Genomic DNA, 138,489 nt, shown 5'->3' with positions numbered 1-138,489 from the left:
TTTCCTGTGCAGCACACAGGTGAGTGTGGGTGTTCAGGTCATGCCCTTTGCTCGGTGGAGCTCAGCAGGAGAAGTTACATCATTTTTTTTTTTGTGAAAATATCCTGTTGGAGATGCTTCTATCTTCTAGCTGGATCAATATAATTTTAAAAACTTGTTAGTAGACAGAGATTAAATTTGAGCACAGCATGGAATGTAGATGCGAATATTAAATATAACCCCTCTCAAGGTTTTTAATCAGGAAAATCTGATCCCTTTACAGAATGATTTTAAATTGGAAATATAGTTTGAGTTCCAGGCACCCAGATCCATGTTCTGCACTCAGTTATTGCCTGAAATGGTTTACCCATACAACTTAGCACACGGCTTTGGCTATTAATTTTTTTTCATCCAGCTTGTCCACAGACAGGAAATTAAAAAAAATTCTAAACACTATTTATGCACAATCCATAGAAACAATGTTTTGCCTGCCACGTTAATAAAGTAGCATTGTCCCTGGAGTGGTGCTGAGACTACTGACATCAACCTGACCTTTTGCAAATACCCACCAAACTAAATTATGGGATTTAATTCATAACAATGAAATGAAAATTTTACTTCACTTAAGGATGCAGGATAAGGCCCTCTACAAACCTGTCCTGCATGTTGGAACTGAAGGAACAAACTTAGCTGCTTTTGGATTTATGTGGAACAGTGAGAGCAGAAAAAATATTTGTGAAGTATTTTATACCATTTGAAAGCTTGGCTTTATTATAGGACATAGTTTAAAAATTGTTGTTGAAGTAAAAAAAAAATCACATTTTAATAATATACTGGATGTGAATATTGCTGACTATGTGCTGTATAGCGAGACAGCCTACTTCACAGCTCTGTATGCACTTTAAAAGGCAAACTCCTTTTTGTAGATGTAGATTCTGCGGTACCTTCAGAGCCCGTGTAGCAGTACGTGCACCGCTCACCTGCTCCCACTGATTTAGTCCGAGGATAGTGGTTTCAGATGAAAGGCAAAAGCTATTTCCAACAATACCTTAATCAGATCACAGCCCCCCATGGCCTCCAGTACCTGTGGCTGAAAGGAGCAGAGTCTCTGACTGTTTCCCCACTCGTAACTCCCAGGGAGCACAGTTTGGAGGTGATGAAGTGAGGGAGGCAGGAGAAGAAGATCCTGATGGAGTGGCGGTTGGGCGACAATCAGGGAAGGGTTAGAAATGTGCCAGAACAGACACGCTTCGTTTTGTCCAAGGCTCGCCTGTGCATGTGTCACTTCGCCTCCATTGCCCCCTACGCACCTTTTTTGCTTTTTAAACCAATGCATTAACTCTTTGACCAAGCTCCCAAAGTCACGAGCTGTAAACCACATTCCAGCAAGGAGCAGGAATGAAGTTTTTAAAATGCAATATTGCAATCCAGTCATTTTGTCTTCTTCTGCCCTGGTCTCCTAGCACAGGAAATTTCAGCCTTTCTGCAACCTGCATGCATCTTAATGCCATTTTCCCTGATCTGTGCATTGCAGAAGTCATTCCTGGCTCCGAATGTTGCCTTTTCATTGCTAAAGAGTCATGGAATCCTCCCAGCACCTTTAATTCAGATACTGCGGTTAGTGGAAATGTATCTTCAACAATAAATGTGGATGGAATAAACATATCAAAATAAAAGAGCCCATGAAGTCTCCTCATTTTATCATCAGTTTATAGGGGTTGGGGGGAGAAATCCTATCCTAACTGTCTACTTCTACAATGGGGAGTACCTAAAGGCAAACTGTTTCCCAGATGTAGCAGACAAATGGCAAATCAATACATTTCAAGTGTATAATGCCCATAAATCTCTGAAGTCTTTCTCTTCTTCCCCTTTCTCCCCTGAATCCTGTTTTCTTCCCCTCCCTTTGTCTTTCTCTTATCTCTTTCAGCTGCATGTCACCATCTTTTTTTCCTCTGTACCCTTCCCAGTCTCTAGGTTACTTTCCCCCACCCCCAACAATTGCTAGATTTTTTTTCCTCTTTGACAGGTTTATTTTCCTTCCCAGATTTACTTTCCCAGAAAGCACTCTCATCTTCATTTCCCCCATCATCTCCAGTTGACAGACTCTTGAAACACATTGCTCCAAGCAATATATCCTGCCCACAATGCAACAGTTCTGCAATTGCCTCTTACAACGCTACGTCTGAGCTCACACATCATCCCTCTTCAACACCAGCCTCTGGCATGCTCAAACAAGCAGTATATGCTAGATCATAATACAAAAACGTAGTACTAAATAACATTCGAGTCCTCCTTTGCTACTTCTGTCATTGTTACTTGTAACCTCTATTATCAGGGCACGCTTTAAGACAGATGCCTAAAATAGTGCTAAATACAGCACTTGGTGGGAGGTCAAATTAAGGATATATTTCACTGTTGCCAAGGCAAAATACAGGTGCTCTGAATGAAAAGCGGCATGTAGATTTGGAACTGCAGCCACTAAAGGTTTACACCCCCCCCTTACACGAGCCATGGCCTCTTTTCCGATGCTGCCAAACCCTTCTTGGCAAGGTGGTGAGGCTGTCCAGGGTCCCACCTGCTCCTCCATCCCCTTCTGCTCCTCCTGCCTCCGAGCCCGGGGATGGTGCAACCTGCGTTCACACATCGTGGCTTGTCACAACGCCTTTCTGGCTTGGAATAGATTATTTCAGGATTAGACGATACTGAAATAATACAATACATTTCAGAAATATTGCAGCCAAAGCATAGCAAATAAACACACACTCACAGTTTCTAACAGCTTTTAGCAGGATTTCCCTTAAAAGCAGGCACTTGCTCAGACCACACGCACAACCGTACTAGGGCAGAAGGCTGATCTGAAGATAGCTGCCTTTCACAGGACCTCACAGATAGAGTCTGCCAGGTAAACCTGGATGAGATGAACAACTGTGTAGTGCAGGGTATAACACTGCTAGTGTTTCTGAATCAAAGGTAATCTACAGTCAGATATACTCACACTGTGCACGGACCAGAATGTGGTAGGCATTTACTGACTGCATTCAAACCATCTTGTAATCTTACAATTGCAATGGTGAATGTAGTTTTTAAAATGTTTTATTCCTCATGCAGCGTTAATCTTGGAAGTATTCATTTAGGTGCTGAGAGGATTTTAATAGCTACTCATGTCCTTTATTTCCTCAGAGATTGTGCTGGTTTTGGCTAGGATAGAGTTAATTGTCTTCACAGAAATAGTATGGGGCTATGTTTTGGATTTGTGCTGCAAACAGTGTTGATAATACAGAGATGTTTTAGTTACTGCTGAGCAGTGCTTACACAGAGCCAAGGCCTTTTCTGCTTCTCACCCCACCCCACCAGCGAGGAGGCTGGGGCTGCACAAGAAGCTGGGAGGGGACACGGCTGGGACAGCTGACCCCAGCTGACCAAAGGGCTATTCCATACCCTATGATGTCATGCTCAGCATATAAAGCTGGGGAAGAAGAAGGAAGGGGGGGACGTTCGGAGTGATGGCGTTTGTCTTCCCAAGTAACCATTACGCATGATGGAGCCCTGCTTTCCTGGAGATGGCTGAACACCTGCCTGCCCATGGGAAGGAGTGAATGAATTCCTTGTTTTGCTTTGCTTGCACATGCAGCTTTTGCTTTACCTACTAAACTGTGTTTATCTCAACCCATGAGTTTTCTCACTTTTACTCTTCTGATTCTCTCCCCCATCCCACCAGGGGGGAGTGAGCGAGCGGCTGCGTGGGGCTTAGTTGCCAGCTGGGGTTAAACCACAACAGTCCTTTTTGGCATCCAACGTGGGGCTCGAAGGGTTTGAGACAATGACAGATTTGATTGGAATGTGCTAGATCGAATTTATAGCTGTTATTGCTGTTTAGCTATTAAAGGGCAGGCTTCTGTGCTTGCCATGGGGCTTGCTTGCCTTACTGTATATTAGAGTCTAGTGCTCGTTAGAGGCTGTTTTTCGCTTCTGCTGCTTGCTGTACTGTTTATCATCTTACTCTGCTGTGCCTGGGAACACTTTGATAACAGCAATGGCCATGTGCCTGGGCTGGGAGATGGCCAGGGCATCGCTGCTGTTTCTGTGCTGCTGAACTGGACAGGCTGGAATTCCAGTGTGAACTCGAGTCGAAGGGACTGTGACCTGTGGATGAATCCACGTGGGAGCAGGACACCCCGAAGCATCTGTGGCCATGGATAAGCCCATGCCAGAGCAGGTACATCTTGAAGTGTCTGTGGCCATGGTTATGTCTGTGCCGCAGGAGGTGTACCTCTGAAGGCACTGTGGCCCAAGGATAAGTCCATGCTGGAGAAGGTACACCTCAAAGCATCTGTGGCTGTGCATGAGGTCATGCTAGAGCACCTCAAAGCGTGGGGCCATGGATAAGCCCATGACAGAGCAGGTACACCCCTGGAGGGACTGCAGCCATGGGTAAGGCCATGCTGGAGCAGGTATATCTCTGAAGGCACTGTGGCCCATGGAGAAGGCCATGCTGGAACAGGTGCACCTCAGAGCAACTGTGGCTGTGGATAAGTCTATGCTGCAGCAGGTATACCCCTGGAGAGCCTGTGGCTCATAGATAAGGCTCCACTTGGAGCAGGTACACCCCTAAGGGACTGCAGTCTATGGATAAGTCCAGGCCGGAGCAGGGGCAAGGGGAGGAATTCATTGCAATGTTACATCTGAGGGTCTGGTCCAAAGGGACCAGGGGTGGAGGTTGTAATGGAAATACCTTTAAATTGTTGTAAACCGGGATTTGAACAGCATGTTATGGGAATTACTATAGCAGGAACCCCTTGTGCTAGCCAGGCTAGGAGCAAGGGGAGGAGTTAATTGCAATTTTAAACTTGATGGTTTGGTCCAAAGAGACCAGGAGTGGCGATTGTAATGGAAATACCTTTAAATTGTTGTAACCTGGGATGTGAGTTGCATGTTATAGGAATTACTATAGCAGGAACCACCTGAACCAATGGAGGACAAGTCTTACAAGAAGCAGTGCAAGTGCAGAAGTGACCCGACCTGAGCTGGCTTTGGTGCCCAGTAACTCCACCCAACACACCACCTCTCCTGTCCTGAGTGACCACCATAAGAGATGGAGCCCAAAGTCATGGACTAAATTAACTCAGTGGACATTTTGTGGACATTTACAGACATTTTACAGAGATTTCACAGGGGTGGTCCATAGACTAAGGGAATGATATCTGTGTATTGTATCAAAGGATGGGAAGGGCGGCAGTGGGTAATGAGAATGTATTGGATAGTGTGGGACCTGAGCATGACGTAAATGGTATGGAATAAGGGGTGGAGAATGGCTGGTTTTGGCTGGGGTAATTTTCTTCATAGTAGCTAGTATGGGGCTATGTTTTGGATTTGTGCTGGAAACAGTGTTGATAACGCACTGATGTTTGAGTTACTGCTGAGCAGTGCTTACACAAGATGTTGGGAGGGGACACGGCTGGGACAGCTGACCCCAGCTGACCAAAGGGCTATTCCATGCCATAGGATGTCATGCTCAGCATATAAAGCTGGGGAAGAAGAAGGAAGGGGGGAACGTTCGGAGTGATGGCGTTTGTCTTCCCAAGTAACCGTTACGTGTGATGGAGCCCTGCTTTCCTGGAGATGGCTGAACACCTGCCTGCCCACGGGAAGGACTGAATGAATTCCTTGTTTTGCTTTGCTTGCGCATGCAGGTTTTGCTTTACCTACTAAACTGTGTTTATCTCAACCCACGAGTTTTCTCACTTTTACCCTTCCGATTCTCTCCCCATCCCACCAGGGGGGAGTGAGCGAGCGGCTGCGTGGGGCTTAGTTGCCAGCTGGGGTTAAATCACAACAGGTACCCATTTTTCCATAGCTGATGCTTTTTTATACAAATCAAGATACAGAAACTACGCATGTCTTCAGATTCAAGGACTGTGCTTACTTCCTCTTCCATTTCTCAGGACTTTGGTAAACATGCCTCTTTTTTTTCCTCAGTCTAAACTGAATGGATGTTGAGCTAAACTTAGGGTTCCTAGTGGCAAAAGATGCCTAGTCTCAAGAGGAAAGTTAAGAAAGATAAAACTTAATGGCTTTGAGTAAGGATTATATGAAAGGAGAGGCTGTAATCTTTTTATTACAGCATCAGAGACAGGGTGGTAGAGAGTATAAAATAACAGTTGGGATTTTTTGTGTTGGTTTTTTGGGGGGGTTATTTTGTTGTGGTTTTTTTTTTACAAAAGTCTTGCTCTTCCTTTTAAAATATGACACAGACCAACCAAATCACACTTCACTCAGGTGTGCATGTAGGTCAGCAGTTTGCTCACCCTCTGACCATAGCTTTCCTATCAATTTTTCTATATGCATAATTCATTTCTGTTAAACAGCTCCAGATTTTTATGCACAATCCATCCCTGGCTCTTCTCTCATCAGTTACATCCACATCATAGTAATGTGTGCCTTAAAGATGCCAGAATTTCTGTCGAAGTGGTTTATAAAAAGACCCATTTGTAGCATTACCTTTTTATTTTTTCCTCCTGCAACGTTTGTTAGGCTGCCTTTGGTACCTACCAAAGAAAAAAAAAATGCAAAGAAAGTGTTTGTGAATTGTAAAGCTTCTGCTTTGCTTGCCTAATGGCACATCATCCCTGCTAGGAGTTATTTGTCTGCATCTCTACAGATGATTATGGCATGAAGAGTTTTCTTTGGCTTCCGCTTCCAGTTGTGTCCAAAAAGCACTAATTTTGAGCTAGTGAGCTGTCAGTTGTCCCCTGTACTGTGAGACGAGAACAAAACGTCTTCTTTAGCATCAGCAGGTAGCAAACATCAAGTAGGAATCATCCCCTATGGGGTAAACACCATTTAATTGACTTCCTGCTATTTTGGCAGTTATTAAAAATTTTTAAAATATCTCCTGAGAGAATGAAGAAATGCAACTTATATACCGAGTTTGATTTAAAACAAACCAGCTCCTGTGAACGTCGTACAAATACCCGTGTTACAAAACAAGCATGAAGAACAGTCACACACACAGAACCTAAATCTACAGGAAAGACGAGGGGCTGGTCACGCTTCTGGCTTGCTGTCAGAGCCAATTTTTTTTTTTTTTTTTTTTTTAATTAAATGGACAATGGCCTTGTTCTGAGAATCTTTAGCAACTGATAAGAGGCCTCATTCATGACCAAGTGAAGAATGACACACAAGAGGTGAAACCACAGGGGCAACTGCAATAAACAGATGACAATACCCAAGAGAGAACTGGTCAGCCAGCTGGGAACACTGCATTGACTCTTACAAACCTGCTATGGGCCTTCTAACACCTGAGATCTTCAGGATTTCATAGCTAAACTGAAGGTAGATGCAGAGTAACCAGAGCTGCTTCCTTGCTCTGAAACTGGCTCAAAACTCTGTCCACATCCCTGTGGTGGCATCTGTCAGTGTTGCTGGGACTGGCTTGCTATTATTGTAAAGGAATATAAGGACAGTAATGTCATCCAAGACACTCTGTCATTGCAGTTGCTTTTTCTGGTGGCTTCCTAAAAGATGGTCCTGCCACAGTCCACATGCAAGTAAGAAAAATAACGCTGCAGTGATGGCACTGAAACTAATTCATTGTATCAGAGAGGGCGCAGCTGCTGCTTCTGCTGAAAACCCAACCTCACGTCCCTTCTAGCTTCCCAGGGTGCTACGACTCATTTAACGCACCTCTGGCCATCTGATGGGGAAGGACAGAGGTTGTCGCAGGATGAGAAGGCTGCTGTGTCTTGAAGACAAAGAGCTTTTTATTTGCAGTCCAGATGTGGTCAGTGTTCAGCTGAGTTACAAGAAAATCAGTAGTGACTACAGCAAATTTTCAGCCATAAGACAGGTTCTCACAGTGGATTTTTAACGAGAAGAAAGTTCTGCTAATATCAAAGTCCTCACTTCACTGCAATTGCAGATCTAAGGAAAAGGATCCAGAAAACATACCTCAGTGCCCTTGTGTTTATTAAATAGGAAACCTGTTTAAATAGTGTCAACTGACTGAAGCAAAACAATACAGTCCAGAAGAGACATAGGCATAGCTGTGTGTTCCCTGGTATTTTTCAAGCATTTTTTTCTTTTTGTATTTATTTCCTTCTTTTTTTCAAGCACTGAAAAGTAAAAGCTGGTAGAAATTCAAAATTATTGAAAGGCAGGGTTTTCCACAAGATATCAAATGTTTATTAACATTCAACGTGACTCCTCTGCTGCACTAATTTGTCAAATATTTATTAAAACTGGGATAGACTTTCTTTGCTACACGCTGAAGCCAAGACCGACAAGCCTCCGATTACAGAGGCTGCATAGGGAGGGGAAGGAAGAGAGAGAGAGAGCAAGCTGCAGGTGTACAGCTTTGTCCGATATTGCTTTTGTGAGATTTGCAAGAGATTAATGAGACCGGTAGAAGAGCGAATACTTAGAAAGATGGTGACTGAAGACAAAGCTGAATCCGATGCACTTGCAGCTGGAAACGGGGTTCTGCAGAGCCCAAACATAGGGCTGGGGGAGGAATGGAAGGGAAGGTGAACGGGAAACATTTTGGCCTTGTAGAGTGAGGGGCGGGAAATTATAATAAGGCGGAAAGGACAACGTGATCCGATCTGTGAAGAGAGAAAATCATTGCAAACACTTTTTGGTTTTGGATTGTCGAGACCCTCTTGAGAGCAAAAGAAAAGTCAGCTGTGCCCTGTATGTGAAGGAGGCATGTGGGGGCAGACAAAATTTCCCTAGGCAGCAAGATGGAAGGAAAATCAAACTTCATTTTGGGTATGAAAGCCCTTGTTTTAGGCAAAGTTGAAAGTGGAGACTTGAAAAGAAAACAACTATTCTGGAATGAATTTATTTTCTACAGGTTTGCATAGGGTTTTGCTGCTGAAGGGATTCTGACAGCAGGACAGGCTTGGCACGCAGAGCCGGGGGTCTCTGCAGCATGCCCCAAGCAGAGAAGCCAGATGGAGAAGTGCTCTCAGGGCCACGGAGAACCTGCTGCATAAAGTACTGCTAGCAAGCAGGCTGTGCTGTATTACACCTGTACGAGTCAGGCATCTCTCACGTGAGGAGTTTAAACTACACTGCCACAATACTGTTATGTTCTAGTCTAGCTGAGGGGGTAAGAGAATATAACGCTATGTTCCTCTGTCCCCAAAGCCTAATACCCCAGAACACTGCGCATCCATGAGAGCTGCACCTCCACATCTTGTCCACCAGCCAACACAGACCTCATCTCTGCTACCGCTGGCATGGTAGGAGGCAGCCTACTGGGACCCTATATTCCATCAGACAGAGCTAGAAGTGACAAAGGTTTCAGAAACCATAAAAACCAGTTGCAGTCAGGTAAGCAGAAAAGCAAGTACCTAAATAAGCAAGGGGTTATTTGAAAAAGAAACCAAAAAACCCCACCAACCAACTCCCTCCTCTCCCCCCAAACTGTGGTGCTTGCATTTAATAGTTACCAGTAATAGAAACAGCCCACTCTTTACTAGCGTCCTGTCAACGAACTTAAAAAGAGTGGTACTCTCTGCTAGGAGAAAATAGGTATTGCCTCTCCTGCCCCACCTCCAGCTCACTTTTGCTAAAGCTCTTTTTCACCGCAGAGCTTCTGTGTCCTCATTCTGATGACTGACAGCAGTAGTCTGTTATGTATCTCCGTGCTACCAGTTGGCTTCGCTAGATATGAATTTCCAAATCTACGTGTCTGCTTAGACTACAATGCCTTGTACATTCAATTATTCTCCTAACTCTACCAAGAGCAACATGTTTCTAAATTAATATAAACTTAGCAAAATGCAATTTTATAACTGATTCCTGTTGTGTCTGCGCTGCCTCCAAATTTAGTTTGAATAACGTTTGCTAATCTACTACTACATAAAACAAACTAAAGAACTTTGATATTATTTCCATATGCCTGTGGGCTCAAATGTAGCCATCTGTGCAACTTCAGGCTCTGCTTCTGAGCCAAGAATTGTTATTTACTTACATTTGTCCTTGGTCCTCTTTGAAGGAACATATTTGTGCAAGTGCTTTTGAGTACTTTCCTGTGTCTGTGAGACTCTCTCCACCTGTGTGATCAGTTATCGTAGATAGCAGTCGGGAGGGCTTTTGAAGAAGGGACACTTGGAAACACCTGCTTTTTAGTTGCACAATCACATAACTTTACATCCACTTTTTTTTTTTTTTTTATACTGCAAAATTTCGTATCTGGCTTGAGTTCCCTTTACTTTGTTTCATAGCTTTAATATGAACCTTTCTCTTTCACCTCCTATGACTGATCTCTAATTCTGGCAATTCCCCTTTCCCATGTGGAGGATGTCAGTTCTAATGCTCTCACACACAGGTCACCAACAAAACTATTGTTTTTTGTATCCAGAAAATTAAAACAATTTTTTATTGCTCCTCCTGATGCGTTTTGGTTGGCTTCATCAAACTCTAAGGTTAATTTTATTAATATGTCAGGATTTCCATGTCCTCTCTGACAAGCTACCTTTCAAAAATGTTGGACAATCTTGCACATTTTGGTTTCTTGCATTTGGGCCCTTCAGCTCTTTCCATGGTGTGAAGCGAGATGTGACGACTAAGCTACCTCTTATGGAATGGCCTACCAACGGCACTGAAAATAAGGGGCGACACTGATGTATTCCTAGATTTCACTCTTTGCAATACATTTTGAGGTCTGACAGCACATATATACATATTGTTAAGGGCGGTGGAGGTTTGGGCAGCAAGGCGAGAGTGGATTAAAATTTTTGGCACCTGGTAAAGTAGGAGCAGCATTTTCAGGCCACTGAATGAGTACATAGATTGTGTCTGTATTGAAATAAGAGGAAATTAGTTTAAAATGTAGACATTTAAATGTCTTTTGGCCTGGGTGAGTGGATGAGGTAGCTTACATGTGCAACAGAAACCTTCAGAAAGGGATAAGTCTTGCAAGAAATGGTCTAAATAAGGGTGCAGAATACCTGAGGTGCTGCTGATGACTCGGAAACCCCGTATACTTCATTAGCTAGTTCTGCTTCAAACCCAGCCTGGGGTCAGGCCCATCTAATCCTGTCTGTTCCCAAACAGCAGCAGCTGCAAACAATTTTGGGCTTACCTTTGCAGATTCCGTTGTCATCAATGAGAGTTCATCTGGGTAAGGATGTCAGAATAAAGCACAGCTTCCCTTTTGTCTGGGTATCTGAGAGGAGATTGTATATTTATTTTCAAGTGTTTGTTCCCACTGGTCTTAAATACATCAGCCCAGAATCCTACTCAGGTGTGCCCAGTGGGACTTTCAGTTCTGCCCCCAAACACCCATTTATGGAGGGTGGTGTGGGGCTGGGGCTTGGGAGGCCACTGAAGCCCAGAGTCTCCATCCAGCCAGTGGAAGTGCAGGCTTCTTTTTTTTTTTTTTTTCCCCCAGGTTATTTAGAGCACCTAGAACAGTTTTAGTGTTGTAGTAAGGTGCTGAAGGGTTTGTATCACTTAGAAGAACAATTCTTCTTTCACCTTCCTGATGAATTGAAATTTTAGCTCTGCCTTTAAGCTGAGATTCCTACATCTCTCCACTCAAAAGCTCAGCTGATTACCAGGCTGACTTATTTAGATGGCTTAGCAAGTAGAAACTTAGCACATTATTGGCATATTCCTCATCAAACAACAGTCAGCAGGGGTTTTCCGGGCAGCAGCTACAGTTATAAGTCCAGTAGCCCCCAGTTTCCCTTACACACAAATCCATTCTTATCCCTTGCAGTTTTGTCTATGGTCTGCTGTGCCCGGATCATTATCAAGGACCTGAAAGTACTGAAAGTGATGGGTCTCTAGCATCCTCAGTTAACATGACTTTGCTTTTCATTTGTGCGCATCAAATCATTCTTATTTCTCCATCTCAGGGATATAATTCACTCCTTTAAGAACTTTACAGTTCAGCTTCAACAGGGAAGCTAGGTGAAGTGAGAGCTCATCAGGAGCTTTCCTATTAAACTATCTAATCAAAAACTTTTTGATGGAGATGAGCCAGAGTGAACCCTTTTTGGCAGGGAGAAAGCTTCTGTAGTCCAAGACAGAATTTCTGATTTAAGATGAGAGAGAGTCAGGTTTTAGTTCTTCCTTTCCTGCTTCAGAAAAAGGATTTAAACCTCACTTTGCTCCATTCCAGGTGAAATGGACCCAAGAAACAGTTACCTGGAAGACAGACTTTACAGCCTCTGGTCTGGGGTTTTATCAATGCCTATAAACAATTCTTAATTGGAAAACCAGGGAAAACAGATTATAAATCCCTAGAGAAGCAATTACTGTACTTCAGTGGGATGCAAGAGAGCTATCCATGGCCCAACTTTGCATCCAAAGCAAGTATCTTGACCAGACTTTTTTTTTTTTTTACCCTTTTCAACTTTTTTTTAAACTCGTTCTACGTGGCCCTGTAAAATACATCAAATTGGTGAATATTAGGTAAATTCCAGATTATTTCAGGCACACATGCCTGAGCTTCCCTAGTAGATATCTTGTATATGATTTGGTATTTTATACCTGAGCTCTTGACTGTTTACCAATGACTATTAATGAATTGCTAGAGAACAGTAGATTGTAACTCAGTTCTGCTAGAGTCCAGCAGCTTATTGAATTGTTATTATCATTCACCTGTTATTTTATTTTTCCCTTCTTACATTGTTAGGTTTTAGAATAAAATGATTCATAAGTTCTGGCCATCAAGGTGACACCTTAACTGGTATGGAACAGAGGGGTTTATTGTGTGACCATTTGTCCTGAGCAAACATCACTGTTGGCCAGTGGAAAAAAAACCCTAACAAACAGCATATCCTCTTGGCCTATATGACAAGTAACACTCAGACTTCAATGACAGCATCCATTACATGACTCATAACTCCCATCAGCCCTGAAATTTCCACCAGTCTGGCTTAAAAACTAGCGTTCACCTTTGCTGTTGCCTCTCTCCTTCCATCTTATGTAGTAATTTGGCAATACTTACGTTTAACTTAAGGTCTAAACTCATTTTTCCCACCCCCACCTAGGACCTGGACAAATGTCCTTTGCATCAGGATATTACTGTTTTGGGACCGTGAATTTCCTGCATCAGAATAATGAAAACGGTTCAATTTGCACTGAACATGCCATAGTGATTGTGCAGAGAATGCTCCACAAGCTGACTAACATTTAAACATCATTTTTAAAAGAAAAGAACATTTTCATAGGCACATAAATACTGAATTAACTGAAAAACAAGATAAACATCAATATTGTTAGTGTTCACTCTAATATGACCAGCTGCAAATAATTTACTTCTTAAAACAGGATGAAAGTACAGGTGAGAGAAAGAGAAGTTAGACTGTAATATAATGTGAAACTGGTTAATCAACTTTTTTCAGATCCCAGCAGATGAATGGCAAAACTTGACCCATATTTTGTAACTGTATTCCTCAAGATAGCTGGAGGAACAAGCTGCAAGCAGAGATTCACATATAATTTTTAAAAGCTATGACTGCATGACATATTTAAATTTTGTCCTTGCTGTGAAGATAATCCCATGCAGGTAGTTAATTGTTTCACCATCCTAATGCCCAGTGAGAGGAGACGGATTTTTTTTGTTGTTTTCTAATTTAACACATTTATATTGGTAGCTGATATCTATTTTCTATAAGTTTACCTGTCAGCTGACAGTAAAAAGTTGTGCGAAAGTAGAATTTTATCAAAATCTACCACTTCAAGCTCTGAATTTCAAAGAAGTCCAGGATATAGACATCTAGATCATAACTCTTAGGATGAAACACACTTGGATCATGACAGCTCAAGAGCCAAGGTATCTGAAGGTAGAAATACAAAACAATGATAAAATAAATCACATTACATGTTTCTTTGAAAGAACAGCATAAAATTATTAACTTGAAAAATGAACCACTTGGTAGAAAGTGCAGATGTATTTGAAAGCTTAAACACTCACCGACTGCATTTACTCTCCCAAAATAAAAAAATAATTTTATCAATATTACTTGTAAATTAAATGAAGAATAAACAATTTTTTCAGACCATTGTTTGATTCCTATGTCTATTAAATCTCCCAGGTAAAGCTGTTTACCAAAAACTGATTTAGAAGTCCAAAACTTTCTGAATGTGTAAACTGGGAAGATGACATAAACATCAGTCTCACAACTGAGGTCATCACATCAAGTGGAGTCCAAAACCCAGATGGCTCCTTAAACCCAGGCACGCTGTACAAAGCAGTATGGAGCGGCAAAAGGACTGTCAAAACAGATACACATGCTCCCACAAAGGTTAATCCACATCAGGCCCTTCAGAAATAATTTAATTTGCTTGGAACTCTATTCTGAAATTTGAAATAATTCATCAGTAATCTCCACAGCACTGCCACAAGACATTTTCATTTGGAAAAACATAAACCAAACTCCTACTTTATCAAGAATTGTGTGTTAGTTGCCTACTTTGCCAATACAAGATGTAACACTTTTTTTTTCTTAATGGTTCCATATTGCATTTGGCTTTGTATTACTGCAGATTGCCAGACTGTGCCAGTTAGCAACTACACTTAATCACAGTGCTTGAAATGAGTGTTATACACATTAGGCTTCAACACCTATAAAATCTGAGCAGGATAAAGGAACAATGGGACCGCTTACTTTCTTCCCTCAAAAGAAAGTAGATGCTGTATTAGAAACTGCATTAGCATTGAGAGGCAAATCTGCAGTTGCCTTGTATGTTGAGGTGCTTGTTTTCTCAATCTTGCAAACAAAGAATTCCAGAGAATTATGTTAAACAGTGTGAGAAATTTAAAATTCTTGCTTTCAAAGGCAAAGCATAGAAATGCCTTTCGTTAAGACCAAGATTTGAATACATAAAAAAAATCAGATATACCATTTCCTATCCTAATGATTTCTTTCATGTCAAAATCCAATAATGTTGCTGAATCCCCCTCTCAATTTTTTGGGGAATTCCCAATTACATTTTTTAAGGCACTAAATTTAATCACCATGAATCTTCCATCTGCCCTTTCCCAATTTCCACAAAGTAAAATAGTTGGAAGTGAGAGAACTGAAATAGAATTTGAAGCACACCTAACTGAGACCAAACAGAAAAAAGTACAAGAACAGGAAAAAGACAATTTAAGACATTATTGTAATAGATTACTGGGGACAAAAGGGAACAAGGGAAGCTACAAACCAACCATTTGTGTCTTTGGGGGGCTTTTTTTGTGTGTGTATATCTATATGGTGCTGCATGAGACATGTTTATGCAGGTAAAGAAATATTTAGAATTTGCACTGAACTAAACTCAGCAGCTACATGCACATACAGAAGTATCATGCAAAGTTGTCTTGGATAGAGACCAAAAAAAACAAGTTTGAAGTCACTGCTGTCACCTTTGCCACGTGTAATCAATGCACCAATGTGTATCTCAGGATCACATCCCATTTCACAGCACAGAAACCTTGGCTGGATTAGCTCTATACAGATTATGTACAATTCCATCAGAGTTACCAAAATCAAGAAGAAACACTAGAACAAACTGTCTCACCACCCCGTCACCCCCCCCCCCCCAAAAAAAAGAAGTCACTGGGCTCAAACCAGAATTAAACTAATTCAGAGATTTTAAGAACTAATTATATGTTTGTGACCAGTTGGCTATTAAAACAGACAATTTCAAGACAGGAAACATAGTACGTGTAGATCTGTGCTTCTGTCTTTTATACAATTATTGAAGCAGACAATTGTTGTACAATTGTATACAATTCTTCAAGCAGAACTATGAAGTTCTTAAAAAGATTCTGATTATATGGTCTGTAAGGCTGTGGTTTCTGTAATGAAATCCTTCCTTCTGTAAAGGATGGCCAATGGACAGCAATTTATTATAAATGCCTTAATGTATTGGTATAGCAACGAACAAATGAATGCAGTTGCTATTATTTATTTGTATGTCAAAGGCTTCAAAGTCAAGTCACTCAGGAGAAGCTAAAGTAGAAAGTAAGAGATGGAGGTAGGGCACAGAAGGAGCTCGAATGGCACAAAGTCCTATCTTGCCTGTGAAACACATCTGTGGAGATCGCCATTGCAGAGGTGGAAATGGACAAATTTCCTAGTGAACAAATCAGCAAATAGAACAAAGGTATTGTAATTAAAAGCAGAGAAGATTTAAGGTTTTAATTAACATAGATGAGGGGGCAACATGACAGCAAATATAATTAAAAGATTAATAGTAAGCAAAGAATTTCTGAATTCAGATAGAGATTCATAGGCACCTTTATACAGTTCCAAATTACGTGTGTCATCTTCAGAGAATGACCTGCAGATCATTAAGGCCAGGTCTGTATAAACGTCCATTCAATGTACCTACAAGCCACTCGAAAAACAACCAACATTTCCTTCTCCCCCACCCCACAGCACAACAGCAGAAACAGCACAGAGAGATGACAGCACGTAGTCTCAGAAGTTGTAGTTCACCTCACTTAACACCGACTCCTCTCCCCTAAATTATGCAGCAAAATTTACACATTCTGAGGAAAAACTGCAAACTAATTAAGGATGTGGAAAAGTACACATGAAAAATAAGGGAACTGAGGCTAGAATACAAAGGCAATAGCGCATGGAAAAGACGACAGCAAACTTTTAATCATCCTTTTCCATACTTGAAAGAGATGCAGAACCTGAAAGATGTCAAATTCAGAAGGCTTTATCAGATCTTTTTCAGACAGCAGTTAGCTTGCAAGTTTGCTTCTACAGAGAACCAAGACTTCCTCAACTTATTTCTCTTTAGGATACATAATTAATGTTGATATTCAATACAAAAGTATTTTTTAAAAAATAATATGGGCTGTAACTCTTCATGCTTTTGGCCTCATGCTAAGCATGTGCTACTGGATATCAGAAATAAATACCTTTTACAGACACACTAATTGAGCACATACAGGTTTTTTCTACCCTTCTCAGAAGCATGCAACTCCAATCTAAACAGGGCACTGTGAAAGGTGAACTACCTGTCCCAGTTCTGTAATTCTGAATGTTCTGAAATGGCGTATATTGCATATAATCCTCCAAATGAATCCTTTCCTCTAGCCAAATAATTTCACACCATTCTCCTTTTAATCCTCTACTCTGGATTTTAACAGGAATCGTTACTGAGACTACCTATATAGCTAATTGCCAAGGTTGAGATGAAGAGGGTTTTTTTATATCTGTAGTTCTTCATCTAAGACCAGCACCATCCCATGCAGTTTCTTCCAACTATACCAACACTAAAGTTTAGCAAGTGACCGTTCTCTTTGCCAAAACCTCAGATCTAATTTCTATTCTGTTCCAGAAAAATCAATTTAGATTTCCAGAAATGCACTGTAACAGTCTTTAAAATAATGTTGAAATGTTATCTGCCCATACTGTCCCTGTTTCAAACAGCAGGAGCTCTACCAGTGTTGAGCTTCTGGCTATTTTATGTCTTAATAACAATGGCATTCACCTTTGCAGATGTTTCAATAAAAATCTGTAATGCTTCCTTATAGTCAAATTATATATTTTTTCCAATGAAATCTCTCCCTCTCTCGCACTCTTGCCACACCTTCTTAACAACTACTTCTGGCCCCTTTGCAGTCTTATGGATAAATTAGTTGTTCTTGTATTAGTTTAATACAAAACTAGTACTGGTAGGTTTCTGCCATTCCAAATTCTCTCTGCTGTGTCCACTTCCCATCTCAGAAACTTTTTTCAAGTGACTGTGCCACTTGTGCTTGCAAACTAAGAGCGCGCCTAATTTCTATTTGTTCCTTATGGCCCTACTAGAGTATTCTGCCAAAGTAAGAAATAAGCTAGCTTGCTAAATTTCTAGTTCTAATTATTAACCAACTGAAAGAAATATCAGACAGTCTGCAACTACAAAAAGGATGAAAATAAGTCCAGTATACTAGTTGCAATAATAAAGTTGCTAAAGTTAAACGATTAAACACAGTTCATTTTTTCTTATTTAATAAATAATATAAAAAAGTGAACCTTTTTTTTATTACATTATTGGAAAAAACAGTTTCTTATCTAACTCCAGCAATGATACAAGCAATAATGAAACCAATTTAGATATTTGGGTGGACATTCCATATCCCATTTAAGTGGAGTCCAGTGTGCATAGCCTCACAACTACTGATGAATTTTCCACTCCTGGGGTTGGTCGTCTTTTGTGTTGTTCTGGTTCCATAGATGACCTCACTGTTCATTTGCAAAAAAAACCCCCAAACAAACAACCCCCCCTCCAAACAAACAAAAACAAACCCCCAAAACCCAACAAAACCAAACCAAAACAAAAGACCAAAAAACCACAAACATATACCTTGGTTAACATTGAAAAAAAATCCACAAAAACAAGGCAAGTTTCAACACCTGATCAAATCATAACTAGTTTTAGGATATCATCATACAGATGTTCAATTATGTTTGTCACATCAACAGGAACATGGCATTTTATCTTTAGCCTCGTAGAAAAAAAATGAAACCCAATAGTATATGCACATACACACACAGAGTACACTTGACAAAAACACTTTTATGTGGTTTACATTTTACTTTTATTTAATCCTCAAAACTGCCCATATTGCAGGGTTTTTCTTGATGAAATATGGAACTGAGCAATTAATTCTACAAAATTATGGTAAAAACTTGCTCATTTTTCTACCTTATTGCTAAGAAACTTTACAGGTGCACAGTTTGTAAAAATAACCCTTTTAAGACTGAATGTATACACATGCTACAGGATTTTAAAAAATTACATTAGCATAGCACCTCCAGATGGGGCAAATGCAGTGCTGAACACAGACAGAATGTTTACAAAGTTAGAACTGCTCATTTATTTTACAGCTTCTAAAGGGAAGAAATTGTTCAGTCCTAAAAGGGTTAAGTAGAAACCTAATATACTTCTTTTTCTAACAAAGCTGCCACTCAATCCCACAGTACAGTGCTTGAAAACAAAGTCAAAAGTCTGGCACAGGAAAGTATACACATTTGTTCAGTACTCATAAACACAGCTGCTTTTGAAAGAAAGTAAATAATATGGTTAATAATTGAAGAGCGTCTTAGTTTCAAGATGGACACCTCTATGGAGTCATTTAATCTACAAGTGGGTAGCTTACTTCCAATAGACAATTTGTTTCACTTGGCATTAATATTTTGTATATAGGGAATTCACTGATTTATGTCTTGAGTTCATGTCTTTTCAGGTAACCATTCTGATCTTGTAAGTCTGTGCAATGAAAAGAAGTACAGAATACCATTATTAACACAGCTGTGGGACGCCCTCAGGGCAAATAATTAGGAAAAACATCAGCAGCAGATTATTAAAGACTATGCTAGTGTTGAATTCTGAAATGCAGTTCCAGTCAAAAGAAAACAAGAAAAGGCATAGCTAAATTTGAGCACTTAATTTGCTTTTTCTTCCTATAGTTGGAACTATAACAACATTCTGAACACAGACTCAATTTCTATGTATATAGAATTAACAGCAGACTTAACAGCTAGACTTGAACAGTTATAATAGTTTCATACTGAAACATTCTAAAAGTAGTTTTGTCAAAATCTTGAGATATTGTTAATATAATGAAAACTGATTAACAGCTCACAAGGCCAATAACTGTAACAGTATCACCCCACAGGAAAAAGTTCAGGAAGATAATATATCTGAACAACTGGACATCTTAACAACAGTAAGGCCCTGGAAGACCATTTCTGTACTAGAGAATAACTACTGGCAACAATGGAGCCACAAGCCCAAGGGAAAAATGGGGTTTAAAATGGTCTTGTAAGCAGAACTTAATAGTCCCTTTTTTCACCCACTTGGCTGTAGTGTGTAGAACAGCAGAAATTAGGCTAAGTCATTAGGTTCTTTACAAGTCAAGGAATATTCTATCTATTGGGCAAAATTATTGCAAGTAAAGGAACTGAATATAAAAAGTATTGCATTTATATGTAAAAATTTTAAAATAATGATTATAAAAGCAGGTGTCAAGTTCTGAAAAGCTATTTTAAATAGTCTTTGAAGGTTAAAAGGCTTGTTATGGTTTGCCTACTGTGTGTATATCATGGTTTGTTCTTGAATACCTTCTAAATCTGATATATATATCACTTATTTTAATTCTCAGTATAATTAGTGATGAAAATCTGTGGCTCTTGAATTAAGCCGTACTGTAAGATACTTATGTGCTTCTAACAAAAACACTGTGAAATGATTCCTGCCACAACACAATTAAAACAAAATTTTATAGCACATACAAAGGTAAACAGATTTGCAAGTAAATGCCAGTAAACAGTTTAAAACAGAGATAAGGCCACAATGAATTCTGCCCTTGGTCACTGAAACGGAGATGAGGTGAGGCAGTATTCACTAGTGCTAAGAACCAGCATTGCGACTATGTCATGGGAATAAGTTTCGTAATACAGAATAGCAAATATGAAGGCCTGTGGTAGAATACAAGCACATTTTAGGAGGACAGTGGCACTGATTTTACTATTAGCTAAATATGCTTTATAACAGATTTCTTCCTTTAACCACATTGTTTTCACACATACAACAGAGCACTAAAGCAAACAAGTAGAATGGAGCGTCAGAGTACACAAATATGGTGCAGAGACAACGCTTTAAAATGGTGGTGGGTGTTGAAACTGGAATAAGTGGTCAGAAATAAAAACCCTATGAAAATGGTCAACAGATAAGCTTGTAAGCAATGCACTGTAGGAAGCCACAGGTTCACATTTACACAGCAGTTGTGGCTCTTGCTTCAGAGTACAGAAAAGGCGGAACACACCATAAAATTTGTATTTTGGCTTTTAAAGAGGAAGATCACACTATCAGAACTTGTCCTACCAGTCTATGCCTAGTTCTGTGACTACAAATGAACTACTGGGGTATACTTTCAAATACAAATGAAGCAGGCAGGTCTACAACGAAGGACAAAACATGGCAAAGTCAAAATGAAAAACAAATGCAACAAGCAACAAAGTCAAAGTGCAAATGAGCCTTGAATTTATGATGGAGAGAAGACTTGAATGTTGCACAAGCTGTTGGCAGGGAAAGAGAAACCCACAGGAAATGAGGATAGGAGGAGTTGACATCTTCATAGTGCTTTTACAATTTTCTATTTGCCCATTTCTAAGTAATAAAATTTACTTCTAGTTATTATGGTATGATCACTTCACAATGAAAGCACGTTCTCAATACAAGTGTTACACCAAAGTCTGGCCTAATTTAATGAACAGTATGAAGAAAAACATGCTTGTTGTGATTCTTGAGTGATGAAGGGCATCACCTACCAATCCCATTTGTAGCACATACCTCTCATGGTATTTTAGTTACATGCCAACAAGACAGAAGACATGCTGCCAAATGAAGTTATTGGGAACATTCCACTTTAGAAATAAAACATTTAACTTACACTTAATACAAATTATGTACAAGATTAGAAAAACCTGAACAGATCCTGAAACATTTTCAGATGCAATATGACCGAGCAAGGAAGAGGGGGAATAACCCAGTAACAACCCTTCAAAAACACCAACATATGCCTGTGACATGAACAATCATTAATATGACTGCTTGAGATGTCACTTTAAAAAAAAACTCATGTAATGTTAGAACCTCATGAATTATCACTATAAATACATATTTAAAAAAGGAAAACAGAAATAACTATTAACAATGACTGAAAACAGAGCACTAAAGTTAACATACATTGCATGTATTGCAGGCAAGGCAGAGGCATTTTTTAAAGCTTTTGCACAGACTTCATATAATCTTAAAAAAAATATGCTGGCCTTTACAAGGTTCTACTTGCTGAAATAAAAACAATTTCAGTTCATAAAAAGTCACAAGACTTCAGTTTAAAAAAAGGAACAGTTCCAGCCACAGACCAAAAATATATATATTTTTTTAAAACTGGAAGAGTATGGTAATTAGATTATACAAGCATGGTCAGGCTTGGAACCTGAATATACTTCAGAGCAGAAGCTCAGAGGAAAAAAAAATATAAACTATTTGGTAACAAAAGTGTACTATATGTTGTGATACAAAAAAGGTATGGTGAAAATGTACCTTTTATACTAAAGCTTATACAAGTTCCTTGGTCCATAAAAACTATGTTGTGTTCATGTTTCCTAGTTTGCTCAACATGTATCCCAGCCACATTTTTTGTTGCTTGCCCATTAAAAAAACCAGGTGAAAAATAGATTTTTCAATAAAGTTCTTACGTTTCGGATGTTTTTTTTTTTTTTATTGTGGCTTCTATATTTAAGATCAGCACTTGCAGGTAACAAGGTTCAAATAATATCACCTAAAATGGAAAGGTGTTTTCCCATGAAACCACAAAAATTGTTCAGTTCTCTTGAATGAAGCACTTAGAAGTCAGTTAAAGTCCAGAGAAACAACAGTAGTTAGGAAACTACAGTTGCTGTAGATGATGTGACATTGGTTGGATTTGTGCTGACGTTTGTGTAACTTCCCTCGCTGTTTGTATTTGTTTCACTGGAAGCCATGAGGCTTGAGTTGGCTCTGAGGATTGCTCCAGCAGCACTGCAGTGTGGTCGTGGCCCTGGTTCCGGTGTGTACGTAAAGGTAAGGCTGGTGGAGTAAATTATGCCATCGTTACGGACCAAAGTTACTGGAACCTGGACTGGCTGACGGACCCACCTCCAACCCTCTCGAAATGCAGAAATATCTGGAACAACACATAGCATGCTCTCTGCGCATCTGAAAAACAGGAGAGTCAACTGAGTATAATAAAACTTAAGCTTAAAGAATAGAATAGAACAGAACAGAATAGTTCAGTTGGAAGGGACCTACAACAATCATCTAGTCCAACTGCCTGACCATTTCAGGGCTGACCAAAAGTTAAAGCAAATTATTAAGGGCATTGTCCAAATGCCTCTTAAACACTGAGAGGCCTGGAGCATCAACCACCTCTCCAGGAAGCCTGTTCCAGTGTTTGACCGCCCTCTCGGTAGTAAAGAAATGTTTCCTAATGACCTCCTAATGACCTCCCCTGATGCAGCTTTGAACCGTTCCCACGTGTCCTGGCACACGATACCAGGGAGAAGAGATCAGCACCTCCCTCTCCACTCCCCCTCCTCAGGAAGCTGTAGAGAGCAATGAGGTCGCCCCTCAGCCTCCTTTTCTCCAAAATAGACAAACCCAGAGTCCTTAGCTGCTCTTCATAGGACATGCCTTGCAGCCCTTCACCAGCTTTGTTGCCCTCCTCTGGACACATTCAAGTACCTTCACATCCTTCTTAAATTGTGGGGCCCAGAACTGCACACAATACTCAAGGTGAGGCCACACCAATGCTAAATACAGTGGGATAATCACCTCTTTTGACCAGCTGGATGCGGTTTGCCCTCTTGGCTGCCAGGGCACACTACTGACTCATATTGAGCCTGCTGTCAACCAGCACTCCCAGATCCCTTTCTGCAGGGCAGAAAGTATACATACACTTGAGTGTATACACATGAGTCTACACTCTTCACAGCATCCAGTAAAATGTAATCACCATAAAAGTAGTAGGAAATACTGTACCTGTACATGGTTTCAGCTTCCACATCCCCAAACCAGACACGTAAATTTGGAGTGAAGTTCTGTCCTGTAAGTTCCAACATTGCTACATCCCCACCACCATTCAACTGGAAAGGGAGTGAAAAGAAAAAAGAAGAAAATCCACAAAAAAACATGTATTAATAAACACACCCCCCTCAGAAAAAAAACAGAAAAAAGATCTTCACATGCGTACAAGAACTGCAAACAGTGTTGTTTCTATCAGCTGGATAAAACTGGACACACCTACACAACTGAACTGTAAAGAAGTAACACATCTAAAAGATCCTGCCAATTAATTTGATATCCCTGAAGGAACTTCTAAGTTCTGATAGTGGCCATTTAGAATACAAGTCAACAAGGTTTTGAAAACAAAGAACAAAGAATCTTTCAGAGAGCATGTTAGGAGAGCTTCAAGATTTTCCACAGCAGAATGCTGATTTTCTTAATAAGGTTTCAGTCTGGCTCTCTTTGATCTATAATTGGCAGTTTTAAGAGCCAGAATCAATTTATAAATAATCAAACAGAAGTAGAAGTCCTAAGGATATCACTACCATATTATTTTAAGAAATAAAATTCTTAATGTATAGAACAATATTAATATTATTCCCATGATGGATAGGCTCATGTATTCTGAAATGTAGGTAAGAAAAATTACTGCAACATAAAGTAGTTTTTCTATTTATAAAGCTAGTAAGAATGTTTTCCTATAGTATTCCACGAAGGTACCATGAAGGTTAAATCAGTACGACAAAAATAATATCACATAAAAGAGTTTATTAAAAAAAAAACAAAACAACCAAACTTACTTGAAGACTTTCTACAACAGGCACAGGTGTCACTGGAGCATGGACCGGTCCCATCCCCTCATAAAATGTGTATTCTGCTTTATCTGTGCTAATGATTGTCCAAGAAGCTCCATCATTAATCATTTCTTTATTTGGTTCTTTTGGGCATGGAGTGGCCTTAGAAAGAAAGAAAAGTTTTAAATCTGACCTGTAGGTCATTTGCCAAGTCACAGAGCCAAAAAGCAACTCGGCCACTAGCAACGTCTATTATTTCAAAAACATGTTTCCTGATGTTTTGCCTCTAACAAAATGACCTAGAGAAATGGTCATATACATTTCAGCAAAACTGGTAGAAAACTAAAGCTTGTGAGAACACTGCAACTCTCACCTATGATACTGCCACCTCTCCAACCTTCTGTTCATTATTTAATTCAGCTTTCAAAGTTTTAACATTATTCAATAGCCATTAACCAACAAACTACAGCAACTAGAAGTAGCTACTTTAAAATAGAACTTGTTTTATTAATGCAAAGTTACTAAAATAGCTACAGACTAAAGTGGAATACTTTTCATTAGTTATGATTTACATCTGGCCAAGATTTTTTTTTCTTTTTAGAGAGTTCTTCACCATCCACAAAATGATGGAAAACACAAGCTTGTATTTCAGTATTTGTGCAAAGACAGGGGAGAGAAGCTGAAATGACAACCTTGCAAATTCGTCAGAAACTTTCACTGTCTCCTTGTAAATATTACTAAATATTACTAAATAAGTATACATACATACAAATATAGACAGAAAATACACTGACAACTATTTTTTATGGCAACAAAAGCCTCTCTGAACAATTCCATAATCTAGCAACTAATAAGGAAATTGTGTATAGGTTAAACACAGGCACAGAAAAAAATAGGACTCAAAAATTCAAATTTTAATACCTAAATTCGGTTTCCTTCCATTAAGCTTTAAAGATATCTAGGTATGTGACCATAACCTTCACTCTTCAAAACTGTTAGATAAACTTCAGTTAGCACGAATTTACCAGTTCAGATGAAAGGAAGTTAAGATCAAAGCTGCATTCTTATGTGGACTCTTCATTCTGATATAATCATGTAACGCACTGAAAACAGCTTGCAAGGGAAGTGTGCAACAAGGATGGTAACTACAGATCTTTCCAAGCTCAAGACCCAGCTGATATTTTTATTAGAAACATACGGAACTTCTAAATTACTAGCCCAACTTCAAAAGAGGAACTGTTGTATACTATTTTGATGCATGGTGTTTTTCCTACAGGTTGACTACAATTCCTGTTGGCATGGATTGATGTACTTCAACTCACGACAAATAAAACCATGGATATAAAAAAATGAATGACCCTGTGCAAGATCCTTGACTGGCTTCTTCAGATCTGCTAAACTCCTGCCACAAAGTGGAAGGCAAATGCCACAGAATTTGTTCTGAAAGTCCGGCTATGTCAAGGATCATTTCAGGAACACATTACTCCTGTCACAGAAATCCTTGAAAGATTACGATTCCTCTTCTAGAGAAGCATTCCTCCTTGTCACTTCCAAATACAGCAGTTTACCGCCAGGCACTTTGCCCCCCCTTCCTTTCCTTTCTTTTCCTTTCATAACTAAACTTTCTCAACAGGTGGCACTGGAAGATTGAAATGCCTTAACACCATGCTTTGTACCTCATGTATTGACTAGCTTCAGAGGGAACAGGATGGGAAAAAAACAATTGCATAACATTAACGGATACAGGATAGAATTCCCCAAGAACAGGTAAACACAACAAGGACACAGACAAAAGGAATCCAAGGAATATAATATATTTGGATTTTTAAAAACCCAAATAACCAAACACCACTAACCCCTCTCCCCCAAAAAAACCTCAAGAAAGCTCTATATCAAAGGATATTAAAGAAATGAAATTATAATGGATTAGAAAAAGTTGTGGGTGGGTTTTTTTTTCCTAATAGAAAGCTAATTAAAGGAAAGCAAAAGGTAGAACTTAATGGTCATTCTCCTTTCAAAATGCACAAAAGCCAACAGGGCAATCCCCTCCCCAGGACTGGTGTTGCAATCAGTTTTATTCAATGTCCTCACCAGTGTGCTGGTAAAGTCAAATCTTCAAACTTCTGCATGATCCTGTGTTTTTCAGGTAGTTAAATGCTGTTACAACTGCAAGGATTTTATATGTCCAGAAGGACATAAAAATGAACATAGAGGGCAAAAAAAGTGGTAATGAGCTTCAATCTAGATAAAAGTGAGGTTTCTAAAGAAAAATTCTGTAAATGACGCGTATAAAATACTGAGCTTGGAACTGGTAGTTACAACTCAGGATCCTGGAGTCACCACTGACAGTTTTCTGAAATCACCAGCTCAATGTGCAGTGGCAGCCGCAAGTGGCAACACAATGCTAGACACCATCAGAAAAAAAATATTGAGAACAAGGTATCAGGTATTATTTTGCCAGTGTAAATCCTTTGTTCAACTAATTCTGGAATACTGTGTGCAGTTCTGGTCTCCCTATCTAAGCACGCCACGGTGAAAAAAAGAGAAGGTACAGAAGGCACAACTAAAATCTCCACGGAGCTGCTGACCTTATGAGAAGAAATTGAAAAGACTGACTTTTCAATTTGGAGAGAAGAAATTAAGATGTTGATGGGTAAGGTGAATGCAGAACTGTTGCTCACTAAATCCTGCAAAACTGGAACTAGGAATCACTACAGAAACTATTAGATCATTCAAAACAAATACAGCAAATGTTTACTACACAGAGGACAGGAAACCTCTTCAGCTTTCTGCGACAGAATACTGCAGAAAAAGAGAGCATCAGCACATTCAAAAGGAATCAAACGGATGGCCAACACATCTACAAAATGATACCAAAAGACAGTCAGGGATGCAGCATTTAACAACCCTTAATACAAGAAGTGTGGATGCTGGCAGAATACAACTGCATTGGACTGCATAAAGCGACCAGGTCTGCCTGCTTCCTCTAAGCACCATGTCTATTGCTGCTGTTAGACACAGATATGGACTATGCTCTGATTCAGTAAGGCATTAATTATGTTCTTTCTGTATTCTCCAGAATACATGGACATTTTTAAAGAGAGACCTGACTGGTACTTCAGCAACTGAATTTCAAGGTTTTTGTAGGTTCATGCGGACCTGCTGACTTTTTACAGCCTCTCTGCTTTAAGCCTCTGAGGTCTTTATATTGGGCTATTTCCATTCACCCAAGAGAGACTTGTCTCCCTAAAATAAAGTTTGGGGGTTTTTTGTGGGTTTTGTTTTTTCTTTTTTTACACTGACCACAGTCTGTCCAGACTCCTACTACAGGAACTGTATTCAACAGTAAATGCTTAAGAGCAGGCAGGTGAAAGATGCTACACATGCCTGTTTCTCTGGTCTTGGTCTTCTGGTCCAAAGGAAAAAACAGATAAGATGGGATTTCTCTCCTGCCACTGGTAGAAAGAGTTTACCTTCCATAGTGATTTCACTTAGCAAAGAGTGATAACAGCCCAATGCGCAAGTTACCAGATTTTATTCAACAAGTAGAAGCAGCAGGTACCTACTCCACTAAAAGAATTCAGAAGAGTGGGTTGTCCTTTTATCTAAGCCCCACCCACGTGGAAAGTTCAGAGCTCTTATCAGATTGGGCTCCATGAGTGCTGCAGAAACTGAAGAGTGGTAGGATGTCCTGGTAGTCTCACAGGCGATTCCAGGATGTTGAACTAAGGCAGCTGTCAGAGAAGCAGGAGTTGCTTCTTCATTCAGCACTTCCCATAAAGTACTTTGAGAAAGATAAATAGCAAGGCAAATCCTGAGTTATTGCAATTCCCATTTCATAGCCTTCTCTTCTTCTTGACGAAGGTCCATTCTCCTTTACAAGAAAGTATGTTGATAGATATCCCTCTGCTATGTGCTGTGGGTAGAACCAATAGATCCGGTCCCTTCTGAGCCACAAGTCATGAACATGTTTCCTGAAATATGAACAAAGCTTCTCATATTCTCTTTCCATTGTCCCAATTCAGGACAGAAGTCAACTGAGCCTTTACCAATCCTTCTTGTCCTCTCTTCTTAAATTAAGGGAAATCTTTAAAAAGTTAACTTTCCCCTTTCCTACCTCTACCTTTCTTACCCAAGAAGCTACAGCTGTTCTCTTAAGGAGGTCCTGAGTCTTTCCTGAGTGTGGCCATCTTCCTGGAGCGCAGCATTATCTCTCAACACCCTTTGCTATTTGAGCTGTCCTGGATGTTTAAAGAAAATTGCAATACTTAAGTAGGCCTGAACTTGGTCACAGTCTTGTTACTCTGATGGGAATTACCATGCTGAAAGTCTGCTAAAAGCATGCTAACATACACAAGACTAAACCCACAACTTGTTAGCATATTGTATAAGCTGTCAGAACAATTGTACACTGTGGTTTTGGGGGTTTTTTACAGCTCTCCCTAGGGGTTCATTCCTTTTACAGTAACTTGCTAGGGATATTTTTCTCCACCTGCTGGAGAAACAAATACTTGAAGACTGAGACAGCTACATTCTTTACAGAAAAATCAAATTTCTGTGGCTTTACAATTTACTGTGGTCAACTGCCTACGTTTGCACTCTTAGCCAAGAGCAAGACAATGCAACTCTGCTAAGTTCACCATGAAACAAGGCTATCATGAACTGTATCACTTCCTGTTTGCTGCAATCTAGAAATGGACACACAAGTGGTGCAACTCCACTGGCATATGTCAGCACAGTAAGCCACAGTATCATGACTGCATGCACAAGTTCCTAGTGTGTTTCCATTTCTTCCATTGCAGAAAATAGAATTAATTGTCTAGACAGACATGGAAGAAGGTTATGAGGAAAGAAAAACAGATTTGGAAAGGGACATCCATCCTCTGTCTTTTCAAAACAAAATACTAGACTCACATTCAAAACCAACTGCAAAACTGGCATTCATACATATTTTGGGAATATTTGGGAAAACTTTGCAACCATGCTTCTCATCTATTGAAATAGTTTTAAACAACTCACTTGAAATTGGATTATTCTCTCCTGGGAAAGGCACAAATACATTCTCTCAGTGTCTTTAAGGTAAAATGCACATTTATGGAGCTGCGATACTGGATCATCTGCATCCAATAATGCTGTTTGTTTATCTACTTTTCGAATTATCTGTGAATGAAAATTGTACATATACATTTAGAACAATTTCTGTACTTCATTACATTGGAGATTACATACGTACTGTTAGTAAAGGAAGTGAAAGGTTTTTTTTTTTACATTTCCATGCCTCCTGTTTTAATACCAACATTAGATTTGTAATTCTCAATGCTTTTGAAACAAGAACACAACATTGAAGTGACACTCAGTACTACAGCTTCAATGTGCTGCATGTATATGTATTTTATCATTTTTGCTGTAAGAGTGGGGAAAAACTTGAAGCTTCAGCAAAATCTACTTTTGTTCCATTTCCTGGTACAAAAGAGCAGTAGGTCAAGTATGAATAGACTTCTACAGAAGCTTCCACCATTGATAGCATCGACAACATTCTGTGGCAGACTGGTTGCTGAACGAGAACAGTTGAAAATAAGGATTTACTTTAAAGGTATTGCGATGTCCTTAAGTACAGTTTTGCAAACACAACAATCATAGCGTATCTTAACAATAGTTGGTCATTAAATATTACTTAAAGACAACTGCAAAGAACAATTGGTCCTTACATCTGGCAGTTCAGTGAAAAAAATCTGCTGACAATTCAGAGCTGTTATACTAATTTATTTTTAAAAATTAAAAAAGTTATTCCCTTACAGACAGTGGAAATCTGTAGCTTGGAATTTTAACTCAACTTCTAGAAAAAAGTTTAATACTTCATTTTATGCAACATCAGCAGAAGCAGCAGCCAAAGTGCTTGAAGATTTCTAAGCCGACAATCAGAAAGCCAACCATGTCCTCTGGGATTTCTAATGATAATAAATGGCATTATTAGCAATATAAGTTTCAGGGTTAACTTGTTTCTTCAAAGTTCTTTGCATTAACCTACAAAATGTCTGCAAGTTACCTTTTAATTGCATCACCTTCAATCAATCTTGTAAGGCAGCTTGAACAAATGTTCCCAATAGCAAACAAAACAGGAACCTTTAGCCTTCTAATCTATTTCTACCTACAAATAAGGTTTCTGGAATCATAAATGATGGCGTCTCCTTTTGGCAGTAAGAAAATATTAACATGAAGCCCACAAATAAACTGAGGTCCTCTTATTGAATTTCATGGGCACTGAACCAGATCAGTAGTAACCAGGTCTGGATTTTTCTGTCAAATAATGTGATTTTTAAAAAAAAAAGATTATCTATTTAAATTATCATTTTATACCATTTACTCTGAGCAGGCTATCTTCTTTTTTAGCTAAGTTTGATATTGGGAGAGAATTTCTCATTACAGTCCTAGTAAAATTAAGTCTGGGAAGTGGAACAAAAACCTGCCTGCAGAGAAGGCTGGTTTTACATTGGCACACTCTAAAAATTGCTGCTAGTTAAAACTGGAATTAGCAAAACTTTGTATGAAGTTCATAATGGGCTGACAAACCACAATTTCACAGATCATCTCATATGAAGCATTATTTATTATCAGTCACAAAATTCCACTTAGGCTGGCGTAAAACAGCAGGAAAAAACCCTGTAATTATACTTAAATGTATTTATAAAAACCATTAGTGTGTATCCAGCAATAAAGTAATTTTTTTGGTTCACAAACCTTAACTGGTTATATTCAATTTTGTACCTGTGACAAAGACAAGGGCTGAAATTGTCTCTTTCTAGAAAAAAGTTATTCCAAAGGTATTTCCAATGTTCCATATTTAAAACAGAAAGTATTCATAAACGTCCAAAATACTTTTGCAAGCTGATATTAGTATAATTACGTATCCTTAGAAGTACACAGAAGTGCTTTTAGATTCAAATCAGTAGAGCATTTTTAAAGCTGTGTGAACTCAACAAATAGAATAGTCCTACTGGCTGCAAAGACTTTACTCATCTATTCAATATCAATATTTTGAGTATTTTGCTACACTGGGACCTACGTTACTGTTTTTAAAATAGACATTTTCTTAAGGACAGCTTGCAGATTAACCTACTGTGGCAGGTTTGAATTCTGAAAAATTCCCTATGCTTATTTTACAAGCTCTTCTTTGCTTACAGAATTAATCTGCAGATATAAAAATAGGTTTTTATTAAAATGAATGCCATTTTCCACATAAAACATGTATTACGAAAAGGAAACATACAAAGACAAAAATTGTAAACAATGCAAACCCAACTATGTAATTACACTAAGTAGCCATGTACAAATTAATTACAGCATTGGAGAAATTAAACTGTACCAGTCTTGGGAGTGCCATGCCAGTAACTGAGCATACAAGTTTGACAGTCTGCCCATAATGAATGTAGCCGTCTCTCACTGTGAATTCTTCTCCTTCCGATTCATCATCATCCACTGCATGAAACAGGAATTTTCACATTATTTGTTTTAATTACTGTTTTCCTCAATAGGAGGAACATTTAACATCACAATATTACATCAAATATACACTCGGTAACAAAACAAATCTGCACACGGGCAATTAATGTGGAGGAAAAAATGCAGGACTTTTTTTGTGGGGATGAAGGGAGGGAGGTGAAAAAATATATTGCTTCATTTTTACTTACAGAGGTGAATGTAAAACGCTCCCCACTGTTGTGAACTGGCATGGAAATTACCACCTTCTACGTGCAAATATCTGGTGCTAACTGTTTGGGATCGAAGTCTATTAAATAGTGCCACTTTTGTCCCTGACGCAATACATACTGCAAGGAACACAGACAGACTTGAGATTATAAAATTACTTCATTATTACATAGAAAAGTAACGAAAAGTCAGAAATACAGTAAAATAAACCGATGAATATTGGAAATCAAGAAATAATTCTCAACTACTGGTTAATTTAGAAAATATTTATATTTGTGACAGACCAAAAATAATCACAAAATTACAAGTGGGATAACATACATAGTGGCTGTTCTCCAAAGGCATGCTAGTTCACAGAATTTTGCCACTTAGCCAAATGGGCCAGTGTTTGCCAGCTGAAAACTCTTTCTGTTCATAGTTCTCCAACAACTGATTATTTGAGCAGACGCTCTAGCTTGCCCTTGTGAAGTACTCAGACAACTTTCAGTGATCACTTGAAGTATATTTGAAGTATAAAGAAAAATTATTCTTACAAATCACAATCAATTGAAAGGAAGACAGACATAACTATGTAAAATTGTAACCATGCAACTTGAAATTTTCTCAGATCTGAACTTACTTATCATTCAAGAGAGAGAAATGCTAAGTCTGCTCCCCTAACCAAAATCAGCAACTAGCATTTTGCCATCAAAACGGGCACGTTTCTTCTACTTGGTTCATATTTACTATCGAAGAATGCTTGGTTCATATTCACTGTCCATCAAAACTATCTGTCTGAATACAAAGTCAGCAGTGCATACTCTGAGCCCACGGGTGTGAACTGCACAGCAACAGATTGCCTTTAGTCATGTGGCAAGCTAGCGGCCCCGAGATCCACATTCCATAGGTGAATGGGTTCCAGCCCAACACAGATGGAAGAGCCTTTTAAAGCACTAGTGAAGAGAGAAAAACAAACAAACAAAAAAAGGGTATCTCTTGAGGTGCTCCAGTGGTATGCAGGCAAAAACTTTGGAGGAAAAGCAAAAATGCTCCCAATTATACATTAGCACCAGAGATATCTTTAGTTGAAAAACACGGTAAGCAAATAAATCTGGGTGAAATACCACCATACAGATTTCTTAACAAATTATTTAAAAGGAACCATGCAAAAGATATTAAAAACAAAAACAACATGAAAATGGCATGAGACAGTAAGAAGGTGGCTGTGATGTGATGAAGTGCAGTTTGGATAAGATGATGCTACTTCATTTATCACAATCTGAAAGCTATCTCTTTGATACTGATCAAAACATCCTAAGCACCAGGTCATGGCAGCTTAAGAGATCCAACAGCTTAGAAAGCTGAGGTAGGGCATTCTTCATGCATTTGTCTACAAGGATTCACTCCTTGGAATGAAGTTTTTTTGGTGGACCTTTTATATTTACTAAATAATTAACTGTGACTGCATAAAACTTAACAGTGTAACCTACCTATATTGGAATACTTTAAAATACACTGATATGTACAGTTCTGAAATACATGAGAAAAAACAGAAATTGAAAATTTAATTGTATTTACTTTGTAGTCAAACCTCAGAATACATAAGAAAAAATTAGTAGGAGGCAAAATGGATTGCTACATAAAGAGAAGAACTGTAAAATACTTACAGTCTGCATTTTTCAGTGACTGTTTCTTTTTAGAAGGTTTGGAGATGACTTTGATCCGTTTACTGAGGAACACACCGATGTCGTCACTATTGCCATAGAACATTTTTACCGATAACATGAAGTGCTTTCTCTTGTCTGAGTCTGATATGTATAAGGTTTTGGCAGTGCAATAATTCTGTAGGTGAAAACATACTGTTGCTTATTCTTTCAAGTCAACCCAGTTCAAGAAACAATGTATATTTAATTATGAACAAAATAAGAAAACTGATGCAATAGTTTCTGAAACAGATCAGAAACTGCTTTCTCCATCTCTTCCATATGTATATCATTTATGACTACTGTTTAGCTTTGTGAAGTTTACCACCCAGCTTCAGTACTTTAGCATCTTTCTAAAGACCCTTACCAGGACTGGAAAACAGATGATTAGAGACTATAGCTGTGTCAAAGCCATCTGTTAGTGGTTAAGAGCACTACTAAAAATTACATTTGAGTAGAGCTATAAAGGCAGTACACTGGGCAGGCACAAGAGGCTGCCTGTGCAGGAAATGTTTTGAGCCAAATTTTTCTTGAAAGGATGGAAGATGATTTGAAAGGGTTTTGAAACACTAGAAAGTTACTTTTGGCTAAGTGTTTATGCTAGGTGAAAACAGGAGCTTAAAAAGAAAAAAAAAATCAAAAAGAACTTTTTTCCAATTCAGCAACATATGAAGCATTTCTAAGTAGATTGTGCTGGAAGTACTAGGTAGCTATAAAATACTGCTTAATAAAACAAGCAGCTAAAATGAGCACTCATGTGCTGCCAGTTCTATTCCAACTGTTTAAGTCACCACAAATATCTTAAAAAAATCTTGTAGCAATTTATATCACTGTAAAAAAATAATCTACTAAATTTATTAAGATGCTATTTTAATTGTATTTTTATGCAAAGGGACTTAAAGACCACTTCTAGCAGCAGATGTTGTTCAGATACTTCCTTGATGAGATTATCCATTCATGCAAGACAAGGAGAGGGACACAGAGTTTGGGCCAGAAATCTTACTTCAGTTAACCAGTGATGCCTACCAAATAACCTAACAGCTTACTGACTCTGAACCAACAACCTACAAATGAAAGGTTAGTACCCTGCTATGATCCCCTGAACCAAATCCACCTATTCAATTGTCCTACATATTTTTGAGGGATTTTTTTAATCCATTTATGTAATATCTGCTACAGTGTAACAAAAGTTATCAAAAATAAGCAAGGGTATTCCTTGAAATATGCACCATGTAGCTATAATATCCTTTGCAGTAATTTGAGTAGTTTATTACAATTCTACCTTTCCTTCCAAGTTCAGCTGCTGCATTTCTTGGTCACTGTTTCCTATTCCAATGAAGGCGCAAGGTTGTGACTCTTGCTCCGTGCAACCATCCCGTTCCATTTGCTCTTTTTTTTTCTTCCATCCACTGCCCATAAGATACACACATGGAGGAGGACAAAAGAACCTGAAAATGAAAAATGCATTGAGATTACACACAGCTTTCAAGAAAATTCTTGAGCTTTCCCAGCCCATTCACACTTTGCGTTCAAGTTTATACATGCATGCCCTTCATTTGCCTTGAAGATTTTCTAAAATGCAAATCAAAAAAAGAGAAAAGGCAAGGAAAATCAGCATTAGATGCACTGTCACTGAGTATCTTTCCAGTTCAATATATGATAGGTAACAGTCTGCATCTCTATAAAATGAAAACGCTTTCTACCCTTAGAAAGAAGAGATTCTCAAAGAAAGTAAAAAGGCCTCGAAAGTGATGACAGTGTTTTGCTTTTGTAGGTACTTAACATAATGCAGCGATTAATACACACAGACCAGTTCCACAAACTAATTTAATGGACAACTGCTGACTACAATTCCTAAACATTTAGTGTTTCGTCATTAGCAAGGAGGGAGTCTCTATTCCGTCCAAGCATAAATCTCTTTTCAGTTTTTATATGGAATAGATGATTTTACATATTCGTCAGTAACTGTAAAATATATGATCTAGTCTTTAGCAGCACTGACTGAAATCACTCTAGATGCTACTTACAGCAACATGTTCAAAATTAAATGCAGCCTTATAATACAATGTATTGGTCTTGAAGTTTCTGCAAATTGTTAAAATGCAAATCCTAATCACTTTTGATTTTAGTTTAGTCAACAGCTGCAGTGTTTTTAATCATAATTTAGTTAAAATAAAAGTTAAAAAAGCAGAATGAGTACATCCCATTGTGAGGTAGCTAAAGAAGCATGATGGGAGAGGATACCCAAGTTTTTAATTATTCTATTTATTTCAAATTGGAGAGTAGTACTTTACTTGGCACTTCTAAAATCCAAAGACAACTCCTACCTTATACAGGTAGGTAGGATTTTTTTTTTTTTTTTTTTAATTTGGCTTTGGACAACTGAATGGATTATTTCTATTAAGCACCACATAAACCTCAATTAGTGGAAGTCAGCTTTAGTATGAAAATCAAGTCTAATACACTTCTTTAACTCACCTATTCAGCAAAATTAACATTATTTAAGATATAAAATGCTTTTCTAAGTAACAGAATTCTTAATAGATGAAACCGAAGTCCTGAGTTAATAACCACATAATAAAAAAATGTAAATATTAAGAATCCATATAAATAAATGCAAAGATTTGTAATCATTTCAGTTAATGCACACAATTAATGTATATTCTTTGTCAGAGAAACAAACAACTAAATTTTAAGTTTTACCGCAATTCAAAATGTCTCAGTGGTTATGATAATGAGCAAAAATTACCTCCTGCAGGCAAAAAAAATTAATTTTCTATCTTGCCAATAAATCCACAGTGAAAATTTTTCACTTAATTTCGCTCTTTTTAAACACAACAAAACCGATGATATACCAATATCCATACAGCTTAAACACCTATGAACATCTTTCAAAAGTATTGTGCTCTGGTCTGAAAAAAGACTGCCTACAAAAGAGAATTTGTAGAAAGTAGCTCACTACATGACATCAAAAGATCTGCATGTTTGAGAAGCCCATTAAATTAATTTGTGAAAATGCTCCTACAGATTGCTTTTTAAATTTAATAATTCTAAACAAATAGAAACAAATGCTGTATTTCCTCCTTTATGATAATCCATTCCAGCAAAGACTTATCATAACAATTATTTGCTCCTTTTATTGCCTTCACACTATTCTAAAGCATAGAAATTTTCATAAATATGGAATTATGAATTAACAGAAAGCCACTTGTAGAAGCAAATTATTCAAAGTTTAACAACTAACATTTTTTCATGTGCTTATTGCATCGGTTTTAACTACTTATATTTTATTCTTTGCGGTAATTATGGGTCATGTGAAGGCTCTGGAATTTTTTTTCTTCCAATTGAAAATGCAGAACACAGAGAACCAAGGCAATAGGTAGAAACTTGCCAATTTGCATAGCAGATGTTTCCTGATGAAACTGTCAACTTGAGAAACTACACAATAAACTACCTCGAAAATAAAATCTAACACTTTTGCAGTCGCAGCACAAGAGAATACTTCCACTAGCCCAGCCATGAATCATAAAGTTGAAATTTATAGTTATCTGACATTAGAATGTGTTATTGTAACTTTATTGTTGTAAGAATAGAAGTTCTGAAATTTGAAAATCACCATGAAGAGAAAGAGTAAGCAATAATAAATGTTATCAAACAGCACACACTGTGTATCCCCTTTTTGCTTGCTATTATGCCTTTTGCTTCTTATCTTCTGCTACCTGACCTTTCTTCCAGCTTTCTTCATTAAGACACTCATTGATGCAGCAGGGGTATATTTAAGAACACCATGAGTTTCTGTTACATGCCTTCCTACTACAAATTTGTTATCCCAAAACCAGGAATGCATTTCCTACTTTTTAGTTGCATTTATTTCAAACATTACATCAGGACAGATGATATGACCTAATTTCCCTCAAATGCTTCTCTAAAGGAAAAATGATCTTAAGACGACTTATGTTTGTGAGGGAGACAGTGCAACAACAATGGTCAAAATCATAATATTCATATTAAAGTACAAGGTGTACATTTACTTTCTACATGACCAATCCAATTTATATATGTCTTATATCATCCCACATCTAGATGTAAATACCATAATTGTTGTTAAAAAATCTATTCTGAGGCTCATCTACTTGTTGCTGCAACTTTTGGCATGTTTTCAGAAAACAGAAAACCAAAACAAAGCAAGAAATAACAGCTTTAGCATTACACTGAGAAAATTTCTACTGTAGACAATTGTGATCACATTTAAAAAAATATATAGATATACACAGATATATATAAATGTGGGTGGGAAGGAAGCAAGAGGATAAGAAAGTCACATTTTTATTAGACTTTTTATTAGACATTTTATTAGGCAGGGGGTCAAGCGAGGGCAATGATCACGGCCAAGGACTGTTTAGGAGGCCTACTCTACTTTGTCATCCCAGATAGAGGACCATCGTCATGTTTCCCCTATGAACAATACTTTTCAAATGGGGGTTATGAACTAACTCCAAGGTTAGGAAATGAAATTTTGGGGGGAGGAAACTTCAAGTAACGGATGTATTTATTCAAGAGTTGATCTTCTGGAAACAAACTCAGATTGCCAGAAAAAAGCACACCACATATCTAGGCAGCTTCTGAATTCTCATACTTGAATGACAATACAAAATGCTTTGAGTGTTTATGGAGGTATCCCACTAATTTTCTTCTTAACAATTATAAGCTTTATTTCTAGTAAAGAAATTACACACAGACTAAAAATTACTATCAACCTTTATTAACAGAGCAATGCTTTGCAAAAAAGAAACGAAACCCCTTGTATTCCAAGTAGGTATAACACCATAAAGCAAACATCACACCTTTACCTTTCTTCCTCATGTACTCTTTTGTATTTATCTTACTGGTCAGAACACAAGAAAAAAATCCCAAACTTTTTTCATATCCTTTTTAATTTCAGCTTTATTCTAAACCTTTGAGTAACTATGGCCACTAGATGGCAATGAAGACCTATACGAAACAAATTTTAACTCATTGATGAAGAGAAGACAAGCCACAACAATTAAAGCGCTCTTTTTAAATTAGAACACAGAGAAAAAGCTTGGAAAACTATGAGTTACTGAACAAGGATAGAAACTTTTGAAGCTGAGACAATTTTAAGTTTGGTTAAAACTACCAAACAAGAAGAAAGAGTCTGGACATTTATAATTGGAATGGGTTTTCTTATGTGTCGGCCTCTTACCTTTCAGATATAGCCAAGTACAGTCTAGGGGCTTTTTACTTCATATTTACGATCCTAGGAACTCATGTATAGAAGAGATGAACTATAAATTTTCTATCCAATACAGCATGAGTAATCCATGAGTATCTTCATGTTTCTAATTTTCACAGAGGATTAAAGAAAGTGTCTTTGATATGTATAAAATAACTGCTGGAAACAGGTTCTCTCATTAATAAAACATTTCCGATGTAAATAGGAATGTAAATGTTTATGTGAGAGGCTGGCTTTCAGGTAACTATAAAGAGGAAAAGAGAGAAAGTCACCTCCCCAAAATAAGTAAAGTAATTTAGGTGAAGTAATTTCCAGTACTACTGATGGGAAATAAGGTAGGACAATGTTTGGTGGAACAAATTAAAATAATCTTCCTTTGACCTTTGATTTACAGGGCCTACCCCTCTTTTTCTTTAACCACAAAACTAAAATAAGAGTGAGTAGGAGGTAAAAATTCTTCTGAAGTATTAATCTGACCTACAGTAAAAAGAAAATTATGTTGGAGGGAAAGGCAGCTGTGTCTGGTTCTTCTGAGCTTGTTCAGAATTTTCAGTACAAGTAGTAATGGTGAAAAATAACATAGGATGTAATTTCCTCACTGGATTTATAACACATTCTCTTAATACCTCTTCTCTATGCCATGAGCAGACTGGCAATTCCTTGCTGAATGAGCAGTAAACCAACACAGGACATTCTTCCGTGAGGTGAACACCTAACAACTTGATCTAAAAAACACATGATATGTGTTAGGGATCAACTTTGTGAGTTTTTTCATTACCGGAAGTGTAACAACCAGGAATGTCTTTCCTGGACAAAACTTATTCCACACTTGTTAGAGCTGCATGACGAGATGTAGATTCAGTGCTTCCTACTTGCTGATATAAAGCACAGTGACTGAACCAGGGTAACATTTTGGGCTACCAGGTCTCTGTATTTAACATGTGTATTTAACTTCATGTATTTAACATATCTCTAAAACATTTTGTTGCAGACTCCTAGTTTCTCAGAAGAGGCTCTTGGTGAAGCTCCTCCTATGCACCTTCCAAGAATTTGTGATCAGTGTAATTAAAACAATGGGCAGTTTTAAATGAAGCTGACATTGGGACTGATATTAGCCAGGAAAGGTCAGAGGATCAATCTCCAAAAAGTAAAGGGCATCCCTATAGTGCCTTCTTACACTATAATTTCATGGGCCGCCCAAGTGAGGAAAGACCATAGTATTACCAACCTCATGTTAGACTCCAGGCTCAGTAACTCAGTACAGCAAACAGAAGCAAGCTGTTACTCATCTGTTCTGACAGATCTGTTCCATCAGACCAACTGGAAATGGAACATTTTTCCATGGCAAGAAAACCAAGCTGAGATTTGTCTAAGGATGCTCCCCTTTATTCCAAATGACTTGAAGGGAAGAACAACATAATTTCTAGTGGTTTCTGAGTCTTGACTGCAACAACAGAAAGTGGAATAGGTTGAGTCTTTGGCACCACCTGGAATATTGTTTTAAATCAGACAATCACTGAAGGAGGGAACAATATTCCTTCAGTCAATTCACTCCAATAAATACAGAGAAAATACGGTACTTCAGGTAGAGAAGATACCCTAATTGAACTTGCCAGGAAGCAAGGGGTATAAAGTAAAATAAAATCAGCTCATGTCATTGCTGCCTAGTTCCGATGCACTCAATGCCCTTTTCAAACCACAGGATTCTGTTCAGAAAGGTTTGCTTTTTCAAACCATCCAGGTCATCCCTGTGTTCATCTTACAGAAGTCTTGGCCTTCAGGAGGCTTTAGAGGTGTCTACCAGCTGGCTTTCTTCATGTTTAGGGTGACATTAGCAGGGAAGTTTTTCCTTTGTACCTGGTGTTCAATTCTGAGTTGGTCAAGGCAGGAGGTGTGTTTGTCAATTACCTGCATTGTTCTGAGCATGAAACCACTCAGCAGTCTTCTTTCCTTCTTAGGAGCTGGAAGAACTAACAACATCCACTAAAGAATTCAATACAACAACAAACAAATGAAAAATCATTAGGTGCTAGAGTGCTAAGGATGAAGCAGTGGAGCCATGGGGTAAGCTTTTTCCAGGGAAAAGGCTATGCTGTCAATAACAAGAGCATTAACCAGAGGGCAGGCACACTCAGTTTGGTGAAGGGAAGTATTTGAGCAGAAATTACAGGAGCTCCTTCACTAACAGCCGTAAAACAAGACACAGCTAGACCATTCTCAGGCTAATCAGTAGTGATAATGTTTAAACTCAGAACAGCATGTAATCCACAAACACCAATCGGGCTCACAGTCTTTGATGAACTGTCTTGGAATCCAAAACACTTCAGTCCTTTAAACTGTTAAATGTTCACACCGTTCAGACTCTGAAGAGAGAAGTCTCAGTGAATGGTAAATATGGAAAAAATACAAGAAGCACAAGCCAAACACCCACGCTCATCAGGACTAAACATCACCTGAGTCTCTATCAGCTGAATGCCTTTGAAAGATAACAGCCATCCAAAAGGAAACATTAGGCAAAAAGTCTTAAATTCAACTAACATTCATCCCTGAGCTTCTTACCCTCTAGCTTTTTTGTTAAACTAAACAGCATCAACTTTGGGAAGAGCAGGGCTAATAAGAAGAGTCCACTTAAAAAAGAAAGAAGCCTTCTTTCATTACTGTTATTTAGGGACAAGTATCAAGAACACTCTCAAATTAACCCAGAAAGTCTCCATCCACGTGGCAACAACCTGGAATTGTGTTTCTGTGAGGCCTATTTAAAGCAGACCACACTACGTGAGATCTGCGCTGTCTACAGTGAGTTTTCAACAGAGTATTTCGCCATCTACTAAGCCTCATCAAAACACTGAAAGGTAGTTATTGTGCTAACCTTTTAATTGTGCCATGCAAAGTTTATTAATGACAAATATTTTCCATGACCTCACAGCAAACAAGGTTTAAAGACTGGAACAAAAGGTGGAAGTTTGTTTAGGGGTTTTTCTAGGTTCTATATTCACTTGAAAGACATGTCAAATTTAAGAAATAGTTCCTTTTGTAACTTGAATTCTTAGTTACAAAGGTAGTGCAATTTAACTTATTCTTTATGGATCAAAAATTAACCAGATTATATCCATGCCATGATGAAGTCCTGTGGAAAACATGAGATTTTTCCATAAAAACAGTTATGAAGTAGGTTTCTGCCTATAAAGCAGATGTATGCAAAACGACTCACTTCAGAAATGGTATTTAATGTAAAAATGGTGAAAACTTGATTGACCAGTTGCATAAAGCAGCCTTAAACCTTTACTAATTTTGCTCAGTCCAGCAATACGAAGAATCAAAGGGCACGTTCTGCTATGAATAAAACAGAAGCAATTAAAAAACCTCAAAAAAAAAAGAAAAAAGAAGCAGCTAATTCATCATTCAGTTTCACTAAGTACCTTAGGGCACACATGGATCCAAGGATTTAATAACTGGCATTTTTCTTTACGCTGATAACAACAGGACATCATTACTGATGCTAACAGTCTGGGAACTAGCAGAACAGTACCAGAGACAGCCTAAATGGTGCATTAAAATGTAAGAAAAACTAAAATATTTAAACTGAAAAATGAAATCTTAGTATGTATTCCAAACTTTCATACCCATACCAGAATGGCAATCATTTCACCATCATATTATTTTATTACAAACATCCAATCATTTTCATTCCTAGTCGTCTTTCACAAAGGTCTGAAGTTCACTACACTCATTTGACATGCTTCCATTTTTGAAGAGGTGAATCTGAGATACCTTTCATGAACAAATGCAGTTGTGCTGAGACAGGCAACTGAACTGAGCCTCATAAAATCTAAAGTGGTAAAAGAATGCCTAATTCCAGTTAGCAATAGTTTCAAACAATGAGAAACCAATGACTAGTTTACCGAACATTACCAGTACTTAGGTAATGTATGTGCCACAGTGACTTTAATAGCATCAAGTGAAGTATACACGTATATTCAAGGCAACGGGAATTTATGGCAATACTATGAAATACACACAGGAGCGTTCAGAAACTGTTAGCAAATAACAATTTGAAGCTTTGCCCTGTATTCTTCAGAACACTTATGTAAGTTTTCCAAACACTAATGGAACTTCTAATAATCAAAATTACTTTATCTTTTTATTTTCTCTCTTCTTTCGATGCAATTTGTTCTCCAAATTAATGATACACAGGACAGATTTGCAAAATGTTCCTGCCCTCATGAACTCCTCTGGCCCCAGGAGAACAAACTGACTAAAGTTACAGATACACTGTTGAGAAAGTCACTTTCTTATCTGCAGGCACACCCCTCATTTTTTGGGAGTAATATGCTTAACTCATCTGCAGTGATGAGTTAACTGTGCAACTCTTGTATGACAATACGATCTGAGAAGATAAAAATCAGAGACCCCTATATTGTCATAATACATCTTTTTGCTGTTGAGTTTGCTGCAAAGGGTTAAAGTTACCATTTACTGCTAGTAAGGCCTTGCATTGCAACCCCTTTGCATTTAAGCATGGCAATGAGCAAGAGGGCTGCATAGTTATATAGCAGATACACAGCATACTTGTCTGCTTCTGTGCCCTTCTTCCTTCCTCTCTGACTTCCCATTTGATTCTCATCAAGAATTTCAGAAAGATCTAAAAAGCACTTTGACTAAACAATTCCATGGAGCTGCAGTACCTGGATACTACCCAAAAGAAAGGATTTGAGACACTAACAGAAAACATGACACATATTGAAAGACACGTACTCAGGCACAGAATACTGAAGAACAGTTGAAAATGTAGCCTGCATCTCTGTGATTCACAGAGATCAGGAAGTGCAATTTAGATTGCTATCAATGAACCAAGAACTTCGCAGGCTTAATGCTAACATTTGTGTTTTCTAACACTTTCATATATAAATACGTTAAAATCTCAAATCTCAGAAAACTGTAAAAAACATAATGATGTAGGACTTACACAACAGCGGTGAAAGAAAGGTTAAAACTTCAAAACCATAGATGTGCTGAATATGTGGTCTTTTGTGGTGAACAAATATTAATAATACAAAGTATCTGAAAACTAACCAAATACTGTGCTATTTATTTTAGTGAAATTTAAGGTAGAAAAGTATCATTTATACTTAAAGAAAATTCTCTTTCAGCACGAGAGAACTAGAAATCTGCATATGAAGGACCATCCTATTTGCTTCTACTAGTCATGCAAAAAAAAATAACGCATAAAGAAGACTACAGGAAATTCACCTGTGCCTAAAAAGCATTCATCCTCACGTCTTCCTGTAGATTCTGTTCCTTAGAAAACTACCTATTATTGTAACTTGTACTGTATTAATTTTTACAATAGAATGTTTATCATAAATATGGTTAGGATTGACCTGTCATTCCTTTTAAAGCTATTACAGATCTGATTCAGGAAAGTATCTTACCAAGGCTAACAATTTCCCTTTCCTATTAATTTGAAATTACTCAGGAAAAAACTCCTCTACAAATAGTCACCATTAATCACCTTGTTTACTCCAGATTTAAAATGGAAGGTTTAAAATTAGAGACATTTTAGTTCAATGGAAGAAAAACTTCACCCACAGATAGAGAACCTGTTGGTAGAAAGAGGCATCACTACATTGAATGCCACAGGGTTGCAGCATTTGTTACATTATTAAATGATTTACGATAACACATTTTGTTTTACATTTCTTCAGACTATAGTACAAGCTGAGGAATTCTGCAGTGTACTACACACTATAGTTTCCCTAGCTGGGAGCTGTAGAGGGAAGCCAGGAAAGAATAGACACTTACCTTTTTTCATTTCCATATGATTTCTGCGCAACTTTCGCATGGAGTATTAGCACTGTTTGATCACCTCGCTCCTTTAGGTAATTTCGCATTGCCTCCCTAAAAATGAAGACAAAATAAGCTTTGAAAGTTCTTTTGGTTTTGTTTATAACTATAATAATCCAAAGACAGTTTTAGGACACACACACACACACAAAAAAAGACGACCCACACCTGAAATTCAAAAAAGGCAACCATTAATAGGGTCAAGATTAGTTTATTTTGTTTTTAAAGACAATTACACAGCAAAAAGAAGCAACTATCTTGCATGAAGCTAGTGGTAGGGGTCTGTGGTCATTTACAATTACTACTTTTTTCCAGAAAAAAAAGATGCTTTGATGTAAAATCATACCAATGCCAATCACTACACCATGTTCAAAGCCCGATTTTATAAAGTACCATGCCACAAATCCTTGATTAGAACAGGCTTTATTAATTCAATATTGTCTCCTTAACCACTTTAGTCTCTCATGATAATGACAAATCATTCTGAAATTTTGTTTTAGCTATTAACTAAATGAATGCAATGTTTATATAAAAGTTTTCTTTTCGTTGTGAAGATACTAAGAAAAAAATTCTTCAGCTTATTCTTTCACCTAGTTTTCTAGAGAAAGCCTCTACTTCCTGCATACAATCAGCTAAAAAAAAAAATTAGATTTTCTATCGTTCATCATCACTGTAATGACGGACGTCATATAAAAGCTATAATTACCTCAAACACACCAACAGCAACTCCTTGAGAGAAGTAAGAGAAGAATACACCCTATCATTCTTCTGTATAATAAACTAACTGTTCATTAAGCAGCGTGCCAAATTCAACACCCTAAGGTTGTGTCGGAGTGCTGACAGGAACACTTTTAAGTCCCTGGAGGAGCTTTTGCAGGTTGAATGCCCACCAATGCACTCATCTTCAAAGTCATCAACCAGAGAAACAAATTATGAATTTAACAGGAAGTTATATGAAGAGATGAAACCCTACGGAAGGGGGATTTTTTGGTTTTTGGTGGGTTGGGTTTGGTTTTTGTTTTTTTTTTTTTTGTGACCTGCACCCAACTGTTGAATTCCCTTTGGGCAGATCTAGAAAACCAAATGTTACCAGTGAAAAAAGATGGAAGATAAAAAGCAGTATTTTGTTGACAAGAACTTTACTAAAAGAAATCCCCACATACAGTTTCACAGAGGAAAGTAAGTAGATTGGGGAAGGGGGGGTTTGGACAACAACAACAATCCAGCTTTGCTAATGATGTTTTGTAAATTCTTGCATTTGTCATGCCTGCATAAGACAGTGATCAGCGTGCTAGATTATCTGTGTAAATAGCAGGATATAAGAGCAAAGACTTGAATTACTGTTTTAAATTTGGACTAACTTGATCGATTTACATTTGACATTGGTAAAACTGATGTTTACCCACGAAAGCACAGATGGAAGAACTGTCTCCAAGCGCACAGACTTACTTTATTTACAACCATTGTTTAAGAATGTATTTTAAATGACAAAACATAATTCACTGTGAAATTACTGTTATACATTTCATTATGATATATATTAGCTGCATTTAAGTGGTTTAAAAACTTCTAATCTGTCAATTTGAAATAGTCTATTAAGAGTAGTCATACTAAATTAAGAACATTTGTCATATTAAAAACTTTTGACTTGACTATCATTAAAGAAAACACTCAAAACTAGCAACCCACACACAAAAACGCTAGGTGCTATCTAATATTTATTTAGCATTGTATAAGGAAGACATTCTGCCTTTTCTACTGGTCTGTTGCTACAGTGGACTTGTACAATCCAAGCTCCTAGGAGAGCTAGGAATGTTCCCCTCCAACCCCTCCCACTGATAAAGAAAACACATAACCATTGCAATTCTTACATGACATTTTTCATTATTAAATCTTAAAACTCTCCATGAAGGTAGTACTATTATAGTTTACATCTAAAAACAACTAGCACAGTATGAACATAATGTTGTTCTGCTGGAGCTTGCACAACGATGAATAGATTATTAGACAAACAGGACTGCCTTTACACAAAAAAGCAGAATAATTCTCCAACAATTGAATTAAATGCCTTTACGGGTTTACAGATGCATTTTTTAGCATCACATAAACAAATCTAGCTCTTAAAAATTTGTGTGACAGTTTTTCCGTTTCAGCATTTTTCTCTTCAGAGAAAAAAGTTAGGTTGCTTCTTTCTAGCACCTATCAGTATAGAAAAGGTTTACAAGCTACTGCTTTGAAGGATGGCTAGCAGTTCCCAGATGCTACCCTGTACTCACAGGGAAGGGTACCTGGCACATCTAGTAGCTAAAATCCTGCACATGAAATTTAGAGTCACTATAGTTAATAGATAACTTAGTTAAAAGACCTTACACTAAATAGTCATTATTTTTGTTGTTCTTTTTAAATCACAGAAGATAAATTCTATCAGTAACTTCAGGGTGATACTAGCAGGTGTTAACCGCTCAAGATAGAAAACAGTTCATTACTTAAAACTTAGTACCTTTAAATATCCCTGAAAATAGGTAGGCCAACAGGAAACAGCAATTTTTGTTCAATTACTTATAAGTCAGCATAGATCAATTTTGCATTGAAATGAAGTTTAACAATGACATAAGCTAACCTGAAGCTTATCAAGAAATGCAATGAGACAGATATCCCAACACAAAATGTAAATGCTCTTTCCCCACCCTGTGCTTTACATGAGGCATCATACTTTCATTCAAAACAGAAGTAGGCCAGAGTGACAATGGGTTTCCATGTCTTCATGCAGCACTATTACCACACAAAACTATAAAAAACTTGCACATCTTTTGTACTTAAAGCAAACAGTGGATTTTAAACTCAGTAGCTACTTACACTCAGCGCAGTTTGTGGCACAGAATAATAAATATTTGTGTAGACTGTATTACAACAGTTTGAAAAAATGGTGACTACTTAACAGCTTACTTCCCAGGCAGAGCAGGAGCAAGTCAGGCACAGTACTCCAGTCACTCTAAACACTTTTCAGGATGGATTGACTTGATGGTACTATTTAATGCTATCTCTGACTGTTTAGGTTTCACCAAAAATTGGTTAAGATCACTCCTTGACAGCACTGTGTTAATTTTGCTCTTTACCTGCTGTATGACGGCAGTAATGTAATAGCTGAATTTTGGCAGTAAAAACTGTTATTTTACATGACCTCACAAGACACTTTTACCCAAGAAAAGAAATCCAGCTCATTCCTGGTGATTTAAAACTTCTGGCTGCTGATTACATAAAATTGAAAAGCTTTGATATTTAAAATTCTAGGATTAGCAAGCCACAATTTTTTAACTTAGAAATCCTTCCGAGAATGAAAAGGATAACTTTAGAAAATTGTTAAAACCAGAATTTCTTTAATGCTTACCTGGTGAGCCGTTTCGGTTGAGGTCGCTCTCCAAATTTCCTGGAAAAAAAAAAAAAGTTGCTAATTTAAAACAAAAGTGTTTAGTCATTTTACAGTGAAATACTATCCCAATTTTACAATTTTTGAAAATGCACTGGAATTTGGTGTCTTTTCTTTGTAATTTCCTAATAGATTACTATAAAATATCAACCACCTCCTTGCAACAGCTTTTCCCACAATAACAGAGGCTTTTTTTATTTGGAACACTAGATAACTTTCTTTGCTAAAGTCACATTTACTTTTTTCTCTGAACTGCTTTTGGAAAGTTCCGATATCACAAGTATGTAAATAACCAGGAGATCTTTGCCATAGCATTGACCAGAAGTGCCAACAAAAAGCAGTTATTACTAACATACAGAAATTAACAGACTTATCTCTGAGTTGACAGACCACAGTGAATGTTTCCCATCAAGACAATTTCTCAGAAATCTGTTTTTCCTTAATGACTTCTTACAAAAAGGACAACAACGTATTTCATATGTGCCAGTACAGAATTATAAGAAAAATCTCTCTCATGGAATGTAGCTAAGCATGATCCAGAAATATCCTGATATACACTTAATGTTTTTTAGCCATGAAGTGTTTTGAGACAGCTGTATTTCTTTCAGTGCTTTAACACTGTTCTTGAGAGAGAGTACGCTCTTGACACTAGGTTAAGACTTTCCACAAAAGTCTTTATTTACATAAGACACTGAATTTACACAGGACAGAAACATTTTCATTAACAAAAACATCCTCAGATTAAACCAAAATGGTCAGGTAAAAGACCTGAAAAAAGGAAGGCTGTACCCAGCAATGTACATCTGCTCAACCCTGCTCAACCTGGTAAGGAAGTATAACCACAAGCTAAAATGAGGACAAAGGCGGGGGGGGGGGGGGAAAGGCAGGCTTAGCTTAACACCTTTCTATCTAAAAATAAACTGAGGCATAAGACACTGTGCTTCTGCTGCCAGTGTTCATAAATATCTCTCTGACTTACCAAAGTCTCTGATAAGTGGGCATATCTTTCCCTTTATGCTTCTTGGATAGTGAAAAAAACCCCTAATATTGCCCTACAACAGTGTTGGAGGCTCCCTAGGACAAGAAGAACTTGATCATTAAATGATGTGAAAGAAATTCCCCTGTCCATGCAGTGGCTCTGTTTTAAACTCTACAGCTACTGGTGGTGGAATGATTTGAAACATTCCAATTTCACTTGAGTAATTCTAGAAATGTACAAAGTAAAAATACATAGCTCTTGCCATTTATATAGTTGAGAAGAACAGCACTCTCCTGAAAAGACAGTGACAAGAACATTCAGCAGATTTTGAAGTTATTTTTCAAGACTGGAGAAATTAGACTTCTAATGTACTGGTAGTCCACTTGACGTAGAGGAACTGAATAAACAAGATGAAGCCAAATTATTTTTTTCAGTTTAAACAATGAAATTAAAATTTATTTTTCCAACCAGACATAAGTTCCTTTCACATTTTACTTTGTTGTTGTTAGTATACTGTTCACTTGTTTGCCTTTATTTTAACTTTAAATGAAGCAATGAAACTAAGATTCTTGCTGCAAGGTTTGTTTTTATGTATATTAAATTTCGAGGTCTACTGGACACATACGTCATTTGTATTTTTCTCTGTGGTATGTATCACTGCATTGTCCTATTTGTAATGCAGAAAGGTAACTAGAAAACCCAAACAGCTTTGCAGTTTGGCAGCAGGAAAGTTATATCCCAAAGCCTTTCTGCTTCTACCACTTATCTTTTCAGGATCTGCTCAGCTTCACCTCCTGGGCATGCACACCCTGTGCCTCCGATTTTCCCTGGGTAACAGTGTGAATAGGTGTGCATATCCCCCTCACCCCCAGGACTATCTATGTAGTTACTGTTCTCCCCGAAGACCTAGGATCATTTTATCTGGCAGAAGATTCACCTGTCTCTGACTCACTGACTAGACAACAAATTACCTTTAAGCAATACTCTATACAGACAAACAACATCCCTATAGATTAGCTCCCTGATTTTGAGTAGAACTACAGTCTTTGTTTCAATCCCTCTGCACATTTTAATTCACCATGAAGAAAATTAAGAGGTGCCTATTTTGGAGCAAAGGAGGCATTACACACACCACACTTGCTTGTACTGTGGCCAACAGATCCAATCCGAGGACACTAGTACATCAGAAACTGCATTAACACAAAAAAACCTCCCAAACAAAATCTTACACTCCCCTAAGGCAACATCTACCCATGCAGAACTTGAGCACAGCAGTTACATTCCCCTTGCACGTTCGCTTATTAATGCCTAAAAGGAGCTTTATTAATAAGGCATCTACACAAACAGTTGCAATTACTTAAAGAAATAAACCCTATATTATTCTTTACTTTTTTAAGGAAAAAGTACCAAAATCCCCATTCTTCAGAGGCAGAGCTAAAGCACTGAGTCATTCTGGAGATGCACAGGGTAAGGTCTGATCATCTGATGCTCAATGCAGTACCTTTATAAATCACATGCCAGCTTTCCCTAGCCTCCTCCATCCAAAATAAAGTTAATTATGTCACTGTAATCAACTTGTGAACACATATAAATGCTACCCTTAGCAACACGAACCTTCCAAAGAGATGATCTCTAAATTTGGTAGAACTTTTATTATTCTTTCAATATACATTAGAGGGAAAGGTAGAATAAGAAGAAATTACATATTCATATTTACTTAAAGTCCAATTTTTTACTGTCTCTAAATTAAGTTCAGCTACTTTTTCCTCAATAATGTCATCTTGATAGATGCCTGATGGTTATGTACCCTAGCCTTGGTGTCAATGAACAGCACTTTCCTATACCACCTCAAAATAATTTCAAAGATCCCATAAATGTTCTTCAGAACTAAGAACTCTAAGACTTGACCTATAAACCACTTAAATTAATAGACATTTTCACAGGGATAACTGTATTTTAGGAAAAATTAATGTGACTTGTACAGGAATACTATAAATCAAATTATTTAAATAAGTGACCAATATGTACATCAATAAGCAATGTACATTGCATTCTTACACATCCAGTAAAAAACCTCCCTAGCGCAATAGCAATAGTCAAAGAAGTTAGATTTCAAGAATGATTAAGAATGGTATAGGAAACCCAAACATTAACATGTCATAGCATTATTCTGTCACACCCCCACAATTCGGAAAACTGCCTGAACTTCACTGAAAACCTAGTGGAAAAAAGTTATCTAATAAAAGATACTACAAAAGTCAATATGGATGATCAATAGTTTTAATACGCAATTGGATAAAACTCTTTAGCCTTTAGTGAAAGTGAGAGCACGATAGAAAAGTGACAAACGGAGGCAAAGACCTAAGAGACTAATGAAAGATACACAAAATGTGAAAAGGAGATGGTTATTCTCCATCTCTCACAAACACAGGAATTAGGAAATATATCTAATATCAAAAAATTTCATTTCAGAATAAAAAATTTTTTCCTTGCTCTACAAACACTGTTATAACTAAGTTGTGAAACATATTGCTAGAGGATATTTTGGAGGCTGAAAGCACAAATGGACTCTAAAGATTAAACAAAGTCTGGTACAGAACTCCATTAGCTTCTATTAAGTATGACCTATTTTTTATAGCCTTGTTCTCAGGAAAACCTAAACCGTGTTCTACCAGCAGCAAAGAAGTTACCAGGAGGGAAAAAAAACAGTCTACATTTACCCTGTCTTTCATATTTTCCTTGATCGTCCATTACTGATGACTAGCAGGCACAGTCAGTATGTATACTCCTATGAACCTGATCTATTCCACAGCAGCGGGTGCATTCAAGATGCCAGATTTTCAGTCACATTGAAAAACTCAAGATACACAAACAAGACACGAAAGTTAAAAAAAAAAAAGTATCACATGTATTTCATTTAATGGTTCATCTGGTTTACTCTTTCCATGTGTTTGCAACTTGATGTAAGTACCTGTATTGACAACACAACCTGAAGTACAAAAACTATCAGTAGCTACCACTTAGAAAAAAAGACTAAGAGGCTTTTTAGTTTTTCTGATGTTAAGACAGCCCATCTGAAAGTGCAAGAAACACATCTTCTATGGTTTTGTACTAAATGACAGACATTGTACAAGCTATGATTGCTGTTATTTCAAACTTTCATATTTGACTGGCATGTTGAAAAATGAGGCAGTTCAGACACTTCAAGGTTACCTGTCAGAGATGACAGAGACTGCGGTATTTTTCTTGAGCAGGTTTTCCCTGGATTTCACTGTTTTGGAATTTCTTCTTATATTCACTATTTCTATTCCTCCTCTTTGTTTACATCTTGAAAATATGCAGAATGATGGATAATAAAAATATACAGGAGAAGAAACTAAAAATGTATCATAGTTCTATTCCTATAGTGCTTATAAAATAAGCTAAATATAATTAGGATTTCAAATTATATATAAGTTATATATCATTATATCTGAATGGTCACTAAGTTCCCTTACTTTCCTGTTTTTGTTATTCTACTATCCAAGACCAAGCAGTGTTTCAGGTGTACTGTATTGGAATTCTGGACATACAGTCAAGTTGCCATTTCAATCCACAAAACTAATTAAGTGCAAACTGTATTTTATTAGTATTTCCCTAACACACTGCACTGCAAACATCAGCATGAGCATTAGTCACACCATAATCACTTGCTGTTGCAGCAAGTTACACTTGTTCTAATCATTCTTTTCCCAGTCCTGTATTTTCTCCAACCACTAGTTTCTGTTCTGTTATTTCACATATTTTATTTGTCTTCTGATGCTTTGCATAAATTAATTTCACTTCCACATTTTGCACTGTAGGAATAACTTTTTTCCCACATCATGTCCCAAATCATTCTTCTTTTCAAGTCCATGCATTCAGCAAGTCCCAGTTTGCCATTCAAACTTTTATTCAAACTTCTTTTCCCCATTCACAGAATGGGAAGTGAACTTACTCTTTTTCTTTTTACCTCTTTACTACCCCTTCAAGTAACTATGGAAATGAACAAGTGCACTAACATCAATCTTACAAGTACACTAACTAGTTTTGCTCAAAGTTTTAATATTCTCAGGTTAGGTAAAAACATGACACAACATACAGGATAAGTTTCAAATGTTTTCAGAAAATAGCAGAATGCCAAATCTTATTTGGAAATCCTAGCTGGTACAATACGTACTATACTATAGTTTTCCAAGGCTGCAGGAGTATGAATTTCCACTGTTTCCAGCACCTACAATGGAGCACAAAGACAAAGAAAATCTACCAGTTATTATAAGACTCTACTAAAAGTACCAAACTTTTTTTCTGTTATACAGTCTTACTTTCTGGAGATAAACTTAACTGTTTTGGTTGAATTTTTTTTTTCAATGTTTCTATGTGTCAAGTCAACTTTGGAAGGAAAATTAAATAAATTAGAATCAACCAAGACAGTCCTGCCCTTACAAGAACAAATTTATTTAAAAAAAAAAAAAAATATATATATATATAAATAACATACTGTCCCATCCTCAACTTTGACTGAAAATCTGTGGTCACTAAACTGCTTTGGCATCCTCCTGCCTGGAATATGAACTTTGAATTTTTCCAGTATTGGCCTTCAGCAAAGAACATCCTTTTTACAGTCCCTGAGAAAGTCCATTCACCTTTATTTGCCAAGCACAGAAGCCTTAAAAAAATATTTCCACAACATTCAAATAGAGGCAAACTTTAGCAATTTGCCTTAAGAATTCTATCTTCACTTGGCCTACAGACTGACACAATTTTTGGAACCTAGTAGGAATAGCATGGATCTTTCTGTAAACAATGCTCTCCAGAGAGGCAAAAAGCAAAAGGGAGTTATCAAATTTGAATACAGTAGGAATAACAGCTGAGCAGAAAGCAAGCATGCCGGAGAGGCCAACACGGGGGGAATAGCAAGAAGAGTGAGGACTAAGAATGGGAAGATGTAAGTGGCAAACTAAGACTTGCTAGGTGACAAGAATGGGCCCGAGAACATTATGGCAGATGAGGCACCAGAAAAGCCTGTGGCAAGGCAAAACATTCAGATTTAACTCCAGAATATACAAAGATTAGTAAAAATACACTACAGTTAGTTTTCTCTGTTGACTTTTTTTGTGACAGAAGTTTTCATGGTGTCTTAAAAATTTCAATATTGAAAATAAAAGCAAAATACTTGCTTTACCCTGAACAATCCAAAAACATACTATAGGAGATATCCATGTGTTGAGATCTGAGTTGAGACCTCTTTATTTTCTTTTTGCCTTACACAAGCATGAAGAGATCATCATGGGTGTTGGGGGCTAAGCCCAGTAGGCAGCTAAGCACCACAGCTAGCTACTCCCCCCCCGCCATCGGACAAGTGAAGAGAAAAGCATGAGTAAAGAGCAAGAAAACTTGTAGGTCAAGATAAAAATTGTTTAACAAACAAAGGAGAAGTGGAAGAAGAGAGAAACAACACAACACAAGCCAATCACTTACCACCTCCCACAGGTAGACCAATGCCCAGACAGTTCCCAAGCAAAAGCTGGTAACCTCTCTAAAGCCCCCTCTCCTCTCCATTTTATTGCTGAGCATGACACTGTATGGCATGGAATCTCTCTTTGCTTAGTTCAGGTCACCTGCCTGGTTGTGGCCCCTCCCAATGTCTTGTGCACCCCCCAGTCACTGTGGGGAGACGGACACAGGACAGCGTGAGAAACAGAGAAGGCCTTGACGCTGTGCAAACACTGTTCAGCAAGAGCTAAAACATTGTTTTGGTCACAAAGAACACAGCACGATACCAGCTGCTAGGAAGAAAATTAACTCCATCCCAGCCAGACCCAGTACAATGAGAAAACTCAAGAAAAACTGATGCTTTCTACATAGGAAACAAGTGCCGGATTTTAGAAAGGCACAGAGTGCCTGTTCATTGCAAAAGTTTCACTCCCAAACGTCTGACTGTTGAATCATATCCAAGTGGACCTACACACTTCTTGTTGCTTTTGACTGATCTAGCAAGGGCCTAACATTTTTTCTGAATAGCAAAACCAATTCTTCATTAGTCCAGTTATATGATAGCACATATCATAGTACTTGCTGCAGAACATGTTAGAGGAACTCTTTAATAAGCTACAAGAGATGACTGTAATACCTCAGTATGGATTCTGGAAACAATCCCCAGACAAGTGCTCAGAAGGAAACTTCCCCAGAAGGAAGCTATCCCATAACTGTTCAGTGCAATTGTTCCAGCTCCTTCTCCTGAAGCACAAACCTCTCAACATTGTCAGAAATAAGATATGGCAATCACTAATCCAGGGCAGTTTAAGACCTGGAGACTGATTGAGTGGCAAGTCCCACTTGCCTTAAACAAAGCTGTCAAATAAATGGGTTTTGAGACAAATACAGTGTGCTTCACATAGGCTTCCTAGGGGACAGAGATGATTAAGAATACTAAATTAAATACAGAATAGAGTGACTAAAGTTTTTACTTCCTCAGAGGAGGTCTGAGGGAAACAATGCTTCAAACAGGAGGAGTCTAATGAAAAGAATTTCGGATTTTTATATAATCTCTCGAGAAGTTTCAGAATACACTATGCAATTCAGAAAACACTATGCAATTCAGAAAGAAAACACACAAGAAATTCCAACCTCTGCTCTCCAACAATATGAAGTAACAATGAAGTTTGGTGAGAGGCTGAAGTTAAGTTCCAACATTTCTAATATCTACCAAATAACTGGTCCCAAAAGCCATTAAGTGTGACAGGATTGGGGAGGAAGAAATACTGCCATTTCAACTACTATAGGTATATTGTAGTTAGGAGTGTAGCATAAGAAACCTTTGTGCTTCACTTAATCCCAGTTCTAAAAACACAGTCAACTGTCACATTCAACCTTCTCCTAGACCTCTTACATAGCTATGAAACTTGTGAAAGAATGTGAAGAGCTCGGGGTTGGACAGTAAGACAAAAGCCTTTTAAAGAAAGAAATCTAAATAAGACAAGTAATTTACAGGTATTATTTATCATTCTCCCTCAACTTTAAAACAACTGCTACATACCTGGAAAGCTAGAAAGTCTTTCAAATGTACATTCAGCCTTTAGCACAAGACAATCCTCGTCATAACAGGGCCTATTGCTTCCACCATAAGAAACAAAAATACTTTTCAAATAATTCATTTCCAGTTGCTATGTGATCAGTTATCACAAACCTATTAAACGTGGTGTACTACAAGCTCACCAGTACGTGAGCTCACTAGGCTTGCCTACTTAGATAACCTCAAAGGTTATCTAAGATCCAGGAAAGTGAAATACTAGGTTTTCTAGTTTTACACGTAAAGTTTGAGGATTAATATAGAAATATTCCTTTTCAGACGTTAACAGAGACATCATCTGAGAAAAGCTCAAAGAGATGGATTCAAGTAGCATGTTGGGACTCTATCTTCTCTCTTTCTTTTAATCCTCTATCCTCTGCCCATTTCCAGCTTCAATTTGCTTACCACAGACAAATTAGCGAGGAACTGAAGAAGCACTGAGGAAAGTTCATACTCATGGACTTTAAACATGCTTAAAATTATCAAAGCCAACATATATATGACAGGGCCCATGTAAAGGACACACTGAATAGTTCTCAGGAGCTATCCCTTCATCTTCCATTTGTTAAAACGTTTCATACAGGTTAAGCAGTATACTGCAACCTACATGGTAAGACTCAGCTACTCCACATCAGCCTTGTTTTGTTTTTGCAGATTTCTACATTTAGAACAACATGTTACGTCAACAGTAAAAGAAAAGCAGCAGATGTACATTTTAAAACACAGGAATTTTCTGTTAATGTAAGTATATTTTCCTGTGCACAGATTTCTGTGAAGACAAGATGCAAATACTGAAAATATTTCTGTGCATTCACCTACACAACCATATTCTCTTACAAACATTTCAGAACACAACTCCCGAAGGAAAAGATAATCTATCATTAGGAAACATTATCCCATCTGGTGGTTTCACAGACACAAAAGAGAATTCCTACCTATTAAAAAATGGCCATTTATGATCCATCATGAGCTGGCATATAAAAAAGACCACAAAATTTCATACAGTGGTTTCTGCTATGATTGGTCTGTGAAATACACACTAAATGTAGCTGTTGATTCACATCACTTTTAATATTTGTTTCCTGTTGGAGATAACGGATTCATTTGATTTCTGTAAGTGCACCTTATTCCACACTGATATCCTTTCTTTCTTAAATGAAGCTGAAAATAGGGCACTGTTATGATTTGCCAATGGTAAAAATGCACAGCTCAAAAAAGTGATGTTCTACAGGTTTAACACATGATTAAAAAACCAAAACACCTAAAGGACACAATTTCTAAGAGAGTAATGCAAAAGACATGTAATTGGATGTATGAATTCAGTTAAGATGAAAGTAAACACAAGCAATTAATATTACTTATGCTCACATAGAACATTTCACATTTACCTTTTCCAATGGATGAGTATATTGAATAAATGAACCATACAAATGGCTAATACAAAGACCTTCAGAAGGAAATTTTATCTTCTCCAAAACAAAAATGGGTTCAATATCCACAGGTCTGATCATTAAGGGAAACAGAGACAGTTGTACTACCAGTAACATCCAGCACTAAACAAACACCACACTGGAAACACAAACTAAAAGGAAAGAACTAAAATAAACAAACTTATATTGTCAAAAGGAAGGACAGGTGATGAAGCAATTCTTCCCTCAGCCACTCTATGCTCCACAGCCTACGATTCCACACAGCCTTAATTCTTCACAAAGTTCTGAGCAGATTTACTTCTCAGGCTACCCACCTCCATGTCCCCCACACTTTTTTTTTTTTTTTGGCCTTCCACTGATCTTTATAACTTAATGCCATACAGCCTAATATGACCCAGCCTACACTGTGAATGTCCCTAACTACTGTGGCTTTATCTGCGTAGCATCTTAGAGAAAGGAGTTTTCAAATCCTTAGACTACTCATACCCTAAACATTTTATGGTCTTCTACTATTTCCTTTCACTTAGCAGAACCACAGAAGTTGTTGCTGGCGACTTCCTCAATAAAAATACTGCTGTGGCCATTACTCAGTTCTATGAAAGGTACACTGAAGATTATGTAGATCCATTACTTTGCAGTGATATATGTATCTTAGGAGTGTTCTTTTTTTTGCTATGAACATACTTAGGTTTATGTAATACAACATATGCAACTAAATACACAGATAAATGATACATTTCAGAGGCTCTTACTCTTTCTGTAATATCACATATCTGAGGTATGGAAACTGCTGAAGAAATGACACATCTCCCCTGTTGCTCCCTCCAGGTGCAGCTGTGTTCATAAGTGCAATCCTCTAGAGCTGATAAAGTCAACAAAATGACACTTTCCAGATCACGCATCACATCACAGGCTGGTTCATCATTCAGGATGAACACATGTACTAACAGAGCCACATGCAGTCATCAACTCGCTCTCACTTTCACCTGCCAGTAGCACTTAGGCCCTGATTCTCATTAGGGTGTCTACTGTAATAAATATTGCTATAAAGACTTTGTCCTGAAGATTAGGAGTTGAACTAAAAGCTAACACATTTTAAAAAATAAATATCCACACATAATGTATAAATATCCAGTTTTCATATCCACACATAATGTATAAAGAGCCAACCTCAGCCAATCTGCTTTGAAATACTACTGACCCAATATACCCTCTTTCCTATCCATCCTACAAAGGGAGATAAAATTAATTAAAACCTCACCAATCGAGAATGTCTAAGGGACACGAACAATGCTAGCGTTTCTCCTAAAGTACCTTCCTCCCCTGTAAAGACCGAATGATGGGTGGTCCAATGGCACTGTGGCTGTTTGGAAGTAGGAGGCACAACAGCCCCTGAAATCACAAAACCAGGAAGTTTTTGATCGATACACAAAACATTCCCTCTCTTCAAGGGGGGGGGGAGGGGGGGGGGGAAGACCCACCTGCTCCAGGGCGAATGCCACCAACCATGTACTATCACATCTTTGTACTGCATGATCCTGTACTTCTCCAGCCTATACTTAAAGCATTTAAGTCTTCCAGCGCAGGGAACGTTACGTGTTTGAAACAAGTCTTCTACTATACAGCACTATATACACTTTTGGCACTATATCAAATAATACTGACATAAATACAATAGAAAAAGCTCTGCTTGATTTAGTCACGCCCTCTCACTGGAAGTCACTGGTTCAATTAGAAACTCCCTCTCCCTTCTGACCCGCTTTCATCCTCCCACATTGCTTTCATTATTGTCCTCTCTCTTTTCCAATCCCCATAAAAAGAAAATCACAGAACCACAACTGCAATTTAAATACAGCTTGGACCATATCAGTAAATAGGCTCACTTTTAAACAACTTACAGAAGTAAACAAATTCACTTCTTTATACTAGTCTCCTACATTTGGAAAAAACTTCATCCAGTAAATCACTATACTTGTACATGATTCTAAAAATGAAAGGTCTAGTACCAAATGAACTTAATTTTACTCCAGACAGAACTCGCACAACTCTACCACACTAAGTAAGGCAAGAAAGTCAGTAATGACAGCTTATTAAGAACAAGAAAGTGCCTAAACATATATCTGGAGATGTGTTTTCCCTGCTTTTGCTTTTTGCTGCAGGCACCTGCTGCAAAAAGCTACAGTAGCCCAAAGATCTCAAGTATACTAAAGAACTAAGATATTCTCAACTTAAAGCATGCCATTAAAATGTTAGAATGCGAGAAACATCATCAAAAATTACTCCATTTATTAAGTTTCCTTTATATTCACATGCTATTATTTCTTTTGATTGATTCCCTAAATAACGTTGGCTCAAACGTTCAGTGGAAACTGTACATTTGCACACACTTACCTTAGCAAATGAAAGAGTTATCAGCTTGAAAAAAATCAGCATGCCAACAGAATCTCAGTCCCTAAAACACAATATAATTTGGCTCAGCTATTGTAACTGCATAGGAAATGTGCAATATAAGGCTCATTAGTTTTATCTTCATCCACTCAAATCAAGAAAGAGCGACTGCTAGGAAAAAGGAAAACAACTGCATGTAGTTCACAAAATTGGCTACTAAAATAATGGTAAACTGCTAATACATAAAAACAGTCTGAAGCATGCTTCCACGTCATGTCCCACATTCACAGCTTTCAGTGACAACTACTTTGCTCAGTGGATGGTTATTAAGATTCTTCTTGTCCATCTAGCACAGTACATTCCGCCCTGGATCTCACCTTGCACATCATCTGTGAATAGCTATTTTGCAAGTGAATTTGACTTATATTTCCTAAGAAAGTGATTCTATGTCCCCTACTAAACCATAATTTAAGAACTAGCAAGCCTTTAAAAAACAAGCAGCTACCTTTTCTTTTAAGAAATTAAATTTCTACTTATGGTAAGAACAAAGCTATTGAGTAATAAAGCAGTGCTTTTTACAGTTACCATCTGCCCATAATTGCAAATTAGATTTAGTCTGAAGAATGATTTTTTTAGATGCATGAGGAATCAACTTTACTAAACCTACTGATTGTTGCCTCTGTTGCCTGATTACTTGACAAAAGTCACAAATTAGACACAAGATGAGACTTTTTAGACCACCTTCCTGCCAGTATAGGAACCCTCCACTATACTATGGTACTTGAGGATTTGCTCAACCTTGTTTTCAATGATTGAGTGTCAGCAATGTTCAGAGAACAGTTTCCCCTCTTTAAGCATGCCTTCCACCCTTAACTGGAAGATAAGCATTCATCTTCTGTGCAGAAGGCAACTTAAAAAAAGTGAGGAAAAAAGAAGTACAAAAACTTAAGGTTCATGGTTTTCTTTGAATTGCCACTGTTCACTGTAATGCCAAATATACATAATAGAAGTAGAAATTGTGAATGATTTTGCAAGGAAGTGGTAAAGAACCATACAGAACTTGCAAAGGAGAAAGATTCTCAAAAAGCCAGCCTAACCTCACTAACCATAAAGGCAAATATGTATTTCTTTTGAACACCTCTTAAAGAGGTAACAGGTTCTTGAAAGGGATAGTCATTGGTCAGCTCAAAATTTCTAACCACTGCTCTATTAAAGCAATAGGTTAATCGCTCTTCCATGTGCTTTTCCTTACTCTATACCCACATAAACAAAGGAGCTTCATTACTACAGTGACTGCTTCCTATCAGCAAAAAAACAAGAACATACTAATCTGTCTCTAAGGGGCTTACTGTCCTGCTCCAAGCTCCTCAACCAGCTTCCCCTGCACCACCTGCAGAGCTCAGACCTTCAAAGGGAGTCAACTCAGCCCATCAATCTGTCACATCACTAATACACTGGGAAGCAGGAGTCAGAGGGAAAACAGTGGTTTTGGTTGCAGAAAGCTGTTCAGTCACCTCAGCAATTTCAACTTTAACAGAAGCCAAAAAAGATTACACAAAAGGAGCAGCTAAGCTTGTTTTCTCTTACATTCTAGCAAGTCCATAACTCTCATGGAAAAGAATTACATGTAAGAAAATAAAACACAGAAGAATTCTGTAACCTAGAAAGTTTAAAAAGTGTTTGCACTATACTATTTTAATTTTTAATGACTTGAGGCAGTTGTTTCCTTTTGTTTAAGGAAAAGGACTTGCAAAAAAACAAGTCTTAAGCATAATTAAGAGATCTTACTAGCAGACTAACATCCTTAGTCAAAGTTTAGCTTAGGATAGTTGTACGACTGTCACCCCAAATGCAGTCAGAACTTAATGCAAAATAACAGCTAAGTATACTAACATCTCTAAGGTGTAAGCAGACCAACTCTGACAAGTCTTGCTATGACAGTTTAAGTCACCACTGTCTCAAATGCCTCTCCCACCTCTCTGCTAGGTGAGGGCAAGCAAATGTGTCTGTGTCCCAGCCACCCCAGTTCACAGTTGGACTGTGGCTTCACAGGCAGCTGTGATTTGTCACCACCAAACACAGGTCTTGCCTGCCAGCTCCCCTCTGGCTACACTGACCTACCCTTACACACCAAACTCCAGCACTTGTCAGACCTTTCCACAGATTGATTCAGATCAGTAACCCAGAACAAAAAATATATTTTTGGGGAGGAGGGGGGTGAAAGAAAGGAAGGGAAGGGAATTTTATTGATTCAGTCACGAACCCAGTGAGTGCCAGCGCCACCACAATGCAATCAACAGGAACACTCCGAGGAGAATGTGACCTCCCACTTCGGTAGCAGCAAGCTATTAGAAATCTGGTGCATCCATAGCTTCAGTTTAGACCCACTTCACTGTATTTTAAATAATGTAATGAAAAAAAAACCCACAACAATTCATACATTCCCTTTACGGATCTGTTTTTAGGAACTGTAAGCTCTGACAGCAATAGTATATACAGTGCTTAGCCCACCAAAGCAAAAGTTTCAAGAGCCATTTCTAAAAATCTTTACTATATTTTTTATATTTCTAAACAACACCTTAGGAAATGGGGATGATTCCCTATCATGTCCTTCCTCCAGCAACTCAGTCAGTTGAGTCAACTTTTTTGAAACACAGTATTATTAGTCTGTACCCTCTCCTTTCATTCCCTTTCTTCCTCCAACTTCCATACTGCTGTAATCCTTCAAAATGCAAAATGGAAGCAGCTCCTTATATTCATTGAAAAGAAACTGCTGGAGTTATATAAGCTTACTTCTATGCAACAACGTCTCATCCACTGATTCTAGACTTGCAAAACAATTCACAAATGATATCAGTATGTAAGCAGAGAAGAGGTTATCAGCTCATAAGCTGGTTTCCATGCACACAGTAATTTCCAAATTGGCAAATAAAATTCATCTCTTCAGTAGATTAAAATGATGACACAAAAACCTGTGAATACATACAGTTTTTAACTAAGCTGTATTTGGCACCAACCTGTTTTACAAAATTACAGGTTTTCCTAGATTTCAGATGTTTTCTTATTGCATCACCCAGGAATTATGTGGTTACACTAACATTAACTGGGCGCAGTTGCAAAATGAGCTGTCAGTATCCTAGAATTAATCAATCTCAAGTATATTGTTTTGTAATTAAGCTTATGAATACATCATCCCATGATTATAAAAACAGCAGCAATAAACACAGATCCCAGAAAAGAGGGAGAATTAGAAGGCTCTTTTTCAACTTTCCAGGACAGCTACACCATTTGGAGGCCATTCTTCATCGTCAACCTTTTTCACTGTGGTTCTGCTAACGGCCTCCAACTGCGGAGCATTTTATATAAGCAAATTATTCTTAAACCTTTAAAGTCACATAACTAGACAGCAAAATTAGGTGATACTCCCTCTGCAGTTTACAAACCTGTGTTTTAATAAAAACATAAGTGTTTTAAAAGATTTAAAGCTTTGGATTTGTTGTTGTTGAATTGATTCATCGGTAAATTACTTCTATATTTCTAAGAGATTAATTTATACTTCAGCTACAGCCCCTGCAGTAATAGAGCATTTCCACAGAGGAAAGACACAGAAATTCAGACTCCCGTTTAACAAATACTTGACTATTGAAAGAGAAAGAGGAAAATAGGGTATGTATAACAAGTATATTTCTGTTTAAATGGTATAAGCTAGAAGTTCCTTTCAATTACTGCTACTTTTAATTGCAAAACTCAAATATTTAGAAACAAATTGCAAGAGAAACAGAATATCCACAATGCCTATCATCAAATACGATAATACCTTTAATAACTGTTGTGGTAAATGGGTCAATGATCCCTGAACAAGATAATTAAACGAACACTCCAAAAATACAGTTTTACTCCTCCTTATCACAGTACATTTACAACAACCATATGAAAAGATTAGATTACGTGACTGGGATGTCAGCAGGCTAACACCTTATCAGCTTTTCTTCTGGTATTATAATATTACACTTCTCTTACGTAGTTACACATGCTTCTATTGTACCCAAATAGCTTTTATGGGGCATTTTTCATAAGAAAAAAAATCTGCAGAGCACAAATGCAAAGCAGTTATTATTGTCCATTTTTTTAAATGGAAATTGTGTGAATCATACTTAATTCAAGTAGGCTTGCTTTTCAGGTTTGTCAAGTTTAAACTCCACACAGATGCAAATTACTGGTAAAACTTCTCCCTGCATCTTAATGAGGTACACTATAAACTACAAAGCCAACTTGAAAACAAGAATGTTTCTGAGACAAATTTTACTTGACCTAGGTATTCTAAGTGTTCACGGAACTAGTATTTTTAAAAGAAAGTTTTACCCAACAGCACTTAACTTCTTTATGATCTTGAACCTGTGACTGCTACACTAGTTTCCCAGAATAATGCCTGTGCTGGCACAAATTTTTGTGTAAGGATTTTACTGCATGATAAGCGTGTCTAAGCAGTGTTGCAAAGACTCCCAACTGCTGAGCTCTGAACCCAACCTCTTTTCAAAACATTGTCTCATCCTTTCAAGTACATTCAGGCCAGAAGGGAAAGTAAATTGTCAAAACTCTTTTTGAAGTACTGAACAACCAAATTTAAGAAGTCAATTCAGTTAGCAGCTACTGCCGTCTCACTCGTATCTTGACCAAAAGTGATTGCCCACACAGGACTGCCAAGGGTGTAGTATGTGGAACATGCTAATCAATAGGGAGATTTCCTTCCCGCAATTCCTGCCTACTGCTGCTTCAAACAGGGTAGACTGAGCTCTCCAAGAAAAATGGGAAAATCATGGACAAATGTGATCATTAAGGTTCAGCAATCAGATAGATAAGCTGAAGTCCTGAATTAAGACATGAATTAAGGCATGCAGATGCCTGTGCAGCCAAGATAAATGAACAAAAAAAGCCTCACGCTAAAGAAAATCAAGGGATGACCTATATTAAAAATTACGGCTTAGAATTCAGCATTTTTGAGAGATGGTATCTTTTCTTCCAAGGCTTTAAAGCATTCTGGAAAATATAGACACAATAATGTGTCCACAGAGCAGGCTTAGTATACTACTAACAGCTAATACTCCTTCATTGCTTTAGTTTCGCAGTTTTCTAAAAAATGAAGCTTATGCTATAAAACTGATCAGCCATCCTTGCAATAACTTTGGAACCCATAAATCAGTTCTAAGTAAGTTTAAAAAGAAGAAAAGAGTTTTTAAAGGCAATTAAGTTGCTATGAGTTTTATGAAAACTGGAGGCTGGATAGACATTTCCAAAACACTGATGTCACTGAAAAAGACAAGCAGAACTTGGAAATTACATACTGCTTCCCAGCTGGTCATTGTGCATATGCCCTTTGGATAGATAGTAAGCATATGCCTTAGCTGTACTGCAGCTACACTTTGCCTATTAGGGATGAAGGAACTCATCGTATTGTCCTGTAAACTTTCCTCACCATACAGGGCACAAATGTATAGGAAACACAAGTTCTTTAGTCCTGCTGTTTGTAGAACAACTTGGAGACAAAAAAAACCCCTGTTACTTGACAGTAGCATATGCAAAATGCAGTCTAAACAAATGAAGAAAATTCAGAATGCCAGTTTTAAACTGCTTAAATTATCTTATGTGGTTATGGGAAAGTTTAAATACTGTCAAAACAGCATTCACACATATAGAATACAATACCAGCATTTCATGATACAAGTCTTTTCAATTTGTTATCTACATGCTGTTCACCCAAGCATACGAAATATAGAAACCAACTGTTTGCTCTACAGTCAGATTGTAAGCAGAGGGTCTCCAGAATTTCTAATGACAATAATAAATTACAAAATGCAACGTAACTGTTGAGTTACACACAATTTTAGGGCCCCTACCCTAACTGGATTTTTAAACAAAAAAACCCCATGAGTTGCATACTAAATTTATTTATGACTATAAACCTCTTGGAATAGGTATCAAATTATGTTACGTTTACTAGCCTGAAGAAAGCCTAATAAAACATTCTGGCAATTTAAAGATAAACACAAGAAAAGTATTTCACTGTGTAACTTTTTATTTCCCCAGTGGTTCACAGGTTGTTGTAATAATTTTGTGTGCCAATCTACCTATCATATTAGCTATGATGGTGTCTAGCTCTTTAAATAGACAGTATTGCTGTGGGGACAGAGGAAGAACTGCTGGACTGTTTCTATGACAAGAAGGGTAGTGGGAGAAGTGAAATGTGAGTGGCAGGTTTGGAAGCCTGAGGTATTTTTCACTTCTGTTTTGTATTTTTTCCATATACACAGGAAACTCCCTTGGGGGGAGAAAGACCAACTTCCCTACAGCTAAATACAAGAACATGTGTAAAACAGAAAAGCCACGAAGTCTTCAATGTTTCCATACCTTAACAAAAAAAATTTTAAAGAATCAGACAAAAACTTCAACACTGAGATAGTGAAATCTAATTTTCCTACCTCCAAAATTTTTTCAGACAACAAAGTGTTTGCAGCAGTAGAAAATTCAAGAGAATCAAGAGACAAAAGATTAGGATGCCTCCACACCCACACACATACATCATCATCTTCCTTTGTATTTAGAGAGTTCATTCTCTTCCCCAACCCCAGACTACTGTCCATCCAGTCCCGTCCACTCTCTTTTGCTGCTGCAAAGCAAGTGAGGCAATGATGAGGAAGGGCAGAGTTAAGACAGTCCACCCGGAGGTGCAGGGCCTTCTGTTCCCACTGCTAGTGGATGCAGAGGTTATTCTTTTTCAGGCCAAGGCCCCAGCAATCCATTTGTCCACCTCCAACAGCAGGACTAATGGACAGCTGAACAGCCTAAATGGTACTTCCCCTGAACTTCTCCTGCCTATGACTATTTTCAGTTCAGGGGATTTCTGAGCCCAATGTTGATGCCAAGAATGAACACAGCTTTTATTAATAACTGGACCTCACATGGTCCAAGCATACTGTAGATAGTAAAGGACACATACTATGTGCTTTGGAGACCAGTGAGGCAGAAGAGACCAAGGGAGACTTCTGCTATAGAATAGGGCTACACTAGACATGCAAGGGAATCCCAAGGCAACTTGGCATCATCAGTACCATCAGCCTCAAAGGGTCACCCTGCCCCAGAACTAAAATTCACTTTTAAGACATCAGCAAAGCCAGTTTCATATCGAGTGACACTTGAAAAGCCTGCAAATCACATGGCTCAAAAGCCACAGACACTCACCACTGACCTGAGCGCTGTGACAGAATGCCACAGCTGTCTGAAGGTACATGCAGAAAGCCAGCTGTCAAGTGCAGCATGGTAATACAAATGTTTATTAATAAAATTAACTACAAACAGTAAGGGAAAGCATAATGAATCTCTACTAGTCATGTATTTGCTTTTCAGAAAGCTCATTTAAGTAAGTAAGAAAACAGAGCTTCTACATTTGAGGGTCCCAAACAGTTTTGCTTTGGTCCCATGCAATACAGCCCTGCTACCAGATGTTTCTAACTTTTGAGAACAAAATAAGACCTTTTTTTTTTAAAAAAAAAAAAAAAAAAAGGTTATTTGGCATTTGTGGGTGTTTTGGTTTTTTTTTTTTGTTTGTTTATTCAAGGGTTTTTTTTCCCCAAAGGATTTTCCAGTTTTCCCCAGAGATTGGCAACTACAAAGCACAATCTCCTTTAGGAAACGTATCTTTGTTACCTACACAAACAATGCTGTGACAGGCACCCAACAGCTGCTCAATTATGCTACCTTCAGTAGTTACAAGATCTGGTGCACCATGCCAGCACACCTTGGGACGAACCTAAAGTATACTCACCATCAGGGCACCACTCTTCACAATACACAAGGAGTACAGAAAGGTCCCGAGAGCTCCAGTTAACCTGACTGGTTTTGTAATGAAAACCAACACAGTCCATACTAGGTATACTAGAGCCCCTGTTAAAAGGGCTCCCTGAACCTGCATTCCACCCAACAGATAAAGTTTGCAAGCAGTATGAGTAATAGCCGAATACAGGCTACTTACAGGAATGATACTGTGCCAAGACCTAGGGCACTTTGAACTCAGAGTCCTCAAGATGTTTCTAACAACTACAGTTAGCTGCAGACACCGTAGAAAACAGACACAATAAGAAATCAAGAGGACTGAGACAGAAAGGCAAGAGCAAGTGGACAATGCAATAAATGGCCTCAGGCAGAAGAAAATGTAGTAGATTCCATTACAGATTATTTGGCAAAGGAGAAGCTGATAAATGACTCAACTCTTAGGAGAACAGCATGAAGTTACTTTTGGCTTCCAAGACAGAAATTAAGAAAGCAGCTGAAAAAAGGAAGAGGCCAGAGACAGAAGGAGCGATGAAGATCTGGGACAAAGCTTAAGTGTTTGCTTCCTGTTTCTCCAACTATGGTCCAGTGTTGCAAGACTCAATGTTTGAAGGTTCCTTTTACCAAAGGAGAAAGGTTGCACACATCGAGCCTCGCTGGCTGGAATTATTATTCAATTCTGATATCCAAAGGACATGCCAATGTGACTTTTTAAATTTTGTTGCAAAATGAAGGGAGGAAGAGTGCTTTAGCCAAAGGGCTACATGAGCTGCTTAATCACTGAGAGTAAACCGAAGTTCACTGTTGAAAGAAAAAGCACACTGGTGTTACACATCTATTTCAGGAATATCTTGACGTTAACCTTTCAAATATGTATTTTTTTTGTGATGCAACAATAGCAGACAAGTTCATGACAAGCGTATCACAAAATCTACAAACTGCTAAAGATTCCTTCTCTGATGAGAACAACAAAGGTATTTCAATCAAACTAGTAGTTTTTAACCTATATTAAAACACCCCAGTATGAATACTATTTCTCTAAGGTTCTGAAAAGTTATTAAGAAAAGCAAATCTAATGTTTGTATTCAACCACTGAACCAGGCAAAAAGAAAAGTTACAATTTTATGCAGAAGTTACACATGCTCTTTTAACCCATCTTATGTTAGGAGAAACTTTCTGTATAGTAAATATTAACTCAAGTTGTATAACAAAGCTGTATAACAAACAACCTGAAGTTTATCTGTATACACACACACCCCTTTAGGGGCAATGCTTATTTACAGAATTTAGCTTTCAAAACGTGGTCTCAGCTTTCCTGTGTTTGCTTTCATCACTTCAAAACCAATCCTTTCTCACAGTTCTGTTGCTTTAGAAATGAACCATGTTAGTAAGAACAAAGTGTCCTGTTTCTTCACAGCTTTCAATACACTCCCTACAAAGCCACTCGCAACAGATTGCAGCCTCTGAATCCATTCAAAGTTCTATTTTATCCATCACTCTTGGAGTAGCAAAAGGATAACAAAATAGTAATAGCTTCCCATATACTTCTAAGATGATGAAGAGGACTGAAACAAGTCAAAAGAGAGAAGGGTAGTGAAAGGAAATAATGGAACTCCTCAAAAATAGTGATCCTCCACTATGTCTTCTTCCTATCCCTCCCAAAATACATTTTCTGCCTTCACAATATTAACACTTAGGATCTTTCTTTGGCTTTCACCATGTAACTTAATTTTCTTCATCTCTCTGTACCAATGTTTTGTCTTTTGTTACACAAGATATCTGGGGTTCTTGAATTCTTTAGATTCTATTTTCTCTCCAATCCTCAACAGTTCTTCAGCTGGGAGACAAGCAGCATACCAGTGCTCATTAGATATCCCCTCTCACAATAAAAGACACTGATACAGCCAAGCTCCAAGTTCCAAAAAGCAAGGAATAGGGTTTGGACTTGACTTAAAACATACAGTTGTTAGATTATCACATTGGCTGAGTAGTAACAGTGACCTCCTCATTCTGTAGATAATGGTGGTGATGCTCTAAGCACACCACAAGCCTTACAGGGCTAGTAACAGCAAAAATTGGGAGGAAAAGAAGGAACATGACAGATCCACAGTACAGAGCAATGCTGTTGGGAATTACTCTGGAAGTACTGCTCTCGACAAAGGTAAGTGAACAGAGATTGCCCAGAAACAAAGAGAATAGGGCTTATACAGAAACTTCACAGAAAAAAAGGGGAGAGAAAGTATTCTGGTGTACTACTCCATAGAAAAGAGAGATGTAGAAGCAAAACTAATTGAGGACTGGTCACAAAATTCAGGAGAGAACAAGATTGAAAGCAATTAAGTAAAATTAAAAAAATCAACATTATTTCAATATACTGTATATATAGGAAGAGGAAGCAGAATTGACCCAATTTAAATTGGAATCAGAAGAAAGGAACGTCGAGCAGTGGCTATACACATTTTTCTACTAATGTCAAAACAAAAAGGAGAAAATATTAGTTAGGAAAACAATATGGACACTGGTAGAATAGTATCATCCATCTTAAAAAAAAAAGTAATATCATTACTGAAGGAAATTGCCTAAAATCAGGACATTAAGTAGGAGAATACTGAATACAACAGAGAAAGTATCAAAAGTGCCACCAGTAAAATCTATGTTAACAAAGTACCTTAAACAACAATATCCACAGTTTGAATCCTATTCACCAGAAACACAGAGGAAAACTTCCAGATAAGAAGTCTCTTATCTCAACAGATGTAATACTCATCACTGCCTAGTAACTTCTAGCAAACATAGGTCTGTTGTTTTTTGGGTTTTTTAAGAACTGTTCTAACTGAAAAAGATAAACTTTCAAATTTGAACTGATGCAATACGACTTTCACGACTACGCAAACTGACAAGTCTAACCAGTCTACTGCTAACTTTAGGTGCCATACAACAATAAGGTGAAACAGCTAAGAGTCAGTTCAGTTTTTCCAATTGCTTGCCAAGTATTGAACAATATTAAAAAAAAAATTAAGATTTTGTCCAGAAAAACTATCTGGATGAAACACTGGAAAACCACTGGATATATCCAGAGTTCGTTCTTATATATTTTATTTCCATATGGAAATTCAGCCTAGATTCAGGGAACACTCACACACAGACTGGCTTCAAACTCTGCCTTGACAGGTACCTTCAGCATATCTTCTGAGGTCACCTTTTATTTACTGCAGTCTCAAAAGCTATATGTAGATGCAGCAGCCAGTTGAAAAGAAGAACAATTATCCTTACAGCTCAAGGGATCCAATAAAGAGTTGCCCTATACTTTCAAGTAGCCTTTAACACTTGCAAATGACTGTAAGAGCCTGGTCCACTTTTCCTTGGCTACCATTTGAAGTATGATTTCTCACTTCAACAAGTTAATTGTGAGTAAAATTTCTCAGTAAGACCTTTTTCAAACATTGTTTCATAATGACTCCTTTGCTTTGCCTGTTAACTATTGTGAAATACAGGTATTTTGCATATTGCAAATAAAAATGCAAAAAGTTCTGACGTTTGTTTTAGTGTAGTTCTCACGTTTGTTTTAACACAGTTTGGGAGTGCTGCTAGCTAAACGTTAAGCACTGCAAACACAAATCTTATTTACTGTATTGTCAAAACTGAACATGAACCTGGCCAACATCTGTATTATTAATTAAAATAGAATAAGTTTTTATGCCTTAACTTTCCTGTTTCTGATGACCTTTATGGTAAAAAATTACTTCAGATCTAGAGAACTCCCTATTTTCTATCTCTACATAATATATTCTTCTACCACTCTTGCAGACAAACTAAGAGGCACACTCTTAATCAGCCATAATCAGCAGCAAAACAATTAATATTGGAAGCCACCCTTGTAAATTTAGTACTTATATGAAAATCTCTCAAACTTTTACATCATGATTAGGATTCAAAGTTAGTATTATCTGTGCTGACTGAAAGAGTTTGTCACAATGCATCAAGCGTGCTACAAGCCTCTTCCAAAAAGGAAGCCCGATCCCAAATACTTATTTTGATTAACTGCTCTGCATAGCTTATTAATGAGATTTGTAATGCACATGTAAACAAAACAAACCAAAACCAACACCAACCATGCAATACTAAAAAAAAAATTGGAATGCAAAAGGAAAAGAAAAAAAAACCAAACCAAAAACAACACCCCAGGACTCAGTGCTGGCAAAGAAGTGTTGAACAGCAGAAGAAAAAAATTTGGCCAGAAAAATACTTGGACAGAAAAGACACGTCCAAAATAGTTTTGCTATATCGCCCTCACTTCTGGAAGATATTACATTATTAAGGATTTTACTAGTCATCACTGTGTATCTACTACAAAACTAAGAGAGCGTGAAAAGAAACACACACATGCAGAATAACACCAGTCTTTCAATAAAACTTTTTATTTTCTGAATTCTTACACTCACTACCAAAGCCAGAGCTGGCCGGCTGATTTGGAAAGTGGTAAAATATTTTGAATTTAAAAATAAAATACCTATACAGAATAATTTCTTCAGTAGTATAAAGACATGGCTACAGCACACTGCAGCGTCACTTCATTTTTCTTCATGCCACATTTATCCACTGGTCATGCCCTATCCATTGCTTTTATGTCTCAATTACGTAAAAGAAGCATATTGCTAGTGTCTATTATAATATCCCTCACTATTACCAAAACACATTAATTATGAATACAGTCTCTCTTAGTCTTCCTTACCATATCTTTCTGCTATGCAGATTAAAAACCTAAAAAAGTCTGCTATCTTCTGACCATCTTTCACAGTCACAGTAGAGAGAGAAGACATGATGCCACCTGTCAAAACCCAGCAGTTTCTGAACAGCGAACAGCCCATAACCACGCAGAGCAACAAGAACCGAATCAGGAGACAGTAATCCTATTTCCACCTCTCCGTGGACTCTGCTTTTAACCTTGGCAAGTCACTGGTTTTTTGTGCTTGTTTTTTCATGTTCAGGACATGAAGGACTTTTACGCAGATGGCTGGAACAACAACAACAACAAAATAACTGACTAAGTTTAATTATTATTTATTCTATTATGCCAGGCCTTAGAACTCTTCCACAATGGCATTAATTCTGAGTGAGCACAAGCACCTCTGATTCTCTAGACCTTAATTTTGAAGTACGCTTTATGTAAGAGCACTGGTGAAAGCAGTAACCCATTATCAGAGACCCCCCACGCTATCAAAACCTGATAAAAGCTTAGTTTCACAAATTCATCTGCTGAGCAAACAAGTTTAACCTTATTTTCTATGCTGGCAGTTCCTAATCCACAGCTTGCAAAAGAAATACTGCCTGCAAGATCCTCTGCCACTGCTCCCAAACAAAATTAAATTATAGAGTTAAAATAAGAGCTGCCAGGAAAAGGAAAGTAGGATATTGCCTAGAGAGTATTTTTTACTCTGTACCATTTCTATGGTCCAGAAAATATTAGGGACCAGCATTTTACACAATTCAGTTCCCTCTCCCAGGCTTAGAAAATTCTGAATTTCATGGCTTCCTGATCAAGTTTCATTCTGATACCAAGTTTCCTGGTAATCTCCCAAAGCACCACACACTAAAAATACTCCACAAGTATAGCCTTGAAAAAAATAAAGTGCAGATGAAACATTCTACAGACCAAGCAATGTTATCAAGAGTATCAATAGAAAGACTTTTTTTCTCACACATACAGAAAAATGTCTACATTTGTCTGTACTCATAAAGGGAAAATTATAAATGTTCATTCTGCTACTCAAATAACTATAAATAATTAGATTAACAATCAAAAGACTGACTAGGACCCATTGCAATATATACCCTTAAATCTCACCTACCAGAAGTAGAAAAATTAAACAAAGTAACAGGTGTAATCTCACACAGAGCAGTCAAAAATGACCACTTGCCAATACAGCTTGCTGCCCATTACAACAAGCATTCTGGATTTCGAATATACTGATTAAATGGTACTTCATACAAGTTAGTCATGCAATTACAATGAGAAGGATATAGTTCTTGCTCCTGAATAAGAAACAAATGAGGAAAAGTTATACCTTAACACAACGACCTTAATGTCTTCATGTTTTCCAAGTGAAGCAATGAAAACAACTTTAAATAATTACAGAAATATGTACTTAGATTCAAAAAGAATGTTTTCAAGACTTACCTACATAAAAAGACATGTTCAAAAAAGAGCCTCACAAACTTACTGAAGAAACGTGCTTTTCACTGAAATGTTCAGATTGCTTTAGAAAGAATAAATCATGCCCCAGTAGCATGTCATTCACTGAATAATCCAATTAATCAAAATAATAAAACATTATAATGATTATATCTTATGGCAAAATTTTACAGATCAGTCAAGCTTTTAAAAAATTATTAAAAATATTAAATGGAACACAAAAATAGTGTTTATCCTTGTAAAGTTATAGCCTCTGTCTATTGTAAGGATGTAAAACTGCGAGCTTAATTAAGAGATTTCTCACACTGTGTGTACTGAAACCCCTACCTTCCTTCTTTCTTAGTAAAAAAGTTTATCACTGCAAATATGCAGTTTATGAATTTACAAGCAAAAGAGCATGAAGATATATGGCCATATATCACTATCTGGCTAACTAAACTCCAGTTGAAGAGTATGCAATATTTTTCAGAAAATGAAAATATTTTAAACAGTATACATAGGGTCTGAAAAGTGGCCTATGATGTCATACAGAAACAGGCAATGAAAGAGAGTTTCTTTAGGTTGTAAAGAGTACTTAACATTTTTTTTTAAAAAGGTAGCAACCACAAAATACACACACACGCGAATTATGAGTAAAGAGCACCACAACATAAGTAGAACCCCAGGAAATGAGATAATGTCAAACTCTAAGTTTAGCGCTTACTTTTCCAAGACTCAGTAAGAATATAATGACATGGAAATTGCTACTTTCTATTAATAATTTTTCTCTTCAAAGAAATTTATCGGCTGTTTCCTTTTCCAAGTTTTACATTGGAAAGAGATGACCATAATTCTAAATTATTTCCTTGCCTCACATAACCTTAATTATTAATTAGTGCAATTATGTTCAAGACAAGTATGAAAAGTGTACAATATTAGAACATTATAAGCATTTCCACATAAAAATAATGAAAGTTCAGTAAGATCAAGCATATAATTTTACACCTATAATTATAAACTTGCCTTGAAAAGGCAAGACCTAAAAGGCATATCCAGTTTTGTCAACAGAATTAATATTTTATCTGACAAGACAGCTAGTGACGTTTATCTTTTTCCCTTCTTCACCTAAATACACAGCAAAAAATAAGCAACTCCTTAAAAGCAGGCAGACATTACAATTGCTCAATTTTTTAAAATACTGCAATAATGTAAATTAAAAAAAAAAAATCCACTTAAAAGTACACCTTCCCTGTGAAATGCTCTTGGGAGGCAGTGATTCAGCACATTACAGTGCCATATAGGTCAGTTAATAATGTGCTTGCAATTAATATCCAAAAAATTTAGGGTAGCAAATATTACAAACATAGAAAAAATGTCCTGAAACTTTAAAATTCTGCTGACATGATTTGCTCTCCAAATGTGAAACTAGTATTTTGCATAAACTACATTCTTCATTCCCAATAGAGATTCAAATGTATTGCATAAGATAGAATACTTATTTGTATCAAATATGTATTTTACAAATCTAAAATTACAATTTTTCTCCTCAATTTTATCAAAAAACAAACATAGTGTAGAATAGGTATGTATTGCACCTTAACTGTACTCTTCACCAAAAATGAGTTACTGACTATAAAATCTTTTTTTCAAAATATTTGCCCATGAAGGCACCACAGGTCTTTTAGGAAGGCTTTGTAAGTAGCTATAGGCTACTTCAGCTTCTTTTTAAATATAGAAATTGCTTAGGTTCAAAATAATGAAAAACAACCCTAGAATGAATTATTACTGCAAAGTAGAAATTAGCATGTCAGAGGAAAGAAACTCTCTCTCTTTCACAAACCCATGATCATTTATGCAATTCACAGTATGGAATAAGATACTTAAAAGACAGTTATCTCTGCAAAGACTTATTGGCAAAGAATATTGCCTTTTAACTAGCAGTAAAAAATGCACATATATTATGCCTAATAAAACAGTCTATAGATTATTTCTGGAGAAATCAAGCTATAAAAAGATTATTTTCAAAGTTTCTTTGTGCTCTGTATCAACCAGAATAAGTCAGAAATGACGAAGAGCTACTTAATACAATGAATAAACAACGAAAGCAAATAAAATACAAATCAAGAGCTTAACTTCATAAAATTGCTCCTGCTGAAACTACAAAAGGTTAAAAGAATATTTGCAAGCATCTCAGGAGACTCCTTCAAGAATATAGTGCTCACAAAGATTTCCCAATATCCAGACTTAAGACACTGACATGCTCCTTGATAATGATGTAAATGTTAGTCACACAAAACCATCTACTCATTTGATTGTAAATGAGTTTTTCCCAACCTTTAACACTCATCATATGCATATACACAACACAATAGCCGTAGTCAGGCTATTACTCAAATCTTAATAAGCACTATGTTTAAATCTCCAGTGACAGTAAAAACTATAGCCTGAAGATCCCATCCTTGAATTCTACTCCTATAGCCTATATAATCCCGTTTCCACTCCTTGAGCTTCACTGAAACCATTCTCACTAACATCTCTTGCAGCCTAACCCTATGATGAGGCTCAGAATCAATATGTAATTCTTATCTTCCTAGACCTGTCAATCACCCAAGACTACCAGCAGTGCTTCTTTTCCGGAAATATTCTCCCTGGTTTCCTTGGCATTGTTGCTCTCGTGATTCATCCCTTATTCTAATTGTTCTTTCAGTGTATCCTCCTGAAGGAGCCTCCTCATTCACCTGTACTATTTTATGAATAATTTAATAGATTTCTGTCTTGCATCCCTGTCCATTCTCCTTCACTTTATCCAGGGCCAGGATTCAAATTAAACTATTAAAACTCCGTGACATTAATCAGAAACATACTTTCTACTTCGTATCTCCTGTGTTTGTCCAAGCTAACACCTCAGCTTGCATCTCTCTTTCTCTGTACAGATGCATCACTATCAGCTCAGTCTCAGCATAGACAAAACACAGGTCTTGCTCTTTCTAACACTGCTTCAGTCTCCTTTCCACCACAACAACTTATTAACTTTCAGGACTCTTAACTAAGCATCAGCCCTCAAACCACGGTTCTCTATAGGTCCTAGAAATAACCTGGTTTTGAGATCCTGGCAATGCCCACCACATCACTAAGACATACGTTTAATAGCTTAAATTTTATCCTGTGACCACAGAAGTTCACATCTGAACTAGTGAAGCATCCTTCTTCATCTTTCAAAATCCAGACTTGACCCTGTTCTATTTATTCTGAACATTCCTCTCTAGATAGCTTTTTTTAGCCTAAGGTCAGATCACGCAAGCCTTCCCCCCCATCTCTTGAGCAGCATCCGCTTCACACTCTACTTCAAGACCCTTGCTGGCTAATGTCCTCATCCTAAAGTTACTAATCAGGATGTAGATGAGGTTAAAGTTTCGATAAACTGTTATATTTTCATCTCTGAACTTCTCTTAGTTGGAAGAACTCCACAAAGCAGTACCTTCTTCTTTCAAAAACCTCCTACAAGTTTTTCCATAGTTCTTATTAAAAACAAACAAACAGAACAACCAGATGGCTGTCACACGTAGACCACTACCTAAAATTCACTGCCCTGATGCCAAACATTCTCCTGTGTCATCACAGATCTGATGCATCTTCCCTCACCCTTAAATTGTTTAGTATTCTGGGTCAGGAAACACCTCTTAACCACAGAACTTTGGGATGACTAATTCAGACACATAACTTAAATAGCTTGATTCTTAGAAAAGTGTTACTAAAACAATTTTCTACTTTACAGTGCCTATGGAAAACATCATACCAGCGATAAGCCCGCTCAGTTATTTTTGTCTTTTTCAAGGCTTCTCAACCTGTTTGAAATATAATCCAAATACTATCTTGTATACTGCTATTACAGAGGTTTCCACTGGTAATCAAGTACTCAAATCTATGTCTAGCATTTATCATTTTTATCTACTGTTTCTAAATTTTGTTCACTTGTTTGCTGGTATAGGAATCTTTGCAAGGGTTTTTTGCAATGGCTTCTTGCATTATTTTCTAGTATTTTAAAGATCAGGTTGTCCCAGGCTACAGAGAAGACACCATTCCATATTTTATGTCATTTTAAAATGACACAAAATTAAGTTCTTAGGATTAGAAATTCTCTCTCTCATATGGTTGTATTAGGCCTAGCACAGCAATTTTCAAACTAATTGAGGCCTACAGGTATTTTCATAGTATCAGTAATTATTTAAAACAAAGTGTTTTGCACTCAAAACATGCTTCTCTAATTAAATAACATTTTCATTAATTTTGTAATCTTAAAATGATGAGTTTCCCTAAGCCATTCACAAGCAAAACCAAAAATACTCCACAAAACCCCAAAATACTATTCTATTATCCCAGCCATAAATTAGCCACTTCATTTTAAATAATAGTTCAAATAGTTAGTAATTCATTTTCAGTTACTTGTTTCATGTTTCTGTGTACTTTCTCATTATATCTAGTTCTGCCACTGTGCAATTTACGTTCAGTCATACTGTACATACAGGCAATTATGATCAAAACCTTCCTTGTGATGCAAGTAGCAGGAGTGGGTCACATGCTGCAAACAAGAAACTGGTAATGTACTCTGCCCCCCAAAATTACTGCAGTAAATTCCTACTATTCCATTCCAACACAGCATAAACCTATGTACCATAATTTGGGCTTAGGCATACAGTTTTCACAGGAAAAAACTGTGTTTTTACATTCAGCTTACACTGACTGCAGAAAAGCTTTATCTCAAAGTTTGAGCACCCACAAGAACTGCAAGCTGCTCATTAAAATACAATGCAGCATTTGGGTACTATATTCATCAGTTACAGCCTTTTAATTTCAAGCACTTTTTTCCTGTGCAAGTCAGCTTTTACGGAACAGTCTAGAAAGAAAACTGTCTTTGCTGACTATTTAGAAAAAAAAATCAGCTACTGGAGTATCATCAATTTTTAATCCTAATACAGGTCATATAATAAAAAAACAGGTCATATAATAATAAAAAAAAAATCAGTCTCCTTAATGTAATCTAACTACAACATTAACCAAAGTTAACAGACTTCATTTTACCAACGCTAAAAATATTTAGCAATAAGAAAACAAGACTACTTTTTCCGAGAATTATTTTACTTACAGGTTTTGAATAATAAATTTAACATTAAAATCCTAAACTCTTTTTTCACTCGTTAAAATGCTATTTTTTCTAATGTTCAAATTATTTCATCATTTATTTAAAAAAAAAAAATCCACAGTTGTTATTGTCAACATTTTAACAGATCTCTGAGAAGGATAAAAGTAACGTCATAAACACGCGAACACTTCTGACAAACCTGTAATAATCAAGAAATAAAAGGAAACAAAGCCCAAATATTCAGATGAGTAAACTAACAGAAACGTGGAAAAACTTAATCACTAACTAGAGCGCAGACTCATATTTATAGCAAACTTTAAAAGCATTTGCTCCCTTCTTTCAACTCTAACCTCTACAATAGTACACTCCAGGAACCATAACAAACAAGACCAGCTTCCCCGAAGAACATTTAATTGGGAAAACGTGTATGAGCTGCAAGATGCCTTTACCAGGAGAGAAATCAAGCAAAAGTGTGGATTTAGTTTTCAACAAACAAGAGTGAGGAATTGGAAACACTACTGCAGCCAAACAAAACAACAAAATACCATAATGCTACCTTCTCCATGAGAACAAAAGCATCAACCACCAACTCCACCCCACCCCCAAGCAGGCTGTTGCTCTCTAACCACAGAACCAATGCTGTAGACAATGTAATCCCACAGGGAAGACAGAAGGTCACAGACACACTGTGAAATCATAAAATAAGGTCCATGTTTTAGAAGGACACAGCAGTACTTTTACCAGTCAAGATTTCATTTGGAACAAACAGGTGGAGTATAGAAACAGCCTGTTCTTCTCTTGACTGTCCCTTCCCTCAGCACACAGAGGGAGGTCACACGTGCTCAGCGTAGTCCAAAATTAAGGACGCGGCACTTACAAAAAGCCACAGAACTCAAGATGTGGTGAGGATGGCAATACGCAATGTAACACTGCAGGTGAGATTGCGTGCTGTATACCAGCAGTGGATCTGTTATTATTCATCAGCTGTAGGTGGCTAAGAGGGTGTCACTTATTACAGTGACACACGCTGCAGCTGGCTAGCCATGATTAAGTATTACCCAGTGTGGCTGAAAGGGATGGCAACTATCATTCATTATGATCCAGCGTGGCATGGTGGGGTGGGGGGGCTGCTACCCTTCACTGCAATGCAAATATTAGGAGGAAGGCAGCTAAAACTCCACAAAGCCCTGGGAACGGTGCACAGGGAGGAGAGAAAGGGAACCTCAGTCCCCCAGCCTGAGTGAACGGGTGTTCTGCTACCAGGGGTGGAAAGCCTGACCGCACTCGGCGCGACCGAGAGCGCTCCACCGCAGCCGCAACCGTGGGTGGCAGAGCCACTCCGCAGGCCGGGCTGGGGGCCTCCAGCCGGCCCCGCCGTGCGAGGGGGGCTGCGGCAGAGCAGGGACGCTGCGCTCAACTTCGCCTAACCACAGGAGCAAAAGCCTTTGTCCGAGCGCTCCCGGTCTGTGACCGAGGGAGCCCGGGGGTCCCCCTCCTGCGGCAGGATGAGCTGGGGCGACAGAGAAGGGGGAACGGCCTGTGCCAACCCTGGGTCCCCTCTGCGCTGGACTCCGCTGTTCTCTAGAAAGCCCTCAGAGAGGGACCCCCTCCGGAGCAGCCAGAATGAGCGCTGACCCCGCACGGAGTCCCGACCGGTGTGCCCGTGCCGGAGAGAAGGAGAGCAAAGGAAGCAGCCAGCCCTGCCGGGACCTCCGCGCCAGGCGGCCGCCGGACAGCCCGGCCGCTCACGGCCCGTCAGCCGGGGCGCGGGGGGCCTCCTCCCGTGTGCCCACCCGGGGGGATCCCAGCCCCCCGGGGTTTGCGTCTCGGGGCCTGCCCCTGGGCCGTCCGGAGGACAGCCCCCGCTTCCCTAGAGCGGCGGCAGAGGCGCCGACGGGCGGGAGCCGAGCAGCCGGCGCCCCGGCACCCCCAGAAACAGACGGCTCCCGACGCGGCGCTGCGAACCCCCCGCACTTACCCTGTCACAACAGGCGCCATCTTCCACAAACTCTCGCCAAAACTCCTACTCTCGCGAGAGCGCCCCCCTCCCCGGGCCCGGAGCGCGCGTGCGCGGGCCCGTGAGACACGCGCGGGGCGGGGGGCGGCGCGCACCGCCCACTCAGCGCCCGGGCTCTCCCCTCAGACACAACAGCCGAGGCGTGGGAACCGCGCCGCTCTCGCGAGAGCGGGGCGCCGCCGGCCGGCGGGCAGAGCGGAGCGCGGGGCAGCTCTCGCGAGAGCAGAGCGGGCGGGGGAACCGAGGGATTCCCTCTGCCCGCTCGCGCGTCCCGCTGCTGCGCCTTCCCCCGCCGGCGGGGGGGACGGGCCAGCGCGGGGGGCGGCGGCGGCGAGACCATCGGGGCGAGGAGGGAGGGGAGAGGACACTGCCGCCGCGCGGGGACGGGGCGCTCGCGGGATAGGCCGGGAGCGCCGGCGGGGGGAACTCGCGGCCGCCGCCTCCTCCCCCCCCCTCGCGAAGCGCGTGGGGCCGCCCGCCTCGTGCTGTCTCTGGGCCCGGCACATGCGCGGCCTCGGCGGGCGCCGGGCGGCCCCGCCGCGCTGCGCCCCGCGTTGGCCGCGCTGTGGGGGCCTGGTGTGGGCCCCGGCGTTGGGGCTTTCCCTGCCCGCCCCGGCTGGGCCCCGCGGGGTCTCCAGCCTGCTGCAGGTCCTGTCAGCAGGGACACGGGGCCTTCAGTCCGCGGTGGGGGGAGTGGGGTAGGCATTGGGATGTACTGGGAAGGCAGAGAAGCTTTTTTGCCAGTACAGAATGAATATTCTCTCAGGAGTACAAACCGGAGCTTTTGTGGAAAGTTTGTCAGTAAGTGACATGCCTGCTCTCTCTGAATCACTGAAATCGTACAAAAACAAACCCAAGTTGAGCAGCTGTTGAGCAGCTTGGGTTTCCTACCAGAGCTGTAAAGGAGGTCAAAACCCACTGGCTGGAGGTAACCTGTATCATTGATTTTGATAGCTCTGTCAGGCAGTACAGACCAAATGCTGTTTCATTCCTATTTATTGAGTTTGAAAATTAATTCATAAAGAGCTCGGAATCCAGTGGGAAACAAAAAAGAAGTTCTTTTCCAAATAGTGAATAAAAAGCAACAGTAAGAGGCTGGGATGTAGAAGCTCAGCTATTAGAAGGATCTGATAGATTTCTTACGTAGAAGTGTTACATCACTGTTTTGAAAAATCAGTTTTAAATGCAAAGCGTGTTTTCATAATTTTGTTGTCATCTGCAACCAAAATGTGCAAGATGATACATTTGTTTAGGAAACAAAAATTGTTGAGTCTGCTAAGACTCCAACCAATAAAGCGAACCTTGTGGTGACCTCTCAGATCTACTGCTGAATATAGGCACGGGAACAGAAGGTATCGGCAAAATGAGATTATCTGGATGTGCTGCAACGTTTTGACGTAACAAAAAAAGAAGACCCCAGTTTTGGATTCATTTAACAACTTTACCATTTCAAGGTGAGGGTCTGATTGACCATTAGAAGACCGTGTTTGAAAATGAATCCTTTTACATCAAAGATTCTGTCCTGTCCATTCAACTTCCTCTGTATGTCTTTAGTATAATATGTCAATCTAACTTTAAGCACAAATGCACCATTGATCCACTGAGATTCCAAAACACACATAATTTTTATTACTTCACCTCCATACCTCTGCTGTCTCCCAAATTAGGGAAAAAGATAACATTTCAGTAATCCTGTGAATATGATTTTGGGTTTCTCTCCCACATATGCTCTCCACTGCTAATACTAATTCAATGAATAATGTCTCAGATGAGTAAAATCATGTTTTAAGAGATTGCTTGGCAACAAAGTTTGCTGTAATTCTACTCACTGTACAAACAGCTATTGTTTGCTATCATTAGGGGACTTTCCCCATCGTGATTTCCCCCTCCTCATTAGGTATGAAAGGATTTTGATTGGCTCCCTCATAGGCGCAGTTCTCGGCAAAAGCACAATGCATACTGGAAATCCTCTGTATTGTTTGCAAAGAGCAACTCATAATCCCTTTGGAAATCTCTTCCTAAAAACATCTTCTCTCTCTCTTTTTTTTTCCCCCTTTTTTTATTTTTTTCTCCCAAGGCTAAAGAATGATCTCAGCCTGTGCTAGCTCCATTGCATTAAGAATGGTTTCTGGATATTTGCCATGGACTGTCTCTAGATGGTCATTTACTGGGGCCCCTCTTTTAGTGTGTTTTGAATCAAACTGGAAAATCTAAAAATATAGCACACAATAATCTGCAGTGTCTAGACTCTTAATATTTTACAAAGAAGGCATTTTGATTAATAACCAGATTAATTGGATGCTGGAGCAAGTATATTATTTAAAAAAATTAATAATTACAGAAACTATTGTAGTCCTTTCCGTCACTGACAGAAGTACATTATAAAACAAATAACCATTGAATTTTTTTTTCTTTTTGATTATAAACAATCTGTAGTTCAAAAGGCCAGGAATACTATTCAAATCAGAAACAATAGCCTGAAATTACATGAGTAGCCAGTGGAAGGAAAGATAATAAAACCACAGAGGCTTTTTTAATAGTGTTCATGCATTGAATTTTCTTCTTGCTGCTAAAAGTTTGTATTTCACATAGTAGAGTGTGAGCGATTCTTGTTGACTTTATAGGAAACTGAAAGCATCTAGTACCTTGAGGAACTAGGCCCCACTTTCTGGTCTGTAATGAATGTAAACGCTTCCAGAGCTGAGGTAGAAAAAGAAATTTAAATACAAGGTTTGCACCATTTAAAATTTAGTGTTTGCTATGCAAATCGGTAGTTTGAATTTTTGATTTAAGCCCTGCTGAGGTTGGTGGAAGGGTTCTGAATCAGGCCTGTCACTTCAAAGACGGTTTGGAGAAGCACGGCTGGGAGGTGCCTTTGAAGGATGTGATTTCAACAAGTGTTGGGCTTCACTCTTCTCCCAAGCAGATGCTCTGCTGAGTATCTCTAGCTGGGTGCTCAGAATCATTAGTTGCCTTCGAAAACGGAAGGCTGTTGTAGAACGAAATCCAGTTTACTCTCACTTGTAAACTGGGGGACAGGACCATCTCCTGCTTCTTTGGATTCACCAACACGTGCAGGTGTGGACAGAGCCAGGTCCGTGCATCTGTGCTAAGTGGATGCCAGCAGCTTCATTTGGGAATTCATACGGTTCCCCCATCCTCTCAGGATCTTACTTTGGGTGGAAAGAGGAGAAAAGGCAGGGAGCCTAGCAAGAACCCACAGAGTCATTAGGGATCAAGCCTTCTGTGTGGACGGGGAGGAGGTCTTTTGGCCTGGAGTTTTATCTTACTGATGGTACTGACAGAGCTGCTGGCCAGCAGAGCACGAGCAGCCCAGCTCTGGAGCAGAAGGGCAGACAGGAGCGGGGAGTGCTGAGTGCAAGATGTGATAACTGGGCTGAAGATTTCAACAGCTTGTTCGACCAGTCTGGACCAAACTTTCTCCAGCTCAGCCTTGGCTGTGGGCTTCCCCTAAACTCATTCCTTTGGGCACAGCACTAGCTAACGTGTTGTCTGGCTTCTTGTTTGGCAACTGCCTCCCACCTTGCTGGCTTGGAGAAAGAAAAGACAACAGACCTGCACCCATTTGTGTAGAAGCACCCCATGTCTCTTATGTGCTTAGCACAAGCATGTAAGAAAGAGACACGCAAGGGACAAGAGTCTCCTTCCCAGCTGAATGTCTTTTTATAAAAAAATAACCTCATAGTGTGTCTTATAAAATCCTAGCTATTTATAAAATCCAGTGACCTTAAAAAGCGTGGTAGGTAGTAGAACCACACAACTATCTGAATCTTCATTATAAGCAGCAGGTTTATCTTAAGATGTTGCAGTTTGTATCTGATGGTGTAAATCACACATTCTAGTAGTAGGTACTGTGATATAACCCTGCTGGAATTTTATAAGCACAGGATGTACAATGTGGTTTAACCGCGTGTCTAGGGAAGAAAATAAACAGGCAGTTGCCCACAGAACATATCTTACATCTGAACTTCAGTGTATATGCCAACAAAAGTTATCACTTCAGCTGCTGGCTGGACAACTCGATGTCAGAAGTGCCTCCGCTGTTTGAAATGGAAGCTATTGTTACACATAGCTCAGAGGATTCGCAGGGTTGTCTTGAGGATGGTAGGGATAAAGCATAGGCTAGTTAGCGATCTGCAGCAGGAGCGTTGTTAACTAGTTTTCGCTTGTGTGTCATAACTTCAGAGAGGACGGTAGTGCAAAGAAAAATCTGAATCTGCATCTTTATGCCAGTTAAGGCATAAGTATGCCTTAGTGTGGTAGTTCCCAAAAGCTACAGTCGGGCTGGGGCCTCACTAGTGTGCCTTGCAAACAAGTACAGTCCCTTCACAGAGCATTTTTATAAGGTAAAGGCAAGATGCAAGAAGTGAGTATAGCAAACAATAGGAAGGAAGAGGGGGAGGGAAGATGAGGTTAACAGTAATAACATCATGTGGTTATGTAGGTTAACAGTGTGAACAGCTTGATGACTGACTTCTGTAACCTTTTATTTTTAAATACTTTTCTAGAACACAGTTAAGACACATTGCATGGTATAAATTTTGCTCCTCACCCTACCCCAGAAAAGTATATTCAGTTATTTTCCATTAGGTGAATTTCTTTCTGTTTGCGTGTAAACTATCCTGCATCTCTCTTCTCCTTAGTTTTACTGAGCTCTTCAAAGAAACAGCTATCCATCTCTGAACCTCTCTTACACACCACTCCTCTCCACTTGTGCACAAGGTGCCTGTCCAGCAGTTAGGTGTGGCACCAGGTTATTCCCTTAGCCCTGCTCTCCGCACACAGCCCTCTTCTGCAGTGGTGCTGTCTGCAGCAGTGGCTGCTGCCATCAGCCTCCCCATCCTCAGGGTGCCCCTGCAGGTACCACCAGACTTCAGTGAACCTGTGAATCAGGTGGAGAGTAAGATGTCCTGGAGGCTGCCAGAGCCTGCCCGCCACCCACCAGACCCTGCACCCTGGCATTCACAACCACAGACACCGGTGGAGCGGAGGTTCATCGGGCCTCACCTTGCTGCTGCCGGGAGCATGGCTTTCACACCGCCCTGACCTCATGCCATGGTTAGCATGTGTACCCACCAAACCAGTTCTAAGATTAAACCGCAGTATGCAGGATTACAAAGTCGTTACTGACAAGGAGTACAGCAGGATAAACTGTGTCAAAATCTCCTCCGCACTTCCAAAATATGCTAAGAGACGATACAGCTCCTTTTCAGTCTGTCTGTTCCCTGTAGGACTGACTTTGAGCAGAGTACGCCAAATGAAATTAGTTGCATCCCACTGAAATCAAGAGGACAGGAAAGATTGAACTAGTCAGTTAGACTGTGAATTATCACAAGTAATTAACAAAGCAAAAGGAAGATTTAAAGATTATGATATGGCTCCACATGTTGTACCGATTTTATTCGTATATAAATACAAACTGAATTTGCAATGCTACAGTTTTGAACCAATGTGAAAACAGATGTCTCTGTGCTGAAAAACTATTTAACCAGAGCTGCTGTTGCACTTCTGTTGTTTTCATGATGTATATTAGTTTACCATCTACACTGCCAGAGACGTGCTCACACCCAAGCCTGTAATTTGGTGACTGAGTTAGAGCTCATTTTTGCAGCTAGTCTGCTCTCCCATTCATGAGGCTCTTTGAGAAAATGTATGCTGACATGCTTCACCTTTACCTGCAAGTAAAATGTGTTTTTGGAAAAGCCTCCAAAGAATGAAAACTCATTTGGTTTGACAAAACACAAGAGAAACCCACACTCTTGATTATACACATTTTTCTGCTGGATATAGTGCTTAAGGGAATTTGAGACTAAGTATAACAAGGTACAAAAAAAGAGCTCAGCAGCCTCCTCTAAAAGAAAACCACAAACTGCACATAACCCCTTGATAAAACTACCACTAAAAACCTATTTGACATTATAAACCAGCCCATTTTTCTATGTACTAGGAAAATCTAGGTCCCAGTCATAACCACACGCTATGTCAAATGGGAGGAAAAATAGACAGAAATCCTTAACCTGTAATTCTACGTACAAATACATGCACACAGGAATTTTCCTAGTTATGGGTAGAGAGAGGAGTTAGGAAATTAATTGCTTCACAAAACGTATAAAGCTAGGTACCACATAAACACTATTTGGAGAATTTTGCGATGGTTAAGCCTCGTGCTGGTCCTGTATGAAGAAGTTAAAGTAATTATGTGTGTTTAGTGGCTTACAGAGGCTGTCCATGGCCTCAGGCTATGAAGATAATACTTGGTTTTGGGCTGTTTCTTTATTTAAAACATTGAGGAAATTATACATGCCTGAAACAGAAGATTTTTTGAAGTAGTCTAAAGGCATGGTCAAAGAACACATAATCCTAAAAAATAATTATCTTGTAATACTGCCACGTTGATATCTATTTGAACTATTTCTTTTGTCATGAACAGTTGCACAATTTGTAGTTGTTGTGGACTTAGTCTAACTTCCACACCACTCTCATTTTGAGCCACTGCTGTTCTGTAGCCCATTTTCCATAATCCTCATCCTGAAAAAAGAATGACTATTTCTGGCAGTAATTAATGAAAATAAATTCCATATAAATTGCCTGAGAATATTTCATTGCTCAGATCCAGGATGGCTGACACTTGTGAATAAAATAACCTTTTGAATTTTATCCTTTTAGGGGATTACACGTGACCTTTTAATGCTAAAGTTCATCAGTGCTTGGATATCATATTGATGAGCTTTGTATAAATGAATGGATGAACAGATAAGTCATAACTAAGGTAATGAGCTTATAGCTGTTATGGAGGTAACTGATGACATGTCATGGATGCTAATTAATTGAAGAATTTCTGTATAATTTTATTTATTGTCGGTCTTAGTTCAGAGTTCACTCTCTCTTCTTTAATCTTAACAAGCGGTGTTTCATTTTTAATGTTCCAGACAGCTGTATCTTTTTTCTAGAAATCCAGATATCCAGCCATTCTTATTACCCATGGCTTCATTATCAGTTTGTTTTTCTGCTCATTACTGGCACTGACCTTGCCAAGAGCTAAGCACATGCATAATTTTACTCATGCGATTAGACTCATTAAAGCTAATGGGATTAGTCAAGAAAGTAAAGCTACTTCTGTTTAAGTGTTTGTCGTTTGAGGTAGTGCGACTAGAAGCAAGATCAGGAAAGTCTGGAAGGAATTTGGACTGAATAATAATTTTCATTAAAAGTCATATAAAGAGAAATTAAAACATTTTTCCCTTGACCCAACCCTGATGGGTGATGAGGTGGTTTCACAAGGTGGTTTCACACTGGAGGTGAACAGGGATTTTCTAACATTTGTTTTTTCTTCACAAGATGGAGACTTGTCAAAACTGAAGCTGGTCTCAGCAAACTTTACCAGGTCATTTCTCAAGTCTAGGATGAAATTTCTAAATGAAAGATAATGAGAAATACACATCCCAGCCGACGGCCCAGCGGTAGAGGCTGACTGTATCCTGATAGCAATGTCATGATGCTGAGGCCTGGGAGACTTCAGGTGCTCCCAGGAATATTTCATTAATGTGGGGAGTTTGAGAGAGGCAAAACCAGGACAGGTTTCCCCTGCACAGAAAGAGGGAGATTGCTCTGAATTAAACAATGTAAAGTTGTCCACTCGCAGGAGTGGTCTGACAGTTTGGACATGGGCTTATAGGTTGAGGGTCTTGTGTGCAAAATCTTCAAGAGGTGTTTATGCCAGTACAGAGTGGGGAAAAAGTCTGAAGAGGTTTTGGGGAAAAAGAAATGCATTTCCTTGCCATTACTGCTGCCCTACCTTTGTTCCTCATTTCGAGTGCTGCAAGTCTGCCTTTCTTTGGCCTGCCGGCTGCAAGCCCGCAGAAGCGTTATAGCAGCCAGAAATACAATGTTTAGAGCGCAGCTGGTTTTCAGCCCCTTTCTTTGATAGCTGTCTCGGCTGGGGCAGGGAGAGGAGGGGCAGGGAGCAGTTATTCCGTCCATCCCAAGGAAGTTCCCTTCTGGACCGTCAGGACAATTTTATGGCGATTGGTAACACAGGCCAAGCATACAGTGGATGATTATTAACTCTAACACACTATAATTTGTCATTTTTGACCTCTGATGAGATGCCCCATATACAATAAATTATAAAAAATCTGGCCTCTCACTTACAAAAACAAATACCAACTGCTCCGCTTTCATTCTGAAGCAATAAATCTCCCGTGGCCTTGGAAAAAACCATCACTTGTGGACTTTCACCCATTTTATACCTTTCTTTCACAACAAACACTTATTTTGGTCCCTGATAAAAACAAATATGAATGACAATGAAAACTTATTAAAGCTACAGTAGAGGCTATTTGTAGTCTAAAAGTTAAAATTCTTAGTTAATACTGACTCCTGTACCCTGGCTTGTTCTGGGTAGAGGTTAAAAAACAGCAAATCCACCACTACTGAGTCTAATATTGGAGGTATTGGATATTTTTAACGATTACTCACTTTTTTCTAGGAAAGCAACTGATCTATGCCCCAATGCACACAATTTTATTAACGTTGGGAAGAGCCATGTGGTGCTCATACAGTGTTTAATCTCGATGAAGGCTCAGCACCCAAGGTTTTCTGATTAATGGCAGAGGAGGAAGACTGGAGCGACAGTTAGGGTTTCGCCAGTTTGTACTGTATATACAGCTGTTGCTGCGCAGGGGAGGGAAATGCAGGGTCTGGCTGTCTGTTCCAAACAAAAAGAAATGGCACATGCTATTACTTCCAGATCATTGCAGTCCCTGCACCACCATCTGCTGGGGGTCAGAGCAGTTGTCCGGGTCGGCGTCAGTCATGCACAAACTCAATGCCTTCCACTGAGCTGTGCCCAGCAGTACATATTTACAAGAACAATAAAGCGAACCTGCTCCCTGGACACAGGCACCACAATGCTCCGTCACATTGGGAACAAAGGCGCACAACGAAAGTTGATATGCATTACAAAGGAGGTTCTTGGGGATCACAGCTTTGTGATTTCGGGCCCTAACACAAATTGAAGGGAAGAAAAACTGTCACCAATAAGCCCAAACCTAGTGATCATTGTATTTGTAATTGACGCAGCATCGCTAAAAGGGTGCCTGGGTCTCTGTGTTTCCTCTTTTCCTATTTACAAACTCCTCTATAGAAGATAGTTAAATGGGAAAAGTTTTGATGATAAATGTTAAACACTTGGACATACTATTCTGTAACAGCAGCAAGATGATCTCTGCCACTTACCCCAGCTTGTCTGTGCAGATCTCTTTTTACGGGGCTTATGCCATGTGCTGGAGCGAGGTGCAGAGAGCCCTGACTGACGTAAACTGGCCAGTTCCTGGAAACAGGATGAGTACAACTGTGTCACTGTGATGTTGAAACCGAATGAGCAGTTTTAGCATCTCTTTGTCCTGAACAACAACTAGTGAGTAATGCATTTCTTCTGCTAAAAACGGCTGCTTCAACAACACCAGTGTGACACATCAGGTGTTACTGTAGGGTATTGCAAACCTTTCACTTAGTGCTGTTCTGCACCCTTGGCTGAACATACGCGCACAGATGCGACAGCTTTGGTGCCTAGAACTGGAGGTGGGTCTCCTTGCTGTACATTAAGGCGTAGACGTAAAGCACAACTTTTCAGTCTGGGTGAGCTTGCTCCAGGGCTAAGTCCAATGTTTCTGCACTGCATCAAAATGGAAGCAGGGGAGCAATGGAGCCCTGTGCAAAGACATCTGCATTGCTTGGGACAAACTCAGCAGTATTCAACTTGAGTTTATTAGTTTGGTCTCAGCATCAGCACTGTTAATACAGGCAGCAGTGCCAGCATGGGGTGAGAGGAATGGGCAGCAGCCCTGGAAAGCTATGAAAAGGGCAGGTGGAGCTGGACCCAGAACATTTTTTAAGTGAGGCTCATTGCCAAATAACTAGAAACCATGCTGTACTAGCAAAAACACACGAAGGACTGCTGTACTCCCTGCCTCACATAGCTGCAGTGTCTGTCACAGCACTACCACATACATAATCTTTGACACTTCATCTGATACTTAGTGGTTTTGGCACAAGCAAACCCAATCTTGTTAGGTCCTACCCTCAGTTGCTTTTTACTAAGCTCCACTCTGGGCATTTTTGCATAAAGCCTCTCCAGTCCATGTAATGTCTGATAGCCTTCTCAGATGTTTTGCCTGAAACATAATATGGAAGAGGAGACCTCCAGGTAGCTGCACCCACATGCCTTCCAGACTCCACCTCCCCAGCCTTGCTGGCACCAGGACACCCCAGCTGCCGGAGCCTCAAAGCTGGTTCTGGAGCCTGCGGGGACATGCCGAGGAGCCTTTGCCGTGCTCCCTTGGAAAACGTCACCAGGCTCAGTTACATATTTGTACTTGGAGGGCACTTGCCCCAAGCCATTTGGCACAGAGATGAACTGCACAGGTTCGTACTGCAATTAGACAGCGTTTCAGTGTTGGATCAGAACTAAAAGAACAATTTTTTTTTTAACAATCTAGTGCTGTGGAACTGAGTTTGAAGCAAAAAGTTGCAGAAGAGTAGTCAATGTATAGTTTAGATTAGATACCCATTAAAATGTATGCAAAGTGTAAATAACTTGATGTCTGTAATTTTTGAGGGGAAGGCAGGGGAGGGGAAGCTGGCAGAGTGGCTCTCTCAGGACACTAGTAATAAAATGAAAGGATAAAGAGCCTTTAAGCTGTAGGTAATTGATGTAAATCTGCCCCAAATGTGTAGGGACTGAAAGTCATTCCCATCAGTAGTCCAAGAGAAGTGATGTGTTGTCCCATGTATCTAGTCCCCCATAGGCAGGTGCTGCATCATGGAAATCATCCCTTTTGGCACTTGCTTGCACCTGTGTTGGCAGCTTTATTCTAGCAACCAGTGACTAGATTAGAACGGGGAATAGATTGAGTTTCTCAGTCATCCTTCTGGACACAGTTCAGACATATTCTTCAAATAATGCTGGGGAAATTTAGGGCTCGCTTCACGTTTTCTGCGGATAACTAAGGGACTTCAGTATTTGGGAGATAGTTTACAAGTCCTGTGTTTACTAACAAATGCAAAATGCAAGAATAGATACATTCTGCCTAATAAAATAACTTTTCTGATAAAAATAAAGCTTTTACTAAATGAGCAATTGAATAACCATGTTGTTACTCTCGTTCTATGGCATGTTCCTGCTAAACCATGCTCTTTTATGGAACGTTCTCTCCTCCCTGACCATATTGTGGCAAACCTAAAAGAAATGGTGCCCTGGATAAACTGTATTCTTAACTTCTATTTTGTAAATCTGTCATTGTGTGAACAAAAGAGTTCAGGGTTGGGGTTTTTTTTGCCTAGATGAAATGACTTTATATAGTGCCCGGCCCAGTGGGTATCCAGTTAGGCGTACAGCTTAGGAGTCTAATGCTGAAACCACACAGCATCCAGGGGCTGCACTGGAAACTTTTTGTTTAGGTACTTAATTGGGAGATGAGCTTTTGGGAAAATCTAGGCCAGAATAACAGTTTTATTTTTTACATTGACTCTTTACTTCGTCAACTTTATCTCTGAGGCTGTGGATATGTTTTTATAAAGACAAGCTCTGCAAGTTACCAGACCTCTGGGCAATCCATATCTGGTCCAGATCAGGCACAATGGAGCGTATATTGTATTAGCCAGAGTACATAATATATACACATAATGGTTGTTTATGCCAGCTTTATTCTTTGTGCTGCCTAAGTGACAGCTACGGGAGACAAGGTGATACTTGATCAAACCCAAATTGCACAGAGGCAAGGTTTTGTCTTTTTGAACAAATTTAATCTATTACCTTAAGCTGTACCAGTTGAGTACATTGCATCAAGAGGTGGTGATATTTTTGATGTGGGATTAACTGCTGTAACTTTGGATTTACTGCCTGGTGGAGCCTTGGCCTGATTTTTACTCCCAAACCACTTATATGCTGTTTCTTAACATATCTTGCCTTGAACTCATTTACAAATCTACTAATGTATCTTCTTCCCAATCTTTTCTCTGAATTGCTTCTGCAGTAACATCTGCCAGAATTTTCTAATGCCTAATGGCCAGATAAATGACCATTAGGAAATAATGGATTCATAAAATACAATTATGTAGCTTTATGAAAGCAATATTTAAGTGATTTGCAGCTGGCCTAGGGCACACATACAGTTATTGTGGACCTCTGTTGCTTTTGTCCTCCATCCCTTCTCACTGCTTGCTCTACCCACTTACAGCATTGTATTTTATTTCCCTGAATTTGCCTGATTGAATAAGTCTTTGCAGTGGTATTTCCTAACCATATAATACAGGAGGTTCCCCAGGCATACTGGAGATGCTTAAAACTTCAGGAGGGAGAAAAATACATTCAAAGCTTTTAATATTTAAATGTATTTCTTCCCATTGTTTATAGTGTTACTTTTCGTAGTTATAGAAATCTTCTGAAAGGATTATTGAAAGGGTTGTCTTGCTTTAATCAACTTAGTAAACTTTTGTTTTGTCCTTTATGTTGATTACAAAAGCAGCTGACATTACGCGGTTTTACTTGCACCTTTCAAGCCATTGCAGTGTGTTAATGGCTGAGTAGCACCTCACTGGGCGACAGAACTCTGCTTGCTCAGTTTAAATACTGCTGCAAAAGTAGCACAACAGAAAAATGGTGTCTTTAAGGTCCTACAGAAACTCCGGCTAAAGCTGGAGTAGTGGACTAGAAAGAGATGGGGCAGAGAGAGAAATCACAGAAGAAGTGAAGGAAAAAGGGTAGAAAGGCAAAGGGAGAGACTGTTGCTTCGATAAATAGAGAGAGGGATAGCTGAGCAGACAGCATCAAATTGCTCCCCATCTCTGTTCTGGCACTTGCGGGTCTATTGAAATCCGGCCAGAAGGACATGCTGAATTTGTTGCTCCCGTGTGCCAGCCTTTTCTGCAGCAGCGAGAGAAACCAATCAGTGCTGCTTCAAAAGCAGCTGGAAACTGAGAAAACCCTGGTCCCCTGCTGCCTGGCAAGCAGCAGTACAGGGTCTTCTCAGTTTCCAGCCACTACAGAGGCTCCATTGACAAAATGTGTGCAGCATTTGAAGGAGCACAATGTGACAATGAAAGAACCTGAGGGAGACAAAACAAGGAAGGGGGATAAAAGAGGGAGGGGGGAGAATTAAATGGGAATGTGGGAGCAAGCCAAAGGCAGGGGGACAAAAATCAAAAGAAAAATATGCTAATCACAGCAAAAGGGGTGTTAAAAATAAATCATCATTGTCATGTTCAACACCTCTGCACTGCTTTATCAAAGAATATAGTTGTGATAGCAAGACTCAAGGAAACAAAGTAAGGCTTCACTAATGTTAGCTCTCACCGCCTCTGTGACATACAGACATGCTTGCTTTAGTCCCCCACTTTCACAAATCCCGTTACAACGTACAGAGCGACTGGAAGACACCAGGTCCCACACCGGGGACCATGTGGTGCTGCGAACAGGACAGTTCACATCCTCATCCTCCATTTCAGAGAGAAGCAGAAAGAGTTAAAGAGCCCTGGAAGCCAGGAGGATGGTATATCTTACTGTTGCTGAGAACAACTGGGAAAGAAAACAAATGCTGCCCGGAACAAAGCCGTGGAGCTGGCTCATTTTCTTCTTTCCCTTGTACTTCACTGCATCAGCTAAGAGAGTAGAAACCCGGGTATCACCGATAGCTTAGACCGAAGCAGCATGGCTAGGTTTTATTTCTTTTACCACTGTCTGCCTGGCCTTGTGGTGGGACATCTAAGAGAGGCATCCAAGAGCTCATGGGATGTGGCTGTGGTAATGTTTTTGTGATCTCCCGGCTGTCCCGGCTTGCAATGCTTGTTCAGGGTGAAGGGTGGTCAGGGGGTGCAGGAGCTGAATTTTGTAACAAAGCAACTAAATTGGAAGGAGCTCCCCAAATGTCCTCACACGGCTGATGGCTTTTCAGTCCATGGGTCCAGCTCAAGCTAGTTCAAGTAAAATCCACTGAAACATATATGGGGTGAATGCAGGGTCTTCACCACCAACAGTTTCACTCCAGATAGCTGCTCTTACTGGGAATAGCTTGGCAATGTAGACATGCAAAAGAGAATATTGCTTGGGAGAGAGCAGTAGTGTCTACAGAGTTTCTGGGAATTCTTGGTACTTTCTGAAAGGTCAGAGAAGTGCACCATAAAAATTGAGATAGAATAATAGAAATGCTGTTGTTAGTTTCAAGAGTCATATCAGCCAGGAACCGAGAAGAGGGTAAATTCTGTATTGCCCAAGTTGGAAGTGGCTAAGCTCAATTTACCTGCATTTGCCTTTGAGCACCCTGCTGTCATCATCTTAAATGAGTTTTTCTTTTTAACCAAAGGAAGGCTCCTGTCCTGATGACAGGAGTTTTGAAATTAATAAAGCCTTAAAAAATTCTCAGTTATCATTCAGGTTTAAAATAAAATGCTTCCATTTGCTCTTTTAAGTTGGCAGTTACTTTCAGTCTTGAGAAATTACTCTGGTAAAGTAGGTTGCTGCTTAGGTCAATAAAATAGTCTGTTTCTCCAAAGCCAACTCAATTTGAGCATGACAGATGGCATCTACACAATCCCCAATTTTTAGATCGGTGATCAATTTCTCTTTCTCTGCAGGAGTGGTAGGCAGTGTAGAACAGAACTGATTTTCTTGTGATATTTTTACTAGAGGGTTACTGCGTGTTATAATTTTGAAAGAACCTACAGATGCTTTAGCAGTTGTAAAATTAGACCAACATCACATCTCTTTCATCAGAAGTCCTCCATTGTATAGTAGTTTAAAAGGATGGGATAGTGTTTATTATTTCATCTGTTCAGTTCATGTATAGTAGACCACAATTAATACTGTATTTTCAAATTTACCATTTCAGGATTTTTCCATCTGTAATGTAAGTTAATTTAAAGTAAAGATATCTTGCTTCATCTGTAAAATCTTAGCTGTACCTTTTATGTTGTAAGAGAAAGTGATATCAAGGGCTGTAGAGGAACTACGAGCACTATAAACATATAGAGATACCTCTCAAAATAGTGTGCAAAAACCTATTTGATACTTTTAGGGATTTGTGTGTGTGTGTGTGTGTATGTCATAGGCTGGCTGTGTCTACATTAGTGAGTAATTAGTCATAACAGAAATAGATCACCATATTGAAGTAGTTAGTGCTGAGAATCAGGATGTTTGTTATGAGCACTTCAAGGATTTGAACTTCAGGCTACCTTTAACATGATCCCTTGGACTGGCTCTTCTCACCGTGCAAGTGGTTTAAAGCTGCCCAAAGGCCCACTGCTTGGTTTGGACTCTTACCTCCCCATTGGAGGCTGGAGTGCATTTCGTGTGCAGTGGGCAGAGCTTCTGGGTTAGTTCCCTGCAAAGGGAATTCAGTGCTTCTCTGCACCAAAACTGCTCTGTGAACCAAACCAACGTGCAGTAAATGGGGATGGTCAGGGGATGGGATTTGTTTCAAAACTGCACTACTGCTTTGAACCAAAATGCTAATGTATAGGCAACCATATATATTTTTGTGGCTTTGGGAAGACACTGCATATTTTTCTGTTGTATGCAAACCCAGCTATTTTGCATGGTAATGCTCGTATATCTGCTTGTATATTTTTCTGGCCAGCAACCTCTGGTAAGTCCTATGTGTTTAATGATGCAAAGACCGAAGCCAGCTACACTGAATCATTATGTAAGCAGAGAAATCCTTACATGTGTATTTCACATGCAACTCAGAAGAGTAGATTTTATTTTATCAAGTGATAACAATTGTGGTCCTCACATAAACAATATGAAAAACTGGTTTCCAAGCTGCGTGATGAAATAACTGTGATGTAAATTGAGGACATTTTACTCCAGTTCTCCAAAAAAAAGAAAGTGATGGGTTTGCCGTATCAGGAACAGAGACTAACTGTGACCGAAGAAGATCCTGCTCTACATAGGATTTCATGTGAAGGCATAAAGGGTGAAGGAAAGAAAAAGTCTGGAATCTGTAGGCTTCATTTAAAGCAATGTGCTTGAAAATTCATTCACTTAAATGTTGGATATTAAAATAAATGAAGTAAGTCCCTTCTGTCTTCTCAGTTGGAAAAAACCCACAATACTGATTGCTTCCCCTAGCCGACAAACTTCAGGCAGTCTGTGGGAAAAAGGAAACAGGTGTAGTAACTCGAAATGATGATTCTTGGGATCTTTAAGCAGCTGATATTTAAAACTTCACCCACATTAAAAGTTTTGGTTTGCTGCTAGGATCAACCTTTCTCATTCATATCTCAGCTCATATCATAGACTTGTCTTTCCATGTACGTTTTAAGCAATGAGTACAGCACATAAATATATTTCAGCATCTGAACAAAAGAGAATATTTTCTTTCCAACTCACTTATTTGATACTTAAACTTGAAAGGCAAGTTGATACATTCTAAAGCTCCATGAAAAGCAACCTCTGTCTTCTGCTTCTGCATTTCTCAAGAAAAAGTTAACCAAAACTATCAGTCAAAACCTGAAAAGAATCAGATCTGAAGTCTGAAAAAAGTAGTTAGCTCACCAGAGGCGATTACAAGTAACATTAGAAATGCAGATACAATATAGTGCATCGATGTATTGATCATGAGATCAGAAGTCAGAACTCCCGAATGCTAATTCTGACTTTGTCAATGATTTTCAGCCTTTGCAAAGTCGTTACTATTTGAAGTTTCCCACCCAAGCAAAGGAATATTAATGCTTCGAAGAACAGAAGAGTTCGACACTTAACAATTTACCTTTCTGATTTCTAGTTTGTTTATTTGAATGAATCATTACTTTGCTCTTAAAACGCTGCTTTGAATTTTGCTTACTACTGCTGGCTAACTTTTTGCACTGAATGTTTTAATTTTGATTAGTCACATTAATTTGTGTAATTTCAGTTCCCTGGCTGGATTGCCAGAGCTCAGGCAAGTTTCTAGTGCAGCTGCTGGTACGAGTACAAAATCTAGTTTAAATTAATTCTTGCGTATATGATTTTTGCATTTGCTCTCAACAAATGATCAGGCACATTTTGAATGAATACAAGTTTCCAGAAAGCCAATAGAAAGGAATGTAAAGTGAATAGTGAAAAAGTATTTGCTAAAAAAAGAGAATTCCTACAGTAGTGTACTCTATTGGCTTTGCTCTAATACTCTTGAATTTCTTCCACTGCGGTCTGATCCATAAAGTGATTTGGCCACTTAAAATACCAATTAAGTCCTAAAATTCAGAGTATGTGCTGTTAGAACTTCAGCTCAGCTTCTGTTTAAGCTTAATAGAGAGCACTCACGTTTACACCATGGATTATACCCACAACCTGCCTTCCAGCTTGCTTTGCTAGCTGGCAGAGGGAATGGCGGCACCTAAAACCGTGGGCTACAGGACATTCAGGCAAATGTACTCCGCTGCCATAGAGGTGCCTGAGCTCCCTGAGAGCCTCCTTATTTTGACCTGGAGGCTCCATTGGCACCTGCGGTTTCACATTTGAGCATATTCAGGGCTGCGTCTGTGAACTTGCTTGCTGCCATTGAGACCTGATCGATACCCCAGCTTCGGTGCAGTAACACCAGGGCTCTCATAAGGGCTGAGTTTGGTATGAGCGGCAGGAGCAGGACAGATTTCTATTTGTGAAAGGCAGAAGTAGGAATTGCTGCCATCCACTTTTGTGCAATACTCAATTTGGTCCAGATTCCTGCCAATAATATTTTGAGGATAGCATCCCAAGCTGTAATTTTCCTATCCCCAGACTAGAGGCTAAATTTGCCCAGGGAGCTGGGAGATGCTGCTTCCCGGGGAGCTAAGATGTTGTCAGTCAACTGTGGCTCCAAACTCCTGGCACGTCACACACCAATTAAAACCTGCTTCTAGAATGTCTTTTGCACTTATGCCTTGAAATGTCATTCTAGTTTAGGAAACTTTCAGAGACAGCCATGCTCAGTTCCTTTCTGAGTCGGAGAGGACTCAAACCTACATTTTCCACCCACCTCCTGGGCTTCATATGCCTCAGTGCACCTTATCTCCCTTTCTAGTTCTGGTCCTAGAAGACCACAAGTGTATTTGTTTCCTGATCAGAAGATATTTTTGTAAAGTTTTCCACCTCATTTTTGAAAAACTAGAAGTTTCCCCATAGTCAGACACTACAGATAGCTTCAGATTTAGTTTTTAATCTGGACTGGAGGTGGTCCACAGGGGTGTTCAGAGATAAGGTCTCAGTTCAGTCTGATAAAAGACCAGCAGATGTTTGTAAAACCGGCATCCAGATTTTGAACAGCTCCTAGGCGTTTCTGATTTTCTTCTCTCAATTTAACACAAAAATGTAAAGTATCTTCCCTTCCACCTCAGGTTTACAACAAGTTTAGAGTTGTAGGAGTTATAACAACTGCATCTCTCAAACAGATAGTTTTTTAAAACTCGATCAGGCTTTTTAAATTTAAATCTGGTCAGCCTTTTTAAATTTGATCTCTAAAGAAAGCTTGCAGAACTCCTGAACAATTGTTAATGGGTCACCTAATAAGTCATGGAGATCAATTCTTCTAATCCTCAACCATTACATCCTTATTACACGTGAGTACACAGAGACAGACGGTGTAGGCTTTTACTTTAGCTTAGTCCATACAGCCATACAGATTAATTAAAAAACAGGCCCAGTGCAGATGATGCCAAAAGAAAAAGTCCAAAGCATGAAAAAAAAAACAAAAAAAGAATTACATCATTTCCTTGTATCTTCCCTAAGGACAAGGGATTGGAGAGTATGAGTCAGTCTGAAGAAATGAAATAAAACCAGCCCAGCTTTCAGTGAGTTTTCCTTGTTCTTACCTTATGGAGCAGAGCAGGCCATTGAGAACGAGCAGCAGAAATCTGACTGCTTGCTAGGTTTTAAAATAGGAGTGAAGGTGTGCATGTGGATAGCTTGGCTTTACAATTTGCGACAAAAGATATAGTGACCAGGAAAAGTGGACTTGAATATGGGGCAGCATGGCCTTGTGGACATCACATTTACTGCTGCCTACAGTGTTCTGCAGCTACTGGGTGAAACATTTTCAAAGCTCCTTAGAGAGAAGAACACACGTTGCATGTCCTTTTGGGTGCTCAAGTCTTTTCTTTATACCCCTGCTTTCCAGTTTACAGTACAGAGGTGCTGGGAGGATGAAGAGGTGGATGACTTATACACTACTTCCTTGGTATAGGGACTGTAGATTTTGTCCATGACTTATGACTTGCCTTGCTCTCCATCTGACATCACAATGTTATATATTCTGGCAAATGACGTTTAATAATGCAACCTATTTTTCTGCTTAATTCAGCGAGTGAGAATTATCTGGATACTAATGAGCTTCCTACTCTGTCAAAATGGTATTGTTCACTTCTGTTTAAATAATGCTTAAGATAATGAAGGATTGGCTCTTTGAGCCAGAGGTTCATTTGATAGCATCGTTTGCAATTCCTTTAATATCAAGGTTATTCACCAGGTCCATGTCTCTGAGGAGGTAGTTACATGTATGACTATAGAATGTTTGTTGTACGCTCAGAAAAAAAAAGTGTGTTTGTCTATGGCTAACAGCCCCTCTCTTCACATGGAAATCTGTATTTTGGAGTTAGAAGACTAAGTGTCCTCCTCCAGCTTTATGCATTATCATAGGGAAGTGGTAGTCATGAGGCCAATTTTAACATCCACAGTACCTTCAGCAAAAAAAATAATAATGTTTCTCCATTAAATGTCACCATTAGTTAAAAGAAATTGGATTTTTAAAGTATATAGGAGAAATATTTATTTTTATGTGAAAAGGCTAAACTTCTATTTTATCCCTTATAAGTTCTCGAGTGTATCTTGAGATACAAGCTGCTTACAAGCTGCTTGTTCGCCTGTTATTGTGCTGTGATATATGTTCCACTGCTGGCACATGTTACACTGTCTGCGAGTCCTTGCAGCACAGGAGCTAAGAAACAGACGTTTCAGGGTTGTTTTGTGCAAGGCACCACATTCAATGACAGAACAGACAATTCAAGAAGTTACTCTGTTAGACATAATTCTGTGTGATAGACATTGGTGGAGAAAACAAAAAAGGCAGTACAATGTATTTTTGTTCACACTCTCCGATGTCGGCGAAGTCTTTCAGTGATCAGACCCGGTAAGTTCCAGGACTACCCTGGAGCTTCCCAGGTCAGGGCTTACAGGGCAGAGGGCTTAGCTACCCAACTCAAGTTTCCCTGTCCCCCAATTCCTGAGATTTCATTTCAGAAGGAAAGGATTTGGGGTCTCCTTTTGCCCATATTTTTACAATTTTTTATTCTTTTCTGTTTTTCACCTCTAATTTCCACAGTCTCTTCTGTCTTTTTATATCATATTCCTTCCCTGCTCCAAATAGCTAGTCTGGCAAGCACAAAGACATTTAAAGGACTTCAACCAAGTTAAGAGTGTGTGTAGAACTGATGGAGGATTTAAGATGAGAAGATGGGAAAGACCTACCTGGCAATGTACGTATAATTTCTTTTAATAGAGCCAAAACCGCCTGAGAGTCCTTTGATTGTATCGCAGTCTCAGTTTTCATTTAAAAATAAGTCCCTGTGAAGAAATATTTATGCCCGTACTGACGCCTGAGTGTGCAGACTGAAATAATAGCTGTGAGCAATGCTGATCTGCATCATGAAGTTAATACTTTAAGGAGAGGTGTTCAGTAGCTTCAGGGCGCCCTGACAACTTTATCTCCACGTGCAAGGAGGAGAAAAACGTGAAGACCCTACTAAACCGTCCAAAACCTTGGCTTTTGCAGTAGTGACCTCTTAGCCTCCGTCAGCCTATGCGGGGCAAGTGGGAATGAACTGTGGGATGGGCATGAGAAGCCAGGCCCACTCCGTCTTCATGTCACGCTCTGCCTTGGGCAGAGGCTTGCAATCATCTGACCCTATCCTCAGCATCTGTTTCCCCGAACTGCAAATAGTTCCATTACCATTGTGCTGTTTTACTGTCCTACAAATGCAAATTTGCCCTGTGACAGAACGAGTCCTGCCTCTGGTGGAATAGATTTCGCCATCCTGTATCGTGTGTGTGCTTTATGCTGCAGGTCCTACGTAAGCCTAAGAAAAACCTTCTGATGTGTACTACTGATTGTTTACATATGTTATCAGAGGGAAAAAAAACAGGAAAGGAAAGCTGGCAGCTCACGCTGCCAAGAGACCTGGCAGTGGCTAGAATCACATTCAGATCATTTCCAGTCAATAGGCTTTGTTTTCATTTTAAAAAAAACCCCTTCCTAGAAAGTTGCTGCACTGTTCTTTTTTCTCCGTTACAATCAGTCCAGAGGAGTACTTGCAATGACTCCTGTCCTTACGACCAAAGCAGACAATGTCAGGAGATGCTTCCAGACAGAAAGTGGAAGGTGTGGTAAGATACTGTGCTTTATACAAGTTCAAAATATGCAAGGCTGCTTGGAGCTGTGATCACAGTTCTGTGTGATAAAGGCCTTTTAATGATAACGAAATAAGGGACTTGTGATGCAAATAGAAATCGCTATCAAAAGAAGAAGGAACAATGTGATAAAGTTTAGGACCTAGGCATGTTTCTCCACTTCAGGTCAAGCGGTGCGATGGGACTAAAAAGGATGAGTGCTGGAGGACTGGGACTCCGGCTGCCTGCATCTAAGGATCGCCTGTAGCAGAGAGAATGTTTCCTTGGCCAGCTAAGCCAGAAGAGCTCATGGCTTTTCTGAAAACAAAACATTAGAGGGAAGAGATACCAAAGCAAGTTTAATTAGAGTCTAACTCAAATTCTCTCAAATGTGTTTAAATCTGTGTTGTATCAGCTGATCTGTGCCCATTCACATGTACAGGCAATACTGGAAACTTTATTAGGGTGAAATAAAAGTTGCAAACTTACATCAGCATCTCAAACACTACAATCACAGCTAGTCCAGACCCAAGCTTCCGGACTCCTTGGGTTTCAATATAAAACTATTCCCATAAGGCTAAGCATTTGGGGACCAAGACTGCAGTTTTTGAAAGTGCTGACTCATTTTCCAATAACAGCTTTAATATTAACTCTGGCTGAAGAGATACAACGTAAGCAAAAATAAAATGTAAACTTTAGTATCAGCATAAGTATTAGACATTCATACCAGCATCATCCAGAGAGAGAAAAAAAAAAAGGAAGTTCAAGTGCAAGCAATCACAGTGCTGAAGACCTCTAGCACGAATTCTGTGTGAGAAGATGCAGTGTTATTAGCATCAGCATTTCTTTTGCCATCTTAGTCATCAGGAGCACAAGGACAGCAGCTGTCATGCTGCAGTGGCAGTAGGGCAGTGATAAATTCACTTCGCATCCAGTGTCAGATTCCAGATGCAAAACCAAACCACAAGGATTATCTTCTGTCTTTGTAAGCATGTAGACAAGTGCCAAAAGCTATCTGCTTTTGGCATCTAAATGAGATACACTGAGAAGACTACAGTTAGGATCCTAGTTTTACTGTGTCATCCCTAGATAAGGGGTGATCAAAGAGTACCTACTAGATGCTGAAGTTGCCTACAGGTTACAGCGTGTGCTACTTCCCTCTGCCCTCCACGGCCACTAGAGATACAGTCACATCAGAGATTCTGCCCGTTAGATCACATGCCCCAATACACCAGCGCAAGACATAAAAAGTTGTCAGTGACATAGGAAAACCAAACTAATGCTGTAGGCTTAGATGTCAGAGAGAAGACGAAAACCATAGCTGAAAAGGAAACCAAAAAAGTGATGTTATTCAGTCAGAATAACATCAGTAGGAAGCTACCAGCTTCTGCTGTATTTTTCTTGCGAGAGGGACAAAGATGTTTTCTCCTAAAAACTGACAATGGTAGGACAATGGCGTGCAGAAATTTCATATCTGGAGCCATTCCAGACCAACAGAAGTGGAAAAGAAAACAACCTTGAAATAAATGGACTTTGGTGCCCAAATCGTCATCCAGAAGACCTAATCCTGATCTGAGCTGCTTCAGATGGCAACAATCATTTGTGCCAGACTCCCAAACTTACCCCCGTCTATGAACTTTTTACACATTTGGTAGTAGGGGGAAAGGTTGGATGAGCTAATTCTGGCTGAGGATATCCTGGTTCCTTGTTGCAGGCCGACCGGGAATATTTTTGAGTTTAGCTCTTCTGCAAGAACTGTCTGACTTCTTTGCATGAGAAGAGTGAAAGAGGACCAACACTGTTAATCATTTTACAGAAAAACCATCATCCACCTTCATTTCACACTCATGACTCCTGCAAATGTTAGACAGGCTCTGGCTCAGAGCCAGCACATGGTAGTGGCAGCAAGAACTCCTTTCCATTAGTTTCTTTAATTCACTGTTTCCCTTACAGACCTGAAAAGAGATGAATCAAAACTAATTGCTTGCTTAAAAAGGAATACTGACTCCTTCATTAAACCTTGTTGGGGCACTGGGTGCAGGCACTTGAATGATCTGGAAAATATGAAGAGAACTTGGCTGGGGAACAAAAACAGAGCTGATACGTGATAATGGGAAAAACAGAAGTAGAAGCTATATAATACAGACAAATTCCTATTGAATGCCTCTTTGTCTTGCTTTAAAGAAATACAGAGAAGCACTCAAGATGTGCAGATAACTAGCCAGTGTTCGTCACTGCAGAGCTCAAGGAAAGAAGGAAATGCTTCAAGGGTTAGTTCCTGGCTATATGGAATATTGCTGGGCTGAAAGCAGTCAGCTGGAGTTCATCCTGATAGTCCCGCAAACCATTTTATCACAAAAATGTACAGTAATCAGTAAGAAGCAGCCACAGTATTTTCCCACCACTTTGTGCTTTATGGGCATATGGGGCAGGGGGGAGAGAGACTGTAGTGTGGGGTTCACACTGCACGTGAATAGTGAGCTTGGTCCATGTTTAAAAAAATGTATCTTGGGGAAAGGGAAAAAAAAGGAACTATGACTGCATGTGAACTTCAGCTCTTCCTCTTGCCTACTATTTATTTGTTCTGTTTGTAAGGGCAGTGTTTCTTGCATACTTGTTCATATACCATACCGATGGAACAAAGATGAGTCAATAAACTGATGGATGTTACATTCTGTAATGTCTTTGCATCTGTCTCTAGTGCTACACTACCTGCTGGGGAGAGACTCTAGAAGCATCAGTCCTGCTTCAGAGGCTGATCACTAGCTTGGTGAAGACAAAATTTCTCCTACTTACAGAAGTACGAAATTAGAAGCAGCAGAGTATTATACCTTCAGAGAAAGTGATATTGGTTACTTTCAGAGATAAGAGTATTGGCTTAGCCTTCTGCACGAGAGTGCAGTTTTAGCATCTGTTTTTTATTTATGCCAATCTGGGTCTTAAATTGAATCACTGTATTTCAGTGTGATGTTTCATAATGTTTTTGATATTCAGCTTTCATTGTCTCAGTGTAAGGGTACAACTCTACCATCTTAAAAACAAGAAGTGTTGTGCGCCAACATACTTTGCAGTTTAGATTCAGGAGTACAATTGCTCTTCAGGTTGTACTCAGTTCCCAGGTCAAAGTGCAGACCTGCTTTAATTGGAACCTTTGAACACTGACATTGAAAAAAAAATAATTATGGTGGTAGTAAAGTCAAAGGCAAAATGACCCAGTGAAGTTTCTGGTTCAGGCAAGTTCTTACACTGTTGTCCTACTAGTTCACTTCCAGCTGACACATGATGTATAGATAGTTGTTAATGTGCTATGACCCAGTTATTAGAAAGAAAATCCCATTCTTGGCCTCAGCGAGATAATTAAGATGAGTAGGAAGAGTTTTTATCCTATTTTGCAGGGTTAAAAGCCATAGGATTGATGGCATGACAGCAAACGCCTCTTCTGGCATTTTAGAGACACATTTACTAACTCTGTGAAATTATGATACAGTCTTTGTTCAGTTTGAGGCTTTTGTATTTTCCTCTTACACATCACATCCCTGTGGCCAGGATAGAAGCATTGGTTCAGAGGTCAGCTCGTCAGTTTCCAAAAAAAAAAAAAAAAGTTACAAAATTTTTCTACAAATGTGTCAAACCTGAAGTGCCCCTCCTGGTCCTGATGGGCTGCAGCGCTGTTGCTGTGCGGTTTCTGCCTAGGAGCCTGCGCTCCTAGAGCTCACGGCTCCAGAGCAGCCCTCTGCACAAGCAGTCCTGGGGCCAGGGGCTGGGCGGGTGGGATCCTACTTGAGCCAAGAGCAGGGAAGCCTTGGAAGCTCTGGCTTTAACTTTATTTTGGCCTCCATCTCTGTAGCAGTCAGCTTGCAACCCCAGCTCAAGCCAAAATTTGCCTGCCTGCCAGGCGTCCTGCCACGGAGGAGGCTGCAGGGGTTTGTTGCTAATTCAGACTGACCTGGGCCGAGGGTCCCAGGGTTTCCAGGCTCCCAGTCCAGCTGGCTTTCTAGGCTCCCCAAGCCTGCCTGGAGTCTCGAAGCTGTGGCAGATGCTGACGTGATTCCTGTTGATTTCACTACTGCCTACCCTGAGTAGCAGCCGCTTTCTCAAAACTGCTGCTGTGATCCCTGGAGAGCACCTTTCCTTTTGGAAATTATGTGTGTTGGTATTTCCAGAATTATTTTTTTCACCTTGCCTGCTCAATGGGAAATTTCGCAGGCGTTTTTCCCCTCTAATCTGCATATAAACAAATTTCGAAATGCCAGAATTTCATCCCTTCAGATATTCTGGGGTTTGGCCACCTCCAGTGTAAATGTTGGTATTTAAATCCCAAGAAAGATTTAATAGATTCAAAGGGAGAGACTCTCAAAATGTAGCAGATTGCACAGGGTTACCCTAACAGAGGGAAAGGTAGAGCTCTGCTGACAAGGTCCAGCTTCTTTATGTTTAAAATTTGAGAAAGTTCACCCCATGAAGGGATTGTAGCCAGGTTCTTTGGTTTTCCATATTCTTTGTGCTGAACGAGAACTAGAAATTCAGAAAAGTAATTTTTGCTCCCTCTACAACTCTGGTAAGATCTCTACCCAGTTATAGAATCGTCACTAACCTTTTTGAAGACAGCAGCGTAATTTTTAATGCTCTCCTTTGTGGGTTGCTTTGTAAAATATCTCCTTTTAAGGCTGACAAACAAGCGCCTAATCACTCATGAAAAAAAAAAGGTTAATGTTGATGCATAAGGAAAAGTCCATAGCTTCCTAATACTTAAACTTCCTGTGCTCCTGCAGCTGAACAATATAGAATTGTGTTGAGAAGGAAAGCACGTTCCCAGTGGTACCTGTCTGAGCTTGGGATTACACCACCATCTACGGATACACCTAAATGCAGTTTTAGAATGCTCCAAAGCTGACATTTGCCTGAACGTCTAGTGTTGCCTTAGTTTTAGTACGGGTTTTATCTACCTTCTGCAGTTAACAATGTATATTTTTAGATGCTTCTGGGGTGCTATGGTTTCCAAACCAGGAAGCCCCTGCAGCCATTGGGCTGGGTCGGATGAGGAGCAAAAAGAGAGCAAAGCATCACTGCTTTGTAACTACCATAGCTCTCTGCAGGGCTTCTGAAAAAAATATTAAAAATAGCTTCCTGCTTTAGCAGGAAACTTCCTGTTATTTATATAGTCCTCTCTGTCACCTAATGCAAAATGTCAAGTTTTTAACTGAAATTTAATGTATCAAGTATTATACCTTTATGAAGCTGAGCCAATTCTCACTTCTGTTGCTTCATTCTCATGGGCACTACTACTAGGACTGGCATGAACAGAAAAGCAAAATGAGGAAGTTTTTGGATAACTGTTTTCTGCTAGAAGTTTCCATTCTTTTTATATTAGAAGGAATTTTGTGAGGGGAGAAGAGAGTCCCTTAAGTAATGCACCTTCAACATGCTGTATGTGCTTTCAGCTCTCTATCTTGCTTCCAACCAAGCCTTCAGGAATAGAGCCTTTAACCCGGCAGATATTTAAAGCTTCAAGGCTGTAAACAAGACACAGTGGAATATTATTTCTTTTATGTGTTAAGGTAGAAGAGAAGAGTGTGGTATGGCAGAATGGTATTTGGCACTGTGAGACGATGGGGCTAAAAATCAGGAGACTGTGTTATTTTTTCTGCCTCCTTAATACTTTAATTTTCTGGGCAAGTGTGTCTTCATTACATATTACACCTCCCATCCCTGTATCATCAGTAGAATAAAGGCTATTACAGAGTGTTTGGACTAGCAGGAGAGAAAGTGTAGTGTGGGTCCTCTTACTGCAAAGCAATTCCATTGCCACAGGCTGCATCTGAATTTACAAAGGTGCAAGCATGGAAATGGGCAATCTGGCTCCACAGGCAAAGTAATGTTTTACTGGTGTGGATCCAAGGAATCCAGAGCCCCAAGAAACAGCAACCATCAGGTGTCTGTGCTGTGGCTTTTCTTTAGGGAATGAAGGTATGAACCCAAACCAAGATCTTCATCTTGGTCTGTACTACCACCACAAGAGGTTTGCTTGTCAGGAACAGCTGTGTACAGGTTCCTGTCATTTTAAGTGATAAACAAGAAGAAGAGTATCAAACAGCCCTGCACAAGCATGTGTTTCCTGCAAGACCCTCTGTGTCCTCTCTTCCCTCTCCTCTTACAAAGGTGCAGCAGGCTTTTCTGCAGACCGTTGTCATTGCCTCTCCCCAACTGTTTTGGCTTTTGAGGTAAGACTGGTTTAATTTTTCAGATCTGCTAGGATTTGGCCTGCATGTTTTGTTTTCCTTTTCCTGTGTTATTGCAGACTTGCGCCCTTCTTGCTTACTTATTGATTGGCAGCCAGATAATGACACTCAAGAACTGATTTTTTGTGATTTTTTTTTAAGGAATATTTTTTTTCCATGGTAGAAAAACCAAAGGCAGTGAAATCGAGTTTAAAAGTTTAGCATTCACACGCATTGGTTTTATTGAGAATAACTTTCAATTTTCTCACTTTAAAATACAAACAACCAGAACTGTTAGAACAACAATAGTGTCATAACAAGTCCCAGATTTGTTCATTGTTGTCCAGCCTGCTTTTAATTCTCTGAGTGTTATAAAAGTAAATTCAAAAGTTTTGAATTAGCAACATTTAAAAATCTGTGCAAATCTGGAACTAATAAGGCTTGTGCTGAATGTTAGTTCTAGAAAGGAAGGCCATTTCAAAATATATTCATTTGTGGCCATTGCAACCTTAAGTTTTGGCCTGAGTTGACTTTGTACAGAACTGAGGGACATTATGTGTGATGTTAAGAGAGAAGCCAAGCCCAGAACTCAAGAGGATGGACAATGTTAGATGTGATCAGGGAAACAGAGACACCTGATAACATAAGAGCGGTGAAGAAATTGCAACGATATCGCTGTAAAACAACACATAAACAAAGGCATCAAACAGATGGGGTAGATGCACTTTCGAGAACTGTGTGTGAAGGAAAGTATTGCTAATTCGGATCGCAGAAGAGATGGAAAAAAAACCCATGTGAATTTGTGCAGCCACCTGCCATTAACTAACCTAAAGTCAAGTGAATGTTAATGTGTGGCTAGACAGACAGAAAGGAAGATTACTGAAAGTATTAAAATGAAACAGCTGAGCTTTCCTACTACAGCTCCAGATATAAGGCATAAAGTGAAAGAATAATCAGGGAGAATTTGGACCTAGTAATCATTAGATCAATAAAAAAGAATTCATTTAGGACAACTGGGAACTTAAGAATGTGAAAGCAAGCACAAAAGTGATGTTTTGGCCAGGAACGTCTGGACAGGGAAAATAATTTTTTTTTCTAATGTCAGCAGAAAACTTTGTCTAAATGTCAGCAGCAAGAAGGAAATGTGAAATCGTCAGCAAAAAGAAACATTTATCATTCCTGAACTTCCATGTCACCTATGGCAACTTCTGGGAACAAGCTTTTCTGCAGGGAATATTATGAATATTTACTGGCAATGGATTTCAAATATTTTTAAACATCTCCCTGAAAACAAAATATGTCATTGGATGTCCACTTCAGAATGGTCTTCTGTATCTGAGAGGAGAAAAAAGTGAACAGTACACCTACTTTTAAGCAAGATCCAGGAAAATTTTCAAAAAAACCAAAGGCTGAGGAGAGTAGCGTTTTCTGGTTTTGCTGTACAGACACAGTTGATCCTAAAATGCTGAACAAATGAACCCAATGTACCCTCATAAATCATTGTTCATCACAGTGAAGCAGTTATGTAGGAGCCCTTTGAAAAACCCCCAAATCAAATAAGAACAGGTAGAGAAAATTCTTAATAGGTTATTAGCAGATAAATGTGGGAAGTGTAGCCAGGCTCTGGCGGGTACCCAGTCCGCCACTGCTTCCCAGGTCCCACAGGTCCCGCTGGCTCATAGCACCTTACAACCGTAAGGACTGAAAATGACAGCAGCGTCTCCTCATCACTTTCAAGCATGTGAAACTTTCAGACAAGGCCACCACAGTGCAAACCACTCAATCTGCAAGGCAACATACGTAACCGCAGCAGAAGACTGGATTGCCCCCATCAACCAGGCTGGCCATCAGAGCCCTCTCCTGCTGTGAAATGCCCCTTCTGAGCTGTTCAGAGCAGGAGCTTGTCCTCCCATCTGTCCCTTCCCCACTGAATACTTGGTGGTGGTGTATCCAAGGTGCTGCTGGGAGCTTGTCATGGTACTACACCCTACTCCTCGTTTTGTGGGATGGGTCGGAGTTCTGGGCTGAGGTTGATAGAAAGTGCCTACGTTGTTGGACGGAGGGAGGGTTTGGCTCTGCTGGTGGGGTAGAGGAAGAGGTCCTTATCTTTGCCTGCCATAAAATCAGAACAAGTTACACTTAATAAAGACAAGATGATTGACCTGCAGGTAAAGACTAGGGGTAAGTAGGTATTTCTCTGCTTACTAACATCCAAGTGGGATGCTCATTTTGAAGCTACACTTAAAAGTTAGTTTGATGGAGTTTAATAACTGAGCACCTAGGGAGAAGGGGGTTTCTTTGAGAAACTGTTTTGGGGCTTGGGTTTGGGTTTTTTTTGTAAATTGTGACACTAGCTGCATGAAATGTATGCCCTACCACAGAGTCTATGCCAGGACTATGAAACCCCAAAGTTAAAGCATGGCATAGCTTAAGACCACAATAATGCACAATTTCTGGAAGAACTAGACCTATCCTCTGTGAGTGTTCATCAGTAAACAGCACAGATTCTTATTTTTTCCGCTTAGAAGACCCCAAGGACTCTCAGAGTACTTAAAAGGACAATACCCTTTTTGTATTTTTGTACCAAATTCCCACTCTGTAATGTGCTAGGTTATTCATTTTACAGCCTGATTACCAGACACTGGACTATATAATCCACCACTTTATTTTTTAGGGAGAATAATTCAAAAAAGCTAAGCGAAACTAATGCAGTTTGCATTTATTTTGCCATAATCAGAGGCATTCCTGTTTACAAAACCATACCTCTGAGTTTTAAGAAGACAGTAAGAAAATGGCACGGTCCCCTGTCGCATCCAGGATTACCATGTAACACTGGTAAGAGGGGATTTAACAACTCAGTAAGGGGGAATTTAAGCCACTGCTGTCTGCGTGTCACAAGATAGAAACTTTAAGTCCCATGCATGCGAAGGCACAAAGAGGAACTGCTATGGTCCTTTAGACTGTCTTGGGCCACTGAAATGGTAAAAGTGAGGAGAAGGCAGCACTATCTCCACTCAGTGCAGTGAATAACTAGAATTTTTAGCAAATAGGCCTGTAGGGGTTTTTTTTAGGAGTGAGTTAACACTGGAAATTATAATTGGTTCCAACCATTTTACCCTCAAGCTAGGAAAGCAAAAATCCTAAATCTAAGGAAAAAGCAAAGCAGGAGCCTCAGAGTACCGTATAACCCTGTTAAAAATCAGATGTCTACGCTATGGTTCCAGGAATTTAAAGGCTATGAAAATAAACCAAATTTTACCATTCAATATCTAAGCAAGAGGCTTTATCACTACCTAAATGGCCTGCCAAACACACTAATATTTCAAGAACACCTTGATAGAGCTATTTAGGACACAGATTATTACTCAAAGTAATTTCCAAGTAAATAATTTCAAAAGTGCAACTCACTCTTATTGAGGTTTCTGAAGATTAGTTGAAAACTTGGCGTTTTGCCATGTGGCCTGCCTGTCTACATGTTATCTAATGCTCCTATAGGGTGTCGCACAAAAAGAAGCCCAGATTCTGGAATATAATCCTTGACTGGAATTGTGCAAATCTCTTGCTAAGAGAGACAAACATTTGCATTGCCTCTTCTGGGTTTGTGTAGTTCTGAACATATTATTACCATAGAAAATTCAGGAATATTTGACTGGTTCTGTTAAAGAAACATCTTAAGGAAAAGGTTAAATAAATCTCATGCCTATGCAATGACTCAATGGATTTATGACTCTAAAACCCAAGCTCATGGAATTTTGAACCCAACACAATTTTTATTTTGCTGGATTGGAAGAGCAGACATTTTATCAACACACAGGAGATCCTGCAAATTTAATTTAATCATACTGCATAATTCTCTTTTCTTAGTCTCAAACTAAATTTCAGTGATCCAGAAAAATCTGAAGTGCCATTTTTTGATATAAGATTTGTGAAGTACCTTTCTGTGTACATGTATCACAGGCACATGCATGTGTGCACGCACCCACATTCTCTTTGCTGTCATTTCACCATTAGGTTCTATATAAAAACTGTGGAAGTTCTTTGTATAATTTCTGATGGCTCAGAATACCCACTGAGGCTGAGAGCAAGCCAGAGTTTCTGGAAACCTAAATCCTCTCATTTTAATAGTTTTGAAAATCCTTGGCGTTTAGCTTTGAACTTTAACCAAGAAAAGTTATATCTTATAAACAATGGCATTTGTTGATTGGATGAAGGACTAGATCAATATTGATTTTGGCAACTTGTTTTGGCTGGGTTTGCCTGAAGAAATATGCTGGTTGTGGTGTTAAAAAGTTATGTCAGTTCCTCAACATGTGCCTCTTTTTCTTGGAGCATTGCCTGAAAATTAGTTTCCAAAGTTACTTCCAGAAGTTAACCTAGAGGCTGGCCTCCTCAGCAAAGGAAGCTACACAAAAAATACTGGAATATAATCTATTATTGTGAGCTAACAACAGCCTTCTGCTGAGCTATCACCATGTGTGAAATAAAACCATTCAAGAAGAAAGATTAAAGACATATAAAACAATGGATTTTTGTTTCACAGAAGTGCTAAAGCATAGGACCCAGTTCTCATTTCCATTGAGCCTGATTTACACTGCTCTTGCAATATGAAAGGAGCTGTAAATTAAATAAGTAGAATGATAGCAACAAGATTTTAGGCACTATGGGAATTACCTAGTTGACACACAGCAAAATAGGAGCCATATGATTTCCATGAATCAGTTCCTGATTCAAGACCAGTGCTATGAATGAACAAAAATATATCTTTTAGAGAAAATGTGCCATTTTCCTGTAGAAGTTTCCACTGAGACAGAATCTACTGCAAACTGATAAATTGCTACAATTAGCATCACAATTAAAATTTTCATCTCGTTTTGATTTGAATTTTTCTCATTTCAGCTTCCAGCTGTTTGAGCCTCTGATGTGACTGCTGCGGGAAAGAGACACTTTGAATGTGCCTATCTATCTACCTACACATCTATCTACCTACCTACCTATCTCCCATTTCCTGTATATGCTGTTAGTTCACATATCTTTCTCCTCTCGTGGTGCTCAGCCCTCTGATGTATTTCCAGAAAGCAATCATATTGCATCCCAGCCTTTCTTTTGCTGTGGTAAACAGGACAAGCTCCTTCATGCCTGCTATACAAGAGCAATTTTCCCCATTTTGTCCAGGGCCTGCTCTACCCATGCGCAAGTTTGGATTCTCAAACATGAGTGAACAGACTTTCCAGATAGCATCTTACCAATAGTCTTGGCAAATAGCATTAATATTTTCCCATTTTCAAAAAGAACTTCCCTCACCTGATTCATCCTGAGATTACTCGTCCCTTTTTGCATTCAGGTCACTTTGTTCCCCTGGCTGCACCCTGCAGCTGACTAGCCTTTTTGGTTTTTTTTTTATTGTGCCCTGATGAGGAATGCAACTTTATACCATAAATTCGTGTTCTTCGACCCAGAGGATGGAATACAGCTCCTCTGTCTTTAGGCACTTTCAAAAAGTGATTTAGTGAGAGAGGAGCCCAAGACAGGTGGGATAAATGAGCAGCAAAAGGCTTCCATTTCTATTTGTTGAATAGAGATGTCTTTTGAAAACTGCTATAGTGGAAAGTATTTCATCAACAGATTATGTGAATACAGTATTGTATTCCCCCTCCCCTAGAAAAGAACAAAACCACTTACTGAACATTTTGGGGTTTTCTGTATTATTTCTAATTTTCCTTTAATAACAGCTAAATACACTGTTTGAGGTCCTCTCTGGTCATTACTTTTGGCTCTTGATTTTATATATAGATATATACAAATTGTAATTAAATATTTATGAGGTATGGGAATCGTCCCTTCCCCCATCCTATTCAGAACCAAGGATATTTTCTTCGTTTTTAACATCCAAAATAATTATTTCTTAAGGGCACACAAAGGAGACAAAACAGCCCCTACTACCAAGGACACACAAAGTAACATATACTTTTTGATGATATATATAGAAAACTTTTCCAATGGACTGTCCTTTATTAAATGGCTTCACTTTCACCTTAGCATCAAGTTTATTTTTTAGGAAAAATGTGCTGTTCCAAGTTTTTTACTGTTGTAAATTATTGCTAATGAAAACAGGTTATGAATCACATTATAAAAATTAAGCTTATGTTAAAGATGTTAATCCATCATAATTTAAGGGTCTTGCTCTTATAGTAAACTGTTGGTCTTATAATAATCTATGAAGTGACATATTCATTCCATAGATTTTATCTTTTTCCCCATTATCATGATGATATGATAGTTCTGTGTGACTGTTTTATTAATAAGCTAGGTTTGCATCAAACTAAAACTGAGGAATTTGTGCACTGTCTGTGTAGCTGCCTTTATAATTTTCACTGAGCAACTTTTTCCTTAAATAATTCAAAAGTATTACAAACAAACAAACATTCCAGCTGCACATCAGAATTATTTTATTCAAAAAAGGAACGCAGGTAGCACTGAGGTATGAAATGGCATGATGGTGTCAGTCAGTTTAGGCAAGAGGTGGATTTCAGGTGGAGTTTAATTATGGGTTGGAATTTGACCAGTTAAATGTTACTCTCCCCAAAACCAATGGAGAAAATTTAATGGCAATAAATATTCTGCACTTGGTTTTGCTTAGTTTTCCCTTGATATGGAATAATTTTGGAATATGATTTTGGAAGCCTGCTTTACCCTGCATTAGGACCAGGGTTAAGTGATGCATCAGTAGAGCTGGTGTTATAGAGTTCCTTTAAAGATTTTGTGATTACTTTTTCTATTCTCTAAAAGTTCTTCCATTATTCCAGAAAACCTTTCCAGTGTACACGCATTTAAATGTAAGTTTTTCATCACCAAATCTAATAATTTCAAGAAAAGGAGAGAAAATGTTCTAAAAGTAAGTGGCCCTCTTTCTTTACTGTTCAAGAAAATTTTCAGCCGGTTTTGTAAGCCCAGCACTTCCTGCAGTCATTGGGAGTCTGCTGCCTGAGTTTTGATTAGTGCCGGTTTTGATGGCAGGACCTGTTAGCAGTCCACAGTGGTACGTGATAGAAGATTCTTTAACATTTTACTCTAAGTTTGGCTAGATACCTGAAATTCTCTAACACTCTTTTACCTGAAATGCTGATTCTGAATTATCTTGAGAGCAGAAATAACTTCCTTATTGCTCCAGAATTTGTCAGACATCTGTGGGAGCAAGCTGTATCATGGGATTTCCATGTCTCTGCCTCTGACCCTACTTTGATTCTTATCATTGAATCAAATTCAATGATAAGAACACCCAAAAATGAAAAAAAAAGTTCTTTCTCCAAGGGCTAGAATGAGATTTATTTCCCTTTTGCCCATTTGCTCAATCCTAGTACACATTAAAAAGACTGCTTTACCAGGCCCAGTCCATGATACCAAAATCAATCCAGGCTTCTTGAGAATCTCTCAGCAATTCAGAGCTGACCTGTCAGCTGTATAGCCATTATCTTGCCTGGCTTCTCTAATGCACAGTGCATTTGATGCAATAGCGTGTCCTTGCCGCTGAGGCCGAACCAGGGCCATGGCCACAGCTTGTCTTGCTGGAGGCAGTGCCTGCACTGGATTCAGCAGAAGGAACAGTTCCCTCCATGACCATCTCAGTTGGACCAAAGTGGAGCTGTTGGGAAGGACTTTCTTTTCTGTTGGGCTTGGGCTTTTAGGGGAGGCCTCAGATCACATCTACTAGGTCTTGTACTTTTGTTCATTGGATCGGAAAGCCCTTTGTCATCAAATTATTTCTTCCTCGATGAGCATGACTTGCAGACTCTCCCCTAATTTTATCACCTACCTAATACATAGCTTGAGCTCCTGTGGGTCTTTGTACATCCTCCAGTTCTTTAACCATTGCCGTGGATCCTCTTTGAGTTATCTCCAGTTTTTTGAGATCATTCTTGAATGGTAAAAACAAGAACTGCACTATTCTAGAAGCTGTTGAAGCAATGCCAAGTACAGAAACTCTTAGCCAACTCGCTTGCTTGTCTTCTCAGGTTGATGTTTTATATACTGAATTCTGCCACTTAGCTCCACCCTCCTGCTAAGAGGTAGAGAATAATCAATGAGGTAATCAGTCATCTCTGAGATCCTCATCAAAGGCCCACAAATACGAGGCATAGGTTCCCAGCTGTGCAAAAGGCATGCTGATCCACACACCCACATGCCAGGTCGCAGTCCAGTGAGGTTCAGATGCTCGCTGTCTCCCCACCAGCTCCTGGGAGGGACTCGGGGACAGGCAGGAGCCAACACACTGTTCAGCCACGTGCTTGAAGTGGACAACTAGAATACAGCCACCTTGAGGTGCTTCACAGCGCATACCTGCTGTATGATTTAAACATATCCAGAGAGACATTCAGACTCTGTTGAGAGGCTCAAAACTGTAGCCATATTGCTCACAGAGAGAAAATAGCTAGAAATACAGACTAAAAACACAGTCTCTTCACCTTCCAATATGAGATTGCTCAAAACTAGGCATGAAATGTAACTGACTTCAATAAGAATGACATAGTTATGCTTCTTCATAGCACCAAGCACAGATAATTTAATTAACAATTCTTACATCAAGTCCTCTTTTCTGGAAAATATATTGCTAAAAGAGCCAATACAAAGTGGGACAGAGGCAGAGTAACAGTGCAGAAAGGTTTAAGGGTATGTTTAAATAGTATAATAAGCACTTGCAAGGCTTTCATTGGGTCTGGTTTACAGTATCAGCATGTGATGTTCTTGCAGCACTTTGACCTCCTGAGCCACAGGATCGCCAGTCTCCTACTTTATCCCCATCCCTCTGTATCCCTCTGGCTTCTGGGCTGGGCTATGTTATTTTTAGCTTGAAGTGGAAAAAGGAAGTTATTCAGATCTTTCATCTGAAATTCACTAGCTCTACATAAAAGAGTAGACTTCCTGGTTCATATATGGAGTAGGTCATATTCCTCTTTCACTATGACTGTCAGATCTGTGATATAACCTCCACAAACCCACTGCAGAGAAATTCAGACAGATTTTAGAGAAGTCATTTACTTTTGCTAAATATAAAAGGGCAGGGACTTGCTTTTAAAGACTGAAATTTTGCTTTAAAAGTGATCTTAGTAAGAGAAGGAAAATGAGTCAGTAACATGTGGAACATACATTATGTGTGAGACATCTGACCCACGCAAGGGGAGAGGGGATACAGAGAGAAGTTTTGCCTGCACTTTTAACAACCTCAGAAAGCTGCTTTCTCCTTGCCTTGCAGGACAGCACATTTCTTTCTTCATGTACAAAACCAGTCATTATGCGTATCCAGTCTTCTAACTGATCAGGGTGCTCAACGACATCCTTCTGTCTAGTATGACTACTTTGAGTGGCATTGCCAGCGTTTCTACCAACAGAAACGTATTAGGTGGTCAAGGGAGAATCATCTGAGTTTCAGGATAGGTCTTAACATAAGGTGCCTCCCATCTCACATCCTGCTGCAGTAGCAGCAGAAGAAGGAAGTGGCTGGAAAGCTTCTGACCCAGCCAGCTTTCCGCGGCATCTGAGGCCTTCTGCAACTCAGAGAGCCCCAGCATCAGCTCTGTGATAACTCTGTCTCTCCCCTTTCTCACCATCCCGCTGGACTGTTGCACTCTCCAAACACGGATGTGACTAATAGGAGGGAAACAAGATAAAAGCAGGAGTGTGGATAAAATTATGAAATCACATGGCCAGTTGGCATCGATCAGGTTCAAAATTCACAAAGTTGTCAGAAAGAGAGGTCTGAGATACTAGACAGGTCTAGTGCCCTTTACAAGAAACAAACACCCACATGCTTTTCTGTCTTCTAACACTTTCCCCTTTACACATGTGCAAGGCAGGAGGAGGCTATTACTGCTTTCATTTTACACCCAAAGGACCCAGTGGTTGTAACTAAGCAGCCCAGTGCAGGGACACCTGAATCTACCCAACTTAATCACGTAGCGGCAAAGCAGGCACTGGGAAAACAACAGCCATGCTTACTTGGCTGGTCAGCCCTGCTGGAAAGCAACCTGTGCCTTGCTAATGAGATCATCCTGCTTCCAGAAACCTCTTGCTCATTCAGGGACTATCTTTTAGTGTCTGAAACTTGGCTTTAGAAATTACCTTGGTATGAAAAGGTTCAGAGTTGGCTTGGTCATCCCTGCATGGAAAGGTACCCAAAGGAACTGAATGGATCTTCCTAAAAGTACTGAAGACTTTCAGAGGAAGTCGGGGCAGAGCAAGCAGTTGTACCCACAGCTGTTTGCCAAACTAACCCCCAAACCGATGAAACGTGTGCTGTTCTCTCAATGGCTATGGAGACTCGCACTCACAGGAAAAAGCTTTGACTTGGGCTCCTGGGTATGTCAATGGTTCCACTGAAATTATACTGCTGTTTTCATAAGCTATTTATTTCCTGTGAATACCTTGGAAAAATTCTTAGAAGAGACTTAAATGAAGACAGTATTGTAACTTGGCAAGTTCACTTCAAAATTCATTAATGCTAGTTTTCTGTTTTCCTTTGTGGAGCTCTGGTGCCTGTCGTCAATAGTCAAGGGGAGAGATGGGGGCTGTTTTGTTTTATTCTGATTCTACAGAGGAAAATCCTATTGGCTTCAGTGTTTGGCCCTAAAAAATTATTGAATTTCCCCTAGGAAGCTGCAACTTTAAAATATTCTGTGCTGATGCATTTTTAAGTCTGCCCAGATGTAAAGTGTTTACATGAATTAACTTCACTCTTTGAGTACCTGAGACAGAAAGATTTCCTAATTAAAGAAGATATATTCTGTATTAGTCTTTCCTATCTATTGTGATTCAATCCATATGATCAATCTATATTCCTTATGTCATGGATTGCAGAGATCATCCAACCATGGTGATTTAACATAGTGCCATGCTGTGTTTGTACAGAAACACTGCACAAGGGAGATTCCAAAGGGATTTTAGCAACCCCTGTCTAACACAGGAATTTTGAATAACATTACTTGGCCATAGGCAAAAGAATTTCCTTTTGGCAGTTTTTCTCTCCAAAGAAAACACAAAAAGTGGAAGTTAGATAGTACTGTTATTAGAACTTTGTTGCAACAAGAGAAAAAGTGGTGTTCACAACAGCATGGATGCAGCAGCAGCTGAGAGACAGCTCTTCTGATGGACCTTCGTTTGCTCAGCCTCTTTCCTGGATTCAGGTCTTCACGGAGCTGATCCCTCTCTTGGACCATTCCTGCACATCCCACTTCCTTTTCTTCGAATCCTCTATATCATTGGGAATTTTGGAGGGCAGAGAGCAAGCAATGAGGTCAATGTTGAGATTTTTCTATTTTAAGTGTTAGTTACTAAGGAGATGCTTGGAAATAATAAGGTTTTCTTTGTGTGAAGTTCTAATGGAAATAAAAAGATGAAGACTGAACAATCCTGTCAAAAAACCCACAAGTGAAAAAAGCCACCCATACTTCCCCTTGGCTGCAACCTGAATGGTGTAGGAAGCACCAGAATATAGCAGGTTTGTTTCATGCACTCACTAGACCCAGGGAAAAATGTTAATATTTTCATAGAAAACATTTCAAAATAATGTCCTTTCTGCAACATTTTTTGGGTTCTCAGTTTTTTTCTGGTTTGTGTTTTTTTCCCTTGCTCTCCTTCTATTTCACCTTTACTGGTGAAAGAAAAGGAAGCAGAAAGGTGGTAAGTGATCTAGGTAATTAGATACATAGCTAGTATGTGACAGTGACAGGGCAGTAAATATGCCTTGAGGTAATCGGGCCTGTTGAATTGAAATCTGGTTTTCAAAGATTTCCTCCCATACGCTCAGCATGCGTCAGACTCGTGCTTCGGTTTCAGTGAGTGGCATGCCATGCTGAAGGCATTTACACAGTTGTGCACGAGGTAGCTAATGGCACAGTGTGACACTATTTGCTGTCCAGCCAAGAGAATATGTATTCCTGCTCCATTGCAAATACAAGACAGAATTGACTCTAAACAGTCCATTTATTCTTTTGACTGCCATTTATCACCTGTGTATGTTGACTTGAAACTTAGTCTTGTTTCCATTTACTTCTTTATGCTGTGCAGGGACAAAGCAGCAGTAGATACTTGAACAGTTCCCAGTTTTCATTAACAGTTCTCATGTTAAGTTTCTGTTCCTAATCAACTAGAACTGCTTTAGGCTTTAGAGAACTGGCTCGCTCTTTTCCTTTAATCGTTTCATGCCGTATTCTGATGGCATAAGGTAACAAAATCATAGAGCACTCCCCTTCCTCTGTTAGACTGAGCTCCTATTTTGAGTCATCCCCCCGCTGGGTGCAAGGTTTTCTGTATTTAAAAGTTGGTTCTTATTTTTAGAGTCTCTTTTAGAGTTTGGCATTAGATACCTAGCAAATTCAAATTGAAATCACACAAGATTTTTCTTCTTCTTCTTAATACTGCCAAATAGATGTCCCAGGCAGTGGCATAAAATGACCAGGAGGTCTGTAAAAGGTAGTCACTGGTTCCTGTTTCAGAATTTCACAGATGTGACCTGTGTTCGTAGGAAAGGCTCGGTGCCTGCCAGACCTCTTCGGCACTAGCAGTCGGGGCTGTGCCCACCACAACATGCAGCACTCCTCACCCCACTCCACCTGCCTGGACCAAGCTGCTGCCACAGACGCTCACGTTCTGGTCATGAGACCCACCTCATGGCATTGCAGCCATACTGATTAGGTTTTATTAAACCATGTGTACTGAGGTATACATGGTAGCACTCAGTAGAGGAAGAAAGTGGGTTTTTGAAATGTGATTTAATATCAGTAGCTGAACTGGAGAATGATGCAGAGAAGTGGAGCTGGAAGGGAAGCCAACATATCTCAGAGAACACAGGCATGACTCAGAGTCACAGGACCCTGAACGCTCAAAGTTCTAGCATGTAAAACTAAATATTAAAGGACTACTGGCTTTTCGTTCCATCTCCTTATTTTGTCTTTCTTTGGGCCATTTTTTATGGTAGCTTCTCCATCAGCTACATGGAACACCAGATGAACTAAAAAATACTGGGTTTCTGCCTCTCGGAATGAAATGTCATTTTTAACAGGGTAGTCCTTTGGACCATGAAGAGGTAATATGCACCAGAGGGTGACTATTCCATTTCAGAGTTGATTGTGTTACTGAGGCAAATGGTGTAATAAAACCCAGCATTAAACTTTGAAGAACTTGAGACAACTTTGGAAAAAAAAATTCTTAACAGAAGACTTTCTGGTCTACGTTTGGACTACCATTTAAATGGATGATAAAAATTTGGCCATAAGCCCTCTTCCCTCCTTCTCCTTTCCCCTCCTTCTCCTAGTGCTGCAATTTACAGAAGCAAAAAGAGGAAATCTGATGATGACATTTTTCCAACTGTAGAACAATTTTTGCTTAGTGTTCTTTGCATAATGTTCTCATTTCTTACTCCCTTTGTGCATGACAGTAGGAAGAAATGGTTGCTGCAGGACTTGGTGTGCCCATGCTAGCTTTCCTTCAGAGAGCAAGGCCAATATGAAGGCTGAGGACCCAACTGCATGGCTTTTAGCCAGGGTCCCAGGTAGTTCCCAGTGCCCAGGCTGAACCCTGTGCTGCCGCACGGTCACTTCTGTGAATACTGGATACACTGCCTAGGGCACAGCTAGGATCTTATAACTGATTCTGTTGAGACTACTGTCTGGATACATCCTTAAGTTATTTATCTTTATTATGAATCTTTAAGGAGACAGGCACATAGCACAATGACACATCCACAGTGATTTCCGTCAGATGGTCTCAAGATATTTTGCAAGGCATATTTGTGAGAGGAATACACCTTTAGAAACTGGCATTCCACTATCCCAGAAGCCCTAGGACTGCTGGCATATCAGCATTCAGTGTCCCTTTCTGAGAGCAGACTATATCAGATTTTTTAGAAGACAATGAAAAAAATCCTTGTAAAAGAATAGTTTATTTATTTTTAAAGGAAACTAATAGTGGCTAAGTTGCTGGACCAAAACTGCTAATCCAAAATTAGCAAGATATGTTGCATGGACACATTAACGTCCAAATAAAAGAAATCTCCCTCTGCCTGTTATATAGAAGAGTTTATAAAGTCAGGAAATATTATGGACAAAAAGCCTTAAGGAGTTCAGAGAAAAATACTTGTTGAATGAAGTGCTGGGTGATATTACATCTGAGAAATTAGAGGAATGGCCCAAAGCTGATGAGCAGGAAATTTGGCTTACTTGGCGAACAACAAAAGGATAATCCTTTTCTGCTTATTGCCCTTTTGTGTCCATAATTTGATGCCAAGAGGGCTGAAAGGAGTGAGATTTACCTTCGTGGCACAAGGTGCTCACAGTCTGCTGGGACTTGGGGGTTCTTTATGGCATTGTTGGACCTTAATTCTCCTAATGCTAAGAGACAAAGTGGGCAGACAGAGTCGATGGGAAGGATCCAAAAGATAACCCCATTTCTACTAGCTTCTGTTAACTTCTGAATGATATCCAGGATGTGAGGTTCAGGTTCCCGTTCCCAGCCTGTCCGTCCTATCTCCTTTTCCAGTTCAGTTAATCTTTCTGTGTTCTTGCCATCTGTTTAGTTAGTCTGTCCTGAGCTGTTTCTTTTGCAACACTGCTGCAAGCCTGCAACCAGCAAGATAACCAAGAGCGCTGCCTTTGACAGCCCAGCACTAGTGTAAATTTGCCAGGTCTCAGAGTGGCTGATAAGGCTTTCTGCTACTTTTTTTCTTTCTCTAGCAGCAAGCTTGGAAGAAATAGAATGAGAAAAGGACTCTGCTGGTGTTTTGCTGTCTTGTTCTCCCTCTCCTCTTTTTTGTCTTGTGTTGTCCTCGAGAAACTAGGAGTCAGTTTTAAGTAAGAATAACAAAATCACCTTTTTTCTGTTCTACCAAATGGTAGAACAGGTTGGTAACAGTGGTAAAAGATTCAGAACAAGGGAGTGAAGGAATCTTCACAAGAACTTGCTGCAGTGAATGGAAAGGGAAAAAGAAGGAGGGTTAACTCCCTTTCCTTCTTTGCCCAGGTCTCCAAAAATGTCCAAGTGATTATTAACAGTGACTGTTTGTCAGCATGCCATAAAAGAGAAGATCACGTTAACACCTGTGAATCTCTATGCCCAACAGTTTCATTTGAAAGAACTCAGAGCAAATGTGCCTCCTCTGCTTCTGCCTTCTTTATTGACTGCTTGTTTGTGCCATTGCTGTAATCAGTGCACATGGCACAATGCACGCTTCAGCCTTAATATGATATTTAGAAAGGCAGTTAAATGCTCTGGCATCTTTACAAGAAAATTTCCCACCTTCAGATTGTCCATGATGAAGGAGACAGAACTTCTCAGCCACTAAGTTCTTCTCCTTAATCATTTTATGGCCATGGAAATTTGGCATTTATACCTGTTTCAAATATGTTCCCTTGAGTCTGTTTCTTTTTAAAGAATGCTACTTTTTACCTCCTTTTTCATTGAGTTTAGCTGATGACAAAGCATAGCAAGGAAGGCTGACTGGAAAACTGGAATTCTGTTTCATTAAACTGCGGCTAGTTCCAAAATTTGTTTCTGTATGCATGCGAATGCAATCCGCGACCTTTTCACTGAAAACAAAGCACAACTCTGAGACGAAGCCCCCTGCGAAGGTTCATAGCGGCTGCACTCCCCAGGAAAGGGCGAGAGCCCTCTGGAGAGCTTTCACTAACTGGACTGGGATTGGAAAGTTGGTTTTCCACACGTGGGAGAAAGCCAAGGCCTTTCTCTTAGCTTGATCTCTCCTTCCCTCCATATATCATCTGGAGAAGTTATTTTGCCAAATTTTGGTGAACTGACATTTCAGTGTTTGAATGCTGCAACAAAATGACATTTTCTGACAAAAAAAGATTTGTCAAAAGACTCCTAATGTTTTATAGTTGAGTGCCCAAATAACGTTCTCTGTACAATTCATTATTGTATAATCTTTTTTGAAAAGAAGCAGCTCTCTAATTTTTTCTCTCATCAGTTGCACTGAAAACAGCATTCCAGTGTCGATGCTTAAGAATCAAGTCTTTTATCGCACAACTTTGACGACAACACTACTGTAGAAAAATAAATTGACAGCACGTTTAAGAAAACTGAACTGTACAACAAAGCCAACTCGTAAACAAAAATTAGACTCACTTTTTTCTGAACCCTTGTATTTTTCTGCAGTATTACTTGTAGGGTTTCATATGCATTACTTAGCATGGAAAATAAAAAAAAATATTGCAAACAACTGAACTATAGGTGAAGCTTGAGCCAGAGACAATAAAATGAGTTCTTATTGTAGCTGAACTGGCAAAGTAGCCCCTTCAGCTCTGAGAGCTGAAAAGGTACCCTCAAGTGTACTGTGACATACTTGAACCAGCATAAAATGGAACTGCCACTAAAAATACGGATCTCACCCTTGATACAATTTATACTTCTCTTTCCCACCTTCATCTCTTGTCTATGTGGTCCCTTCCCACACAAACAACAGCTTTAGCCAAGCTTCTTCCTTGATCTTGTTCACCATGAGGCCTCCCAAGCATGTGCAACAGGAATAAAGGATGAAGCAGAACTGGGAATGAATGAGCAGCTGGAGACAGACAGAACAAGATTTTTTTATTCCAATGGCAATGCCAGTTTAAGCAGGATAACAGCATTTGCTGCTACCTGGTAGTTTCTCCAGATAAGGCCACCAGAAGCTGCAAATTTCCCTATAAAAGTTGGGCTATGGGGAGACCTATTTTTTATGTCAATTGTCCCTCTGCGTTTTCAGTACAACAGAAAGGAAGCATATTGGGACCATCCTGAGAAAACCCATTTTCCTGAACCATAGCAGATGGCCACGAACTCTTTAATAGGTGCTTGGCATCCCCCAGGCCCAGGCTGTATTATACCAGAGGTAACCTGTCTGGCACATCCAACAGCCGCGTGTGATGTGCAGCATAACACTGGATCTCACTCTCCCATCAGAATTTAGAAGATTCACATACCTATTATTTCTCCAGCTATCGGGAGAGGGAGTTACATCCTCAGTTGAAAAAAACAGACTATTTTATTGACTAAACAGTATCATTCCTCTAAAAAAACACACACAGGACATAAACGCAGATGAAGTGTTAAGTAATTTCCAATAGTTTGAAATACTTATATTCATACCATGCTTGTATACTTTTTTCATCGGAATACATTTTGCACTCATTAACTAAGATGCTATTCCATTTAAGTCAATTGGGGCTTCTCTGGTGTATCTTAGAACAGAACTGGAGCCAAGATATGTATCTTACTCAGTTCATTAGACTCTCCAATGCTGTAGATTAAATAAGCAAGTATGTCACTAAATCTGTTCAGCATTAAAATGATACAAAATGTATTTTTCTTCTTCCAACTAAATAGTTTTCTTCAAATCTGAACCAGATGGAAACACAGTGAGTTATCTGAGATGAGCTCATCTGGACTTCTGAGTGGAATGTCCGACATTTGGTCGCACATCTTGAGATGTGAGTTAGGGTCTGAATGGGGAAATTTTTATCATCTTATGTTTACTCTTGCAGATAGGCTCATTAGCTTCAATGGACAACAAGTAAAATAAATGATATGCCCACACAGAGCAAGACCATGCAGGATACATTTCTGTATAAAATATCTCAAATGTAGTTCGCATTCCCAAAGACAGTTGTCCCCCAAAAGTCCAGCAAACACAGTAAGTGGAAACTCAGCATCAAAATTAGTTAAGAAATCTGGAGCAGCTCTTTTTTTCTATGTCTTCCATTAAACCTGCTTTTGCTATGTTAGTCTGGGAGATTAATATTTCTGGGGGCACACTGACTTGTAAGTCTTTTAGGGAACCAAGCATACTGTTGCCATTTGACTAATTAAAAAAAGCAGGCATCTAAATTATTCCTTTTTATAGTTACAGAAAAATTATGAGAGGAATTTACAAATATAAAGTGGCAGATATTAAATGCCCTTGTTTACAGGATTAAAAACAAATGGTTCCAATGAGAACTCGCTCCCACATGGCAATGCTACCAGGAACTACATACATTTCAGCTGTAGAGTCATTTTCTGTTGTCAGGTACACTGAATGCTGCAGTGAAACCACTCTTGTGTTGAAGAAGTACCTGTCCTTTATTAGCCCAATCAGGCTAATCTTGCCTCACTGAATTCAGGGGAGCTTTGCCATTGCCTTCACTGACACGAGAATTTTACCTTTAGTCAAAGCCTGAACATGAAATGCGTTGAGCTCCCACATCTTCAGCAAAGTAAATGAGACCTGAAAGTACTTAGTACCTTCTCTACATTATGCACATCTGATTTTTAAACAGTCTGGTGATGGCTGCTTCAGGCTAATTTACCAGGCTTCCTGATAAGATAAATTAGCATAGGTGGAACTCCTCTCCATGAGAATTAAGCCGCTTCTAATATTTAGACTGAACAGGTTTGGTTCTTTACGCTGCATTGAACTGGGGCCAGCATACTTTTAATGTGCGACTCTCCTGACTCCCATGAGCAAGCTGGAAGAGTCTATTCTGTGGCAATGAAGAACAGAAAATCTGTATATCTGAGAGAGATTTAGCACCCATCTGCCTGAAAGTTTCTCCAAACTCTATTCTAGGTTTTTGTTGTTGGGTTTTTTGCAGTTTTTTTTGGTTGGTTGGTTTTCTAAACACTTCCTATCACAGTCCTAGAATAAAGGACTCAGTCAGGACATCACAGGACATCAGACATCACAGAAATTCAAACAAAAGTATTTCTAATCAGAATGGCCTGACTTTATTCCTCCTATGACTCCACTGCAGTTCAATAAGTTTTTTGTATTTATTCTTTCCCTCTTTTGGAAGGAAGACAGTGAAAATAGCTGCATTTAAACAAACTTCAAGCTTATAAGACAGCTTTCTATTCTGAAGAATTCAGAGTTTTTGTGGTTTGTTTTTTTAATCAAAATCAGAGACATGAGATCTGATTTGTATTGGTTAAATTCCGCTTTCTTCCTCTTGCCTAATGTTTCTTCCTGGCTGGCCCTGCATCTTCAGCCATGTGTAGCCAAGAGGAATCATCAGGCATGGGGACATTAGTGGAATTTAAACTGACTAAATCTGGGTCTTGGTGCCTTCATTTTGTGACTTTCTTTTTTGATATCCTTGAAATGCTTGACAGAGGCTTAAGAATTCATGGACTGAGATCTAGATTATTACTTGAACAGCAAAAGATGAAACAGAATATTCTGAAACATAAATGAATTTGCACATGGACTCAAAGCTGAATTTATCCAGCAGAAATTTCTTTGTAGGACTTAATGGACACCAGAAAGAATGAAAAATAGTGGGATTAAAAAAAAAGAAAGAAAAAAAAAGAATCATACTTACTGGAGCTGTGGACATTCTCAGGATAATTAGTTACATATGTTTTGGTTGTGCCCTAGGGTAAAATAAGTTCTGGGATGAGGTAATAAATAAATTAAATGTGGTTTTGGAAATAGTTATCCCTAACTACCCAAAATGTCCACCGCTAGAAGAATTTGGATGAAGCCGACTTTGGAAGTCTGAAAGGACCACAGACACAACTTTTATAAGAGCAACAATACTGCAAAGACACCACAAAAACTGAAGTCAGCACAATCTTGAATGCTGCTGATTGATGCACTGAGCTAATCTAATTGATACATTTTGAAAAGATTTGTTTGAATAAGCTAGGTAATTTGGAAATGAGCTATATAATAATTTACCCCCACATAAAGTCATCATTTATTATAGCACCAACTGAAATACTAGCTGCATCTTTTGTACACATGGATGAATTCTATAAATACTGAATTGCTTTACACTGCCACCACCCCCCCCCCTTTTTTTTTCTTTTTCACTTTTTAGAGTGGAAAATGTAAATACAGCTTAGCTTCACTTATCATGTCATATGTTCATTTACTACTGTTATTCAGTCTTGCTTGCAGTACCTCTAGAGCAAACTTTTAACCGTTATGGGTCAGATCCAGGTTAGATCCAGATCTTGTCCTGCCCCTGTGATGAAATACAGAACCTGCTTCACCCAGCCACTCTGACAAGACAGATTTTAAGTCCTTGACTAATCACTAGGCTTGTTCTTAGGGCTAATTTCCATTTTCAGTGGAAAAGACAACTTTAAAGGATTTGACAACATGCTGGGGTTTTATTTGGTCTTGTAGGGGCAAGGAGCTATCAGTAAATTTACCCAAGTCTCCTGAGGTTTTGGTAAACTGCATAATTTCCTTCTCACAACATGGCTGATAAGCCTCACAACTTGTTCATTGAATTTTCCAGAGGACTTCATAGAAATCTAACCATTTTAATCATGTTCTTGGGTTGGACAACAAAATATTAATACTTAGTCTACAGGATCTAACTAATTTCTACATGTCCTTGCTATAAAGTCAGCTATTCAGTTGTTTGACTCCATTTTAGCTCTTCTCATTCCTCCTCCATTAGATGCAGGATGATTCTGTGCTGGCAGCTCCATAAGAAGAGCCTCCAAAGTAAGAAGGACTCTTCCAGTGGGAAATAGGAATCAGCAAGTCCTGAATCTGGTGTATGTTCCCAATACCTCTAGCATTTTATTAAACAAATGGACAAATCAAGGCCAGGCCAGCTTACCACTCCTGCCCCTTTGTGTCAGTTTAAGCCTCAGCCCGGTCAGAGATAATGGAAAATTCAAATTACTCCAACATCCAAAGGACTGTACTCAAGGACTAGACTTTAGTCTCTTCTTAGTCAGGAGTTCCCTAGTCTTTGGATTCTTCCATCAGTAAATTTTAAGAACTTAGCAAAAAGATAACAACAAATATTAACTTACAGTTCTGTCTTGCTGTTCTCCCACTTTCTCCATTTAGAATAAAAGTGTAGACATTTTTCATTTATCTTTTTAACTTTGAACAAAATAAAGGGATGCTAGCATTTCACACCTTTAAACCATTCTCAAGTGCTAAGGAGTAAAGGGAGAACCCAGAAATCCCCTGTTTAAAAAAAAATAAAATTTAAATTCTGGAACTTTATAAACTGCCTTTTCTCATCCTGAAAAATTCAAAACAACTACAAGACTGTTAAAAAAAAACCCCACAACATTTTCTTAAAGGAATTATTTCCAGAAAGGTATTGGAATCTTCCAGCTAGCCCTATCAAGCGCATAAGTCTTCAGATTGCCACTGCCTTACCTCCTACATCCAGATGTTCCTTCTTTCCCCATTATGCTGGTCTAAATAATCTGCTCAGTCCTTGCTCTCCAAGAAACAGCCATGTGTCTTGTTCTTAGAAATCCACAGGTGAAATTATGCACAACCACCAATTGCCCATCACAAGAAGAAAGAGGAAAACATCAGTTCCATTTCTGCTATCTGGCATATATTTATTTTTAAAAAATAAATTTAAGAATGTGCTAAATTTACCAATTTTTCTATACCTGATAAATACCTGAAAATAATGCAATTTCATCACTGGACAGCAATGGATCTAGTCTTTTAATCTATCTTATGCCTTAGGTGACTACCAGCAGAAGACTTTTTCAGATGGACAATGGCCAGGTCTTCAGTCCCCTACCATTAATATAGTCACTTGCATTAGAGAAGAAGCTCTGAACACCTACCCTGTGAAGTTAGCAGAAATTTACTCTCATTTCAGCATCTGTATATACCTATACAAGGCCACTAACAGAATCCAGCTGAAATATTTTATGCCACAGTCAGGTCCTCACTCATCTGGGTAACTCACATGAAAGCTGGAACCTCTCTTCTCTTTAAGTAAACAGAGATGTCTAAGAAATGAAGGAAGTACCCAAGCAACATAAGAAATTGGGTATTTAACTGAAATCTTGAAGGCAAGAAGTAACTCTACAGGCAAAAGATATCATGGAAATGCTCAGAACAAATTCAGGGCCATCAAAATAACAAAAGAAGAGATGATTACTGCTGTGCAAAACTAGCAGAGGTTGACTGATCAGAGATGAAAAACCTGTGTTTCAAATAAGGAGCTTAATCAATCTTTGTTTGGCTAGTTACCTCATCTGAAAACTGTTTCAGCTGTGGTAGGATTTTACTTCAGACTGACTAACTCTAACCACAGCTTCTCCCCTCTTCCTGTCATGAAATCAAACACTACAATTTTACCTTGCATTATGTACCACAGTTAGTCAAACCTCATGAACACACACCCAAAAGAGGAGAAAGAGAAGATGGGATTTGTGGATAGCTGATAAGAACATATTTCTGATGCTGATTATCAACAACTGATAGGAACACCCTCATAGATTAGGAATCCAGTGTTGAATTGTTTCTTACCAACATGTTTTTCTAGAACCTCCTTAAGAATACAGGTTACAGCTGGGAAATATTTTTCACATTATTAAAATTATTATTATTGTTATTATTATTATTACCAAAGCTACCAACACAAATCTGATAGTTTGCATGTTCTAGTTTCATTTCCCTTGTGCCTGTGTAGCAAACACTTTATTAGTCAGCTCTCTAGCAGAGCTTGGAAGGAACAGGAACTCCCCCAGCACTGGTCCCCTATTCCTATATATTCAGGTACCCAGAGTAAGACTTCCGCAAGCAGGTAACTAATTAATCAAAGCGAAAGAAATTTTCCACTTAACATCACTCAGATTGGATGCCTCACTGCTGAGTTCCTCAGCTTTTTTTCCTAGATGTGAAATTATTTGGGGTGACTAATGGATTTTAAAGATTGGTATGAATATTCACTTTGGGCATGCAAGCTACTACGGGATGGTTGTGCAAGCACCTTAAACCTAATTTACATGGACCATCATCTTACTGTAGTGAATACCAGGTGAGTGTTTATTAACACAGCCAGAGCTTCTGAAGAAAAAGTTGTGTTCATTTTGTTTTAGGAAGGTTCCCTTCAGAAGATCTTCTGATGCTTTTGTCCAGAATCAGGCTTACAGTAATATCCATACCTAAATTCACATCCCACTAAATACCTTCAGAATGACCTTTATGTGAAAGCAGTATTAAGAAAATTCATCACATTCAAAGGAGAACAAGGACTGCACTTACCTCAGAAGGCTACAGATCAGTGGGTGTGCATGAAAGTAATCTGGGAAATACTGGTGGTTGCCTGTCCTGTTCCTGTACTCTGGGTTCCCAGAGGGCCTGAAGTTGACCACTGTTCCTAGTGGATTTTCCTCCAAAAGTAATGGGCCTTAGCCAGTCCCTAAAGAAGCTGAACACCCTCTCCCCACAACCTCTCAGCAAAGTATATAAGCAAAAGAAAAACTGGGGAAAAAACAGGCAATGATGGGAGAAACAGGCATGACTAATGAGAGAATGAAAATAGGCTCAAGTCCCTGGGACTTGAAAATAGGCTCAAACCCCATCAGGCATCCCCTCCTGAGGTTGTCACAGAGCAGCTGAAGCACAGCAGAGGAAACTGATGGGGAGGTGTCCTACAACCTGGTGGGTCTTGCGTTGAGGCATATAAATAAAAAGGCAAGGGGAAAACTGAAACCAAAACCTGATTAAGAGGTTTTGGAGAAGCCTTAAGAGGGACTGCCACGAGGTGAAGTCAATGTGCTTGTACATCGTGCTCTTCCAGTTGCCACATAAAGGACGTGTCAAGGGACCTGCACAAGTTGCAAAGTAGCCCATGAACTTATTATATGAGCACTTCCACATAATATCAAACATACAGACTAAATCTAAAAATGTTGTATGAGCAACTATATTTTCTCAACTGAATTTAGCAATGCATTCTGTCCAAAGCCATTGAAAATCATCTTTTAATAGCAGTCATGGTCTATGTTCTATCAGCCTATTTCTGAAACACATTCAAGGGTGTTACAGAAATATGAGGAGGTATTGTGGGTTAAGATAATCTGGACTCTGGGCATACGTGGGCAGTCACGAAACACACATTAGACATAGTTGGTGACTAGAGTAGGTTAGAGTTAAGCAATTTTCTACAGGATTGCACTTTACAATGGTAGGAGGGAAATAATCTTAATCACATAAGTAGAACAAGTACCATTCATTCACTTCTTGCCATAATGGTATGTCAATGCTTGTAGACCTTGCTCCAAAATCCTGTGTTCTGAGCAGCAGCAGTTTGCAGTAACATGACTGGTAGAACTTAAGTAAATTAGGATACATAACTACTAGATATAGGGCTATGCGTTGCATCATTCTTAATATATTAAAAGCTAATAATTATCTTGATTTTTTACAATATCAAATGTAGGGCTTTAGCACAACTCATGCTTATTTTTTTTGGCAAGCAGAGAGCTGCTGCTGTAGTTGCACCACCAGACTGGCATTCAAGAGATGTAGGGTTAGCCACATGTTTCCTGTGTGACTTCGTATAAATTGCTTAATCTCTGTTTCTCAACTCCTCATCCATGAAACAGAATTATTTCCTTGTGCCACAGGAATGTGTATTAAAACACATGTATTAATGAGCAGGTACAATGGTGACACAAACTATATAAAATGGAATTTAGGAAAATATCAGTATTAATTGAAACTAGCAGTGAAAGCTCTCTGTATTCATACCTGTAATTTATTCCTGACTTAAGCCCACTCTACTGTTTCTGCAGACGTATGCCAATACCCCACTGGTAATTTTTTTAATTTTCTGCTTAATTCCCTAGAGAACATTGCAAAAATATAGTATTTATCTAGATAGTATTCTACCAGAATATTTTTTTTACTATTTCTTTCAACATGTTGTGGCTAAAATACATGAAAAAATTTCACAGTACAAGATCATAAAAAACTATTTACATGACAAATGGGAAATAATCCCACGAAACTTGTCTCCTTCAACAATTTTTGCCAGTGATAAAACTATTGTTGAAAATTTGTCCCATGTGAAATTCAGATACGTTAGAGATGAAACTGTGGGTAATTTGCGAAGTAGAAAAAATGCAAATAGATTATAGCAATGCCTATTTTAGGACCTTTGATTAAAAAATGCTCTGGTTACGTCTTGAATATATTGAAGCAACTGTTTTCATGGCAGGTAAGGGAAATGGGGAGGCGAAGAGCGAGGGATGATGTAAGATTGCACAATTGCTCCACGTGGAGTGAATCTGCTCTAGCACTGAGGAACCGTTTGAGGAAGCTGGGAAAAGGAGAAGGGTGTGGCTGGTGAAACCATGTCTCTCAGAGCCATAACCACATGTTTAAAATAGCATTGAAAAAATACACTGTGGACCATCTTTGTTGGTTTTTAGTGCAGTAAGCTTTCTACACAACTCCTTTAAAACAAGCATGCGTACAGAAGGAAAAATAAGAGCCGTGGGCGGCATAAAGCATGTCCTTAACTTCCACACTCCTCTCAGTTCTAGGCAAGAAGGATCTCCCAAAGCCAAGGCTCTATGTAGTTATTGTCTAACTGAAATATCCTCTCTAGTGATGCACAGTGACAGAAAACGTTTATTATTGATTCCATAGAAAATGAAAGAACAGAAAAACAGGGAAAATACTCATTCTCATTCATAATAAAAAGAAATGTGTGGGTTTATGCATCACGAGTATAGCTAGGCCACAGTTAGGAGGAACATAGTATTCTGGTAAAATGAGTTTCCACTTTAATTTTATTGAAGAAAAATATTTCATTTAGGCAGGGCAAGAGATTTTTCAATGCTAAAGAAATAACAAAGAAAGCCATGCAACTAAAAGCAGTAAGTTTGCAGAAGGTCTCTTTCTAACCAGTTATTTAAAGGGAGGGGAAGTAGACATGGAACTACCACAATCACAGCTACTGTTTGAATTTGACAAAATGCTTCAGGGGACAGTAAAACAACAGAATGAAAACAAAAGAGGTCCTCAAAGTGATCCATCTCAAAACAGGTCAAAAGGCCCTTATGTCACTTCATGCTAGCCCCTATTTCAAAATGGTTCAGAAAGCCCTTTCCAGAGGGCAGCAGTCCCACACCTAGCAGGCTGAGTCAGTTCTGAGTAGCCGCGCAAGAAACTTCTTTTCTACTTGCACAGCTGCTTCTTTTTTTTTTTTGGTTTAAACTGAGGGGTGATACCAAGGCATGTAACCTGACATGACACCAGGATTTGAGGTTTTTACTGTATGGAGTCAGTGCAGTTGTTTGATCAGTTACTAAGATAAAAGGAGGCCTGAATAAACAGGTACAAGACAGCGCATCAAACAACCAAAAAGTATTTTCATGCTGTGTCTCAATGTTGTAGGTCTTACTGTGTTTGATATGCTATTCACATCCTTAAAATTGCTAGGAGAGGGCCAGAGTCCTCTCACTGAGGTCTCAGACTAGCAATCATTTAAATTCTCAACTGGACTCATCAGCCTTATTGCAGGTATTTGCTCTCTCCTGAATGCTGGCTCAGGGTGATATGAGCAGTTCATTCCCTGAAAAGCTGCTCTTTTGTCAAGGTTTGTAAAGCAAAATTTACAGAATCATAGAATCACAGAATCAATCAAAGAATGGTTGAGGTTGGAAGGGACCTCCAGAAGTCATCTGGTCCAACTGCCCTGCTCAAGCAGGGCCACCTAGGGCCAGTTGCCCAGAACCATGTCCAGATGACTTTTGAATATCTCCAAGGATGGAGACTCTACACCCTCTCTGGGCAACCTGTGCTGGTGCTCAGTCACCCTCACGGTGAAACCGTGTTTCCTAACATTCAGAGGGTTTGTGATTGTGCCTGTTGCCTCTAGTCCTGTCAGTGGGCACCACTGAAAAGAGTCCGGCTCCATCCTCTTTGCAGCCTCCATTCAGATATTTCTATACATTGATGAGGTCCCCTTGAGCCTTCTCCTCTCCAGGCTGAACAGTCCCAGCTCTCTCAGCCTTTCCTCATAGGAGAGATGCTCCAGTCCCTTCATCAAATTCATGGTCCTTCACTGGACTCTCTCCAGTAGAGGTTTTACAATAAACCTCCTCATAATTGGCCAAGCTGAGGAAGGACTGTATTTATTTCTTGCTTTCCAAGAAAGAAGCATTGGCCAACACCAGCCTTGTCTAAGAAAGTGTCATAACTTTGTTCTTATAACATACAGCGTGCTCTCAATCTCCTGCCTTCCAGCTTTGCATACTCTGGCATCTTTTGTAGAGGAAAAATGAGCTAATTTCAGAGCTGAATGGACTTCATTGTGATCAAATAAGCTTTTCTGAACTTTCAAATATTTTGGCAAACTTAACTTGGCTAATTGACCTTGCTTTCATCTGAGGCACTGGCATCCTGCGCAGCAGCAGGGGTAGGTCCCAGTTTTGCCCTCCTGTGCAGGGGCGGCTCGTGGTGTGTGCCTGCTGCGCTGTGCCGGGGCACCCGCACGGAGAGGCACCCTCCCACCCTGCTCTTCCCACTTGCAGCACAAACACTCGCAGCTCTGCAACTCGCTGCCCGGGGTTCACAGGCACCATAAGCGTGCAGCTGTTCGAGATCTGCTCTGTTGTCAGATATCCACTCCCTCTCACCCCTGGGGAAGAGGTAGCAGGTCAGGTCCAGCCTCTTCCTCTGACTGTCCTGGGCCACATCTCTACAACACCATGGGGAACCGTGCAGCACGCTCCAGGTGAGAGTCGAGCGAGTGGGCAGGGCCAGGTCTGGGCAGTGACTACTTCGGATCCCCAAAGCAATTCTGCTGCATTTGTACACTGTTGGGTAGAAGCTATTAAGCACAGGTTTCAGTTGGAGATGTGAAAGACTGCAATATAAGTTCCTGGAAAAAAACATAAAATCTCCTTCACATGAGGTTTATAATGACAAGTTAAAAATGACCTGTCAGGAAGGTGTGTGGATACCTGATCCTGCATCAGTGCTGGGCAGTTTCAGGTCCAAGTTTTTTCCACCCTGCCGTTTCTACAATACCTAGCTAAGAGCTTCCTTTCTCCACTGGGAATCAGTTCTTAGGTTGAAATTCTCCAGCCACAGCTTCCTTATTGCACAGCCATGCATAGGCCAGTTGAACCTGAATAAAATAACTTCCAGGACTAGTGCTTCTAGTTACTTCTGACTCATCTCATATGGGCAGCACATCAGGATGGCATCGTGCCCCGAGGCTCATGCAGCAATCCCAGCCCACCAACACCACCTCGGCAATGTTGCTTGAGCCTACGCTCTTGTTATACAAAGAATCACCTTAAAGAGACCATTTCACCCCTCTTGCACCTGTTCCACATTTGCCTTGATTTATTGATCACATATCCAAGTGCAGGCAGGAAATATTTTCATACTGCTTTGTAATCTTTTCATGTCACCTGTAAGTTTCTATGTGTATTGATGTGTTATTACAGAAAACATAGCTCTTGTTGGGGAGATCACAACTACTTCTGGCCTGGTAATCAGATAAGAATATTGCAGGAGGGAGAGTATACCAGATGCTCCGGAATACTTCGAAGATTGATGGCAATTTTTTTTTTTGTTTAGATTGAGCTGACTTTAGATTAATTAGAACTGCTGTTAATAAACAGTGAATGACTTTATGCTGAATGTTGCTGCCAGTTATTTCATTTAACTGTGTTCACAGTGAGAGTATTAAAAAAAGATCTTATGGGAATCATTACGTTCCCTCACTTGTGAAAGGATTTCTTCTTGTTTATCTTATATACTTTTACTGCCAGTTCTGGCATTCAGCTTTTAAAAAGTTCCCCGTCACTTTCTTGGCCTGACACTGCCAATTCTCACCACTGTCACCACCCTATTATCCAAACTGTGTACAAAGGCTACCATTCAGATCTCTAGAATGCTGCCTTTTTATTAATTAACTGCAATATTACAGTTACTACTACAATACTACTGCAGTAGTCCCAGTGTGTATCATGATACTTACATTTCTGATATGCAAATATAACTAAATTAATATCACAGCCTCAAATGGTTACAGCATTTCCCTGTGACCCCTGGTTAGGACCCAAACATTGGAGCAATGATATCTGTATTCTCAAACTCATGCCCACTCTGCTGTCTTGAGCCAGTCTTCAAACATCTGCGTCCTTCAGTTTCGTCATTGGTGAAACAGAGACAATGGCACCTTTGTAGACCTTCTTTATAACGTTTGTGAAAAGCTTTGAAATACTGGGTTTAAAAGACGCTAGCAAAACCCAAAGTAAAGTGAGGAGCTTCATTCATTTGATTGTGTCTTACCTAGAATCTATGTGATCAGCAGGTCCAACTCTAATGGCCTGGGGGCAGGGGAAGAAAAAACCCAGACTGCAGGCACGATAAAAGATTAGAAACAAAAGATGTCTAAAACAGGCTTGCCACCCGCCATTCACCGGGCTTTTCTTTAGCTGTCCCAGAGATCTGCTAGACTCGTGCCCAGGGTAGCTGAACTCAGGGAAACCCAAGCCCATCCTGCCCATACTCCAACCTGGCCAGCTGTGAGTGAGCTGTGTTCTGCAAGCCAGGTAAACATGTCCAAGCTGAGATACCCTGTGTTAGCATGGGTCAGGGCTTTTGGGTCAGAGCGTGGCCATATTCAGTTAGCTCAAAGGACTCTTGGACTGTCCACAACAGCACAAATACATCTGGCCATACTCAGTATATTCCCCATCCCCACACAAGTATGGTTATTGTTAAACCTCTCACTGTAATAATTTTGCATGTCACAAATACTAGGTCCCTATTTACCTCTGTTCACAAACTC

The 138,489-nt window shown here is 39.2% G+C and overlaps 1 protein-coding gene and 1 long non-coding RNA gene across 5 annotated transcripts; both read right to left on the bottom strand.

Annotated features, from left to right (window-relative positions):
* Window positions 1-17,914: 17,914 nt before the first annotated feature.
* On the bottom strand, window positions 17,915-81,359 carry RBPJ (recombination signal binding protein for immunoglobulin kappa J region). 4 transcript variants are annotated; one of them, XM_072861459.1, is made up of 12 exons: window positions 53,424-53,478; window positions 52,439-52,552; window positions 48,208-48,246; window positions 44,778-44,873; window positions 35,004-35,169; window positions 33,686-33,860; window positions 32,021-32,158; window positions 31,696-31,808; window positions 29,352-29,492; window positions 24,339-24,494; window positions 23,515-23,618; window positions 17,915-22,692 (listed from the first exon to the last, which is right to left on the bottom strand). In XM_072861459.1, the coding sequence occupies exons 4-12, from the start codon at window positions 44,864-44,866 to the stop codon at window positions 22,377-22,379; spliced, it is 1,398 nt and encodes a 465-aa protein (XP_072717560.1). In that variant the 5' UTR covers window positions 44,867-44,873; window positions 48,208-48,246; window positions 52,439-52,552; window positions 53,424-53,478; the 3' UTR covers window positions 17,915-22,376. The 4 variants fall into 4 exon arrangements, with proteins under 4 accessions (XP_072717560.1, XP_072717558.1, XP_072717562.1 ...); XM_072861457.1 differs by lacking the exons at window positions 52,439-52,552; window positions 53,424-53,478 and adding an exon at window positions 81,248-81,359; XM_072861461.1 differs by lacking the exon at window positions 52,439-52,552 and having other exon boundaries at window positions 53,424-53,460.
* Window positions 81,360-125,361: 44,002 nt separating this feature from the next.
* On the bottom strand, window positions 125,362-130,160 carry LOC140651689 (uncharacterized). Its single transcript, XR_012042474.1, has 3 exons — window positions 130,074-130,160; window positions 128,260-128,311; window positions 125,362-125,483 (listed from the first exon to the last, which is right to left on the bottom strand). It is a non-coding gene; the product is annotated as an uncharacterized lncRNA (long non-coding RNA).
* Window positions 130,161-138,489: the final 8,329 nt, after the last annotated feature.

The sequence above is a fragment of the Ciconia boyciana genome, chromosome 5 (genome assembly GCF_034638445.1).
Source record: "Ciconia boyciana chromosome 5, ASM3463844v1, whole genome shotgun sequence".
Taxonomy (NCBI): Eukaryota; Metazoa; Chordata; class Aves; order Ciconiiformes; family Ciconiidae; genus Ciconia; species Ciconia boyciana.
The sequence above is the reverse complement of the archived record's forward strand: the minus strand, read 5'-3'. Positions and strand labels throughout refer to the sequence as shown.

What these genes read in the sequence shown, in the direction of transcription:
- RBPJ (XM_072861457.1), bottom strand. Translation starts at nt 81,267, where the DNA reads ATGGCGCCTGTTGTGACAGG. An exon ending in AGCTGAACTTGGAAGGAAAG is followed by an intron (nt 33,861 to 35,003) that starts GTAGAATTGTAA and finishes TTTCACCTACAG; the next exon opens with AATTATTGCACTGCCAAAAC. An exon ending in GTCACTGAAAAATGCAGACT is followed by an intron (nt 32,159 to 33,685) that starts GTAAGTATTTTA and finishes TGTTCCTTGCAG; the next exon opens with TATGTATTGCGTCAGGGACA.